A 144179-nucleotide genomic window follows, 5' to 3' on the forward strand; every position below is an offset into this window, starting at 1 on the left:
GATAAAACCCAAACAAGAATCACACATCCACAAACAAAAATTCTAAAAGGAACAACCAACTCTGTGCCCACCTCAGTGGCGTAACTACAATGCCTCAAAGGTACGCAATGAGGACAAAAAATTTAATTCGTTTATACAAAATTATGGTATGCTTTTATTAATTATTTACATATTTTCCGTTACTAAAGGAAGAGATAAAACGTAAAAAGCGTAATGCAATGCTGGCGAATGTTTTATTTACGAAGGGGCATGCACCTGATTTTTTTTACAGTTTACAATTACAGCCCGAAGAAAATTCTGAATCTTTGTTCACGGCGGGTAAATATAGGTGAAAAATTTGGAGCTATATCTGCAAAATACAAAAATTAACAATCCGAGGAAGTAACTCTTGAATTTGAATAATTTAAGTCTGAATCTAACACAAAATTTGATATGCTCAAAAGTAGCCAACTCAAATAGATTAAAAAGCAACTCTACTCCTTTCCCATTTGTGAAAAAGTCTCTTACATACAGTAAATGAAATACTTTGTTGACTAGCGGGACCTTCTCGAATCCAGAAGGATCTGGAGGTCCTCGATACGGTAACCTTAGACTGAAGTTGTATTGACTAATGTGTCTCCCGGGCGATTTAAAAATCTAAAAAGTTGTTAAAATGTTACGAAGGCAATCGCTATCATGTTCCTTGAAGAGGAACTATACAATGTAACTTGCTTTAATTCCAGAAGTTTTTTCTAAGGGTCCAATGAAATGTTTCTTATCCACGCCCACGCGTCGTGATTAGGAGTTGAGTGAAAGTCGACCAGGCTTTTGCGTAAGCTTCACACTGACCTCGTCGCTATCAGTGGCGGCTCTTCCTTAGGTTTGCAGGTTTGCGCAACCCCAAAAGAAAAATCCATTAAATTTAATTGTATTAAACGCGAAGTAGCGTTTTGTATTGCAGTGGCAGTCAAATTGAAACAGTAGATTACATTCACCAATATCACGTCGCAACGCGACTCGTGTCAGTATCGCGGCTCACCGATGATGCTCTGCGGTTGCATTTCGAATGCACACCAATTGATTACATGAAGGCGCACGATGGGTTGCCTATCTAAGCGCGGATTTCAGTTATGCCGCATAAGCTCATAGCAGGTTGCAAGTCAAGTGCAAACTTTCGTTTAGTTAGCACGCTAATTCAGTTGAAATCGTTAGTATTTTAGCGCGCAGTGGAGTGTAAGGTGTCGGTGTGCTATCGCATTTGTTCGTGTTGATTGTGAGAATGAATTCTTACTTATTGTATGTTTAATTCATTTCATAATTGTTTAATGAATTAAATAAAAACTTCTCTTGGCACTTTTTAATGTGTGCAATCGCAACATGCAACTCCCATATTTCTAATGTACGAGCCGCCACTGGTCGCTATCAGGAACCTTCTACTGGAACTAGAGCTCTAAAATTATTACAAAGAATGTAGAAATTCACCAGGTGGAATATACAAAATGGCCGTACTGGCAGAATGACTGTGAACCAAAATATATCCTCCAAGAAACTCGACCAAAAACGTAAAGAACCCGTCGAACTAAATCAGGATCCACAAAAAGTATAGGTTCAACCGCCAGCAATAATTATAATTGGTACTTGCAATTACAACCGCATGGTTTTCACCGTGCGTGTCGAACTAAGACGTGCTTTCAGTCGAATGCGAAAAAGGAAATTGAAAAAGCAAAGAATGCGCCTTGCGGCTTGCGTGGAAAAATCTACCGACAGATGACGCCAGTTACCATTTAGGTATACCAACGAATCTCAACCAAATAATGCAGTGACTGTAAAACAAACATAACCAACACGTGAATGATAAACAACAAAAAAGCGATGTTAAACCTTCACCGATCGATGTATACTACTTCAAGGATCAGTGCTATTAATTGCGAGCCGGGTTAGAAGTCGTGTTCCGAATGCGATCTGAGTGTCAAAAAATTCCCCTATACCTACTGAAAGTCGTATGTGATTCTTCGAGTCTTGTTAGGTAAAGCTTGTTCTTCCATTTTTCATACGAGGTACGGATCGGTTCTGTGCCTTAGACATTTTTTAAAATGAGCGATTCACTTTTAACTACCGCAAATTAGGTAGGTGTTTTTAATTTAAAAAAAAACAGAAGATTATCGGTATTTTATAATGCAAAGCGTAATCCCTTTAAATTCAACAATTAAAAAAGAAGCAATTTCGCACGATTAACATCATACCCTTCTTTCAGCGATGCCATAAATCTTATAATATTAACATTGCCTGCGCACGCTGCCACTTCCATTGATTTATATAGGCATTGTAGAATTTTTGTATTTGTATTCTACTTTTAAGTACAGTCCCTTCTTGTATTAATTCTACGCTTTATATAAATTTTAATTCCTTTTTAAATTTATTTTTAAGCCACAACTGTCTACGGACGTCGCATTTTTATTATTTATCGGGAATGGCTCGGCGTTTACTCAACTTTGAGCGAAATTGTCTTCGCCTCATGCGATTTTAATCCAACATTATGCATATTACGGGCCCAGATAATAAATCGTGAGTTTTGTTTGTTACGCAAAAATAAAGTTCCGAGTAAATCACGCCCGTAAATTATTTCGCAATGAAATATTTGAGATAGGCGTCCGGCGCAAGTACAACTTGAGGCAAATATTGTAATAATGCTTATAAGTAGTCGATTACAGGGTTTTTCGATCAGTACGTCAGATCAGCGCACCTTTGATATTCCATCTCGGTCAGTTACACATACGTATCGCTACGTCCGTCTTCGGATTTTCAGGGGGTGTGTCTGTACGGTAGCCTGCCGAAGGCGAAACACGCGGGTGCACTTTTATGTAAAATACCACCAGACATGTTCTCAATATAGGCAATTAACCACCTCCTATCGCTCAAAAATTGAATTAAAATATATTTGTTTTATTGGAGAAATTCGCACCGTGGAACTAGTTTTTGCAATTCATTTTAATTGTAACACACTGATTGGACAAAAAATGTTTGAATGGATCTCCACGTAAAAAAGAGAATTAACGGACCATTCACAATTTATTCGGGACGTAAAGAAACATAAATAGCGAAATGTACATATTAGATTTTGTTGCCGAGACGATGTATCAACCCACGAACGATGGTTAACAGTGATTAATAACTATTAATACTCCAAAAAGTTACGGCGAACATTCATTTGCCCAACGAAAGTAAGTGTGATAGCCTCGAAACGGCTATAAAATATAGAATAATTTGTAAAATTAAATTAACGCTCCGTCCCGAGTTTCATTTAGCCCATAGATACTTTATTGAAGTAAATTATTATCAATCACTCCAACGCATTCTTTTGTTAGAACCGCCTTTGAGTGGTGACACCTCTAATGGCTTCCTATATATGCTAATAACTTGTAATGAACCAACACCTGAACGCATGGTACCGAATTCAATATAGATATCAGAAAAATATGGTTGACTAAATTAGAATAGTTTACGATTCTCAAAAAAACATAAATATTGTGATATTGTCAAGCCAATAAATATTTGTCCGGTTATTACAATCGATTAATATCCATTTTCGACAAGCTGTTGTATAAATTTGAGGTAACTCCCTTCTTTATCTCTGACGCAAAGTTCATGGTTTCCCTAAGAAGTCAATCCCATGCTCTCATAAATCGCTGTTTAGTTGTTTCTCCGATATTTTATCTTAATTTGGGTCAACCGTTGCACAAAATACGTCGCGTGGAGTGCCTCAAGGTTCCGATTGAAGCCGGTCGTATTATTTATTATTTAATGTACCAATCCATTACAAACAAAATATTGCTCTTTTTCCTATTTCTCTGTAAAATTACAAATAAAGTATTTACTCTGCAAAACGGTAAGTTTCCTATTGGTCAACTGGGTCAAAATCAGCAAGGGTGTAGATTTGGCAGAGTAAAACTACGTCAGTCGCTCACTCGATCCGGAATGTTTCTGATTTGGACGCCACCACCTACTAGCGGATAATTTGTGATCCTGTGATTTGATGATGGTTTATAGAGTCCTAATGAAGCTAGACACCAAGCTCATATGGACATTAGGTTAATTGTCTTGTAGGACAAAGACAAAGAGATAAGCTCTTTAGTCGGCGTTTTTACCTCCAACGTGACTTATTCCATAAGAGGCTGTAATCTGTATGGATAGCGGAATCGGTCCTAAACGTGGTCACAGACCTCTACAGGTCAAAAAATAACCAGCACTTGAAAACCAAATGAAAAATTAGTGAGTGCAGATGTTTGACAGGGATTTGGCGTCCCTAATTTACCTTTTTCTGGTTTAGATTGTCTAAAAATCGCAGTAATTTTAAGACGAATATACACTGAAGATACGGCAATGAGATTATTCAATAGTGAAATATCAAATTCCATTATGTGCAAAGAACACGCTACAGATTTTTCGAAATACGAAAATACAAAAAAATCGAAATAGCTAAAATAAATGAAAAAACTGAAGACAAAAATTGTGAAAAATCGTCGATTTTTTATGCCATCTTATACATTTAACCACAGGGATTGCAAAAATAACGGAACCTTTGAAAAATGCACGGTTTTTCTGGCCAATATTCATTTTTCGAATTTTGCATACTTTTACAGAAAAATTAATAATTTCGTACGTAGGTACTCGAACGGTTGGCACGGCGATAAAAAAAGGAGGAATTGGTATGTCACTTTGAGAACCTAAAAACATTTAAAAGCGTCTACGCAAAATGACACCAAAGTGAGAATAGGGAAATTAATCTAAATGGGCACTTGCCGGTGAAATTCTTTGGACTTTTTGTACTAACCGATTACTTTAGAGCCAACCTCTTTAATATATGCTTACCATTCCGATTCATAGTCCTAAAATGCGAATCATTTTTACCAACCTATACAAAGAGATTTACTTAAAAAAGAGCCAATCGATATATTGGTGCTTTTTTTAAGCCGAATCAAATTTCTTTACTTTATTTGGAGGGGAGGGGGTGACCACACAATCGACTCGTTTGACGATTTGTCGGTTATAAATTTGATTAAAACTTGAATAATAATCAGTCTATGGTTGTTCGGTACCGCATATTTACAATTATGAAACGATTTATAACAATTCAAAAATAACTAATTTAACATAACAAGAAAACTATATGATTGCAAAAACACAGAACGAACTATTTAAAAGCGAGTAATCGTGTATACAGAATAAATGTTATAATACGCGCACTCGCGGAAATCTTCAGGTATGGTCAAGAGCAGAATTCTGAGGAGATGATAATTAAGTACTCCACGGCGGAGCTGGCGGTTGGCGACGGAACTTCTTGCAGTGATATGAATACTGAATCGTTTCGACTTTGTAACGTCGTCGAAATTTGACTCACTATGGGTAGTTCGGCGTCGCTCACATATACACAATTTATAACAGCGCGAACTATTTATTACTTCGCGTTTGAAATTGATACTGTCCTGAAACGCAAATTGATTTGCTTATATAGCAAACTTGAGTGTTCTCGCGTGCCTCTGCGTCACTCACCCTTAATTCTTTATCGCCGATGACTTTTTCATGGTGCCTCAATGCCAGCGGGTTTTCTGAAATATTCGCTAACATATGACATATGTAATGAAAAGTAGTGGTTGCTATTTAAAAAAAAATACGTACCCTTTGACCATGCAGTATTACGCCACTGACCACAAATTTAAAGTACGTAGATTGGTCAATAACTTTTAATAATTTTGGATACCATAAAAAGCTTCTTTAAAAAAATGCTGTTTTGAACTTTTGAAGTTATAGGTATTCAGTGTTCCAGACAAAATGCGTTCACCCTGTATATCGTTCGAATGATTTCCAGAGTATTTTAAATGTTTTTGAACAGAAATTTAAATTCACTACAATAAAAATATCATGGCTTGCTTGTTTTTAGCGGTAGCCAACCTGTATACAGACGGTTCATCATTTTCGTTACACTCTGTATAACTAGCAATCTCAAGCAATAATCAGAGATGCCCGGTATTTCTGAGACTAAGGTAACGCGAAAAAGCCATACTACGTGAAGCAAAAATAGCATTGCATCATGAGGAACATTAGTGGGTCAAATTTTGCTAATAGGTGTGCTACCTTTGTCATGAAACGGCAACTGACTGTAACTTTATAACAATCTCCAACCCAATCCCAATATTTATTTATTTATTTATTTATTTATAAGTCTTACGGGAGAGGCCCCAAAAAATTAAAGTTTTGTGTACAATTCACATATACAAAAGATAATTATGCTTAAATTACTGGAAAAAAGAAATTAAAAATAAATATAGTGAGCAGTAATAAACTAACTAAACTAACATTGGTAGTATGATTTGTCGACATCATTTAGTAGCAACTTAAGATTATGTTTAAGTTCAGATAAACCAACACCTATTACTTCAATTTGCGGATAGGAGTTTGCGAAACGCATCATTCTTATAATAGGGGAGTGTTGTAAATATAACGTTTTATACAGTTTTATGATAAACGATTGACTAAACCTAAGTGATCTTCCAGGAACATTAAATGTTATTAATTCCACCAAATATGACGAGTCAATACAACCATTTAGAAGTTTATAAAAAAAGACAAAATCGAGAAACTGACGACGAGCAAGCAAAGTATTAATGCTTAATACCTTAAGAACGGAGAGGTAAGAATGGTATGCAAATGAATTCAGACGTAACCTAAACCTGAAGAAACGAAGAAATTTGTGCTGCACCCTTTCGAGTTTTGAAATAGGAGTGGAATAATAGGGAGACCAAACTTGGGAACAATATTCGAGAGAGGAACGAACAAGAGTCAGGTACATTAATTTAAGGATAAAGGGATTGCGAAAGTTTTTTGATAAGCGCAGCATAAATCCAAGTTGTCTCAGTGCTTTATTACAAATAAAATCAATGTGTTTCTGATACGAAAGATCAGAAGAGAAAATAACCCCGAGATCAGTAACGCTAGATTTTCTTTCAAGCGCACAATTATTTATGGTATATGTAAATTGAATAGGATTTACAGTACGATGGAAAGTTATACTAAAGCTTTTAGTGAGGTTAAGTTCCATCTGATTTGTTTCACACCATAGGCTGAGTGCGTTGATATCCAATTGCAGATTGATACAGTCGTTGATTGATTTTATTGGGCTGAATATTTTTATATCATCCGCGAACAATAATATTTTGGACGAATTAAACACTGATTTGATATCATTTATAAATATTAAGAATAATAGTGGAGCTAAATGTGCACCTTGAGGAACACCAGATGAGACATATATTGGTTTAGATATGAAGTTTTTATACATAAACCAACGAGAGAAAGTTTAGATAACAAGATATTATGGTTTACTCTATCAAATGCCTTAGAAAAGTCAAAATATACGGAATCTAATTGCGTATTTTCATCAAAACAACTAAGAATGTAATGCTGATAAGTTAAAAGGTTGGTGTTTGTGGAACGACTAGGGAAAAAACCATGTTGTTCGTCAATGATAGTGCTTTTAAGTAATGGAAATAAAGTATTTGTTATAATACCTTCGAACAATTTTGGTATTACTGACATAATCGATATAGCCCTATAATTGGACATATCCGCTTTATTCTTGGTTTTGTAGATAGGAATAACATAACTGAATTTCCAAATGTCAGGGAAAACCCCTTCACTAAGAGATCTAGTAAACAATATTCGAGGGTTATATTATGCATTCCTCATTCGTTGTAATTAAAACCATTAACTTTAGATGAGATCTTCTCAATTATGCATCTGTAAGTTATGTCATGAATATTAATCCAACGCACTCGTAAAGAACATGAAACATTTGAAATGCAATGTGTTAATCGACATGATAATGAAAAACGACACAATTAGTCTACAATTAGTGTTTGAAAATATTTCTTTTCCGTTTATTAATTATGCAATCCCATTATGTCTACTATCATATCATACACATTGTATAACAAGATGCATTACAAAATGAAAGGGACGAGAAGTTGTATACCTACCTCTCCCTTTACTGCATTAGCATTCCGTATATGTATATCATGTGGAAAGAAATTAAGAAATTATTCCAAACTGAAATCTTATCTCGATCTACTTTCATTAGTGCTCTGGGAAACAAATATAAAATGAAATGTAAGAGAAAAAAAGGAGAACGAAAAATAAAGTTAGAGTAGCATGTAGATGCTTTAATTAGGTGTTGGATACAGATGGATCCTCATTATAATTCAAGAGAACATTATCTAAACCTGAAGTCGCTCTATCACAAAAGTACGAGAACCAATAACGGATCAATTCGGACACTCGGACATAAATTATATGAATCGTCTTAGATTATTCGAGTACAAATTCAAAAAATCTCGACCACACGTTTCTGGCGCCTTTTTATCTGAGCCGTCTCGGACGTTTGAATGTCGCCGTAAAGCGTGCAGCTTTTGCAAATTTTGGAGAATATCTTGATCTGAGCGGATTTAAATACAATTTTGGTACTTTTTAACGCATACCCTTGTATGCAGATGTGCGATTACCATTTTTTACCATAATGTTTATAATATGGTACAGATGGTGCGAGTAGCATTCGCCTTCTATGGAATACGTGAACTGCGAAACAATGGAGGGTGTTGTTTTCTCAACGTTTCCCCGTAAAGCAAATAATCGACAGGTAGTATTCACCTGAAAATTAACGATTTACAGGTGACAACCCTTCATTTCTTCTTTTCTCGACGGTGTTTGATCATATCGTCATGTGTGCGTGATGCACCCATTTTTTTACTAACAAGGTCCAGATACGATTGCATACAAAATCGCAAGGATGGTAGCATCAGTAGGTACGTTGACCCTGTAGATGGTAGTGATACGCTGAAGCGTGGGCCATAGGAGTCGCATTCTGTTAATATATCTCGGTTTATCCATTGGTTGTCCATTAAACTAACGGCACTGTCTCCAAGACGTTGATATTTTACGGAATTCAAAACTGCGTGTTCGATTTTACCTCTTCGCGTTCATATTCTGCGACATTTCGCAACTATTAATGAGAAAGTGTTAAATGTAGGTTGCCGAGATTAATTGAATGCTTTACGTAGAATTACATAAAACCGAACGAATACAACGATGGTCGATTGGGATGATTTCAGTAAATTGCCAATTATTTTCTCTGAAAACGATCGAGCTTTTGCACAATCGCAATGTAATATTAAATTAACTGCATTTTACCTAAACGGGAAGAAAAAATTACTTCTAAAAATCGCTAACTTCCTCAAAAAGTACAAGAAGAGTCAATTAGTGGAAACGGTAATGCTCTATCTAACCTACTTACTGTAACGTTTAATTGGACAAATCTGGAGTTATTGCGAAATAAATTTTCGCTATTGCACGATATCGCAAGACACGTTACTGTATGTACCTTTATGCTAAATCACATCATTTACTGTCGTCTATGCTATTCGATTACACACAAATTTGATTCGGAGGAAATAATTCAGTTTTAAGCGAAATGCAGCTTTTCTAGCTGTACACGGTACTGCAATTGCTAGGATCCAATATGGCGGCTTCTGTTATTTCAACAATTTATTGGTATCACAAGTACGTTCGGTGTACGTCTATTGGACGAATACAATTAGTATACCGTATTTGCACATGCAAATCGGTATAAATTTGGTAAGCAAGATTTTGTCATTATTACTTATAGGTATTGCATTTCAATTTAATATATAAAATCGTTCTGTTCTGTGGTATTGGCGGCGTTTATGTAACAGATATAAAAAATAAAATATAAATTAAAAAAATCATAAAGTACTTAAGAATTAATAATTAATTTTATTATACACTTTTCCGAAGTAATTATATTTAGCAGCAAAACCATTAAAGATCAACATGGAAAACAAAGTCGTATAAATGTAGCTACATCATCCATTATTATTAGGTGCTTAACAAGCATATAACTACTGTCTGCAAGTATATAATTATTTTATTGTATGCAATGCACTTGCACTCGTCTAATTTACTACCAAGTGGGCATTTCTTTTGTAAAAAGTGCGCGAAAAAATCCTTTGGCAGGTCGGATCGACTCACTATGATACTAACCCACAGCTTCATTGTAGTAATGCTGACGATTTTCTAAGTGAACATGATGCCGCATATGTAGATATGCAAAACGTCCGCGACTTGCTTATAAATATACGCACGCTGATCACGGATGTTCCATATTTACGTCGCTTAAATGCACACATGCAGTAGTTATGCAAGATTCTTGCTCAAGCTCAGCACATAGCTTTTATGCTGAATAAAAGTGGTCCTAATATAGAGCCTTGGGGAACTCAATGTCGTACGGCAAAAGCAGTAGCCATTATGCTTTCATATCCATTATGTGCGAATTTTCAGCATTTCTCTTGAGAAAGTTGTTTTGAAATATGAAGTGATCGTATATAGAACCACACGTCTTGAGTGCGTCGTTCTATGGGCCAAAACAACGTAAGTTTACCTAAAGAATAAATTATTTCGTACATAATTCGTACGTACTGGTACTGGTATGTATGCTAATTATACCTTTTTCGTGCTTTATGTCCTACGATTCTCAGTTTTCCCCGTTCTATGAAAAAGATTTACCAATCTCTAGTGTGCATTTGTGGACGTACGAATGTATGTTACGTGGACGTTCATCTTGTTGACGCATATACCACATAATACGTCCCACATAGTAGTCATACTATGGACGTACTTCAAACGTTCGCTCATGAACATTGAAACGTACTTTGAATCTCCAGATGAGGTACAGTAAATGTTCCTTGGACGTTTAGCTACGATCATGAAATTAATAAAAATGGCTTGAGAGCACCTGATTTGAGGCTATTCAACAACAAAAATTTGCGGGAGAAGCCTGAAATTTTGCACAATCTTATTTAATGTCTAGTTCGTTTCTGTTATGTTACTTATATTTCGTCATTCTTACGTTGATAAAACTGAAAAATCTGATCGTTTCAAAAATGACAGCTAAGAGCTTATGTTCACTTCTTAGTCCACTAAATTGAAATATGCAGGGTTTCACGTGTAATAATTAATGTAATAAAAGTAGTACAAATAGGTATAATATACAATACAATTTTAAGTTTAGTTCGACTTATACACAAAATTAGCGACACTTTCATGTCACATGTTGACCCACTTTAATAGAACCACTTTTGGAAGCGCATACAGTGTAAACTGGAACGCCTTACGAAAGAAGAACGTCGTAGAGAGAGAGTTACATTTTGCATCTGTCAAGAATCGCTTACCACCCAGAGGGGAAATCTGGGACACCTCTCGCATCTTCCATAGACCGATTCTTTCGTATCGACCGCCGATTAATTTCGAACGTCTTTTTCGCATCAATCAGCCGGCGACTAGCATCGACCGCCTTATCATCTGTCGCATCGTCCTAGGCCTATTTGTTATCGACCACCGATTAAGTTCGGGCGCCTTTTTCGTACTAGCCGTTGACTATCATCGACCAACTTACAGGATTGAAAAAATTTAATGAAGTACCTGTTGTAGTATAAAATCTTCAGAAGTATGTAAGTATAGGTACTTTGTTAGTATTTCAAGCTCGAAAATTGCGGGTCATCTGTAAATAATTGTACACATGCATTATGTAAAACATGTAGAGAACTACTTAATGCTATTATTGTAAAATTACAAACACATGTATGGTTATACATAATTTTTTAACGTTTATTGTTACGTACACTCTTACCAACTTAAAAAGTAATCATAATATATGGAGTAACATTACCTCACATTTCGACGAAAGTATGTGGACTTTGTATTAAGATTGTGGAAAATGTCGGGCTTCTTCCGCAATTTTTGTTGTTGAAAACGCTTAATTAAGGTAGCTGGGGTAGGGAGCTTAATAGTGTCGTGTAACCTATTTCCAAAATATGTATGTAAGGAGGGACGTCTACTTTTAGTACAAAGACATTGTTAAATGGGTATAAAACGGACGTCCATAGTATATAGTGCTATGGGAAAAAACAATGCATGAATTGGTCCAGCGAATGTACACTTAACGTCCTGATGGTGCCTCGAAATGCTGAATTTTGAACAATGATCACAACAAAGGATGGATTACGTCATTAAAGGTTTAAAATCTGCAGTCCCGTAGTTACGGCGCGCTTGCGGAATATGCATTTGAGTTCATTATACCCATACGAACAAAAATCCAGTGTACACTCTAGCGCAAAGAAAATTATTCTCTTAATCTAATAAAGACCATAGATACAATTGTATTGTATTTTCAAGATACGAACACAAAATGTGAAAATGCATTGTTGAAATCGTAGATGATATGTGATCCAATGTTGTAAACTCTTCCTCTCTTCAATCACATTTCATAACAACGCGTTATCGTGAACCACCTTCACATTTTTTTATAAGACGCGCAATTTTCGCCGTATTTAAATATGTACTTGTATTTCCACGTAAACAAAATGTTATCAATTCTTTTTTTATCCAACCCAGCGAACATAGTACAAAAATAACTAACCATTTTTAAAATGTATCAAAGAAACACCTGAAAATTTTAGACCCATTAAACATCTTATCAAATGAAATAATAAAAGCAATCAATCTTGTTGGTCCATCTGACCCAATTTAATGAAACGTTGAATGGTTGTGTAGAGATTGCCCAGCTGTTTATGTTGAACAAACTGGTCGTTCATTTAAAACCCGGTTTTCGGAACATATTAACTCAATCAACAACAATAATCTCAATTGAGCAATCCCTCAACAGAAATCTTCTTTTGCTCACCACATCCTCGCTCAGGTCATTCCTTTTGTAAATCCAACTTGAATGTAAATAAGAACTTGCTATTTTTAAACCTCCTGTAATTGTATTTAACTCAGTTATCTTTATCTGCTTCAGCCCTTGCCCCTAATTCCCGCGAGTTCCAACTTCTGCTTTCAGCGCCCGCCCTTTTGCCTTTTCTCTTCTTTTGTGTTCCAAATTTTCGAATTTCTTGCTTTCTACGATTTCCTATAGTTGGCTAACCTGTATTTATCCAGATTTTGGCGTGGTTTAATCATCTTCTTTTCCTCGCTTGAGCAAAACCATACTCTCTTTTATTTATTTATTTTTTACCTTTATTTTTGATTAGGCGGGGTTTCAGTCAGCTCTACCAACCCAACCCATTTTACATTTACAAATATCCATGCCCGAACCTGGATTCGAACTAGGGACCCTTAGCACCCCAGCCGAGCTCAACTGCGCCACACATGCCGGTTTACGCGCGACCAATAGCGAGACTTTGTCCTGGTGCAATTTAAAATGCTAAGATTCGCGATAAACCATTTCCAGTGGCGTATCATGCGATTTTTTCCGTAAAAAATATGTTCATATAATTTTTTTGGTCTGGTCTGAACGTCTGATTTTAGTAGTGATTAGAATTGCAATGGATACGCCTTTGGTGACTTAGTCACAGGTGGCCACATAAATGTTGATCAGGTGGTGTTAGTTTAGAGGGAGGAAAATTGAATTTTAAGGCTCTTCTTCCTTAAAATAATATTTTTTGTTGAGAAATTGTTAAATAAATTTCATAAAGATTGTTATCCTTCTGCTTTTTGGATTCTTCCGATTGTTTAAAATGTTCACATTTTTATCATTCTTCGGGGTCTCTCGTGTAATTATTTCGAATTTTTTATTCTGCATTTCTCTCTTTCTTTAAAATACTTTTAAATTTCTCCTTGAATTCTTTTAAATTTATCAACATCTTTCAATCTACCTTGATTTTTCTTTTTTCAAATTTTCAGCGTTTTTGTTTCTTCTAATTCCTCTGCTCCTTCAAATTCTTAACACTCTTGAATTTCTTAAGATCCTTCAGACCTTTCGAAAATTTTTAATGCTTCGTGTTCTTCACGTGTTTTTTTTTATCTTGACTACAAGATCTTTAGTATAATCACTGTTTCACTGTCGTCGGGATGACCAGGAAACGAAGGGAGTAACACCTTTTTCGCCTCGTAATGTGGCATCTTCATATTCTCCTGGCACAGCGTAGTTTAAAGCACAAGGTTATCGGGTGCTCTCCAGAATTCTGGAATCGTAGGAACGAAATCAGTGCTTCCAGTGGCTGGCTGTCGGGCATTCAAAGTGAACGGTTTTGCACTATCCTCGGTCTGTTGGCCGTAGCTACATCATGTAGTCATAATGTTACAAAAGAAAACACATGGAGTTTTAGTGTAGTGATCGAAATTTGCAGCGAAACTATTAATGTAGGCCGAAAGAGCACGTAACTGTTATTTAAATAATAATTAATAATCTTAACCCGTTGCTTCTGATACTTATAATTAATAGTTTTAGCGAATTGTTTCTTATTACGCAATAGAACTTAAACGTTTTTCGGTGTCGGTTTAATCATTCCATCTTCGGTGGTTGTCGTCCTGTGACAAAGAAATATTTTGTATAGTTAACGATTAGAATCTTTAGTTTTCGAACGCCTTCTATCGCGCACCAATTCACTACGCGTTCACAAAATTGAAAAATTACCAAATTTCTCCTCTCATAATATCACTTACTAACGACCGTTTTTTTTTTGTTATCCTTTCGTTTAATTTTTACGTTTCGGTTTTTTTTTCGGCCATTAGCAGCTTAAAGTTAATCACGAACCTCCCACCTCAAGCGTACGGTGTAATCAGTCATGTCCAGCCAAACACCTATAAGCTCACCTCTCCGAGACTTTGATATATTATTTGTGTGAAGAACACGAGATTAAAAACAGCCAAGATTTGTTCTTTGGAGTTGTCATGTTTGGGATATTCAACACCTCTAAGTTTTCATCAAATGTAACCTGCTGCATAGGTACCTACACTACGCGCGATCATCAAGATACTGCATTTATTAGTCAATGATCGATTACTGCACAACGTGTACGAAGAATATGCTTTAATTAATTGTGACATTCTTTATTTTGCATTTCGAAATGCGACAAGAAGTTAAATCAATCCATCAACTTAAGCGATTATAAATAATATACCTATTAAGATTAATTATTACGGTTACCACAAAACATTAATTAATCTTTTTTGTTGCAGGTTTCGGCTACCGATCCCGATTGCGGTGTAAATGCCTTGGTAAATTACACTCTCGGAGATGGTTTTGGCAAACAAAAGGAGTTCGAGGTGCGATCGGCCAGCGGCGAAATTTGTATAGCCTCAAATTTGGATTATGAGACTAGGAACGTTTACGAGTTTCCCGTTATAGCTACTGATAGAGGTGAGTTTTGTCTTGTCACTCTTGCGAAAATATTTGAAATTATTCCCGCGAGTTGACAGGGACGGTTGTCTTCTCGATCTCGAATTGAATTAAACTCTATAAGCTGAGTGATGTGTGAAAGAACGACTATTATTTCAACACCTGACAGTCAATGTTATTCCATTTGTAAGAGACTACGGCGACAGCATTAGCACTGTCATTAGAATTTAAATTCTTGGCATTCCTAAATGGCAGTGCCGTTTCCATTTGATGAGTCAAGGAACACTGCTTATATGCACCCCATTCCAATACATTGGAATATACTGATCACGAAAGCAGGAAGTATATGCACTTGCAATTTATACGTTTTCCAAAAATTGATATATCCCGTTGTTAATCAATTAGAGAGAAAGAAGTTGTTGCCGTTTTTATGACCATTTGACGTAAATGCTGTTACGTTGATACAAGAATAACGTTATAGTAACAACCTTGCCGTTATATTATTGCACTTCAGAGGAATTTCAGGAATACAAGGTAATATGCATAGCACATTAAACGTAAATGTTTTTGTTATATTGCACTAGCCTTTTGCGTTAGCACTTCACCGTCCATTAAGTTCCACAATGCGAATTGCTTATTAAGTAATTTTAACGGACGGACGGTGAAAAACTAGGCCGTTAATCGGCAAAGGTAATGCAAAATTCATAGTATTTTCTATTCAAGTCAATTAAGAAAATGTCACTTCTCAATTATCCTACTTTTTTGATATATCTAACGAATCGTGCCAAGTTTTTTTAAGATTGTCGGTAGATGGCACAGTTTTTCTTTGATTGGTGCATGCATTTCGATTTGCTATTTCTCAACGAAACCCTTGAATAATCGAAGACGAAATTAGAAATTGTTATGCTTATCAGAAACTCTTGAATTTAAACATTACAGCTCTACCTCAATCGAATGTCAAAATTCGCTACCATTTTCTAAAAACGGGTATTAAATGACCTCCAAACTGACAGACAAGAACAAATCACCGAAAAGTACACTCACTTTTAGCGTGGGTAGTCTCCTCTGGAAATAGTTGCCCGGAAGTATTGCATTGCAAGAGAAACAGGCTACTTGGAAGATTCGACCTCATCAACTTCTTTTTACAAATTGTAATTGTTCGTAGTAAACATTCTAGAATTGGACTGCATTATAACAAAAGGATGTCAAGATAGATCAGCAACAACAACCTTATTTAATATTGTAATCGAATAAGCTGATATAGTAGGATGTTCCTTCCTTTGCGGACACGATATATTAACTTGTAAAGTTTTAACATCACCAATAGATATATTTCTTCTAGGCGTCCCAATCGTTCTTTGTGAGTACCAGCCTCCAACAATCTGTTCTTGAGTTATAAGGAATTATTTGATAAGGAGTCGCGGAGGAGGCTATGGTTGGTAGAAATTAATTCCTTTCGTTGAGACCTTTCATTAGAGTACCATGAAGCATGAAACCAGTTCCACCCCCTCCCCTGCCCTCCCTCTCCAATCCCCTCTTTTGATACAGTCAGAAAGTAGGGTGGTAGTTGATACAGTTCCTTTGTTGAGACCTTTAATTGGAATACCATGAAAGATAAAATTAATTTCTACCCCCTCCCTCCTCCCCTCGTCCAGGTGGTAGGCACTGATCTAGGAAAGGAGTCGCGCAGGAAAGTTATAGTTGGTACAAAACAATTCTTTTCTGTGAGACCTTTCATTAGAATACCAAGAAGCATGAAACCAGTTCCACCCCCTCCCCTGCCCTCCCTCTCCAATCCCCTCTTTTGATACAGAGTCAGAAAGTAGGGCGGTAGTTGTTACAGTTCCTTTGTTGAGACCTTTAATTCGAATACCATGAAAGATAAAATTAATTTCTACCCCCTCCCTCCTCACCTCGTCCAGGTGATAGGCACTGATCTCGGAAAGGAGTCGCGCAGGAAAGTTATAGTTGGTACAAAACGATTCATTTCTGTGAGACCTTTCATTAGAATACCAAGAAGGGTAGAACGAGTGTTTATCGCCCCCCCCCTCCATTTTCACACCACTAAAGGTATGCGTATGCAAATTATGAGACCTTGTCAGATGTAAAAGCTATGCACGTTTTACATTCAAAAAGAGCATCTCACCTTCAAGGTATGTATAGACTACATATTGCAAAAAATTCCAGGACTCTAGGACCATTCCTCTAAATTTAGTTCAAAACCGCAGAAATGGGTCCGGACGAACGGACAGACGGACTAAATGCAAACAATAGCACATTTTTTTAATTCTTAAAAAATGCGCTAAAAATGTTTCGGTAGTCACCTAGTTATTTGTAAAAGGTTGTCTATGTTGTGATCTTTTACTAACAAGGTAGAAGATGAGGGAAGTTGGCCACACTTTGGTAGCAAGATCACTCAAACTCAATCCTGCTTATGCTGCTATCATCCTGCCTCATCCTGTTTCAAATTTCAGGTCAGCAACACCATCCGTTCGAGAGATACGAATTTTTGAAGTTTTGTTGACAACTTGCTTCTCAGCAACACTTTTGAAGCAGGATCCCCCAAACATGATCCTGATTGTGCTCCTATTTTTCCACATCATCCTGCTTCATCTCAGGTCAGCAGCAACGCCCTTTCGAGAGATATGATTTTTTAAAATTTTTCTTTGCGTATTTCATTCTCTGCAACATATTATAAGCAGGATCGTTTAAAGCTTATCTACCTGGTCATTTTTTATCACAATGCAATACCTCCCTTACTAACGTGCGGGTTGTAAAAATGGGTAGAAAATCGGAAAGGGCGTAACAAAAAACTTAACTATTCATTTCATCCTCCAAAGTGTTACTTAGTGTTTGAAAAGTCGTATCAAATTACACAGCTCTGTTCTTAAATACAGAGAGTATAGTTACCAAATTTCATGACATTTTCACCAATTTTGTGGTTCGACTAGAATTGCAGTGGCAATTTTCAAAAACCAATGTTGGATTATTACATTACATTATTTTGATGTTCCAAAATCTTTAGGCACCAAATTTCGTCCAGATAAGAACTTTGTACGCATCCATTTAGGGTTGATCCATTTTCGGATACAAATTTTGGAAATACTTAACAAAATCGGAAAGGGCATACCTAAAAATCTAACCAGAAGCGCAAATTCTATCCTTGTATCTGTTTTGGCTCCTGAGAAAAAATTACAAAGAAAAGTGACGCAAATTTTTGGACTTTTGGGAGCGTAGCGCGCAACCGAAACATTTTGGACCATTGGTTTATTCGGATTAAATGCTTATTTTTGACCGTCTTTAACACCACCCAAATTAACGACATAGCGTTTTCAGCCTATCTATCCGGTCTATCCATCCGTCCGAATGTGTGACTTTGAACTACTTTTAGGAGAATTGATCTAGAATCCTGACCAATTTATCTCAGTGCGGACAAGTAAAGACTGTAGTGTATCTCAACTGATTTTAAAGAGTCTTGCGGTTTTCGCGACCCTGCGGCATTTTTTTGTGAAACATTTAATACCACACACAGAATCAATCCAGCTACGTTTGTTTCTGAGATACAGGGTGGAAACGAAGTGTTTGACTTTTTGGAACGTTATCATATCTTACTACTCATGTACGATAGGAAGAAGATATAAACTTCCTATTTTCGATATTTTTACGTAGAAACCAGTGAGGAAGTAAAAAAATTGTTAGACCCTAGATTGGACCATAGTTTCTGAGATTTGACCCAATGTTGGTATTTTTTAAATGCAACGCCCTCTATAAATTGTTTTCATTCTTTTTCCTGATTACATGGATGTATCACAATCTATATATTTTTTAGTTTTAGCCATGAAAACCTTATTTTTTTACTGTTTTTAAATAGTAGGCCATATTCATAGCGATTCTGTTTTGTTTATAGTATCCATGGCAATTAAGCCAGCTGGTACCAATCAATAAAAATGGCTAACGGCAGAAACATGTCAAAAACATTTGAAAAATGTGATATAATATAATAATATTTATTTTATTTTTTATTTTATTTTGTCTTTATTTTTGAGTGGGCGGGGTTTCAGCCAAGGCTGCTCCACTAACCCAACCCACTGTACATTTACAAATATCCATGCCCGAACCCGGATTCGAACCAGAGACCCTTAGCACCACAGTTCAGCTTTAATTGAATTGCGCCACACATGGTGTTACATATAAGTAATGTAAACAAAAATTGGGTGGTAAGGTAGTTAGTTGAAATAACAAATAACAAAAAATTAAAATATTACACACACTCTGTATAATTATACAAACATGTTAAAAATTTAAACTTTGACCAAATCTCAGAAACGTCGGTTCAAAATGTCTTTTGACTACGCCACTGGATTCTACGTTTTTACCTTTTTAGTGCATGTTCCAACTCATGTTGGAAAGCACTATTATGACCACTTTCTCCGTTCATCCGCCCGAAGCCTCAGCTACTCCCACAGTTTTCAAGATGTCGAGTCACTTTTGGAATTTTTGTTTACATGGGCAATCGTACTTAACTTCAACTTCCAAAGGCGACAGCTACTCATTTTTGATGGCCCGTTAGTAAAGAAAAACAGCTCACATAGCTATGGCATTTTGGAAAGTTGCCTGAACCCGGATCCGAACCACGGACCCTTAGTACTGCAGCCGAGCTGCAACTCATCTGCGCCATACTGGCCCGCCGTTCGTATGAAAGTGGTACTATGAAATTTTAGTCGGTCGTGCCGCAATATAAATAAAATTTATAAAGTGAAAAAATTTAAATGATTTGGCGGGCTCCCGTTACACTAGTATTACGGCCGAAGGATTAGGACCAGCAATGAAACTGCATGGATTAAGATTTGATGAAAGTCACTGAAGAATAGCATTATCCCAACACGATGAGGTGAATATAAAGATTTCAGCTAAGCTGACCGTCACATGTTTTCAGATTTACTACCGAGGGTGGGGAATGATGTTTTGGGATCACATCTCTTACAGTGGACCACTTTCAAGGGGGTTTCTTTACTTTAGAAGAAGTGATAGGTACATAAAATAGAAACATTTCGCCCGAATCCCGTTTAGGAATTTTGAGGTTCTCACGTCACCGTGTGTCTTTTCAGAATAAAAGTTAAGTGTCATATGCAAAAACGCCGCTTGTTTATATTGCGCGTTGACCATTAAGATGGGAGTATCAAAAATATTGACCATATTAAAAATTTAATGTCAAAAGATAAAAAAAAACTACCTGGTTCATTGTCTCCACGCGACTACTTCGAACTCTGTCTAATTAGCAAATGTTTGGTCTAAACTCGCGGCCATAAAGCGAAATATGGGTTGAGCGTTGAGCGTCCAGAGATGACAAAAATTAATAATAAAATAGGTAAATTAATGTTTTCCTGTTAACTGTTTAAACTCAGCAGGATTCTAATAACTAAAGGATTATATTGAGCGTCATTATTTTAAAATAAATTTTCACGTTGCAACTGGTTTTACGTTATTTGATTGAATTAAAAACAACATTCTGGTTTTTAATAATTGCTAGTTTACAATATGTATTACTACAATTTTTAATGATGTAGTTTTGTTAACTTACCTTGTAATAATTGCCGGTTTTTGGTTAAAATAAGTGATTGAGTGTTCCTTTAGGGGACAAGCAATCGAAGGATGATTCGTTTTTTTTTGTTCGCACATGAGATTTTAGTATAAATCAGTGGTAAAACGTTTCCGATTTGCAACACATCTGGTAGAATTCAATGTATTTTATTCAAAGGAATTCTTGAATACACCAAACGGTCTAAGAATTTTGTAACACTGCGGAAGCAAACAGTGCATAGCGAGGTATCTATAACCTATTAAGTATTTATGAAGTGCAAACAAGACAAAACAAAGGGAATATCACGATGTCATTCTTTCGAATAAGCTACTCACGAAATCGTGAATTGCTGTATTTCAACGCCCCTTGCATCTGTGCCATTTCATATTTTTATTTTGTTTAATATTATATTTATGAAACGAACCTCAATCGACAATTCATAATTCTTCCTCAATAAGTTTCGAGGCGGAAACAATTTAATCGCGTTACAAATCTTTGCAAGGTCGTGTCTTTAAATTAATGATATCCCACTTCGATATAGCTAGAGGGATAGATTATCGATACCAGTTAAATACTTATTTAATCAAAGAGGCATCAACCTACGCGTGTGGTGGCGCTAAAATATTTCTTTCTTCTTCCAGGTGGATTGAGTACAACGGCAATGGTCAAAATTCAAGTTACCGACGTTAACGATAACCGTCCAACATTCTACCCTCGCGAGTACAACGTTTCGCTTCGCGAGGGTGGCGCATCGTCATCAGCAACAACTCCCGTCGTGGTGGTTGTCGCCTCGGACGCCGATTCGGGACGTTACGGCACGGTAACGTACAGAATTGTAACGGGAAACGACGCCGGACTGTTTCGAATTGATCGAAACAGCGGCGAAATCTTCGTCGGACGACCTAACTCGCTATCCACCAGAAGCCAACCCTTTCATCACCTGAACATATCCGCCACGGACGGTGGGGGCCTCAAATCCATCGCCGACGCCGAGATTTTCATTAGCATAATCGACTCGGCTCAACGTCCACCAATTTTTGAGCAGACAAGATACACGTACTCAGTAAAAGAAAACGCCAAGCGAGATACATTTGTCGGAGCCGTTAAGGCATCTGTCTTAGATTCTGGTAAGTGCACCGCTAATTAAAATTATATGACAGGAAATTGTCATAAAAGAACAATAGGTGTTTAGTGGCACAATTAAAGGCCGAATTTGATCAAAATTTGCAAACGATTGTTTTATTGATTCAATTGACTACATTTTACCACTTAATTATTCTAATGGTCTTCGTTGTTTGTTTTATTCCCAATTTGGGTACTACACTGAAAAATCTGTATTTGTAATTGTTAGTAGGTGTTAATTCAAACTAAAGAGAATGCTGCAAACTCGCGGTATTAACGTGAGAAAAAAAACGTCCGTTGCGTAGCTAATATAGTAATGAAGTTTAATGTTTCCAGTAATTATCATTTTAAAAGTCACTTCCCACAGAAAGCTTTTTTTAATTGACTTTTTCAATTCGATTCTTTTTATTTCCCGGCGATTTGCGCGAACTTCTTTCAACCATTGCAAACTTTTTTTTTATCATTTTAATCCTGCTAAACAATTACGGTAAAATGGTGACTGAAAGTAGCCAAACGTCCGTCGTCTTTGTGGTACTGAATCTTAATTTCGGTTCGGCTACTTTGAGATCTCGCGTCACCATAGTAACCGCGCAAAATCCGCTCCTGTTTTTGGTTTTTCGCTAAAAGTTCAACAACCATATTTCATAAGGATAAAAAATAACATTCAATTTCTGGCAAAGTATAGGTACTAGTCCAGTCAATTTGTGCTTTCTGATTACAAAAGGTCCGGTAGAAGATTTTATTTTTCCGACTTGTTTAAATGGTGAAGAGAGAGAAAAATCCAAGTTTGCCAATTCGACTGACGTCGGGAGAAATTTCTGTGGTCAAAAATCTGCAAAAATTTCTGCTTTTTTTCGATTTTTCCCATATAACTCGCATAACGGCAATACTTAGGTAAAATCATCCTTTATTACAAACTATAGTGTATAAAAGTACCTTTGATTTGATATTTTATTTGGCCCCCTAACATGTATAGTTTAGGAGATACACTAATTTAAAGTTTCGTGTTTATAGTAATTTTTGAAAATAAACCATCTTTTACGTTGCTGGACTTGAAAATAAATTCACACAGATTAGGCTTATTGAAAACTGTGACCACTTCCTTCATCGCAAAATTGGTGTGTAACACTTCACAATATTTTATCTTCCCGTGTCCAAAGACGGAGGAAGTGGTGTGACACCCACTAAATGCGTGATTAAAAAGAATAGTGCCCTCTTATGACACTTGGTTTTCAAGATATTCGGTTGGAGGAAGACTTGATTGATAAAAGGTAATTTCTTTCACCATAAAGGATAAAACAAGTCCCTCCTCAACCCCCCCCCCTCCCTCCTTTTTGATAAGAGGTTAGAAAGAAAGACGGGAACTGGTAGAAAACAATTCCTTTTTTCCGTTTTAATTAGAATACCATGGAAGATAATACCCCCACCCCGCCGGTCACCCAGTGATCGGAATCGCCCAGGAAGGTTATAGTTTGTAGAAACCAATTCATTTCGATGAGACCTTTCATTAGAATACCATGAAGGGTAGAACGTGTATTTACCCCCTCTCCCTCCACCATTTTCAAAATTTGGATATGACATCACTAGATGCATGTACATACAAAATCTGAGACAAAAAAATGTTATTATTTTTAAAAATTACTATAAACACGAAACTTTAAATTAGTGTATCTCCTAAGCTATACCTGTTAGGGGGCCAAACAAAATATCAAATTGAAGGTACTTTTATACACTAGTTTTTAATAATGGATGATTTTACTTAAGTATTGCCGTTGGCGAGTTATTTTAAACAAACCGAAAAAAGTCAAAAATTATTGCAGATTTTTGACCACAGAAATTTCTCCCGACATCAGTCGCATTGGCAAACTTGGATTTTTCTCTCTCTTTACTATTTAAACAAGTTTGAAAAATAAAATCTTCTACCGGACCTTTTGTAACCATTTAGCATTTTTACGTCTAATTTGACGGGACTATACGTATTTTGAGATTTTTGGTCGGGCTCACGGAGTAGCTCATCAAAATTTAACTAAACTTAATCTAAAATATTTTTAATTCTTATAAATGGTAAAAGTCTGATTATCCCCTCCCCATTTTTTTCTGACATCACCGTGCTGCGTTGTGATTGGTTACGCCATTTTGTGGCGGTAAGTTTGAATTTCCGGATGTCAGTCATTTTGTTGCCGTAAATTTGAATTTGTACTGTGATTGGCTGTGTCATTTTAATATAATGGCACTACACTGCCATCATTTATTTCTGATGAACTCATTTTGAGGCCGGTAAACGGTAAAAATAGTACTGATGTGACGTAGACGGTGAATTTTCTTCGGAATGCTTTTGTTTGTAAAGTTATATTCCCGAAAGCTCGCCCCGAGGGTAGCATGACAGTTGTTATTCCTTAGACTCCTTTTTTTAACTAAACAAGTTACATAATATCCGTCGTACATAAACTACCGTAAAGCGGTAGTTATAAAGGACTGTTTAACAATACCCCTGTAATATGTGTTGTTGTGCGAGGTTTTTGAAAATGAGTGGTGATCAAAGTGTGCATTTCAATTATGAGACTTTTATACGATTCGTCGATTGCTTAGAGGAACTAATGGATGATTACGACATAGTGAGGCCATTGTCATCGATATAAGTCAAATCATAATTCGGAGATTTCAAAACGATAGGTGTGTGGGGGTGTAAATCGAAAAACTCAAGAAGTGCAAGTGTTGAATTGTGTTTATATTTCATAAATTACCTGTTTTACCTGCGCGGTTATTTAAAGCTTAAAATATAGCATTTACGGAATGTCGACTTGGGTCTTCACGAATTTGTTGACAGTATGATTTAGTTTGTAGTTATCCTCACTACACATTAAAACTGATCCAGAAACGAATGGATGAGGATGATGATAGAAAATTGTATAGAGCGCCTAATACGTAAAAAAAATTACACGTTTCGAAATATTATTCGACTTGCTAATTTGCAAAACTATTTAGGTTGATGTATTTAAGGAGTAACGCATATTGGTCTAGTTTACTATCGTTTGCAGTACGTAAAAGACAAAAATATGAAACAACAAACTACTGTCACTAGTTTAATACTGTGCGTAGGTATATTTTTTACACGAACAAGAAAATAATAAGTTCTTAATTACAAATTACTTGACTTCATTCATTGTCGGTCGTGATACAGTGTTCCGTTGATAAATTTCTAGAGCCCCTTACAAAAATGACAAACAACTAACGTTCTTCTTACTCTTCTTTACTTTCTTCATTATCGTCGTTCCTCTGCACCACCTTCTAATCCAGCTTCACAAGGTTTATATGACAAGATAAAGAGTATTTACCATTCAAGAACAAATCACAACTTAATACCTCGATTATATTTTTTAACGAGATTATTACACTCGTCTTTAGTACAAAATCGACCTAGTCAAAGTTGTGAAATTTCCTACATTCCTAACGTTTTTTGGAATTGATAGTAATAGTAAACGTTTTTGAGATAAAGCTTAGCGCCGCGGGTTCTGGTGGTCTGGACTACCACCCAGAAGAGAGTACCCTAAGTAAAATAAGGACTCGATCATTCTTTTTGTAATACTCCTAGCACTGTCGTGGTAACCTTTGGGAAAAGGTAATCTAATCTTTGTATGCATACTCCCCATACCTCCCGGTTCAGCATTCAAAGTCTCGTACTAGTTTTTGGAAAGGGACAGGCGACTCTTTTTTTCCTGTGGTGTATGCTAATAGTAAAAGTTTTTGGGGAAAACTTTATCACCGGCGGGTAGGGGTGGGGGGATGGAGTGCACCCCCCCCCCCCCCCCGCAGAGAGTACCCTCAGTAAGAAAGGAACTCGATCATTCCTTTTCTATTGCCCCTAGCACTATCATGGTAACCTTTAGGAAAAGGTAATCTAATCTCATACTAGTTTTTGGAAAAGGACAGACGAATTTTTCTTTCTTGTGGGGTATGGTAATAGTATATGTTTTTGGGGAAAAGCTTAGCTCTGGGGGGTATTCCATGAGAGCACCCTCAGTAAAGAAAGACGGACTCGATAATTCTTTCCCTTTACCTCTAGCTCTGTTTTGGTAATATGCGAAAGGGTAATCAAATCTTCGTATACTAGAGGGTATTTCAGATCTTCCCGGTCTGTTCTCTTTCACAAGGGTGCTTAGCCTTCAAGACTCTCATAGCAATTTTTCGAATAGGACAGGCGAATCTTTTTTTCCTGTGGAGTACCTATGCTAATAGTAAACGTTTTTGAGATAAAGCTTAACACCGGAGGGTCTGGTGGTCTGGACTACCCGCCAGGAGGGGGGACAGGTACACGAATTTTTCTTTCTTGTGGGGTATGCTAATAGTATATATTTTTGGGGAAAAGCTTAGCTCTGGGGAGTATATTCCTTCAGAGCACCCCCAGTAATGAAAGACGGACTCGATCATTCATTCTCTATTACCCCTAGCATTGTCATGGTAACCTTTGGGAAAACGTAATCTAATATGGGTATGCTGGGGGATATTCCGTACCCTCCGGTTCTATTGTCTTCCAAAATGGCGCTCAGCCTTTAAGACTCTCATACTACTTTTTGGAAAAGGACAAATGACTTTTTCTTTACTGTGGAGTATGCTAATACAAAAAAAAGTTTAGCACTGGAGGTATTTCTCTATTATCCCTAGCACTGTCATGGTAACCTTTATGAAAAGGTAACCTTGTCTTCGTATGCTCAGCTGGGGAGTATTCAATGGGTATCCCCCCGGCCCCACAGTTCTATTTTCTTCCACAATGGCGCTCGGCCTTCAACACTCTCATACTAGTTTTTGGAGAAGGACATAAATTATTCTTTCCAGTAGAATACTCTAATAGTAAATGTTTGAGGAAACAGTGTAGTACCATGGAGTCTGGGGGTATGGAATGACCCTTGGCACCCTCAGTATAGTATATTTCATTAGGAGTCCGGTAAGCAGGCTTTTTCCGTGCGCGCGTGGCAAATTCCCGGGAAGTCATGCAAGCACGGAAAAAGCATTTCTGGACGTGTAATGAACGATATTTTTTATTATACTTCTTTTAAATCGATAACATAAAAAACAACAAACTCGCTAACATTTTTATTTTGTAACAGTTATAGAAAATGCGTTTTCATGGTTACTGTCAAATCATCTCAAAGGCGATTTGTTTAATTAGTTTATTTCAGATAAAGTTGACGAAACGTCAAAAAATGTCACAAATTCTCAAAGAAGTTTATCTAAATATTCAAGCATCTACGAATTAAAACGCAAAATACTTACATATGAAACATTACAACGTATATAGATTTTCTGAAAATTAGTTTACTTCCCTGTAAATTTGTATTTTAAAGCAATATTTTGGGTATTTATATTCAGCGCACGGAAAGGCTGGGGAATTAGTTATTCCCCCCGGCCCCACAGTTCTATTTTCTTCCACAATGGCGCTCGGCCTTCAACACTCTCATACTAGTTTTTGGAGAAGGACATAAATTATTCTTTCCAGTAGAATACTCTAATAGTAAATGTTTGAGGAAACAGTGTAGTACCATGGAGTCTGGGGGTATGGAATGACCCTTGGCACCCTCAGTATAGTATATTTCATTAGGAGTCCGGTAAGCAGGCTTTTTCCGTGCGCGCGTGGCAAATTCCCGGGAAGTCATGCAAGCACGGAAAAAGCATTTCTGGACGTGTAATGAACGATATTTTTTATTATACTTCTTTTAAATCGATAACATAAAAAACAACAAACTCGCTAACATTTTTATTTTGTAACAGTTATAGAAAATGCGTTTTCATGGTTACTGTCAAATCATCTCAAAGGCGATTTGTTTAATTAGTTTATTTCAGATAAAGTTGACGAAACGTCAAAAAATGTCACAAATTCTCAAAGAAGTTTATCTAAATATTCAAGCATCTACGAATTAAAACGCAAAATACTTACATATGAAACATTACAACGTATATAGATTTTCTGAAAATTAGTTTACTTCCCTGTAAATTTGTATTTTAAAGCAATATTTTGGGTATTTATATTCAGCGCACGGAAAGAATCAAAGGGACCGGGAATTAGTTATTTACCTAACAAGTTCGGTAAGTTAATTTTTCCGCATGAGCACTTTGTTTGCAGCACGACCGTAGGGAGTGCTGCATTTAGTGCGAATGCGGGAAAATTCTTTCCGAAAGAGTTAGGTACAATATTTTTTGTAACGAATTGCGTAAAAAAGGTCAAAATTAATAAAGTTTTGTAAATTAGTTTTTTTTTTAAATCATGAGTTGGTAACACAATAATATGTTTGGTTGGTAACATAGTTTTGTAACTACCCACTTTTCATCGCACTGGTCACATTTAAAACTTTCAGATCTTTGGTTAATACATATTTTGTCTTTGCAATGAGTGCTACTACTGGTCACGGAATTGCATCGTTTGCACTGCATATCCTTGGAAGTCTTCAGTGTTAACAAATATGCTTTGAAAAGAGTGCTTTTATTGATCGCGTAAGTGTAGGTACTGATCGTATTTAATATTCCTAGAAGACGTGTGAACAAATGTGATCTCAAATTTGATTTATCTTGAGTTGCGTAAATACACTCGTTACATTTATAATCCTTGGAAGCTTTGTGTGTGCTAATATGTGCTTTCTTAAGCTGCATATGCCAATAGTTGCGGATATCACTGGTCACATTTTAAGACGTTTTAACAATAATTTACTTTTTCTTGAGTTCCACTTCTGAAAAATAATTTGATTGCGTTATAAGTTCTTGTTTATATATTTACGTAAAACTTAGTGTACGTCTGTTTCCGATTAATCGCACTAAATACCCTCAACCAACGGTTTAATTGATTTTACAGCAGATGACAGTTAACCATGACATGACGTTCGTTGACTTCAATAAGTACTACCAACCTAAGAACGCGCATAACCCCTTCTCTCCAGCGGAAACTAAAAAACACCGCGATGCGGGAATAGTTATTTACCTAACAAGTTCGGTAAGTTAATTTTCCCGCATGAGCACTTTGTTTGCAGCACGACCGTAGGGAGTGCTGCATTTAGTGCGAATGCGGGAAAATTCTTTCCGAAAGAGTTAGGTACAATATTTTTTGTAACGAATTGCGTAAAAAAAGGTCAAAATTAATAAAGTTTTGTAAATTAGCTTTTTTTTTAATCATGAGTTGGTAACACAATCATATGTTTGGTTGGTAACATAATTTTGTAACTACCCACTTTTAATAATGCACTGGTCACATTTAAAACTTCCACATCTTTGGTTAATACATATTTTGCCTTTGTAATGAGTGCTACTACTGGTCACGGCATTGCATCGTTTGCACTGAATATCTTGAGTTGCGTAAATACACTCGTTACATTTAAAATCCTTGGAAGCCTTGTGTGTGTTAATATGTGCTTTCTTAAACTGCATATGCGAATAGTTGCAGAATATCACTGGTCACATTTTAAGACGTTTTAACAATAAATTTGACTTTTTCTTGAGTTCCAATTCTGAAAAATAATTTGATTGCGTAATGAGTTCTTGTTTATATATTTACGTAAAACTTAGTGTACGTCTGTTTCCGATTAATCGCACTAAATACCCTCAACCAACGGTTTAATTGATTTTACAGCAGATGACAGTTAACCATGACATGACGTTCGTTGACTTCAATAAGTACTACCAACCGAAGAACGCGCAAACCCCTTCTCTCCAGCGGAAACTAAAAAACACCGCGATGCGGGAAAGTCGTTTTCCCGTGCATCGAGGATGCTTGGAAACATTATCTTTCCATTCAATGAGTACAAAATAGTATATTACGTAACGAGTGTTGAAAGCGATACTTTTCACACGAGATGTGAAGTGGCTTTCAAACGAGTCATGTACACTATTTTTCCTACGACTCTCCATACAACCAAAAATCTACTTACATAATGAAACAAAAGTTATTTTATTTGAACCAACCGACTACTAAAACTATCTAAAAATACGAAATAGATTCGATTTCTCTTTAACGAACTATTGTTATAATTACTTTAGCAAAGAGGTACTTGTCGTTTGGAGCTTCTGCAAGAAATTTACTAATATTATTAGACGTACGCTACTTTTCATAACTCACCCGCAATTTAGTTAGTAGTAATTCGAGTGTAGTGGATTTTGCCTCTTCCCTGATGTTGGATGGAGTACACTCTACCTCCATGGAAGAATCACTTTTCGCCATTAAAATTAAGTAAGGAATTAAACGCGTAGCACAAGGGAATAAATTCAAAAATAAACGAATCGCAATTTTAGAGTTTGACGTACGCCTACTACGTTGATGTTAAAGAAGATTAGACTACTACGAAAGCAAAACGTAACATGCGATTTGCTTTCTAATATATGGTAGATCTTATGAGAAAGCAAATCACACGGGTGCGTTTTGTTTTCCGTTACATTTTGCCATAAGTGAGCGAAATTGTCAATTTTCAAGTAAACATAATTGTACGACATATGTCATTTTCATTGAAAGTCGTAGGAAAAGTCGTTTTCCCGTGCATCGAGGATGCTTGGAACATTATCTTTCCATTCAATGAGTACAAAAAAGTTTTTCCGTGCGCTAGCCTGGAAAAGGCAAGATACCATTATTTCTAATACAGGTGTAAATAAGGTGATTTCAAGGAAGTATAATAAAAAAAAATTTTCGAAATTTCTTTACCCCTAACACTGTTATCGAAACCTTTGGGGAAATCTTGGTATGCTAGGGGGTATGTCATGCCCCCAGACACCACGGTTCTATTTTCTTCCACAAGGGGGCTCAGCTTACAAAACTCTCATACTAGTGACAGGCGAACCTTCCTTTCCTGTGGAGTAGGCTCGAGAGTAGGCTAATAGTAAGCGTTTTTAGGGAAAACCTTAGCACCGGAGTGGTCTCGGGATTATGGAAGATGATCTGGAATACCTCGAGATCTTCGGAAATCTCCTTATATCAGAGATCTGGTGAGGTTCACAGATATGCCTTTATTTTCTCATCTCGGTATTCTAAAAACAAAAACCATATGATTCGTCAGTAAGGGACACTGGGTTTTGCATGGACCGTTATAGAAGGTAAAGTTTGCGTTTTTCACAAATCAGAAAATCGGCTGGATTCTTCTCAAAACGACATAAGCAGATGTCAATATTTTATCTAATTGTGATCATCATTTTCATCATCTTTCTAATCTGAATTCTTCGTGTAAAATGTGCCGAACTGTGCATGATATGGACGCTTCCTTTGCTACTTTTTAAGTATTTTTCACGTGGATTATCTTTATTTGCGTTACTATTTTTTCACTATTCCAGACTCCATAACGCAGTAATTTAATTTGCAGGAGCAGAGCAGCATCTACGAGCTGGACTGAGAAAATTTAATTTTGACAATTTTGTTGGGGAATTGTTAGTGAAATACTGAGTTACAAATTTTCAAAAGGGAATGTGAACTCGAAACATGAACAAGGGATTTATATCATTAAAATTCCTCCAGTATTACCTAATCATTACTCTATGATCCGAGGTTTTGAGTTCCTTTTTGCATTTGCACACAACCGCAAACTGCATAAAAATCAGATTAACTGTTGCTTTCCTTGTGGATACTCGCAATAAAAGATTTGTTAATTAGCTGTTCTAGAAACATCATCTTGTTTATATCTGTTTTATCGTTTCCAATTATTACTTTTCTCGTAGCCGTCACGGGTTAATGAATATAATGATGGGTAATATCAAAATTAGTATCCTCTTGGACAACGCAAAAGGAAGACGGTACGTTTCAACAAATGGCGCAATTGCCGTAATGTATGAAAATTGCACGCAATAATTGTAACGGTAGACGTCTAGATTGTCAATTGACAAACCGCTCGATACTGCAAAACATAATGGAGATTGCAATGTCGATCTCTCACCTACTAAACTAGTTCGCTCGTCTCGCGGCTTACAAGATTAGCAATCACGAATTTGAAGAAATTTTGCGGCGGCCATTAATAATGACATTTGTTCCGCAAATGAGTTGCACTATTCAAGGCCGCTTGGGCCGGAGTCCCTCAGTTGAAATCACGACCGCCATAAATTCAGAATACTAAGAATAACCAGACACTGTGGTATTTCAGTAAAATACATAATACTTGCAGCGCTCGACGTGACGAAACAGAGGGACGATCGTGAAAACGCAGTAAACTCAAAAAGCTCCCTTGTTTTCACGATTATGACTTATATGGCTCCATCCATATTGCACCAACTTGATCGTGGACCGCGTTTATTGTAAACACGAATGCGTGATTATGATTTTTCATATCGATTGCCATATAATATACGGCGTTCTATCTTGATGTAAAATTGCAATTCTCACACTAGGGCTATGTTTACAAATTCGTAGTTCTTTTGTGTTTATAATTGCATTGGGAATAACGAAAATATTACAACTGCGAAACGTATCGGCAACAAAAATTATTCATATCTTCGCCAATATTAACGATCTTGTTATGTTAAGGTACGAATATGTACAGCATTTTATTTTATGCTTCGAAAATATGAATGTCATGTACCACTACCTTTTGTAGGAGTTATCACAATCATAATTCTACTATTGACAATATTAATTATACAAACAAATTATACGCATTTCGATTCGGTTTAAAATATTCCTTTGTCGCAATGCGAAGGGTTCAAAGGCAATAATTCTGTCATGGTTTCGATTTTTATTTATTTTCTTTGTTGATGTCTTAATGATGGTATTTAATGATGTAACGCCGATTGGCGTTCAACATTAAATTTGTCGATAAAGTATTTTTACGTCAGTACCCAGTACCCGGTACTTCTTAGCGCCAAAAAATGTTTGAATTCCAAATTATAGTTCGTAAAACTCAAAGCTACTTTAAACAAAAAAAAGTGTCTAACAACGACCTTAACTATCCGACTAATGTCTATCTACAATGTTCTAAATACCTATCGTAAGGCGAGTTCCACATAAATGCCATATACACTCAAATGCTACAAATATATAGATTTTATGTTTCTCAAAATCTAAGTGGGTCACGGGGCGCTCTAGAATTAGTAAGTAGAATCAATTTCGTAACGGATGATATCTCGATTAATTACCCGAGCAAATGCGTTTATAGTAGGTATTAGGTGGAATGGAGTTGAAAATTGATCACGTCAGTCTATTTAAGACAAGTTAACCATCTGAAGGAATGCACTAATAAACTGATACATTGCGTTTGCGAGCGTACAACTGACATTGCGAGTTGTAAAATTCAAACGCTCACTCGTTCTATTAACGATCTACGTGTACGGAACGCCGTTTAAATTTTAAATGACAAGTTCTTTGAAGATAAATGTACCTACTTTAATATGAAAATATTAAATAATTGCGGTTGCTATAACTTTCAAATGTCCTCAACGGCAATAATATCTTCAATATTTTAGAATATGGAACTCCTTTTACTATTAAAAATTTATTTTATTTAATAAATGCAACAACCTAAGTCCTTTTTCAATAAAATGATTGAAAAATGTATTGTACAGGGTGGTATTTGAAATTTTTGAAAAATCTTTGAAAATAACCGAGATATCACCGAAAAACTGAAAACGTCAAATTTCGGTTTCATTTTCCCTAGCTTAAACGGTCAGAAATGCACGGTTCCCGTTGGTACTTTCTATGGGCGCCTTTTTTTCGGAGAATCCGAATCTCTTATCGTGTTACCCCCAAAGTTTTAGATTTTGATGACCTAGCTGCATCATAGTGTAATCAAGATTATGTACTGTGAAAATTTCCTATGGGCCTTGCAATAATAGTATGTTACATAACGAGCGTTGAAAGCGCTTTCTTTCCCACGAGTGTGATAATACCTAAAGGAAGCGAAGTAGAGTGTTGCAATAAATAATAATATCACACAAATGTGAAAGACCGTATTCAAGAGGGTTATGTACACAATTTTTCCTCCGTCTCCCACTAACAGAACAAATGATAATCATTTTATGCAATGCCTGTGCCTACTTAAGAAGCGAGATACTGTTAAAAGTATTAGACAGACGCTTACTATTTATGTTACAATTTCACAATATGCGAGTAGGTATTGGGGCACTTGGGCCTGGGAAAATTCTGGGAACCGTGGGAAAATTCTCCGTCTAATTTCGGCAGTTGGCCCGGATCATATTTTAGCAGTTTGCTCGGGGCGCTATGTTTCGGTAGTGCAAGTTGAAAAAAATGCCAAAAAGTTGGCTCGGGGTGCAAGTTCAAATTTTTGCAGTTGGTTCGGGGTGCCATATTTCGGCAGTTCGTCCGAGTTGCGAGATTTCGGCATTTGGTCTGAGGTGCGGGGTAATATTTCGGTAATTGAGGAATTCTAAAGGGTGGGCGGATACTGGTGAATGCTAAAACAAACCTTAAAGCTTACAGCAAGTTCCCTAAGTACAGTAAATAATCGGATTCTGTAGCGCTGTCTATGGGAAATCAATTGCAGGAGTCAATATCCAATATCCCCTCCTATAATTAATGAAACGAAAGGTATCAAAAAGCTTACCTTGCAATTAACGGAGCGGTAGCAATTACTTTGTAGGAAAGAGCAAAAGCTATAGATACGTTGCGGTAAACTTAATGTAAAAGCAAAAATGAAACAGTCTGAAGGCAAAATAAATTTAAGGAAAATATCCAAATTTACTACGGTACTTAAAAAACGTAGATTGCAAAGATGCAAAAGGCAAAAAGATTTAAATACGGTTAAACACCAAAGGCAAAAAGATGCAAAAGGCAAAAGATTTTACGTTTCGGTAAAACTTACGTTTTTACAAACCACCAAATGCAAAAGATTCTGAATTCGGTGCGGTAGAATTAATTTTAAACAAACAAACTAAATGAACGGTATGGATAAACAGTAAATTTACCGAAAATCTAGATAACTTAACGTCCTTACGATAAGCAAAAATGTCAAAAAGATCCCCTCTCATTGAATCATTTCTTGACGTACCATGCCAACTTTCAGAAACACAAAGCTCCTGGATTCGATCTAATAGTAGCCTAATCTTCCACGAAAAGCTAGCATCCTAAGACTTTGCTACTTCCCTGTCCAATGGAAGTTCGCCCAGATTATCATGATTAAACCCGGCAAACCACCTACACAATACAGACCAATCAGTCTCCTGCCTTTAATGTCGATATTTGAGAGAAAAGAATTCATGAAACAGTTGATTATAGCTTACTCCCATCCCATCAATTCGGATTTCGATACCACTCAACTATCCATCAATGCCACAGAATTGTTACCCATATTATGAGAAGCTTGGAGACAAAGCGCATATGCGAGATTGTACAAATCTTATCTAGCTGAGAGATTCTTTCAAGTTAAGATCAACAACACGGTATCCGAATATCACAAAATCACTTCCGGTGTGCCACAGGGCAGTGTACTGGGGCCCTTACTATATCTACTCTACACCTCTGACATGCCGAACATGGATCACACTGTAGTAGCCACTTTTGCTGACGATACAGCTATTCTAGCAACCAACGAAAAACTGGAAACAGCAGCGGCACACCTACAAAGTCACCTCGACGTCCTGCAAAAATGGTTCAACAAATGGCGTATCACAGTAAATACAGACAAGTCAGTACATGTCACGTTTACCAACAGAAGAGTCATATGTACACAGGTCAGAATTAATGATGCTACAATACCTCAAAAAACAGAAACTAAGTACTTGGGCCTACATCTAGATCAGAAGTTAAACTGGAATGCACACATTAAGGCCAAAAGAAAACAGATTGACATTAAGGCTAAACAAATGAACTGGCTAATTGGTAGACGATCCCAACAATCATATTAAAACCCATATGGACGTATGGGATCCAATTATGGGGATGTGCAAAGGCCTCTCACACCCAAATTCTACAGAGATGTCAATCGAAAATGCTCCGAACAATAACGAATGCTCACGTAACAAATGCAGAGATGTCAATCATGAAGCGAGCTGATGGTGTCCTGAAGCGACTGGCCACATGACTTACTATAATAACAATTCGTAGTAGAATATTACATATGGGGAAAGTGGCAATGGCCACGGCACCCTACATGACCTGTAAAAAAAAACCATAAAACATTTACTAATTACTTGTCTCATAAGTAGATTGTAAATTTGCAGATCAATAAAAAAAATTTATTAATTCGTTATGCCACGACGGGTTTTCCAGCTCGAAGGCGTGTCCTTGCAATAACGCTCGAAAATTAATTACATCCTTCCCAGACGTCTTAAAAATACGGGACTGGTGTCAAAATTTTTAAGAGCGCATCTAACGGATGTAATCTCGACTTAATCGGAGGTTCTTACTGTAACCCATTCAACTAATTACGGTTAATTATACTTATCCAAATAGTCGGAATGAAATCTCCAAATTAGACGGTCCAGCAATGTCCTCTTGTGCCTTGGAATGTGAGGTCGAACGGCGGAGTTTCCTATCACGTTGATATTTCCGTAAACTGCACGATCTTGTCGGTTTTAATGCTGGATTTCGCATACCATTACAAAAAAGGTAATTAACGGACCTAAAACTTAATCAGATTGATTCTCTTTCTTCTTCCCTGGCAAGACAGCTTTCGGTGGCTGTAAAAACAATTTAAATATTCCTACGGGAACGTATCCAAACGGCAAATTATATACTGCCTTTTATTTTCCTTAACGGGCGGCTCTACAAATTAACCCACTAATTTCTACCTTATTTCCACTTCTGCACAGAAATAAATATTTTCGGAGCGACAATCTTAGTAACGAAGCGCCCAACTTAAAACGCTTCGTGATACCGGGTGTTCATCTACAGAGTGATAACTATAACTGGTAATTTCAAGGCGGAAAACATTTGCTTCGTTACACAAAGTCCAAAGGTTTCGCGTCATTTAAAGCATAACAAATTCCCTCGCTGTTCCAAAGGTGCTTATCAAAGTGATGATCTTGAGGTTTGAGATCAAGGGGTATATCCTAAAAGCGGTTTACAGCCTGAAACCTGAAAATTATAAACTCTGAATTTCATTCTGTTTTTAGATACTACGTTAAATTCTGAGATCAACCTATTCCAGATAGTAAGTACTAATTTTTGAACCGTTTTTGAGAGTGTTAACTTTTGGTGCTTGACGATCTGGATTTAATTGTACTGTTTACTGCGTCTCTTACAGTCCTACACACATTACAAGTTGATAGAAACGGATGGCCATTCGCAGCAATTCATATTACCGGTCTAAAACGTAGGTCTTGGCTGGGTCTTACCATAGGTTTCCTTCTGTCAGAATTTGACAGATAGCAATACGTAGAATAAGAGACATCTACCGGTTAGCATTATAACAAAACTTCGATTAACTGTCGACTGACGTCGCCTGAAGATTTAAAAAATCATTCATACCCAAGTATACTTGGTTCATAGTATATAAAGCAATCTCTATTTGATATAGTTATCAAGATACAAAGCCTCAAATTCGGAATCGTAAAGGCTATATTGCCGTGTGAAATGGCAAACGGGCACTAAAGCATCCACAAAACACCTGTCCAGCTATCTCAATTAAACGCAAGTACTAATAAAGCCTTTAGAAGCAATAACGCCGAAATCGATTTTGACGTAAATGTTATTAATTTGAATAATTCAGCAGACTTAACCGCCTCCAAAATTGCAAACAATTAATTAACAAATTTTTAATTAATACCCGATACTCGATTACCACTCTGGGTCCGACATAGAAAAATTTAACATGAACACTCTTATCTAGGTCGTAATTTGGGTTCGATTAATAACAAAACCAATCATTTACAGATTAAACAAATTTATTTGACATTAAATAATTAGGCTGAAAGAAGAACTGACTCCCAGGGCCAGATAAAACACACCACGCAACAAGCGATCGATGGAACAATTAATTAAAGAAATCTGAATTACTTTACAGTGTAAAAATCTCCGGTCATAACTGCGATTTACAATAAATGACGCACAAACACAAAACACCAGGTGAAAATGCTTCAAAACTTCACTTCTCGACTTCAATCTCTTAATACTTGTACCACTCAACTTTTCTAAAATGTGATAACTGGCAAAACTGATTGTTTTGTAAAAACGTTTAACAACCGGTACGCTTATTTACAACCTTTTCCCTTTCCATTTATTTCCTTCCTCCTTCCTTAAATAAAGCGCGTCTTCGAAAAATCAAACAGCAACTTCAGCGATAACACGTCCTTATCTTGAAATTTCATTAGCGCACACAGCGATCAGAGAACTTCTTATCTACGACCGGAAAAAAGATGAGATAAAACTTTTACAAATACTTCGCAAATAATTTCCAGATTTTCCTTATCCACATTTACGATTTAAAAAAATTGTAATTCCCATACAGAGTGTCCCATCGTTATTGCAGGTAACGGAGCGAAATATGTAAAACTACCGCAAAACGTAATTTACACAACAATATCTTTTAAGGATTTAAAGGGATGTTTGGGAATGGATGGAGAGATTTATGACGCCGTTTTGGATGGCCTTGATGAAATATCGAGAATGTACAGGTCTCTTATAAGATCATAATGGAAAATTCAAAATAATTTTGAATCTATCTTACAAAACTTTGCGATTCTATGTTGTAATTGTTTGAGACTGGAAGCACTAACTGCTGTTGCCGTTGGCCTATTTGAGGCCTTTAGGGAATTTTGAGAAAGCCATTGGAAATGATTTTGAGCACATTCTGAGGGCATTTTAAAAATGTCTTGAATCTGGAGAAAATCACAAAAAGGACAAAAGATATTTGAGAGGATCTTAACGTAGTATCACTTTTTTGATTAAATGATCTTGAAAAGATAAAAAAAATGAGCTTATTATAAGATCCTGAACAAATCACAAGATCTTGCGACTTTTTCAGAGGGCCTTTAGCCAAAAACGGGAGCCCAGGGAAATTGGATGAGAGGTGAGGGTTCAGCGGTACATTCTTAAAGTTGTACATTGTATAAATAAGTATAATCTTCTAGCGGAAGGAATTTTCAGATCAAACTTTGGATGTACTGGAAAGAATCCTGATCTGAAACTGTTTAAACATTGTGACGGAATTTAAACGATTCTTATCTTTGTTACAGCTAAATGTCAAACTTCGCAGAGCCGAATTTTTTACATCTTGCAAAATTCTAAAATATACTGGGTGAGCATTTTGTCTGGAACACTGGATATATATCTTCAAAACAGCATTAAAAAAAAAGACCCAAAAAAAATTCTACCAATCTAAGTAGTTTATATTTGTGGTCAGTGACGTACTTCTGCATGTCCAAAAGGGGGCATATTCTTTAAATACATTTTTTGGATGGATATAGAAGCATAAAAAACTTATTCTTTACATAATCAAATTTAAGAGAAAAACATAAATTAAGAAAAATAGTTGTGTTAATCACTTTTTCTAGTTTGATCATGTTTTTTTACGTTGTCATGTTCAAAAAAAGGTTCAATCTTTACTAGTACCTCATGAAAAAAGTGACCCTGTTAGTTCTGTAGACGCACGCAACTGGAAATAGTTTTTCAGATTTACATATACATTTTTAATGATTTTTTGCTTTGACATAATTAAAAAAAGGTTTTTTGCATCGCAAACTAGTGAAATTATGAAATTAATTAACACAACTATCTTTCTTGATTTCTCTTAAATTTGATTACCTGTCAACGTAAACGGCGGGAGTAACTATGACTCTCTTATATGTAATATAAATTTTTTATGTTGCTATATCCAAAAAAAGAGTACTCTTTAAGAATATGGAACGAATACCAGTAGTTGCATTTCTGCTTAAAAATTAACTCTTTGTCAGCCACCCTCTCCCCAGAACAACCTAATGTCAAATGGAAATAATACAGTTATAAGGGACACCGTATTTGAAACGTCTTTCAATGCTGTATCCAAAAGTGAACATTTTTATCTTACCACGATAAGCATTAAGCAATATGAGAAAATTCCAAACTAGAAGATCCACCATTTGAAATGTTTAACATGGGGGGGGGGGGGGGATTGCATTGTGACGTAGAAAATGTTGCTACCTGAAAGTTAAACGTCACTACGAAAAACAATCTCAATACCTTATTAAAGGGGGCTTGTTCTAACTGGAATCCCATGAAGATGGCATATAAAATCTGCTGAAACTGTGCGATGTGCTTCTATAGTCTTGCACTTCTTTACCTACCGATCCCACGATGTGTTACTCTGGAATCCACTCGTTGGAATGACAACTGAGTGCGCGGCCGGTGAAGAGTGGCCCATCCGTCCCCGCTGGTATGTCATCCTTTTGGTAAATTTATCTAAGAAAGAATTTCTATGAAAACGACTATTTTAACAATTATCTCTCTATCAAGCTATTTCACATCATTCCACATTTTTAGTGAGTCGAAGTCGCGAATGTCAATGGATAATCCCGAAGATATAAATTGTCAGAGCATCCCGTTGGAAGCGAAATACATTTTAAATTCATACCATGTAAAATTATCATTTCTATCAATACCCACTCCTCGCCGATTTAAAATGAGTTGCATTCAGCTGTACCGCGCGCGCGTATGTTCCTTTTTTCCAACTCTTTACAAATTTATGCGAGCGTGAAACACACCGAACGCAAAACTCTCGGACCTCCTAAAAATATTCCCGATTTCGTTGCATACATTTCTGAACACATCAGCAAGCTGTATGGGTTTAAATTACAGCCAGAAATAAATTACATCGCCGATACAATCTGCGAGCGTTTTCGATTTAAAAAATATTACGTATACGCGTTTACGCCGTAAACCCTTCGCTGATCATAATCCATTAAATGTAAAAATCCGTTCGTGACGAAACAATAATTTATATTAGAATATCACCTTTCCTCGTGTTTGTTGCAGCGGATGCGCTAACAGAATTTATACGTTCTTTAAACGTTAATAGATGCGTTTTTCCATTTATAATAATTATTTATGGAGTTGTCAGATCTGTGATTCATTTCTTAGACATTCCAGTACACGATCAAATCCTTCGGTTTATTTTCTTTTTCATACTTTACTTAATACTTATCAGATTCTTTTATTGAAACACCTTATTATGGTGTCAAAATAGTGAAGCGAACGTCATGGCTTGAGCACTTCACGACGCTTTAATTTTAATTACCACTTACCTATTTATGGTCTCGTTTCAAATTTACCTAGTCGAGTATTCGCATTCTCTTCATTTCTATAAATTTGTGGTAAGCAATGTATCGCTGTCGAGGTTACGTCTTGAAAGTGACTTTGCCGCTTGTCTTGATCCCCCTTCCCGCAATCACTGAAGGTACCATCGACCCGTTTGGTAAGATTTTGGGGGTTTCAAACAGCAAACCAACTTTTCAGCAAAGTAATAAATCGAATGTCTCCGAAACGTTCAACTGTAGTTTCCAAACGGTGGAATTCGCTAGCTTGTTAATTTCATTTTTTATTTTATATCGAACCTTGAGCGTTTATTTCTTCTTTTAATTGTGAACACCACTTAACATGTTCGCTTAATGAAAAGAAATCGATACATCTTCGTACTTACGGGGAAAAATAAGGCCAAATGAAATGTGTTAAATATAACAATACGTCAGTATTAAATTACGTTATGGTCTAGTGCATTTTCTTTACCTCCACCCGAAGGTCTGAAATGGAGTATTAATTACATTTATAAAATCACGCGTCACTGTAAACAGCTCATATCTCGTAAAGCAGACACTTCAATCGAGAAAAACAAATCTTCCCGATATAAAAAATGAAGTACCGTTACTGCATCAGAAGTATGGTTTAATAGTACGTGATTAGAATATTGTGGCCGGAAACAAAACCTCTAATTTCCCCACATACAGTAATAATAAGCGATTACTGTGAATAAATTAATCTTGTCGATGCATCAAAAATAAAATTGGACCGTTTTGGTGGCACTGGAATTTCCAAAGCGGCGGCAGTCGGATGCAAGTTGATCCAACGAGGTGCATCCCGAATACAATGGCCGCTTTTCACTTAGCATACTACCGAAATGTCGTCGTCTTTTAACCGCGAGACGTACCACGCATGCAGCAGCCCTTCAACTCTCGAAAAATAATTGCCTCCTTCCCTTCCTTTGAATTCGTTTTGCTTAAATGGTAATGAGATTTCGGTGAGAAAATCTGTTGTTCTACTTTTTGACAGTATAAAAGGACACTGAGAAATATATATAAGCCGGATAATAGAAGCTAAATTTTAATCAATTCTATCTTTAAAAGGAATAAAATTGACTTTTACGGTCGGGTATTTCGAGAGAGAATTAATGGAGATTTAAACGGGCGGTAAAGACAGAGGCCTACAAATTTAGATTCATTTTTTTCTGGCTTCTCGGTTAAATTAGGTTAATACTCTAAAGCGTCGACTTCGGTAAAGGTTTTTCGACTAGTTTAGTTTCACAAAGCCCAATAGTTAAATGTAGAAAGTCTTCTGCTAAGTATTGTCCTGTCCGTCGGAGATGTCCGCCCATACCATCCATTGTCTGGGAAGAATTCATTTATTTTGCGCGACTAAGCATCGGGATGACTATTTTAATTGATAAGGCGTTTAATTTACATGCTGGTGAGCGCCGCCACGTACTCATCAGGAAGAAGTCACTAATATTAAGAAGGAATGTTACATAATCAAAAGAACAAGAAAGACAGTATTTTATAATTAATTTAAATCATAGTTGGTTCCATCACGTCACGCTGATGTATTCAAGGTGTGAGGTTCATAACCTAGCAAGTCATTTGTAGTCTTCAAATCTCTTTGTATTCAATTTGAAATGTTTAATAGCCATTTATGAAACCGTGACATACCACCCCCTATGGCCTATGCTTAACTGTAGATTCATAATTGCACGCGGAAAAAGAAAGATCATCATTTGCGAGATTTATTCGTCTCTATTAAAATTATTGCTATATTCTAAATCCTTATATGCGGCTTAATTTATTTTCCTTTCAGTACGCGATTCAAAAATGCGTTACTTATGGAACTAATTAAAGTTATTTTCTTCGCAATCGGAATTTACAAAGTCGAGCCTCTATGGGGAAGTGTTAGCAAAGACCGGTGGCAACTCGTAATTGATTGTAATACCAGCTGATTGAAACGTAGTGTAGTGATAATACAGGCACAATGACTGTGAAATTAATTGAAATTGCTGCTTCATTTTGGTGTTATTTAATTAAGCGCAGTATTACGAAAGTCGTTCCTTCTTTTTCTTGTACGTAACCCAGAAGCTCTCATCTTTTTTCGCTATAACACTTTGAATCCGTATAATAGTGTAAAAGCTTGAGCTTTTGTATGGCTTTCATTTTATTTCATCTCACCATTTTAGACCCTTTACTCTTCCATTTTACGATGGATATCCCACTAAAATTGGGCCTAAAAAAATGCCTGTAGTTGATCCAATCCTATATGCCTTGGAAAAATTCTATTATCAGCTTTGTTTGATTTTTGAACCATAGCCAGATGTCATGTATACTGTGTGTCCTATTTTAATTGAGACTACAGTAGTGTATCTCAGCTGTTTTTAAAGGTAGAGACTTGCGGTTTTGGAGGCCGTATGCCCTTTTTGTGTGAAACTTTTGTTTTTGAAACACAGGGTGAAAATGAAAAGTTTATCTTTTTAGGACGTTATCATATCTTACTACCCATGTAAGGCAGAAATAAAGGGGAAAACTACCTATTTTATATATTATTACGGAGAATCTAGTGGGGCGTAGTCAAAACAAATTTTGGGACCACCGTTTCTGAGATTTTACCCAAGGTTGGTAGTTTTTGAATCCCATATTTTGTGTATTTTTTAGCTGATGTATCACAACCTATATTTTTTATATAATTATATACAGTGTGCCCAAGATAAGAATGCACAGCATGGGGAAATCGGAAACCATACGGGATATACAGTCGGTCAAATGAGAGAAAAGTATTTTAGGGCTTAGTAAAATGATGTTTTAAACATTCGGATATTCCGATCAGTTCCGAAGGTATTCGGTAAAAACCGAAATTGACCATATTCGTTTTTATTTTTCTCTTTTGAAGCTCTATAATCTACAAGATGGTGCCTACAGATTTTCACTACGAGCGACGTATCGTCTTTAAGAAACGATCATTAACTTCATATAACAGGGTTTTTTTCGATCATCTTCGGAACTGATCGGAATTTCCGAATGTTTTTTTACGAAACCCTAAAATACGCAACTTTTCTCTAATTTGGCCGACTGTGTATCTCGTATGGTTTCCGATTTCCCCATGCTGTTCATTCTTATTTTGGACACACTGTATTATATCATATTTTTCAAAATGTTGGAATAGCATGTTTCTACCGTTAGCCATTACTCGTATTTTATTGGTATCGATACCATAAACGAAACAAAATCTCCACGAATCCCTGGTCTACTATTTAAAAACAGGTCGTTATTGATTTTCATGGCTAAAATTAAAAAATATATAGGGTGTTGCACTTAAAAATAGCTCTGAGTCAAATCTCAGAACCGATGGTCCAAAATTGTTTTGACTTCGCCACTGGATTCCACGTAAAAATTTTCAAAATAACCCTTACATGCATAGTAAGATTTGATAAAATCCCAAAAATGCTCGTTTTCAACTGTTCACCCCGATCTCAGGATTGATTCTCCTTGTGGTATTAAAAGTTTCACAAAGACCTTCAATTAATGCATCGAGAAATTCTAAAAAAATTGAAGAAAATTTTATATGATGAACTTGCCTAATTTTTAATATCGAAATTGAATTCTCTACTCTTGGATCACCAATTTTGAATTTCAATCTCGCACTCGAACTTCAGCGTGGAATTTGTTACATAAATATCTATTTCAACCTTCCAAGAAAGTTTTAAAAAATCGCGATTATAAGACCTTAAGAGATCTCAAAAATTTTTATTCGCCCTTAAGAAAGTTCAAGAGAATTTAAGAGTATTAAAGGGTACTTAAAAATAGTTTTTAGAAATTTAAACACCATTAACACTCTGTACGAGCTCTCAAGTATTCTAACAGCTTCTAAAGTGTTTTATTGCCTTTAAAAATACACACAAGACACTAATATGCGTTAAGAATTTTCGAAAGTACAAGCATCTTCAAGAACTTTCTAGAAACTTTTAGACACGTTCATTTGCCTTTTAAAGTATTCAATGGCCTTCAATTCATGAACCAAAATAACCAAAATCCTTTGTCTACATCAATAACTACATTAGAAAATCTGTTCAAGCAAATGTTTCTCATAGATCGATTTCTTTAGGAATATTAAAATTAAAATTTATTATGCAAAATCCGAAAAATAATCGGCCACTACTTTATACAAATCAAAACATTTAAAATAATTCAGGAAATAATTTGATCTTATGTCTCCTCGAAAAATGCCGCTCCATTTAGAAATATGGAAACAGATTGCTTTATTGGTACAGTTGAGACATGAGTGAAAAACAAAATGTCAGTAGGTCTTGCCAATCCGAGCAAACCGGCTTCAGTGTCTATGCAAAGGAATAAAATGCCAATATTCCATCGTGTTGCTACTAATTTTGCCCAATTTATGAACTAGTTTTTGTTGCTTTTAAATTCCCTGCCCTGCCGTATGCCGTTGTATATAAAATGTTATTTATCGCACAAGGCGCGACGTCACTCAACTTTAAAGAACTTGCTTTTAACGAGCCGTTACTGTTAAAAATTCCAAAAAGAATCTTTTCTGTGAATTACAATTTAGTTCATTTACTCGCGGTTTGATTTTAAGAGCGCTCCTACTCGAAAATGTTCCTTCGCGTAAATTGTATCATTCGTAAATGAACGGCCTTGTTACAAATTGGGCTAAAACTACCGTACCAACACAAAATTAAGGTGGCAGGTAACCCGCACTTTGTCACCCATCTGATTCAACTTGCATACTTTTTAACGATGCGGTTGAAATGTAGCAACAACTTGCTGTATTTCCACTTAAAAGAAAACTAGTTCGATAGGAACTCGCGCGAAAGAATTGTGCGTGGTGGCTAATGAATTTTTTCACCGAAAATCCTCGCAAATACACGAATTAAAATTTCTCGATAATGGCACGCGCCTGCTTTTATAACTTCGCTCAGAATTCAATTTCGGCGCACTTAAAATGGTGTGCGATGGTTGGCGAAAATCAACTCGGAATGAATCTTCAACGGTAGAAAAAATTTACGCACAAAAGAGTACGTCTCGACTCGAGAACTCGAGCAAGAATCTGTCGCTCCCCCACACCGCTTTTGAATCTCATCCGGTAGATGAGTATGAGATACCCTTGTAAACAGACCGCAAACCTGCATTTTGTCACGCGCTTGGCTATAAACAGAACTTGTGGCAACCGCGCTCACTATTCGCAATACGGTTTTTGCTATCGCTGGTTATCACCAGACATACTCTCGTTCACGTTCGCTATGAAGCGGTACATATGTAAATTTTTCCCTAGAAATTCGAAAAAAATACTTTTTTTTAATTCTAAAGCGACCACCCGTTACAGCTATTTTTAGTTTTCTTTAAACTTGAGAATGCCTAAGCACCTCAATGAGCTTTTTAAGAGCTTTAATTAGCCGTTAGGGTTCATTAAAGTTTAAGAGCCTGTATGAAAAAGGATTTGGTAGTAAGAGCCTTCAGGAGTCACCAACGGTTTTCTCTACAAGAGTTTTCTGTGGCATCCATTGCATTCTGGTGACAGGCCTGTTAAGAGCTTCAGTGAGTGCTGAAGGGACTTGAACAGCATTTTATAATTTTTAGCAGTATTTCATATCCGAATCTTGAAAACTTTAAAAACTCCTTACTGGTTTTAAGGGTTTTTAAGTGCATTTAAAGATCTCTAAGAGTATTTACGAGCCACTGGCAGTTTCTAAGAGCTTCCAAATGTCTCCAAGGGTTTTTCATACGCTTTTAAGAGTCTCCTAGTGTCTTCTCGAGATTATGAGTTTCTTTAATTGGCTTTTGGAATCCTTGAAAACTTTCAAACGACTTTTTATGGTATGGTATGAGGGTGTTTAAAAGAATCCGAGTGTCTTGAAGAGTTTTTAAGAGTTTAAAATGCTTAAATGTTCCCTTAAAGGTCCCTAAGACTCCCTAGTAGTGACACACAGTCTTCAGGTGCTTGATGTACACAGCCACAACCATCGCCAGTTCCCAATTTCTGTGTTCCTTCCGCCACATTCATGTAATCTTTCAGTTTCAGCTTAAAAAATATATCGCGCCAATTACTTTTGCTTAAATTCTAAATGTTTTGATAGTAACTGATGGTTTGCATAATGCATTGAATTCATTAATACCGCATTGGTTGTCATATTTTCTTTAATTTATGTCAGAACGTATTCAAAATCTTCAACTGGCTCATTCTGAACGTCATTAGAACCCTCGTAATTCATTTACTAAATTTGAGTTGGCGAGCGTCATTTATATCTGTATTCTAAAACTTTGTGATAACGTCAACAGTCTAACGCCGACTTTCGAAGCCTCATCTTATCGCGTACATGGGTATTCTTACTGGAATGGCATCTTGAGCGCGTTATGTACCTGAATATAAAAAAAGTGCATTATATTAGTTTCTTCTAATCTAATACCTCATGCAGACCCCACTTTTCTTTTTTATTTTCATTCATCCTGATTGCTGACGTCCATTGTTTGATTATTTCATGTAAGCTCGGACTTGTACGATACGATGGGCTTCTGCAGAAATAAATCGCGGTTTGCTACAGAATGTCTAATTAGGAATCTTTTAAGTTGCAATTAGATACTTTCAGTTAACCATTTTCTTCCTTAATTAATTAAAAACTGGCTGCAGGATTTTTTTATAGAAACGGCAGCTCGTTGCGCTCATATTTCTATGGATTGTAAACTGGCATTTCCTGATTTATCGCTTACATAATTTGAGATTTAAAAATTGTAGAAAAAAATCAATGTATAAGGTACTAAGGTCGATGTTATCGATCTTCCTGTTAATAAATTATTCTTGTGTTATGCTAATGACTCGGAGCATGCATTTGTAAGACGACTAAATTCCCACATCGACTTTCTCCCATACTTTTTTTTACTAGCATTTCCAATTAAAGAAAATTGAATTAGAAATGGATGTAATTAACACGACGAGAAAGCATCTCACTTGGACGTGGAGGGCGCGTAATTAATGTCGAGGGTATCCGATATCAAACCCAGGCCAATTTATAAACGCATTTTTATTCTTAAACAAAACACCTAAACAAACCTGACATCCATAATCGCGAATACAAAGCCGGTTTCTAACAAGCAATCCGTCTCTCTTTACACATAATACTATCTAGTAAGGATATAACACAAGAGGGTAGAGAAAAACAAATTGTATGTGTTGTATTTCCTCGCGGGAGGTACTGCGCCTTTTTAATAGATTTCGATAAGCTATTCATAGAATAAGCTTTTTCATTCCAATTCGTGGTGTTTTCAAAACCTTTTGTTTCTTTTTAGGTCACCACGCCATCCGTTACTCCATATATTCCGGCGATCCCGATGGATTTTTCCGCATAGACGCTTCGACCGGCTCAATCCGCACGGCGTCCACCTTGGATCATGAGATGAGAGCCAGCATTCTTCTAAACATTCAGGCGACGAGCGGCAATCCGCCCGCTTATGGACATACCCAAGTAAGAAATCATGTTCGGTTTGTTTGCGGTGAATAAAGATTAAATTCCGAGGAAGTTGGTTTTAACCTTCTCTCTTTTTTTTCTGTAGGTCAATATTGAAGTTGAAGATGTGAACGATAACTCCCCCGAATTCGAATCGAGCACGGTGCGAATTTCGGTACCTGAAAACGTTGAAATTGGAACACCCATCTACGCGGCCAATGCGAGGGATAAAGATTCGGGTATTAACGGAGTGGTCCGCTATAAGCTGTCGAATAACGCCCTGAAGGCCGGTCTATTCTCAGTCGATCCGAAATTGGGCCATCTCACAATCATCAGAAATCTGGATTACGAGACCGTTCAACGTCACAGCCTGATCATTACCGCTTCCGATACCGGAGTTCCGTCCCTTTCGGCGAACTTGACCGTTCTCGTCGAGGTCCAAGATGTTAACGATAATCCTCCTGTTTTTGAACGGGCGGAATATACGATTAAAGTGCCGGAATCTCTTCCTGTCAACTCACAGGTATTTTGACCTAATTAAATATGCCTTCTTCTTTGTAATGGGATTATCCTCTAAGTGGTTAAACCAGGTAGCGACAATGACATAATCTGTTCGGGGTCTACGTGAAACTTGGTTGTAGAACTGTCGCAAAATTAATAAAAACAATACTGCCTTTCCCACATATGAGACCTCCAACGTAGAAAATTTATAATTAATTATCCAGTTATAACAATTTTTAGTACGTGGTTTTTTAAAATGATTAATACCAATCCCACCTCTTGGAGAAATTAGAAGCCGATACAATCTGGAGATATTTTGAAAATCCTCTCGTAGGTCACTGATCTAACACCCTTTCATAGAACCAGAGTTTCTCCTTTTAATAACGGCCTGCTTTAATCTTTTGACAGTGATGTGTTGGGGTAGATGCTCTCGTGTGTTTTTAAGCCTTTTATACCAACAAACATATTATAGTTCGTCATTCAATCAAGCATGATGGCTATTCCTCCTGTACTATTTATTACGTGATTAATGAGCACACGTTCGTGATTGCAATTAACTCCTCGTACGTTGTTTTAATTAGATTTTCTTTAAAAATGTGTTTGCAAGTAAGCTTTCGCAATGCAGCCAGTAGAATTGTTAATGGGGAGCAGTGTTCTTGTTAATCCAAAGCAAATCCCCCATTGAGGACGTCCAAGAGAAAGTTATCAGAGAATATACAGGGTGCGACATGTCCGATTACCCGTATTTAAGATTTCTTACCTATGTGGGGTAATCTCGCCTCTTATATGAGGCTGCACTGTCGTACGGATGTTATGACTTGGGTAAACGATGTTCGTATACTAAATTTCGTCATTTGCACTGATTGAGCATATACAGGGTGTTTAAAAAAAGGTCCGATATATTATCCAGGTACCTACTCATGAAAAGAAGCTAAAAAGGAGCTGAATTGCCTCTGAAACACTTAGTTTACGGAGCTATGTTTCTTAAGATTTTTGAGGTCATATCATGAGTAGTATACGTGGATAAAATCGGGCCTTTTTTTTGACACACCCTGTATATGGTTTATTGTAGACACATAAAAGGCCCGCGCACTTATCACATTTGTGAAAATATCAATAAAAAAGAAAAATACGCGGTATACAGGATGAGTCTAAACAAGGGTTTTTCGAAAATTTTCCCCGACATATCGATCAATATTGTAAATTGCGCTTTTTATGATGTCATCGACTATTTATTTATTTTATTTCCTTTTGGCATTCCCCTTTGGTAAATATCTTCTAAATGATAAAAAATAAACATTTCAAATTTGGTATGCATGTGTAATACTATTTACGAATACTCATAAGAAAATTAGGCTCCCCATTAAAAAAATAACGATGACGTCATATCTTAAATTTGGGACACCGTCTATAAAATTCTATTACATGAAAAAGAGCGCGTTTAAAATAGTAACTGATGTGCATCTTTCAGAAAAAAACCTTTGATTTTTTAAATTTATTTTAGAGACCCTGTATATGACAACTTATTTCCAATCGATTATAAGCTACACTCATTTTTGGTAAAATTTCATCACTTTCGCAAACCAATTTTTTTCATTTTGGGTTATGCTTAAATTAGTGCGTATTGTAAGTACTTGATCAGGGAAAGTAAATTACTTGAAAAATGCAATACAGTGTGTTCGAGAAAATAGGGTGCTCTAATTATCGTTGATGTTTGGCAAGATTCGAAAAAAATGGTCATATATTTTGTATGCGACATCACGATCTAACCGGTGGCATATTAACATTTTCGGTATCACTTCCGTTTAAACAGGAAATCGATGCAACTTTTGTTTTTGAAATGCAATACCTATGTTCTGTTCGGATCTTTGAAAAGAGTAATATATTTGCTGCAGGACAACCTAAAATGTGCACATGGTTGATATACAAAAAATGGAAAAATTCGTGATTCAATATTTAAAAAAACTGATTAAATCTAGCATGCCGTGTGCTGTCAGGATGCGCGGTGTTTGTTATGTTATATGGGGAGATTGCATCGTGCAACATTGAACAAGTTGATCTAGGCCTTTTCTATGTAACACAACAACTACCGCCTATCATGACACCACACGGCATGTTAGATGTCATAAGTTTTCTAAACATTGAATCACGCATTTTTCCATTTTTTTGTATATCAGCATATGCATATATTACTATGTTATCATTGTGTTGTTGTGCAGCAAACTGATACACCTCTTTTCAAAGATCTTAAAAGGCATTGCCATTGCATTTGAAAAACATAAGTTGTCTCCAATTCCGGTTGAACCGGACGTGAAACCGGTAGTTTCAATATGCGATTAGAGAGATCGTAATGTCACATATAAAATTATATTTAACAAATTTTTCGTATCTCACGAAATAAAAGAAGTGACCCCTAGGGGAAAACAAGTACCATTTTTGATGTACACCAAAAATTCAAATTCAAATTAATTCACGTAAATTCAAATTAATTTACGTTAATTCAAATTGAATCACGTTAATTGACATTAATTCTCGTTAATTCTAATTAATTCACGTTCGTTCAAATTAACACAGAGGGGTGTACACCAAATATTCAAAGTTGTTTCCATCTAGAATTTTTCGAAGGCAAATTTTTACCAGGACTAGAGTTTGCGAGTAAAATATTTGAACGGCGGATTTTTTCTGGGGACAAATTTTTTACACAAGTATACCAGGGAACAATTTTCCAAGAGCAATTAAATCAATCTTAAATTTTCAAGACGAGAATTTTTCCATGGAGAATTTCCCCAGGGCGAATTTTTCGGAGACGAGATTTTAAGTGCCAAATATTCCAAGGCCTATTTTGTTGGAGGCTAAACTTTCCGTATGCGAATTTTCTGGAAATGAATTTTTCGACGACAAATATTCCCAAGACGAATTTTGAGGGGACAATTTTTGTGGGTCGAATATTTCAAGGGCGATTTTTTTACGTTTCTGGAGACATGTTTTCCGCGCAAGTTTTCGGGGCGAGTTTTTTAAGCGAGTATTCCAGGGCATAAACTTCCAACGCAAATTTTTCTTTGACGATTTTTTGGGAACCAAATATTCGAAAGATGATTTTTTCAACATTTTCTGTAGACGAATTTCCTTTTCTGGACGAATGTTTCACGGGCAATTTTGGGAGCTTACATTTTCCGTAGGTAAATTTTTCGGAAGAGAATTTTTCCATAGAGAATTTTCCCAGAACAATTTTCCTTCTAGTTTTTGGGAGTCACGCAAATATTACGGGAGGAAAATTCGTAGATGCGAATACTCCCTGTATGAATTTACGGGTTGAATCTTGCACGGAAGCATTTTAAAAGGCGATTTTTTCATAGCGAATTTGTCTCGTATATTTTTTTCGGAGGACAAGCCTTTAGGGGTCAAATATTCCAGGGGCGATTTTTAGAGCGCATCAAATTTTCTGGAGTTATTCACGCAAGTATTCTAGCGAAGGTAGATTTTTACGAGCCTTTTTTATGAGAGCGATTTTTCTTAGCGAATTTTCAGGAGATTTCTAAGGGCCATTTTTACAGGAATCGGCGATTTTCGAGAAACGAATTTTCCAGGGCAATTTTTGTCAGAACGAGTGTTTGTGGGTCACGCAAGTATTCCAGGGAAAAGCTTTCCAAGAACGATTTTTTCGTGTTTAAATTTTCTGGACAAGAATTTTTCCAGGGCGAGCCGTGTTTTTAATGTCAAATATTCCAAGGGCGATTTTTCGGGGCTAAATTTCCAGGACAACAATTTGTTATACAATTATTCCAGGAAAGAATTTTCCGGTGCGCATATCCCCAAGGCGATTTTTTCAAGCCTACATTTTCCGGAAGCGAATTTTTCCATAGGGAACTTTCCCAGAAGAAACTTTTCGGGAACAAGTCTTTGAAGATAAGACAATAGTGATTTTTACGAGGCTACATTTTCAGGATGAGAATTTTTCTATAGCGAATATCTCCAGTGAGAAACTTTTCCGGGAACAAGCATTTAGGGATGAAACATTCCAAGGGCGATTTTTTAAGCGCAACCAAATTTTCTGAAGCGAATTTTCTGGGGATTTATAAGAGCAATTTTTTCAGGAATCGATGAGTTTTTAGAAAGGAATATTTCTTAAGGAGAACAAGTACCATTTTTGGTGTACACCAAACATTCAAATTCAAATTAATTTACGTTAATACATGTTAATTCACGCTAATTCAAATTAATTCACGTTAATTCTAAGTAATTCAGACTAATTCAAATTAATTCATGTTAATTCAAATTAATTCAGAGGGGTGTACACAAAAAATTCAAAGTTGTTTCCCCCTAGGGTGACCCTCTTATCTCGAACACAGTGTATATGTATGTATTTATTGAAAGTCAAGTAGACTTGTGTTTATTGTTTTTTTTTTCTTTTTGGGCTGAGGAAGTGGTTTCCAGTGAAGGTCCTGAGATAAAGGCGAATAAATTGGGCCGAGTCTATAGGTACATAATAATAATAATAACGGCTTTATTTAGCCACCCATTAACTTGCAATAAGGAGCGTCTGTCTAATACGGACAGAGATATATTTTGCACCATAAGTACAACACCGCACATGCGCAATAGCATCCGAATGTAAACAAGTGAAAACCATAGGCGGCGCAAAAAGGGGTTCCTTCATCTTACATTACGAAGTGGCTGTAGCTTTAGGCTATACATATATACGTAATGTATTATCTATATATACAGTGAGCGGCTAAAATATGGAAAAAAATCCGGTGTTTGAAAAATTCTCACACACGTCTATCATAATTTTCCCTTACGCATTTTTTGCACTACAGAGGAAATATACAGGGTGCGTCATAAAGTATCTTCCGCTACCAAAGATAATTTTTTTAAATGGAACAGTATTTTTTTAAATCCATTTTCGAATTCTGTGTCAAATTCTACGAAAATTGATTTTTAAAAATACTTCTTTTACAAAATCAACTTTGGTATCGGAATCTACTTTCTGACGCACCCTGTATATTTTCTGTGCAGCAAATGAACAAGAAAAAAGTGTCATAGACGTGTGTGAGCATTTTTTTAAACCTGACCCATATGGTCCCCAGTGATTCACGACATTTGTGGTGCTGAATGCCTGGTCTAGGTATCATAAGGTATGCCACGCGATTGTTTTCGTTCCGTTCGCGAAAATGCGCTTTAGAAGGTCGAATTTTTCACCAATAAAATGATTTATTTGAATTTTAGCATTTGTTCATATTATATTATATTATTATACATTAATACTTATGGGCTATGTAGTATGAATACTTTAAAAATACTCATGCCAATGCATGGAATAGATGCTATAGGCAACCAACTCTACACATTCTCGCTCCCGATGGTGAGCAAAAGTCACGTGAACGATTCGAAATGTTTTTTATTGTAATGACGCCACCACGAACTTTGTCGATCGCCGAATTTGACGCTTGTTATAAAACGGAAAACGTCGAGAGGGGTCTCAAAAATTCAAGTAGAGTTTTAAAACGTAATGACAGGGCATATAGGTTTTCCTCTATGGACAGGGTTAGCGAAACCTTTCTTCAGGCAAACTTGAACACTACTGAACTAACCAAAATAACTATAGGAGGAGAAATAGTTTTCACCCCTACTTGTACTTTGTTTTAATTTAATCCTTTCCAATTACAGATTTTGCAAGTAACCGCCCTGGATTTGGATACAGGAAACAACGCCCGCTTAACATACCGTCTAATCGCGTCCAACGATTCCGTCGGCGAATCATCTTCAGAGATTTTCGGCATCTTTCCCAACAGCGGTTGGATATACCTGCATCGAAATTTGGATCGCGAACATCAAGACGCGCATTACTTCAGCGTGATCGCGACGGACAACGGAACGCCTAGCCAAACGGCAACGGCGCGGGTTGTAGTGAAAGTGTTAGACGCTAACGATAACGATCCAGTGTTCAGCAGGGAAGTGTACGAGTACAGCGTCGAGGAAAATGTCCGAAGAGGATCCTTTGTCGGTAACGTTACGGCGACGGACGCGGATGTCGGCGCGAATTCCGCCGTGCGATACTATTTGATTCCAAGCAACACCACCTTCCAGATTAATCCCGTTACAGGTAAGCCAATTCGCACCTGCACCTTTTCGTTCGGCACCTACCTACCTTTTCTTTTTAACACATATTTGTAGTGGTAATGTATATAGGTACGTTTTAAGTTAATAGCCGTTTCGTGTAGGTACTTTTGCTTAAATATTTATACAACGAAATGTTTTTAATACAGGACATTTAAGAGTAATATAATACAAATAAGCTTTCAACCCCAACCGCCACTTTCCCTTGTTAACTTTAGTTTCTTAATTACTTAATGCTTTAACTAAGATGGTTATTAAATATTTAATTACCTTGAAAGTTGATGGTGCCGTGCGCGTATTTTTATTATTGCCTAATACTTATTATTTATTACGATCAAACAGCGCCGAGATGTTTTATGACAAAACGTCTTACTGAAAATTTAGTATCAGTAAATGACATTCATATTATATATGACCGTAATTAATCTTTTGGCAAATCCGTATACATAAGATGACATTAAGATGCGTTTTATTATTACACTCTTTTTTCTTAATTCGTGACAATTTTTAGCTCGAGGTATTCGTATTCATCTCGTTCCCAATTCTTAATGACAAATGCGTCATTACGAAGTTGAAAAGAAATGCAGATTCAGAAATGTTAAAATCCCATCGTTTATCTTCTCGTACGTAATCTTTTAACGGAAGAATGAATACGAAAATTAATGTAACTGCATGCGTGTAATTCCGTTAAACAGCACAGAAAATGAAAAGTCTGGATAAGATCAGATAACTTGGCAACGGGAGGAATCAAGTAAAAAAACTCAATAATTTGAAATAAAACGCTTTAAAAATGAACAAGTATAAATTGTGCAGATAAAGGGCATTTTTTAAACCAAAATAGCGTAGTAAATGGTTGGGGATGCTAGTTTTGACATATGCCTCGTCCTCACTTTTCACTTACCCTCTTCCGACACTTCATTTTCAAGATATTTGCTTCGTCTTCGTTCAGACGATTCATTTTGCCTTTGAGAGTACTTTCCTCCGACAAACCGTTTTTGAGATATTCGCTCTTAAAAGTTTTGACATCATGAATGGATATATTTCTTCCAGAGGTCTCAATCACCCTTTACGAGTACCCTCCTCCGACTATCTGTTCTTGAAATATACAAACCAATTCATTTCGATGACACCTTTCATTGCAAAACCATGAAGAGCAGAACGTATGTTCACCCACTCCCCTCCCAACTTTACAAAAGTTATAGTTGGCACCAAGTTGAAACCAATTGCACCCTTTACTTTCAATAACAGCATAATAATTCATGGAGGGGCGAAATTTGATGGCACACCTTCAACGTACAGGCTACTTATTTACAAAAATTCCAGGACTCTAGACCGGAGTCCTAATCGACCGGCGACTAAATTTCACGCAACACGCAGCAGACACGATCGCCAAAGGACGGAGGGCAAGATCCAGGTTGTACCCTCTACTATCATCACCAGCGCTGGCGCCAACAACGAAGGTACACCTGGTCAAGAGCTACGTTCGCCCCGTGCTGACATACGCCTCTGCAGGCTGGAAGGCGTATGTTTCGAAGTCCAACTCCACCGCACTGGAAGCGGTACAATCCACCGCGCTGCGCGCGATTACCAGAGCCCCCTACTTTGTTTCGAACACCACCATCAGGCAGGACCTGCAAATGGACACCCTCGCCGAACACACTCGATCGCTTATTGATGTCAGAGACATCCACCTTTATCCTCAATCCCATGTATTACCATAGACTATCAATGATGAAGCAGTATATGAAATCAGGTCTAGACTTTCAAAGTATGAGGTACCCACCTAAGATATACATACCAATGAGCGTCATACTTTTGTGTATATTTTGGTAGATTTAAGATGCATATATTTTATACCTTGTGTGCCCAAATTTATATTTATAGAATATCCATACTGGACGTAAAATACATATGTCCAATGTCCATAATGAATGTACATAGTATATGCAATGTATATTCCCTGTATATTTTGGATTTAAAAGTTATATACATAAGATATCGAATTTTAATTTAACCATAGATGCTTCTAGTAAAAACAAGTACAAATTGTGCATAATCCTTGTGCAGGTAAAGCGCATTTTTTTAAACTATCCTACGAAATTTCTTCCATAAATAAGAAAGTGGGCACTGCACATCCTACACAAAACCAAATTTGCTACATTTGCTTTTATTCCAAGTGTCTATGTATCAAATTTTATTTAAACGCCTCCATAAATAAGAAAGTTGGCACTGCGCATGCGCAAAACCAAATTTTGAAACTGGCGTTAAATTTGGTTTTATTCCAACTGGCTATGTATCAAATTTTATTTAAATTCCTCCGTAAATAAGACAGTTGGCACTGCGCATGCGCAAAACCAAACTTTGAAAATGGTGGTACATTTGCTTTTATTCCAAGTGGCTATGTATCAAATTTTACTTAAATGTCCAATGGTTATATTTCTTCCAAACGTCCCAATCGCCCTTTGTAGGTACTTTCCTTTGACAATTCACTCTTAAAGATATAAGGAACTATAACCGATCACGACATGGGATCGAGGAGGAAGACTATGGTTAGTATACATTAATTCCTTTCGTTCAGACCTTTCATTAGAGTACCATGAAGGATAAAACTAGTTCCACTCCCCCCACCCTTTCCCCTCCTCCCCGTACTTTGATAAGAGGACAAAAAGAACAGCAGTAGTTTGTAGAAAACTATTCCTTTCGTTGAGACCTATAATTAGAATACATGCTAAATCTGAGACCAACTGGCTGTCGTATGTAAAAGTTATGCACATTTTACTTTCAAAAACAGCATCTCAGGAAATAATTCGTGGGGGGGGGGGCTCTTTTAGACAGCGAAATTTGATGGCCGTCTGGCACACCTTCAAGGTATAGGCTACCTACTGCAAAATATTCCAGGACTCTAGGACCATTCCCCTAGAAGTAGTTCAAAACGATAGAAGTGGGTCCGGACGGACGGACGGACAAAACGCAAACAATAGCATTTTTTTTAATTCTTAAAAAATGCGCTAAAAACATAGCTATGGCTTTTGGGGAGTAATGAATGGAAAATGCGCTGCAGTTACTCGGGAAAACCTTTTCACTTCTTTACAGATGATTCGGCAATCGATTTAGAAAATGATTTTTAATTTTAGGATTGTATGTGCCATACTAAGTATTTTTTATTACCCATCTTCTTCTCTCCATGTATAATTAAGTATGGATCCCAGCCAAAAAGGATATAGAATCTTTTATGTAGATTATTAGGACTCTAGGACCATTCCCCTAGAAGTAGTTCAAAACGATAGAAGTGGGTCCGGACGGACGGACGGACAAAACGCAAACAATAGCATTTTTTTTAATTCTTAAAAAATGCGCTAAAAACATAGCTATGGCTTTTGGGGAGTAATGAATGGAAAATGCGCTGCAGTTACTCGGGAAAACCTTTTCACTTCTTTACAGATGATTCGGCAATCGATTTAGAAAATGATTTTTAATTTTAGGATTGTATGTGCCATACTAAGTATTTTTTATTACCCATCTTCTTCTCTCCATGTATAATTAAGTATGGATCCCAGCCAAAAAGGATATAGAATCTTTTATGTAGATTATTATTATTAGAACATTTTTTGCTATGGGCCACCATTTACGACTTATTTACAAAAAAATCTAAAAAAAAGGGTTTTTAACATCCACCTCAACCGTTCCACCCGCAACCATCAGTACTTTTACTATGTTGTTTAAGACACCTTTGCCTACAACTATACCAACTATACCAAAATTCACTTTTACACGAATTATTAGTAGGCAAATAGCGAGGTTCGCCGGTAAGAAAACACATGTGTTTAATTTCGTTCGACGACGCAAGAAGTAGAGACGGAACCGAGAGAAGGAAGAAGGTTTTAAATAGCAGAGGAAGACGTGAATCGTGACTTTTTTGGTGGTGGACGTTGATCGTTGTTTGGTGGGCGCTTTTAGTTTATGACAGTCTGCAGTAATCGGGTTTATTTTTGAAAGACAGTCCGTGCTTTATGAGATTTTATGAATACGTCCTTATAAAAGTGAGTCGAGCTGAAGCGTTTGTCTACGCTTACGAAAAAGTTAGTCGTTGTGTATATCCTGCGTTTATAGCTTATGTGAAGCCTTTTTAAGGTGTTCAAGTTACCCGTTACAAGGAGTTTTTTCCATCATGCCAATGTTACATTTGCAAGTTTCCGAAGTAATCTCAGTTGGCCTCTGTTTAAAGAGAATCGCAGTTCTCAGACCAAATTCTCTGTTGGTACCCAAGGTTATGCCAGATTTTTAAATAATCATTTTAAATTCATTTTTTTGGGATTGTGGGACTGATCAAGGCTGTTGAGTTTTCTCAAATGAATGAAATTAAAGTCTTATCGAGATTTTTCGTAGTAGCGGATGCTGGACGTGCCATGGAAAAATTATAATCATTTAGTAGTATAAAAGGTTAGTACCTGTGTATTACGTTTATTCGGTTAAGGGAAATGATCGCACTGAATGCTGAGGATTTAGATTTTCCCATGCATTTAGGCAAGTGATATGCCGTACACCAACTGACACCTTTCGTCCAAACCTTTCATTTTCCCTTTGAAGGCACCCTCTTTCGATGTTCCCTTTTCAAGATATGTGGTTTTAAAGTCTTGATTCCATCCTTTCACCTTTTGAGAGTACCTTCTTTTGACATTCCATTTTCTAGATATTCGTAATTGAAATTTTGACCCCACCGCTCAGCTTACCTCCTATCATATCATATCACTGTAATACTACAAATAATAAGGAATTCGAATTGTGTAAACTTTACCGCTTTAAATTTTTCGCAGCGACATCTAATGCACAAATCCATAAGCGTAATTTTACAATTTTAAACAGTACATGTTTATACGGCTGTTTAATAGAGGGCGCTTTTAAGCTTACCCAAAGTTGTATTTCTGACTGAATTCCATTTCCTGTTTGCGAAGTGAAAGGTGCATAAATCTAGAGCAATTGTCAGAATGTGAAAAATTGGACAATATTCGGAGTGCTATTTAGAGTTGGAGCGTACTCATTTTCAGACGAAATTCAGTCAAATTGATCGTCTTGAAGTGAGTTTTTGGGGTGATTGCAATGAACCTGAAACTGTCTCGCTGAAAACACTGATAGGTAAGTTTATCTCATTTCGTTGCTTCAGAAGTGGGATGCTGGACATGCCTTATGTAATATAATAGAGTGACTTTTAAGGATTCGGTTAACATAATTTAGAAAAAAACGAACACTTAGCGCAAGGTTGAGATTAATCTCACAGATTACATACTCCCTTTCCGCAACGACATTTAATACCACAAGTTATGCGCTGAAAATGAATTGGCTAATCGGTAATTAAGAAAATCTCACGTTTTGTGAAAGCGAGGTCTTTTTTTTATTTTGTACGCAGTTGCACATGGATAAAACAAGTACTAATAAATTACCACTCTGTGCGTATAAACACATAAACCTAGTTCAGTCGTCGTTTTTCAAGTTTCCGTAATCGTTAAATTCTCACACGTCGACGACAAGTTTGTTAATTACTAAACGTTCCTCGTCGGACGCTGATTTCGAAAAAATCTAAAATCTCGCGAATTTCTTTTGCACAAAAATTATGCCATGCCTTGTTTAATGTAGGTGCTTCGGTATGCAGCTGACCTCAGAACCCTAGAGGTACTACCGGCAGTTTGACACGAGATCTTTGAACTGGCAAGCTTACCTCCTATCATATCATATCACTGTAATACTACAAATAATAAGGAATTCGAATTGTGTAAACTTTACCGCTTTAAATTTTTCGCAGCGACATCTAATGCACAAATCCATAAGCGTAATTTTACAATTTTAAACAGTACATGTTTATACGGCTGTTTAATAGAGGGCGCTTTTAAGCTTACCCAAAGTTGTATTTCTGACTGAATTCCATTTCCTGTTTGCGAAGTGAAAGGTGCATAAATCTAGAGCAATTGTCAGAATGTGAAAAATTGGACAATATTCGGAGTGCTATTTAGAGTTGGAGCGTACTCATTTTCAGACGAAATTCAGTCAAATTGATCGTCTTGAAGTGAGTTTTTGGGGTGATTGCAATGAACCTGAAACTGTCTCGCTGAAAACACTGATAGGTAAGTTTATCTCATTTCGTTGCTTCAGAAGTGGGATGCTGGACATGCCTTATGTAATATAATAGAGTGACTTTTAAGGATTCGGTTAACATAATTTAGAAAAAAACGAACACTTAGCGCAAGGTTGAGATTAATCTCACAGATTACATACTCCCTTTCCGCAACGACATTTAATACCACAAGTTATGCGCTGAAAATGAATTGGCTAATCGGTAATTAAGAAAATCTCACGTTTTGTGAAAGCGAGGTCTTTTTTTTATTTTGTACGCAGTTGCACATGGATAAAACAAGTACTAATAAATTACCACTCTGTGCGTATAAACACATAAACCTAGTTCAGTCGTCGTTTTTCAAGTTTCCGTAATCGTTAAATTCTCACACGTCGACGACAAGTTTGTTAATTACTAAACGTTCCTCGTCGGACGCTGATTTCGAAAAAATCTAAAATCTCGCGAATTTCTTTTGCACAAAAATTATGCCATGCCTTGTTTAATGTAGGTGCTTCGGTATGCAGCTGACCTCAGAACCCTAGAGGTACTACCGGCAGTTTGACACGACTTTGAACTGGCTTAGTTTATTGTTCCGCTTATCAAACGATTTGCAAAATTAATACGATAGTGTTTAATTATATGGAGCTATTTACCGTGATCCAAACTGGAACAAGTTACGCGTGCAATGACTGATTCATTGCAATAATACGATCATATTTTCATCTGCTACGAGCATATAATTATGAATTAACATAATCTCTTTTATAAACTTTACTTAAAAAACGATGCTATAATCAGAGCATAAATTATAATAGAGTCTTGAAAAATTATTATTACTCACTGGTTGGCATCCTCATTACAGCAAACGGCAATAAATAATCGTGTCTCTAGGTGGATAACTAGGAGAAAACTGGCTGTAAATCAATAGTACAAAATATCGTCAGTAAATGAATGGGCTGAAGAGTGAAGAATAAATATAATTAAGAGATTTTTCATGTGGCCAGCATCGAGTTATTTCCAATTTTTAAAATGGGACTCACGGGTACTGTAATTCAAAACGTTTCTTGCCTATTTTTGGTTATATAAGACAAATGTACTTTTTTTTATATCACGGCAGATGTTAAACTGGCATTCTAATAGGTTTGAATGAGTAGTCTAAGTCTCTCTTTACCAGTAAAACGCGGAGCACGGAATAAAATGAAGTTCAGAACAGATAACAACATTGGAAACGACGGAAGAATCAGAGATTGCTATTTTTGACGTCCTTAATTCAGAATTTTCGGAAGTTCTATAATGTTTTATATGATTTCTACTATAAAATCAAGCCTTATATTCTACACGACGATAAAGGGAAACAAACCATCTACTGAACGTTAATTCACTCGACTTTATCGTCTTGTATAATAAATAACTAACATTTTTTGTTTTTATTTTTAAAGGGGAGGATTTAAACAATGTTGTTCATTCACCTTGGTTCACTATTCTCTATAAATGTCCATGCTGAAACGTGGATTTGACTATTGATCATGACAGAGTATCTAACGGAATAATCTAAGTAGTTACCAAATTTCAACTCGATAATATCAAATACCAAACATTATAGGAGTTCAAGAGTCGCAATCCAGAATTTATGTGGTGAAACAATTTTTTTCCCAATAGACAGTAACTGAGGGGAAAGTTATCCCCATAACAACAAAACACAGTTAAATGCACCCGTTGGATTGAAATATATACCGGGTGGTTTATTTGTCGTGCACAGCGTTAGATTCTCTAAATTCTTTAGATTTGCAATGTCGCTTAAATGAGAAAAGAATCTCTCAGTGGACTTTTTTCTTCAAAACCACACAGTTTCGTATTTATATAAAAAATCGTAAAGGAAAAAGTTGCGCATTTTCAGTGACGTATAAATAATTTTTTTAAGCTCCAAATTGTTTCAGAACTGTCACACAGTGCGAATTTTTTTAATGGAAGCAATATTTTTTTTACTATTTTCAACGATATAATGTATTAATGGGTAGACGATATCAACATGATTGTGCATATCGTATGGGCTGCTTCTCCTGCAATTATTCGGTATTTTCCACAGACAAACGAAAACAACAACAATATTGTTGAGTACTACGCCATGAGCACTTTTTATTTGGCTTCGGCACCTAGAATAACGATGGCACACCATGTATGTGCATTTTTAACGTTAAAAGTTGGTTATAAATTGGGATATATCGCAATTTCGATCATTTTATTCGAATTTGAGGTCATTGTTGATTTTATTTACAATTATTTAATTAATGTGTAATTTTTGTCCAAATAATCGCTTGTATTTTGTCTATTTCAATGTGGGGAGATTACATGTTAAGAAGATTAGATAAACATCTGGAATTATAGCGTCGTATTTGTAAAAGTTTATCTCATGTTTTTCTCCCCGTCGTAGCTAAGAAGTTTTCTTATAGTCTAAGCGGTACAGAGAAAAATCTGAGGAATAATGCAGAAAGCATGCCGTTTGGCATGGTCGATTTTTATGTCCAATAGATTGATTTGGCCCGCAGCACCCCCTTCCTCCACCATGTGGAACCAATATGTCGGCTATTTAAGAAAAAATCTGTTTCTAAGTAAAAAACATATATTTGTATTTCAAGGATGCCATGCCAGTAAATTTGGATTCAACTTGTTGAATTCAGATCTGCACATAATTGTACATAAAATTTTTTAATTAACACTTTTTTTTGAGGAGACATCCGCTTGGCTCCGGCCTCACCTCACTCTGATTTGTAAAGGTGCCTAGCTCGGCTTCACCTCGCACTATTCAACAAAGACAATTTCTCAGTTTCAGTTTTGCTGGGGTAAGAAAATGATATTGAGCAGACTGAATTGACAATTTTTTTGAATTTGTTAGGGATATTTCCATTCAACTTGTTGAATCCAGGTCTGCACATAATTGCATATAAGATTTTTTTAATTTTGGTAACACTTTGTGGATTTGATGAGACATACGCTCGGCTCCGCTAGCTCTGATTTGTAACGGTCCATAGCTCGGCTTCGCCTCGCAAATCGCGCATAACGCAAAATTTTTTCATGTTCCCCTCCTTCGCCCTCTTCGAATTTTTAAACTAAAGATGGTTTTACTTTTTATTAGTACAATGTATTTTTTTTACAAAATCAAAATATTTTATGATTTAGATCGACATTAAAACAGAAAAAATTGACTGGAAGAAGTATTTTTATAATATTTAAATGAGCTTGAATTTTGATTTTTTTGTAGTAGATTTGAAATCAGCAACCTCAAATTATCCTTAAACGATCACCCGCATGTCATCCTTGAAATATAAATATATATTTTTTAGTCAATGACAGTTTTTTTTCCTAAATGGCCGCCATATTGGTTCCACGGTGTGGGGGAAGGGAGTGCTGCGGGTCAAATCGATCTATTGGACATACACATCGTTTATGGCGAGTGGCTTGCTTTCTGCATTGTTCGTCAGATTTTTTCGACTTTTAATATGTACCGCTTAGACTATTATCGCTACAAAGCTAATTAGTTTCAAGATAAGAATGTGTTATCGTCGGGGTAAACAGAGGTTAATTCTTTCAAAGATGCAGTATTTTGTTATGGAAGGAGGCACGGACGTTAAAAAAGGAATGGTTAGCTTACTGGACGTTTAGCGAGGTTTTTTGTTTGCTGCAAAACAGTCAGTTTTGCCGGTATCGCTTTTAGTAAGATAGTCAGTTCTGCCATTTATACAGTTAGTTTTGTAAAAGAAAGTCTAGTTAAGTTCAAGTTGTGTTACGTTACACGGAGAAGAGTGCAATTGCAATTATAGTATTGACCTTTTGATAGTAGACAAAACTCATTTTAACGGGTATTGGGAAACTTCTTCGTAAACGTAAAACACGTTAACTTTCACTCGACTTATAAAATTCTCCGTCTGGATTCTGAGTTGGAGGGTGGACAAAGTCTACACGTACTTAGTCCTCTCGTTCGAGCCCTTTGTACTACCTCCATGACTAGAGGCGTCCGACCCCTTAACGTCACTCAAGTCATCCCACGCGTGAAATGAACCTCAGGATGCTGGAAGGGAAAGCGGCCATAATCGTCACCATGTCCGACCAGGATACCCCCAACATGGATTGTCTCAGTTGGACTAGGGTGGGAGATTCACAAAGTGTTGCCGTCTCGTCGTCTATGCAACATCCTCTACAAGAGTGTTTCTACCAAACCCCGGTGCACGTGCTTGTTTAGTTCGGGGCACTGTAAATTAAAGAAGAAAGATTTTGGATTATTGACACATTAAGTTATTAATTAATTGTTATATCGATCGCTTGTTGCGTGGTATGTGTTATTCTGGTCCTGAGTTCCTGTTTTGTTTTAGATTATATGATTGTTTGGTTGGAACATTGTTTCCTGCATGTCCTTCATTATTATTATAAGTAAAATTCGGTTTGGTCAAATGTTTTCACAATTTTAAAAAGAAAAGTATAAACTCGAGGAAAACAGCGAACAACTTTATTTAACAACGTAATGTAAAATATTGTTTTCATTAAAATAAAAAAAACTGTGCAGTTTTTCAAAAACTGTGAAGGTTTTGAAAATTATTTCCGCCGCTGATTTCTGCGTGGAAATGGACACTTTTTCTTTTGCATAATTTTATCTCTCATAATAATGAAACTGTCGGCTTTTGAGGAAACGATAATGTATAGCAGCCAATGGACTATGGAAACAAACAAAACACATTTTTCGACTTTAAACCTTTTCGAGATTCTTTTATGCACGATAATAAGCCACGCTGAATAGGACAGCGCCATAAACAACTTTCAAGATGTCCCATGAGTTTTCTTCTTCTACTTTAAAGTGTGCGCACACTTCTCTTACCGTATTCCCATCATTTGTGTTGCTAAATCCCTGTTTAAGTTTATCCACCCCCACTTTTTCATAACTTGCATTTCATCCTGAAACTTTCAGTACCTATACACTTTAGTCTCACTATTATTGAATATGTAGGCGACATGTTTTTGGAAATTGGGAATTTTTTCTGATACTATAGCGTGAAGTTAGCAATGCATTTGTTTACTTAATGTAACGTTAGCAATAAACATTCACCAATAAATATACAACATATTAAGAGAAGAGTATGTAAAATCATTCTGAAACCTTTTAAAAACCCTTCTGAGAATACCCTCTGAAATCATACCGCAGCATATAAAAATATTTCAGCATTTATATAAATAATATGAAGATTGAGTAGAAGGTTGAATCACTACAAAGCACAACATTTGTGCCGCACGGCAAAGAGTAGCACATTATAAATAATTCATAAGGGCACAACATTTGTCTCATACGGCAAAAAATAGCACAAAATTGCCGTGCAAAAGTTTACCATTTTACAAAACGAGGCGCGAAGCATTGATTTGAATAATTCGAAAACAATAAGAGCACAAAATCTGTATGGTACGAGCAACTTGAAAAAACCAAAAGCTCGTAGGTTCGAATCTATTTATCCAATAGGACACGTACTAACTAACATGGTTTTGCACATCATTGGGGGTCATACGGGACTATTTACTACTTATTGATAATTATCGCTGTGTTTTAAAAGACTTCGGGTGGAGAAGAAACACGATAGGTGTATTGAGCATGCTTTGTTGACGTTTCTTATATTCGCGGATCCGTTTATATTTCAGTCCTTCGAGTTGAAAGTGATATTTATGTGAACTTGCACTTGCAATTATTGCAAAACTTGTTCTTCGATATCCTCTCTCCGATTCAAACGGTACGTGTGTATGTTGTAACCATGAACCTTTTTTTTTGTTTACCTATCACTCAACGTACGCTTTAAATGGCCCCAACGTTTTCAGTTTAAAATTATACTCATTTGATTTGACATTTATTTTTCAAATTCTAAATTATACCACATATTTATGGGTTTATTTTGAAAGTGGGATGGTGAGATTGTTTGGATGTTTTTGTTATACGAAACACGTTAAGGTATTGCTGTTAGTGTCAATACAAGTTTAATTAATTACGTCATTAAATAAAGATATAGGGTTGGGCTGTAGTTTCTCAATCAATTGTTCTGTAGGTACGCGTTTTCGTGCAAGTAGGAAAATTTGGCGCTCGCTAATTAGCGAGCCGTACATCGTCCGCCTTTTGATAATTGGTTCTTAGCATCAGCCACAGCTACCAGACACTTGCAGCTTGCAGCTAGCTCGAGGGCACATTTGCTTTCATGCTCTTTCCCAATTAGTGTTCTTCAGATTCGAGTTCGTCAAATAAAATGCAGTATGTGTCTAGGTTGAAAGCTCCAAGTATTCTTGAGGACTGCGGTCCCTCAGAAGGATAATTTAAACTGTTGCGAGTTGAATTACAATGCGACAATTAGTCATCATAGAAAACAGTTGTTCTAGTTGCAGAATATTAGCTGCAGTTGAAGCACCGCGTGAAGTATGTCCGTGGAATCCTTCGAACGCGACGATGAGGGGCCGAGGCTGAAGAAGCAGTCGGGCCACATTCCCGGCCACCGTATGAAACAAACCAAATCCGACCTCGTATAGCCCGCTATGCCATTCACGCACCACACAAATTATTATTAGAATAAAACAGAAATTATATGTAATTTTCGGGCATTTTTTTAATTATTTCAAATCGCTCAGTCGAATATTTCACTAATGTATAGGTGGTACCTATCGGGGCATCAATTATAATAATATCATTTTAATACAATGTTTCACAAAAAAACGCAGTCGACCAATTATTAGCCAAATGCCCGAAAGTCCGTAACGGAATTGGTACTTTTTAATAAAAGTTCACCGTTGCGCACACCAATAAAACCAGTAAAAATGAAAACAAAGATGATTGAAATGTATGAAGCCCAAAATGCTGGTCACGTTGTCATAATACTCGGCGGCAACAAAAGCTTTGGAATGCTTTTAGCATTCCGCTCTAAGGGCAAATAATAAACCGCGTTGACACTTTTCATAACCACTTTCGTCCAATCAACACATTTTTTACCCTAATTATGTTTTCGGAATATTAAACTATATTGCACTCGTCTGCGTTGCCAATTTAATGACTTCATGTTCTTAAATTTCTCCTTCGTTATGTTTAGTAAGCCAGCGCTAGTGCTGATCAGAACCAATTCCCCAATTTTCCAAACGTTAGGTAGTGATTCGTTAGTGCTTTTAGGGCGCAACAAATCAGCGTTAGTCTCAACCACAGTTTATTTGAAATTAGGGCTAATTTCACGCTTGCCTTAACCAAACTGTTTGTTCGCAATTTTTTGCCAGAAGCTTCATTAGTGGTTTCAGTGGTGAGATCTCAAACCCACGGACGGACGGACGAAATTCACGCAAACATGTCAAGGATCAGTAACAAAACACAAAAGAAGAAGACACAAATTTGTAGCTCCAACCCACAAGTTAATGAGTATATTTGCTATCGAGGTTTAATGACGATTACATAGCATAAATTTTGGTCAAAATGGTTCGGCAAAATTTAAAAAAAAACTACTAAGCACAGAAGGAAATTTTTACGTAAAAAATAATATACAAAGCATACGATTTTCAGTACGGGAATTTTTTGTCACTCCGCTCGTATTCGGAAAGCAGACCTTTGATTCGGCTCATATTCAATAGCACTGATCCTTGAACTCGTAGAAATTCGTTCTCGAGTTAGATGAGGAACAAACAGACAAACGGACTGTCGAAAGATTCCCCTAAAAACCGATTGTGCACTTCTATTGGTAGAATCTATGGAAAATATTTGACTTGATTTCAAGTAGTTTCAAGCTACGTGATTATTACATCTCATTTATAAATTGAAAAGGAGAAAAAAATTCATGTAGAATATGCAATTCAAACCAAAGGTCTAAAATGTTTTGTTTGGAAGCTATACGTCCCCAAACTTTAAACATTCGTGTTTCCTTTTTTAATCTTTCATTTTCAACCACCATAACCTGGTCGGGTGTTCGAACCTGGGCGAGGTAAGAATTTTTCATCTGTGGCAGAGATGGGAATTTCCATAGATCAGTTTCGAGCATTCTGTTGGATACTCCGAATTAGGTTTTCCTACAGTTTTCCTAATTTATAAGGTAGTAGTAATTTAAGACCTTCTGACCAAAAATAAATAAATCAAGTAGAGGCATAAACGCAAATTAAATGCAGGTCTAGGGCGGCTATTTGAGTAAAACGCGTCTCTAAACATCCCATTGAATTGTATAGTTTTTATTATGTATGTGCATCGGAATAATTTGAAACCTAACAATGTTTTTCAAATATTCAAAAAAATTATTGTCACGTTGATACCTAAAAATCTAGAAAAGCTGGTGACTGGTGAGAAAAACCAAAAGAAGAGTCTCATATTTTGGTCCCATAATGTAAGATTCTTCTTCAGAGAAAAGCGAATTTTCGAGTGTTTTACGTTTACGAAGAAGTTTCCCAATACCCGTTAACACGAGCTTTGTCTACTATCAAAGGGTGAATACTATAATTGCTCTTGCATTTTTCTCCGTGTAACGTAACACAACTTGAGCTTAACTAAACTAGACAGGAATTAACCTCTGTTTACCCCGACGATAACACACATGCTTGAAATTAATTAGCTTTGCAGCGATAAGAAAACTTCTTATCTACGACGGGGAGAAAAACATGAAATAAACTTTTACAAATACGACGCAATAATTCCAGATGTTTATCTAATCTTCTTAACACGTAATCTCCCCACAATGAAATAAACAAAGTACAAGCAAAATACACCATTCTTTTCTCATTTAAGCGACATTGTAACTCTAAAGAATTCCGAGAATCTAACGCTGTGCACGTCAAATAAACCACCAGGTATATATTTCAATCCAACGGGTGCATTTAACTGTGTTTTGTTGTTATGGGTATAACTTTCCCCTCAATTATTGAAATTTCTTCTATTGGGAAAAAAATTTTTCACCACATAAATTCTGGATCGTGTCTCTTGAACTCCTACAATGTTTGGAATTTGTTATTATCGAGTTGAAATTTGATAAATACTTAAAAATTGATTTTTTTGGTTTCCTATACAGCACAGTTTTTTATATACTTGCATGTGTAAATTGTACAAAAGCTATTGGCTAGTAATGCAAAAAGTTAACATTCATCTTGGATTAATCTTGCCAAGTTTTCGTTATACTTAGATCTTAGATCCTTTAAGACCGCCGGAACGCATCAAAAACAGACCTTCGCCATTCCAACAATCCTGCTTTTATTTAACAAAATTACACTTTCATATTAGCTGATATTGATCTAGAAGGTTCAGTGTTGAACCTAATATACTTTGTTTGTTAATATATTGCTCCATTTTCTCGTAATTGTTGGAATTGCGAGATACAAAATACAATGAAGCGCAGACACACACCCATGTCCATTAATTGTAAAATTGTAGCAGTCCGTACTGTTTCGTAGTTCAGCCACTATATGAAGGATGGCATTATTACCTATCGCGTTATATTTTCACAATTCGTATTTTGTAATTGCCGCGCCGAATGAAAAATAATTTCATGCAACGATTATACCTTATCACTCATATTGAATGATATATTGTTCTTCAGTAAACAATAAGCGTTTTGTAGTAGGTAGTAGGTAGGTAAACGTTTTAGAAGCAAATGCATGCGTTGGAAAATCTAAAGTTTTCGCAAGTAGGAATTACACGCAAGTGCATCATAATAATACATTTTTTTGAAAGCATGTTGTCTAAAAACTAGATGAGCTATTTTCATATTTTGACCAAGGGCTCTTGCTTCAAACAATATATGGAAATAACCAAATTCAATCTTTTACTTAACACTTGCATTATTAAATTATTAAAATTATTAAATTATCAGGTTTATTTTAAAGAACGAGTCTGATTCAGTACAGTATTTCTAGAATCTTTGATTTATTTCAAATTAACATAAACCTCATTAGCACAAAAAGCACTCGTTGATAAACTCTAATTATTTTGCCTTGTTACTATAGACACGGGGTCTATAAGAAATTATTGGCGGTATCTTTCACATAGAGGGAAATTACCTATCACTGTAATTGAGTGATAATTTCCCGCTTCATATGGGATTTATTACGCATGAGGCGCTCTTCTCTCTTCAGATTTTTAGCGCATTTTTTAAGAATTAAAAAAAATGTGCTATTGTTTGCGTTATGTCCGTTCGTTCGTTCGGGCCCACTTCTACCGTTTTGAACTACTTCTAGGGGAATGGTCCTAGAGTCATGAAATTTTTTGCAGTAGATAGCCTATACCTTGAAGGCCATCAAAATTCGTTGTCTAAGGGGGGGGGGGGGGCACGAATTATATCCTGAGATGTTGTTTTTGAAAGTAAAACGGCAATAGCTTATACATACGACAACCAATTGGTATTCTAATGAAAGGTCTCCTCGAAATAAATTGGTTTGTACAAACTATAACTTTCCCGTGCGACTCTTTTTTGAGATCAGTGAGCGACGGGGCCTGAGGGGGGGGGGGGTTAAAAATTAATTTTATCTCCACTTTATCGCCACTTGGAATAAAAGAAAATTTTTCACCAGTTTCAAAATTTGTTTTTGCGCAAGCGCAATATCAACTTTCTTATTTATGGAGGGATTTAAATGAAATTTGATACATAGCTACTTGGAATAAAAGCAAATGTAGCGCCATTTTCTAAATTTTGTTTTGTGTAGGATGTGCAGTGCCAACTTTCTTATTTATGGAAGAAATTTCGTAGGGGTGTTTAAAAAAAATGCGCTTTACCTGCACAAGGGTTGTGCACAATTTGTACTTGTTAAACTTTAAATTTCATGTTTTCTTTCAGCCTAGCAAACTTTCGTGGTTCGCAGGATCTCGATTAGGGAATCGTTTGCAATACAGATGCACCGCTTGCCCGCGGTTTTTATTGCACTCGAGGTATACTTGCAACATTGTTAATTGACTGAAATCCATTTAAAAAAATTTCAAATTCAAATATCAAATTCAATTAACAAAACATAATCATGTCATTTAAAATATTTAAGTCAACCATTAGTAGCCCCCAATAATAATAATTTAAAACATTCTAATTACGGCCGTTTTGTAGTATGTTTACAATCATGAAATATGGTTTTTGTTGCATTGAATTCGGACAAAAACTGTAGGCGCTACAGGTTGAAGCGTTTTTTAAGTTACATCCTGTATTGTATCCAGACGATCCATTTTGCCTTTGTGGATGCTCTCCTCTCAGATATCCCAATCGCCCTTTGTTGAGTACTCTCCTCCGACACTGTGCTCTTTGAATATAAGAAATTATCACCGATCACGTAAAAGGGCCGAGGAGAACCGGTTTAACCTCCCCCCCCCCTCCAACTCTGATAAAATGTGGGCGAAAAGGGCGGTAGTTGATAGGGAACAGTTCCTTTCATTGAGACCTTTCATCAGATTACCATGAAAGGTAAAAACATTTCCGCCCCCCGCCCCTCCGTCTTTTCACGTCACTCTCTTATCTCTAAAAGCAGTCGCGGAGGAAAGTGGTGGAAACCAATCCCTTTCGATGACACCTTTCATTAGACCATGAACGGTAAAAAGTGTGATTACCCCACCTCCCATTTTCAAAATTTTATTTGCGAGGCGCATACCAAATCTGACACAAAAAGACGCAAATGAATATGATGCACCTTTTACTTCCAAACAGCATCTCGAAAAACAATTCATGGGGGGAGGAGGCTTAAAACAACAAAATTTGGAGACTGCAAAGAATCCAGCGCAATTACCTAAAATGAGTTCAATACCGCGGAAGGGGATCCGGACAGAAAAACGTACAAAACGCAAACAATAGCGCACTTTTTTTAATAAAAAAAAGCACTAAAAATTTACAGAGCATTCCGTAAAAATACTAATTTGTTGAATGTTTTAATAAACCTATGCGCAACTACTCTTCTAATTTAATTATTCTAATTTTGTTATAGTCACTATGCAGATAATTTTGACCTGTAAAAGGTGTCGTCAAAGATTTTATTGTTTTAAATAGTCCATTTGGCTCCAAATAACATGTATTTGGAAAGTGCACACCATTTTTTTCCCGGCCCAACTTTTGGCAGCCAAAAAACCTCAAAATGTTTGTAATTTTTTCAGTTTTTCGCTTAAACCTCGAAAACGGTCCATATTTAATGAATAACACTTACTTATGTAGTGAATTAAAGAAAACAAAATTCGGCGGCGATCAAAAGATGAACAAAAAAAATCGGTCCAATAGAAAAAAATTTACAAGCGATCAAAGAACACCGATTTTTTCCAACCTTTCTAAAAAAACTGAGTCAACCTTTTTTTAATGCGTTGTGGCTCCTTGCTTGTTTGCTTGTTCATTTTTTCACTTTTGATCGCCGCAGGATTGTGTTTTCTTTAATATACTTACTAAAGAAGTGTTATCCATATAAGGTATAGACCGTTTTCGAGTTTTAAGCGAAAAACTGAAAAAAATCCGAACATTTTGAAGTTTTTTGGCTGTCAAAAGTTGTGCCAGGAGAAAATGGGTGTGTACTGTTCAAATACATGTTATTTGGACCCAAATGGACCATTTAAAACGATAAAATCGTTTACACCACCTTTTGCAGGAATCGGCCCTTCTGAGTGCTCGGGCCGTAGCCAGATTAGTTACTAAGAGCGGGCAGGAAAAATATTAATAATTTGCTGTGTTCTGCCGAAGGAATTCATTTTTAGCGCAATCCACGAAAGTGGAGCGCTTATGACTTCACATTTCCGCACGTCTGCGTGTCGTTCCGTACTATAGCTCAGTCGCTAAACCTCGTATTGACTATCAAAAATGAACTTTGGCATTCATCATGTGTTATAGCCCTAAATTGGTCAAAATTATTATTTATGTACCAATTTTGTTGAGAAAACGATCAAGCTATTTTGCTCGATGACCAAGAAATGATACATATCTATTTTTGGCGACCAAAATATTTTTATCTAAAGGATGTCAAAATTGTTATTTATGCATCGATTCTCTTGGGAAATTCAATTGCGCAATGCCCAAGAAGTGGTCCATGTGTATTTTTGTTCACAAAAAATGTCAAAATCGTTATTTATGTACCGATTTTCTTGGGAAGAAGTCGACTTCTAGTTTTCATCAATACAGATAAATAACCGTATGAAACTTGGTCACTAAGAAAGGAATTTTACTATTACAAACATTAGTTACGGGGGTGTCGAGCTAAATATAGCCCAGTGCGCTAAAAACATAGCCCGAGGATATCTTTGCCCGAGGTCTGACTGTTGTACAGATTATTGAGAATGAAGTAAACATGCGATGCCTTCTTTACCTTTAATTTTACTACTGAATAAAGACTGAACTTTATTCAATAGCTGGCATAATAATAATAATAAATTAATTATTTTAGCACCTGAGTAAGTAGCGTTTTTTCATGTTAGGAACAGTTTTGGTTTATAATGCGCTTCATAACATCAACATGACAATCGTTATCATTATATAAAAAATAATCGCGTACAAGAACCTGCAAAACAAGCGTGTCGCTAAAAAATCATTCCAAAATATAGATCCATAGGTAATGATATTTGTCCCTTTGATAGTTTATAAATTCGAGGATAAATTACCACGGCAGTCGGCACGAGTGTTCAAATATGCTCATTCGTGTAGACGGCGAGTGGAATTTCATTTTTACAACCGGTATAAAGAGGTATAATTTGCTATCAGTATTCGAGTGCAGCTATCAGCTTTCAAGATAAATTTATTCAATGTTATCTTTTATGAAGCGCCAAAAGCGGCATCTAGTTTTGTATAACCATGGTATAACCCAAATATTTTACATTTTACTTCGCAACTGCCATCTGTATATGTATAGTAAAATTTTAATGTTTAGGGTAATTTTCCACGCTTAGCAAGAGAACACGAGGGATCGGGACGCGGGTCTTAACACTTTCTCCATAACCTGACAACACTGGTGTAATGCCAGTGACGCTTTTAAGTGGTTGTTGTCCATTCCTTTACAAACATGCCTTACCTGTTGTTATTCCGTTTTGGCGCAGCAACCTCCATTGAAAAAGCCTATAACGTAGAGCATCATTCGTAGTTCACCGACCAAGGTTTGTCAAACTAAATACCCACTTGCTTGGTTTAAGTACATTTGAAATCAGGAGTGAGTGGCCCTGCGCCAATAATTTTTAACTCAATTTTAGACATATAACTCTCGCCAGGAAAGATTGCGGGTCACAGCACACCTTGTGTCGATCTACAATCTAAGTTTCTCTTAAGATGCGAGCGACTTCCGGAATAGGATCGTGCCAATGTTAAACGAAAAGTCTTTTTGTTCAACGTTGACACGATACTATCCCGGAAGTCGCTCACATCTTTAGAAAAACATAGATTGTAGACCGGGATCAAGTGTTCTGTGACCGGCAATCTTACCTGGCGAGAGGTTTACATACGCTAAACGCTGTAACATTTATCAAGTGTGCGAAATCGCTAAAAAACTTCTTGAATCACAAATCAACGACGCAGGGCCTTCTCAAACGAAGGGGGTCAGGTGCAGCGAATTGCGTATTCTTGAAAACAATCGCGGTGCCAATAATGACAGTACAACTATCCCATAAAATACTCATAACCATTGTACCTTTAATGAAGAAATACCCTGCATAGGAAGGAGTTAATCCACTCACTTGAAATGGCCATGGCTTAAGGAGCCAAAATCCATGCATTACGATCCATGATCGACTGTATTCACTTGGACTGTACAGGTCAAATTCAAAAGAATCGCCGATATAGGTGAAGATCGCTCCTGCGTGTCAAAAGTTATAGGTAAAAACCGTATTGCAATGAAAAAACACACAGAACACGCAATAAATTTTGCTACACCAATCCAGTGATTTATTTAAAATTAATAGAGTTCCCACAAATTCAACTGGCAGTCAACTTGTTACAAAATTATGTTATGTAGAAAAGAATAATACTTATACGGCAACGGTTGAAAATTAAATTGGCTCAAACTTCGAATATCAAAATCGTATTCACCACAATTCAATTAAATCCTCCACAATGCGAGATAAGTGCGTAGACTTGATCTCAAAATTACTTCTAGGATCACACCAGATCTGGTTAATCGCCATAAGATAATAACAATAATTCAAAATCTTGCATTTACACCGTCATTGAATTATTTGCTTTTACTTTAAAAAGATGCAACCAACAATTGCTAGCATGAGGACGGAAAGGAATGAAAAAGTAAACTAACATACGCATTCCAACTCGCCTTAAGAATGTACCAGTAAGAATTTCCCACGAATTAAATAAGAAACTAAATGACTTTTAAAGTATCTCGAACCTTTCTAGGAATTTTGAACTAATTTTGGTTTTTTGAAATACTCGCTAGGAAAATTCCCCTAGAAAATAACTAAAATGTGCACATCATGGTCGCGCCCACCCACCAACTTAGAATTTAAGATGGACTGCTGATTAAACAGTTGCATAGAGGTAGAAAAATCACCCTAGCATGGACGCGGCCATGTGCACGTTTTAGTTATTTTCTAGGGGAATGTTCCTAGTGCTCAAGTTTTGAGACTATTGCAGCCTTGGAAAATGACATGTGTCACAGTAATTTATTTAGAAAACGTGAAGTTTAATGCTTGTTTATTCGTTGATTTGAATTTCGCGCCAAGTGAGTGCACATCATGGCTGCCCCCATGTAGGTGTCATTTGTCAATTCAGCATTCGCAGTCCATCTTAATTTATAAGTTCGTGTTTCTACCTCTATCAACTGTTTGATCAGCCTGCAGTCCACCTTAATTTATAAGTTCGTGCTTTTTTGTGACTTAAATAATAAACACTTTTTTTAGCTTAGTAGGCGTTGACAAAATGTCAAAATAATCCATTGATCGTTCCTTTAAATGGCATAATAAAGAATCATATTGTGCCATACACCATTGTTCGTAATAAAAAATGCTACTCAATAGGTACATACAGTATGTACTTTTTTCCGCCTCATATAAAAATATGAAGTTGATGATAGTTTCTCAAAGACGAAACGTCGCAGTGAAAATCTGTGGACACCACCCTGTAGAACTTAAAAAGTGCCTATGAGGAAGTGTTATTGTTTTTTATCTTCTCAAACAGGGTCACATATAATAAAAACAAATATGGTTAATTTCGGTTTTTATCTTCGGGACCGATCGGAATTTCCGAATTTTTTAAACATAATTTTACTGAGCCCTAAACTAAAATAGGTCCCTTATGGTTATGGTTTCCGATTTCTCCATGCTGCTCATTCAGATTTTGGACACATTGTATAGCACTTTTAGACTGCAACTGAAACCGTAAATTAAAACTATTTACCAAATTCTGTGTTCGAAATATTTTTTTGTACTGTGTGCCCTATTTTAGCTGGTATTGCAGTGTATCTCAGCTGTTTTTAAAGATAGAGACTTGCGGTTTTCGCGACCCTTCTTTGTAAAACTTTTAATACCACAAACCGAATCAATCTAGCTACGTTTGTTACTGAAATACCGGGTGAAATCGAAAAGTTTGACTTTTGGGATGTTATCATATCTTACTACCCATGTGAGACATCAGAAAAAAGGTAAAAACTGCCGATTTTAGATATTTTTATGTAGAATCAAAAAAAACATTTTTTGAACACCGTTTCTGAGATTAGTCCTAAAGTTGGTATTGTTAAATGTCCTAAAGTTGGTATTGTTAAATGCAACACGCTGTATATCTTAACGTCAATTTTTTTGAATTATTTTTCCTGATTGCATTGATGCATCGCAACCTACACTTAAATTTTAGCCAGGTCTATTGAGGACTATACTGCATTCGCAACTCCAGATGCGGTATGGGGTCTTATGAATCTAATCTTACTAATTTCGATAACGCTATCCTTGTTGCTCATCGCAATGATGCCAAACTGACAAATGATTGAATTGAAGCATTAAAGCAAAACATTAATCTCCTTGTGCTGTAATTGTCACGTTTTGTTAATAAATTTGGCAAGCATGTACTGCGTGTCCATAAGCACCATAAATGCATCTGGAGCACTATAGCATATATGAAAGTACCTAAAGCTATTTGGTTCGCGCCAACTTTACTACATTAAAGTTCTGCTTTGGTTTCAGGCGAAATCGTCACCAAAGACGTCCTGGACCGTGAGGCAAAAGACGCTTATGACCTGGTGGCGGAAGCTAGAGACCAAGGTTCTCCGTCCCGAAGTTCCCGAGTCCCGCTCAAAATCAAAGTTTTGGACGTGAACGATAACGCTCCGGAAATTGTCGATCCTCAGGAGGATGTTGTCAGCGTGCGTGAGGAGCAACCTCCGAACACTGAAGTTGTTCGGGTACGCGCGGTGGATTTAGACGACGGTAACAATTCCTCGGTTACGTACTCGATTTTGAAGAGCCGCGATTCGGATGGTTACGGTGTCTTTAGCATCGATCCTATTACTGGAATAATCCGAACGAAAATGGTATTGGATCATGAAGAGAAGACAATTTATAGTCTCGCAATCGCAGCCACTGACAATGGATTTCCTCCAAAACAGACGACCAGAATCTTACGCGTTGAAATTTTAGATCTGAATGATAACCGACCCACTTTCACGAGCTCCAGCCTAATCTTCAAAGTGAGAGAAGACGTCCCAGTTGGACACATTGTGGGTACGGTTGCAAGTAGCGACGTATCCGATCGTGCAAATACCATTCCTGGAAGCAGCGGAGGCCACGTTATGTATACTTTAACATCACTCACTTCTGATCAAACTACTGATGCTTTTGATATTGACCGAAGCATTGGTTCATTAATTGTGGCTAGAGAATTAGATCGCGAACGTCAATCTGAATATCGATTAGAAGTTCGTGCTTTGGATACAAGTGCCATCAATAACCCACAGAGCAGCGCAGTGACAGTTCGATTGGATATAATCGACGTCAATGACAATCCTCCACAATGGCCTCAGGATCCCATCACAATATTAATCGCAGAAGATGCGGAAGTGGGAACGACAGTTTATAACTTCACCGCTACCGACAAGGATTTTAAAACTAACGGCGAATTACGCTACTCCTTGCTAAATCGGCGGTCAGATTCCAAGCTATTCAACATCGACTCCCTAACTGGAGCGCTAATCCTGGCCGCTCCTTTGGACTACGAACTTGTCACCGAATATACAATTGTTGTACGAGCGACGGATCAATGTGTTAACGTCTCCGAGAGGTTGAGCACTACAGTGACGGCTCGAATTATAGTGACTGACGCAAACGACAATTCCCCAAGCTTCGTCTTGCCAACGTCCTCTAATGTTGTGGTCAGCGATTCCGTTACCCTCGGCGAGGTCGTCACTCGGATCCTCGCGGTCGACAAGGATAATGGCGACAATGGACGAGTAACTTACATAATCGCCGGCGGCAACGAGGACAATAAATTCGCATTAGGCTACGACACAGGGGTGCTAACCTTGGCGAAACCATTCACGTTTACCGACTCAATCAAGACGTTCACGCTGAACGTAACCGCAAGTGACCACGGCACGCCCACGAGACAAGCAAACACCGTACTTAAACTGGCGATCCAAGGATCGATCCACAATCCGCCTCGGTTCCTCAACTCTGAGTACCACGCCAAAATCTCCGAGAAGGCCGCCTTGGGAAGCTACGTAACGAAAGTCGCGGCGAAATCTGGCCTTCTCGAGGGAACCGGAAATTTAACGTACTACATTCCTTCAGGAATCGCCGATGATGCGTTCGCAATCGATGCAATAACCGGCGTCGTAACCACCACAGCGATTTTGGACCATGAAGCGCGGGATCATTATAGTGTTCCGGTCTACGTAACGGACTCTTCCAAGGGTGACCACAAGGGTCCGGCCAAAACTCAATTTGATGTTACAATACTTTCGGTTTATGTCACTGATGAGAATGATCACGCGCCTTCCTTTCACTCGGGGTCGTGCTCGTCACTATCCATTCCGGAAAATAACGACCTTGCGGTTATCCATACAGTTGTCGCAATGGACTTGGATTCGGGGAATAATGGAGAAATCACTTACAGCATTACAGGTAAGAACGCATTGAGTTGAGGGCAAAAAGTATTCAATTTTTCTAGGTGGCAACCCAGGAAATAAATTCAGCATCGATATGCACACCGGGGAGCTAACGGCGCGATCCCTCGACAGGGAATCGCATTCCAGATATCACCTCGCAATCACCGCCCAAGATCATGGCAATCCCCCTCTTCAAGGGATATGCAACATTACGGTCCGCGTCGAAGATCAAAATGACAATGATCCGAAATTCGACAGCCTAAAATACGCGGCGACCATTCTGGAGGACGTTCCCGTTGAAACCTCGATACTGCAGGTGCACGCTTCGGATGCCGATATTGGTGTAAATGCCAAAATCATTTACTCGTTGGCTAACGAAAGTCAGTGGTTATTTCGGATTGATAATAAAACTGGGATTATCACTACGACTGGGTATGTATTTTCCAGTTCCAATTAAAATTTTACTACAAGTTCGTAAATTCAATATTACGTTAAAATTACTTTACTTGAGCTCGACCGCGCTTTCCAGTACGAGAATTTAAAAACATGATTCGCTTTATCGAATTTTTCCAAATTATTGCAAACATTTCTGGTGTGATTTCAAGGTAGACTTAAACACAGATATAAAAGATATAAAATTTACATCTGTGGTCATATGTTTTATTAGAACTCTGCCATTCATAATTATTCTTGTTACAGATTATTTGATCGAGAAAGGCAAAGTACCTACAACTTTGTTGTTGTGGCATCTGATAGCGGAAGATACGACGCAAGATCGCAAAAGGTTCCGGTGGTGATAACCATCGGAGATGTAAACGATAATAAACCAATATTCAACCGGTATCCGTTCAGAGAAAAAGTGGTCGCCTACATCCAACCGGGTCATACAATTTTAAAAGTGTCTGCGTCAGATGCCGATCAGGGTACAAATTCGGAAATAGTTTACAGTTTGGTCAATGACGGACTTTCGAATAAATTTCGAATGAATCCCACCACGGGAATACTGAGTGCCACTCAGAGTTTGGCAAGTGAGAATGGAAAAACGGTGTATTTAAGTGTAGTGGCGACGGACAAGGGAAATCCTCCTCAAAGTTCAACTGGTCTTGTTGAAATTAACGTGGGGGAACTTTCTGACAATTATCCTAGGCTGAGGTTTCAGAATGAGACTTACACTGTGAGCTTGTCGGAGAATGCTGATCAGTTTAGGGACGTGATCAAAGTGTTGGCGGTCCGAACGGATGGAAGACGTCAGAAGATTATGTACTCGTTCGGAACGGGGAATGAGGCCAATATTTTCGTTATTAATTCTGACAGTGGGATTATTCAAGTGCGCAATCCCAAGTATTTGGATTACGAGTTACGCAAAGAAATCACTTTGGTCGTGGTGGCGAGAACTGAAGGCAATCCGAATCTTCACGGGTTTTGTTCTGTCATAATTAAGCTAGTAGATCAGAATGATAATGCTCCTACCTTCAGTCAGCAAGAGTACACTGCAACGGTCTGGGAAGGAAACAGTAAAGGCACGTTTGTGTTGCAAGTGACTGCGTTTGACGCGGACGAAGATAAAAACTCGAGGGTCTTGTATCACATAGTTGACGGAAACCACGACAACGCTTTTATGATAGAACCTGCGTTTAGTGGAATTTTAAAGACGAACATTGTTCTGGATCGAGAAATTCGGGATATGTACCGATTGACAGTGATCGCTACAGATGACGGTGTGCCGCAAATGACTGGTACTGCAAGAGTGCGGATTAATATTGTCGACGTCAATGATAACCAGCCCACTTTTCCTCCTCATAGCATTATCACCGTTAGCGAAGGTATGCTTACTTAAAGACTTAATGAAGCTTAAAATTGTAATTTCTTCTTTTAGCGACGGAAGTGGGAACAACACTAACAACAGTTACGGCGAACGATGTCGACACAAATCCTCCACTTACCTATGGCTTCATACCAGAGAGTGACCGTGAGGTTTTAAAAATGTTTAGCATTGACAGATTCAGTGGAAAGGTTCACTTGATCAAACCTCTGGATTTTGAATATCGGCAGGAATACACATTGAAAATTGCGGCGTCAGATTCGGCTCACATGGCCCAGTCCACGTTGACCATCCGAATCACGGACATCAATGACAACTCCCCCATTTTCTCACAAAGTTTTTATCAAGCAACTTTACCAGGTAAAGTACCAATGTCTTACCCTAATTAGCTCCTAACTAACAAGACACTTCTCATTTTGCAGAAGGGAATATTAACAGTTTAATTGATCTACTAACCGTCAACGCAACTGATGCGGATTTTGGCGACAACGCAAGAATTCGCTACTCACTCTTCTCGCCCGTTAGCGGAATTATTATTGGAGAAAATGACGGCACGTTGAAGGTCAACTTGAGCAATGTATCAACGATTCGACAAGATCTACATTTAACAATAACAGCTACTGATCTGGGAAATCCGCCCCTTCATTCCTCGACGTCAGTCCGTATAAAAGTTAACGCGGACGCCACATTTGAACCACAGCCCCAACAGAGAAATTACAGGTAATCATCTCTCAACTACCCGGCAACCAATCTAATTTGCCTTCTGTTGTAGAATACAAATTCCCGAAGACACCCCCAAGGGAACTACAATTTTACGTCTACCCAGCTCAAACCAAAATCTCTACATTACTGAAGGGAACGATGAGGGCGTATTTGAAATCAGCAACCCATCCGGCAGCATAATTCTGGTGAATACCTTAGACCGCGAAGTACATGCCACTTACACGCTAACCTTACACACCGGAGTCATATCGAAGATGAATAACACCGGGATTGAAGTGTATCTCACCATCGATGACGTTAACGACAACGCGCCAGTGTTCAAACAGACAGACCTGGAGATTAACATCGGGGAAGGAACCGTGATCGGCACAAATATAATTCAATTTGTAGCCACCGACGCTGATTTACCAGGAAGTGACAATTCAAGAATAATATTTGACATCACCTCAGGAAACGACTACAACTTATTCGATCTCGAACTGAACACAGGAATTTTGAGGGTCAACAACACCCTTGACTATGACCGAGGAATTACCGATCACAATTTCGTGATCCGGGCATGTGACTGCGGCTCGATGCCTATTTGCACGTTAAACAATTTCCGCATATCTCTTACCGATGAAAATGACAATTCGCCACAATTCCCAGTCCTTGAGTATCTGGAGTTCATCGCGGAAAATGAGCCGATCGGTACCGCGATTTTCACGGCGCACGCGACGGACTTCGACAAAGGAGTCTTCGGGACGCTAAACTACTCGATCGTTGGTATATCTTCGAGCGCGAAATATTCCGGAACGGATGAGACCTCGAAATTGTTCCACGTGGATTCGAACACCGGTTTGGTGACCACAAACTCCGTGTTTGACTACGAGCAAAAGAGCCGGTACATATTCACGCTGAAAGCTGCCGATATCGGTGATAAATCGGCGACTGTCAAGGTGAGGATTGAAATAGAAAGTCGCGATGAATTCCATCCTCAATTCACGGAACGTACATATCGCTTCGTTTTGGCAACACCGCCTTCAGGAAGCCTACCCGCCGGGTACGTTGCCGGGCATGTCACCGCCACAGACCGAGACAAAGGCCCCGATGGCAGAGTCGTATATCAACTAACCACCCAACACCAATACTTTCGCATAAACAGGACCACGGGAGCGATATTGATAAAGAAGAAATTTAACAACGCCGAAGCTTTAGAGGCGGGCAAGGACATAAGTTTGGTGGTCACCGCCAGTTCGGGAAGGCAGGGGTCACTAACTAATATGACAGTCGTTGAGATCACGCTAGACCCCCTAGCAGATCCTGGCACAAACCTAGCCATAAACACGACCGTGGCCGCGGCCAACGGAGGGATAGCAGATTGGGCGCTGGGACTACTAATCGCCTTCTTACTGCTGCTGATAACCTTCGGTGCGGTCTTCGTTTTTTTACACATGCGCAACAAGCGCAATAAAAAAGTGAACAAGCCTAGTCTGAGCAGCGAGACGGTCGCGTCCTCCAACAATTACGTCGATCCAAGCGCCTTCGACACGATACCGATTCGAGGAGGGGTCGTCTCCGGAAACAATCAATTCGCTCCCCCTAAGTACGACGAAATTCCCCCGTACGTCGCGGGACACGCTGCCAGTTCAAACTCGGGCGCGGCGACCACTTCTGAACTGTCAGGCTCCGAGCAGTCCGGTTCGAGCGGACGAGGCTCGGCCGAGGACGGCGAGGATGGAGACGACGAGGAAATTCGAATGATAAACGAGGGACCTTTGCAGAGGGACTCCGGGATTCATCGACAGAATGAAGATGACGATAACTTATCGGACGTTTCGGTCCATAATACTAAAGAGTATTTAGCGCGTTTAGGAATTGTAAATAGCAATAGTGCGGGTGCTCCTCAAACGGCGACGCGAATGTGCGCAGATCCGCGGACTAGTAGCAATAAGGACACTTTGCACCACCACCAAAGTGTTCCATTAGATGGACTTCACATGTTTGAGGAGCACGGTGGCGCCGAAAATGATATTACTAATTTAATTTATGCTAAGCTAAACGATGTTGCTAGCAGCGATAGAGCTAGCTCGACGGGCGAGGGAGGTGCTGTAGCTACCACGAACTTGGGTGGCACAATGGATCATGTTATGGCTATTGGAGGCTATGGTGATGTACCGACAGTTACACATCAACCGTCGATGAACGGTTCTTTAAGTTCCATTGTTCATAGTGAAGAAGAATTAGCGGGTAGTTATAATTGGGATTATTTATTAGACTGGGGACCTCAGTATCAACCGCTTGCTCACGTATTTTCAGAGATCGCAAGACTGAAGGATGATACAGCATCCGTACAAAGTGCCACAAGTGGAAACTCTAGCATAAAGAGTAAAAGCTCAGTTGCACCTGTTAAAAATGTGCCCCCTCCGTTAATTACGAGCGTTGCGCCCAGATCGATCGCGATGCCCGTATTGAACGCACGAGGAGGTTCTAGTCATCATATCGCCAGCAGTCATAGTCAGGTTCACATGCTACCAAGATCACCGATCAATCACGATGCTTCTGGTGCGACCTTTTCGACATCAACCGCCATGTCGCCCAGCTTTTCGCCATCGTTATCACCCTTAGCGACGAAATCTCCCTCAATATCACCTCTAGTTACGCCGGGAGTGCCGACGTCACATCACGTTGTGTCGAGGCATCCGCCACAAAGTCGAAACAAAACAGTTGTCGATACGGAACTAAGAATATAGTGATCCTGAGGAACAAAGTGTCTGGCTGTGTAAATTTAATTAGTATTCCAAAAAGACTATTATTTAAATTGTTGTGAACAATCTTAAATTTGTAAATATCTGTACAACACTTTTGCTCATTAGTTTATAAGTAGTTAATTTTGTCTGCCATTTTTAGCCATTAAGACTGTAACCGTAACTGAACATAGAGAATGAATTTTTGTATAAATATTTATAGTACTATTTAATTACGTTGTGTATATGTATAAATCCTCCTCATAAAGTAAACATTTTTGTAAATTATTCCACTGTTAACCACATTATTTGTTGTAACGTACGAATTTAGCAAAGAATTCGAAAAATTGTAAATTACAAAGATAGTGCATTTTTGTACGAAAACAAAATAAAGAAAATACAAATGTGACTTTGATTTATTGATTAGAGAAATAGTGCGATTAATGGAAGTTATCAACATCACATTACTGCGTTGATTGAGTTCAAACTCCGCTAGTGCTTATAGGCAAAAGCAGTGTGATGTCTGCTGTTCATACACCTGAAAAGATGCCTAACAAATTTGCTCTAAAACCAAAAGTGTTAGTTTACTAACATCAAGTCCATACGCTCATCAAACTTCACACAATTCGATAATTTCCACATTTTTAACAGTATAATCAAAAATTATAAATTTTACTTGTCCCAAGACCATGTAATCAAAACATAAACATGAATTGGGCAAACATTTACACCAAAACGTGAATGATTGCAAACAAAAGGTTAACACGTGATACATTGAGGTTAAATCACGACAATTTCATAAAACAGACGGAAAATATAAAAACATAATGTTGCATACAAAAGACAAATTATAAAAAATGCAAAGATTAGGTACTACCACACAAATAAAAACAGCAAACGTAAACTCTTGAGATACCCCAACCTTAGCAACGTCCTGTGAATATGATTGTCGATACGAAGCACCCTATACATCATGTTAGTTACACAAACCGAAATCTGGTGGGATTACAGAAAAGGGAAAGAGAGCGAAGATGAGATGAATGGAATTTCTCGGAAGACCACGTGTTTACCATTTCAAACACCTGCAGTCCAGTTTTTTCCTAGAAATGCGTGAAATGCAGGGAATGGGCGATTTTCGGGTGGTTTTTAGGGGTGTTAACAGATCAAATGACAGAGTCGCTTGGGGTAGTCAATAAATACGATTTAACATGCGTGTTCATGGTCTTTTTCTTGTAACCAGCTCAAGTGTAACGTACGGCTTATCTTGAAATATTTTGTTATACCTTAATCATTGCTGTGCTTTTGCTTTTTATATCAGGTGAGTTATTTTCTTTATTCAATTAATCTATAAATGTGTGTAACTTGAATGCAGATTGTAACCCTTTACTATAGATTTAACCACTTGTACCTCTTAATGTGTAACCTTTGTTGGTATTGGCAATCATGTTTCATTGTCGGTAGGCCTGTATCTGTGCTGTACATACTTGCATGTGTACATATTTGTATATTGTGCTTTTTAGTCACTCTCGATTATGTCATTGCATTTCATTATATTTGCTTATTTGATGGGCTGTGAGTAATCAAGAGGGAAGTGTGCTTGTTTAGAGGGGATCGAGTTATTCAAGTTTATACGGGCCTTGGTGCACCTAACAGTAACATTTTCACTCGTTCCGAAACCCAACGACTTTAGCCCACGTCTACAGGCCCCCCACTGGGCCTGGGTAATCCTACCGCCCGGCGAGGTATATTTAATATCTCTTAGTTTTGCCTGATGTATGTGTTGTAATACCTGGGGAATGGCTTGATTCCATTTTGGTTACTCATAGCGTGTAAGTATGTAGTATTTACCCCGGTTTCGAGAAGGCTCAAAAGTGCTGTGCATTAGATGTTAACTGTAGGCTTTGTTCATTATAGGACTACTCCGAATTAGGTTTTCCTAATTCGTAAGGTAAATGCCGGAGTAGTATAGAGCCACTTAAGACCCTCTGCAGGGGCGCCGTATTGGTATTAGCTTCAATATAATCTTAATCAGCTATTGCTCTTGGTCTTCCTTACCCATAAAACACCCTCAGTGCCTGCTGAGGACCCAGTTATTACACAACGTAGGTGTCCTACACGACGATCACGATCTTAGTACACTCGGAGTGGCCCCCGAGTGACAGATTCTCGCGGGAAACGAGAATATTCAAATAGGCAGCCATGTTAGTTGGGCATTCCCGATGTTACCGAATATGGTCAAATAGTCCGGTGTAACTTGAAGTTGGCGTTAGCCCGCCAAGATAGTAGGAGGCTAAGATCATTACACTCTTAAGGTAGGTTCATAGCACTCACCTCGAGACGGCGCAAACAGCTTGCAAGCAACCAAGATTCTGAGAAAGGGTGAAATACACAGGACGTGATTCATTTTTGGTACAATACAATTCTTCTGTTAAGAGCAAGAAGTGAAGTGTTTTTATTGGCATAATTTTGCCCCCGAGATATGTAACTCGCCCCTCGTTTGGAGTTTCGAGCCTACAGTTGACTTTCGAGATCAGCCGCGGTATAGTGTCGTTTAGGTGACAATTTTTGCCACCACCGTGACCGGCGTCTCTTCGTGGTAAAAATGTTAGTTTACAAACAAGTTAATACGCAAACATACATCAAACAATTCGATAATTTGCACATGGGTAAAAGAACGAACAAAAATATAAATGTAAGTAAGTTGGGGCCAAGACCATGTAATTGAAACATAAACATTTAGCAAACATTACCCCTAAAATGAACGTGATTTCAAACAAAAGATTAACGGTACCAAGCTAACCAAGCACACGAATCTACATTGGGGGTTAAATCAAGGAAATTTAAAAATCAAACACTGAAACTCACCAAAAATATAAAATGTTGCATACAAAACATAAATGCATTATAAATAAATGCAAAGATTACTACCTGCATTAAATAACATAAAATAACAGCTGTAGGTGATTATAGAACACCCTGTACATTTAGAGTGAAGTTAGTTACGTTACGAATTAAGCTAGGTTAGGATTGGTGAGTCGGTTTGGTTTATCTTTTATGACTTTATGTTTTATGTAAACTTATGTAAAGGAGTGGAAATATATATAATCAACAATAAAGACGACTACAGCCATCAGAAGTGGGATAGTGGAAAACGTATTGTAAGTCCGGATTCTTAAAAATAAAAGGCCAAATTTAGGATGTTGGGTGATGAAAGTGGACACATGGCAAGAGGCGGTGGCGATCCAGATACATCTGTGAACGAGGAGCAAAAGCGACAGAATCGACGGTTAGGATTGGTGAGTCGGTTTGGTTTATCTTTTATGACTTTATGTTTTATGTAAACTTATGTAAAGGAGTGGTAATATATATAATCAACAATAAAGACGACTACACAGCAAACATTTACGGTGCGATGCTTTCGTAATCTCATTATAAACCAGACGGAAACCACGTTGGTGCTCTCCAGATGGCGCAGAGAGCGTTTCCCTTTCTAAAACGTTCGTGATTGCCAGCTCTCAAAAATGTGTTCATCGTCGCCGCTGTATATACAGGGTGGAACCTCTCAATGTATTTAAAACCAAAGGCAAAACCGAGCCGAGGAAAACTCCGAATCACTTGCTCACAGGGGATAAATATTGGGGGAAATCTGGAGAAAGGGAGGTAATTGGTCGAACCTCCTCCAATCCAGAATCTATTTAATTTACTTGATATGGCAACTCTTAGACTAAAGTAATATTTCGAGATGAATGCGGAGCTTTGCAACTTTGGCATTTACCTTTGCACGGGCGAGAAACAGTTAATTACGTTAAATAAGTAAGGCAGATTCGTACACCAATAAAGTTTGAAGTCGCCCATTTACCTAAATGAGTAAACATCAAATGAAATTAACAAGAGGCCAATGCTGAACAAACCTAATTGGTAGATAATTTAAAGTGAAAAAAGCAAATACACCTTAGTTACACGCAGCTGAAGGCAAAACAATTTACAATAAAGCGAAAAATTACAATCAGGGCCGGTTTTAGGCGTGGGCGAACGCCACAGGCGGCCGTCCGCAAGTGTGGCCCGCCGCGCGATGGCAAGTTACTGGTTTCCAACGTATACAGAAACGCTGCGAGTGGTTATCGACACCTGCCGACAAATTTATTACTTTGAATCAAGAAGCTGTAAAGTTAACTGAAAAACTTGGCACCGATGCAGAATTTCCCGAACAGATTGAGGTACACCAGAGACGAAGAAAAAAATAGTGTGATTATGTAGCGGAAGATGAAAATCAATTCTTGATATGGCAATAAAATCGGTAAAAGAACGCTTCGATCAGCTAACAGAATGTAATTATGTTTTTGGATTCCTCTTCAATCTGGATAGGTATGAGGGCGATGCTTTGCGAGAACAGTGCATGGCATTGGGATTATCACTGTCAGATGGTGATGACAAAGACATCAAGGGTTTAGATTTATATGACCAGATCAGGTCTATTAAGGTCCCAACTGCAGAACGAGACCCAAAAAAATTATTAGAATATATATTGTTACTCAAAATTTAGTTTCAGTGGGTCCTAATTTGTACATAGCCACTTCCGATTACTGTCGCCTTAGGTGAAAAGAGTTCTTCCTCAGTTAGCAATTATTTCCATAGAGCAGAAAATGGCACAAAAGCTTGATAAGGAAGAGCTCATTGAAGAATTTTAAAATTAAATGCGAAGAAAATAAATTTTTAAGATTATTGATATTGATGAAAAATATTACAGAACGAAATATTAAAAAAAATTGTATAGGATACCCTTTTTAGAGAGGGGGGGGGGGGGGTTTATGCCTGCCCACGGCGCAAAAAGGTGTCGAATCGGCCCTGATTACAATTAAAACTAACTACATTACATTTTGTTATTACTTTTACAGCACAAAATTGACTACAAGAAAATTGAAATTTGAAAATTAATGCTAAATATGAGTGTACCTACTTGCTGAAGCCGCTGAAGGCAAGTGCAAAAGTAACGCTACATTTTACAATGAACCTGTATCAAACTCAAACTACATCATAAGCACTATGCGGGTCACTCTGTAATTGGGCGAAAGCCTGTTGAGGTCCCAGAACAAGAGAGGAACAATAAATAAAGCAAATATAATTCAAGACAAATCTTTCATTCATGTAACAGCTGAGATGTTGTTTGCAGGAGGTTAACGTATGGTAAAAACGGTGTCTCTATTTACGCCAACGGTACTCGTAGCTTTAATTTTGAAATCGGACATCTCAACATAAAAATTATAGTGAATGTTATTATAACATTTGCTGGCATAACCACGTGCACATCCAAGTCAAGCCAAAACATGACTCATCTAACGGTAAGCACAAAACAGTGGCGACACCTGTTTTTCAACAAGTGTGGGCAACCAGTCCCCCAATGGCCCTACCTGTAATCAGGGACCCGGACCCAAATGAAATATCGGTTCGGGTTCTGATTATATTTGAGCGAAAATATTTATAACGGTTCCGGTCCGGTTTCGGTTCTTAAAAAAAATAACGGTTCGGTTCCGCACATTTTTTTCGGTCCATAACGGTTATTTTCGGTTCTACACTTTTAGAAATTACGGCATTAAAAAAATTCATTAAAACAACGTGATTTGTTAATTAATAGGTGTGAAAAAGAAGAAAAAAGTTATGAATACCAAAACGTGTCGTATCGAGTGTAGCTATTTACAACGACAAGGGGAATAAGGGAGAAAGTGGGAAATATGTTATTTCAACTTAATTTATTAATAAAATCATTAAGAACTATGTAAAAAAATGTGTATGGAGTATTGTTTGTTATTGTGAAATGCTTGTGAGCAACGTTAGTTGTTGTTCGCCCCATGATAAATAGAAAGTCACTTACATATACAAAATTTTTAATTAACGGGAAAATTTATTCTTATTTTTACCTGGAACCAATAAAACATAACCTTATAACTCATTGACCGCCAGCGCGCAGTTATAACGAGTTCGAGGGTAGTGGCTAAATTACCGCCACCGCCACCCGTATTGTCTTCAATTTCGCACACCTTGATATTCAACACCCTATTAAAAATTTATAATCCCCCGATGACAATCATACAGTAATGTTTTATCAATTTTCAGGACATGTTTGCCGGCGCGCCCTTCGACTTCAAATAACCTGTTAAGAACCGAAAAGAACCGAAAAAAATAATAACGGTTTCGGTTCTCAGTAAGTTTCCATTTCTGAAGGAATAACGGTTCCGGTTCGGTTTTCGGTCCCCCTGTAATCATTCTTTCAATGAGTGCGCAGAACGGTGTCTTGAATTTATTTTCGTTGTAAGATACGTTGCCTATCAGTAGAGGTAGCTCACCAAAAACGCCATAGTAGTGAACGACTCATGGTTATGCACAGCTATACAGTCCTATGACCAATAATGGTTCCATCTGTGTTTTATTTGATACAATAGAAATTTTACGAAATGGGAATCGGATGAACCAATGACAGTAAACATCACAAATAAAATTCTTTATATATAACATAATTATGTACATTTTTGTTTGTTGAGATACAAAAATGCATTCTTTTGATGGAGTATGCAAGTTTGATGTTAAGATAGATAATTCGGAATAATACTAACCGCAACACTCATAATGGGACGTATCTAATAAGTAATTATACTAAGTTATAAAGGCGCGATATAATGATTGAAAACATATAATAGCTTTTTTCCTGATTTTTATCATCACTCATACCTTTTTCAAGGCATAAACGAGATCACCATCTTCCACTCTAATATAACAACCAATTAACGTCTAGCATCATAAAAGTTACAGTGACTTTATAAGGACAGTGGCGACAACTTATAATAATCCGCCATATTGGAGCTAAAAAATTGATTGTAGGATCAATATACCTTGTCATGTGAAAGGTTCCACCCTGTATATACAGCTTACGACGATACATACATTTTTGAGAGTTGGCAACCATGCAATTTCTAGGTGGGAAAAAAAGTTGCCTGCGCCACCTAGAAAGCACGAACGGGAGTTACGTTTGGGATCTTGTCTCGAATGGCGGTCGTGAACGTTTCGCTCCATAAATGTTGTTGTTATTTTGTGTTATTTAATGCAGGTAGTAATTTTTGCATTTCTTTATATCGTATTTGTGTTTTGTTTGCCGCATTTTATATTTTTTGTGTGTTTCAATATTTGTTTTTGAAATTTACTTGGTTTAACCGCAATGCAATCATATGTGTGATACCGTTATGCTATTGTTTGTAATTGTTTACATTTTTGGTGTAATGTTTGCTTAATTTATGTTTATTGATGTTGATTACTTGGTCTTGTCCTTGAAGTTACATTCATGTAAGTTTTCATTTTATTTTAATATGTGGAAATTGCTGATTCGTTTAATGTATGTACTGACTTGTTGTATGTTACTAACAATTTTCTCCGTGAATGAAGCAGTCTCGGGAAGGTGGAAAAAGAAACTGTAGTCTATATTTATGTGTTAGGGCACCTAATTCCGTGCACTGTCTTCGACATCCAACTGTAGGTTCGAAACCCCGAAACCAGGGGCGGACTACCCATCTTGCAGGAGCGAGATTACGCTAATCAAAGCTCTTCAGTTTAGAATCTATGTGCGTTAAATGAGTGGCGATTCAATAATTTCCACATATCTTGTTTTTTAGTCAAATTTGCCTACAAGGCCATGTAATTTTCCATCTTGCTTTCAACAAAAGGACTTTATTGCACCAAAGATGAGTCACATCCTGTGTATTTCACCCCTTCTCAGAATCTTGGTACCTGCTTCTACCTGACCCATTGTCCCCAAAAACTTGCTTTAACCTTGAGTGTAACCAACATTGTGTATATGCATTTACTATCTTTGTTAACTACTGCTAAAACTTTTACAAAATATTTTGTTAATTAACTTTTGGACTGTTTTAATCAAACTGCAAGGTTTTTCTTACGTCGTACTCTTTTTATCCTTGGCAGTGACTTTTGCGAGAGTACGACACCTTTTGGCTTTGTTTGTTTTGTTTATATTAATGTACATCAACTAAATTTCCGGGTTTTCACAATCATAATAATTACGATCATTATTAAACAAACTTCTCACAATTTCAGTGTTTTATTTAAAATTCCTTCCCTACTGTGCTTCAGGTCAAAGCGTTGTCTACAACTAACGTAAGGAGGCCCTGCCTTAGATGTTTTATCACGTGCCACTTTTCAAATTTAAGCGGGTACTTGTTTAGTTTTAGAGGGAATAGTCATTCGGGTGGCCATTTTTTTAAAACGTTGCCGGGTTTATTTTATTTCCGTGTTCTTGTAGTGTGAAGTTAGCGTAGAACCTGGGGGTTAAGTACACTACACATGTCAAATTGTGACCATAGAATAATAAAATGTCAGTTTCATTTAAGTAAAAGATTCTCGTTCAAAACTAACGGCGCAGAAATGATCGTTTAAAGTTTTGCAGAACAACCTATGGGAAAACCACTGCCTCCCTTGTCGCGTGTTTCTCCTTCCGGGATAAAAAGTATTACTTTAGTCCCTTAAATGGAAGACAAAACACGTTGATCTAGTCCACGGAGTACAAGAGATCAATATTCCTTGTGCTTCAGCAATCATCAATGTTAAACATTAAACTAATTCAAGCGTATTTATGATCACAATTGCGTTATCCATAACCATAATTGAATTTGCTGCTAAATTTCGGATAAGCTGCTTTTCTATCTAAACTCATTAGGTATTTAGGGCTTCTGAAAAAATGGTTATATCAATTACCAGTAGTAAGGTTAGGCACAGTTTTACATCTAAATACACTTTAAGCGAATGACATACCTTATAATATCGTAAATCCAAGCTATATGCGTCGGATACGACGGAAAACGTAAAATAAAACAAATACAAGAAGCAAATTTGTAAACTAGTAATTAATAACAATTATACCACGGAGTGTACTGCGTCGTTTTGTATGCTTTCTATTGGCCAGTTTGGAATTTAGGTCCAACATGGCGACCGGAACTAACGACCAATCAAAAACGAAATACCCTGTTGTCGCCACTGTCTCTATAAAGTCACCATAATAAAAGTCAGTGAAACTGTCAGAAAATGTTAGAATGGAGCAAAGCATTTTTCAACTTGCAAAACAAAGATGTTCAACACATAACTTACGCTACAATTACTGTGAATGTTGTAGTGCTTCTATACTCCATCGTGTTATTCTCTTACGCACTACAAATTAGAGCAAGTATAGGAGTTTTCATCAATATGGTTACAGAAAAAGATGGTAACAATTTATCAAATTTTCTCGTAGTAGTCGGTCTTTTGTGTTTGCCGTCCAACCTTTTGTCTGTTTATTTACTGTATGTAGCCCTAACATCAGACATATCAAGAAATTCCCAAGTGAGCGCTCTGATGTACAGTTTGCCATTTATTATCCTGGGAACAATCTGTAGCATGTCGATAGTATGCATTATGATAATATCTCACGTCTATTCGAAACACGAAGCCCTTCACGATGGTATTATGGAAGCGATGAACAACTACAGTAGCAACTCGGAGTTCAAGATGAGCATTGACAAACTGCAATTACAGTTTGACTGTTGTGGAAGTAAACATTATAATGAGTGGTACACAATACCTTGGTACGACAGTAATTTAATTAAAAACAAGTAGGTCAGTTTACAATTATTTGGTTAGTAAAGTATTTTTTTAGAGAAAAAAATTATCAGCAAAGTACACCATTCAGTTGTTGTTCGAAACGGTCAACGTTTGTCTGCATTCATCATGGAATTGAATCAAATTCGTTACCATACCGTTACTCTCGTGATCTTAATTTTAGTATTTCTCCTTTCGGTTGTACCACAGCCATACAGCAGAAAAAGAAATCGATCGGTTGGGGAGTTATTGGACGTATACTTTTTGTAATATTGTTACAAGTAAGTGAATAACAGAATAGAGGTAGGTGGTCATCCACAGACAATGATAGGTATAGCATATCGCTCAGTAAAAAGTGTAAATGTGCTGCTACAAAGCTTTAATCTACATTGCTGAACGAGGTATAGGATTATTGGGAGAGCAAAAGTATTAAGTGTGTATTTCAAGTAATTGGTGGTCGCTTTAGAATTACAAACGTATTTTTTCAAATTTGTATTTTGTTCAGCATAGGAAAATTTACACATGTACCGCTTCACAGCGAACCTGAACAAAAATATGTTTGGCGATAACAGAAGATATTAAGAATCGTATTGCGGAAAGCGAGTATTAGACCTTGAATTATCTTACATACTTTTAATCATAATACAAAATTCATCGCAGTACTTATTTTATACTGAACAACTAGTGCGGATTTTGGATGACCACCCTGTACAGTTTGTAAAGTAATTTATGTACATATTTACAGTTCGCAGCAGCCACAGGTATTCGACGAATACGACAAACCCATTTTAAAGATGATGCCATTAGCACCAAAAGTAAAAGTTGGTTGCCCTCATTCCAGAAGGGAAAACGAAAGACGAACAAAGATGAGAAGCAATCTCTAGTAGAGGGAAACTCCACTGATACCGAATCCTATCAGACATAACTTGCGGATTACAAATACAAATATATTACTTGATTTACCAACACAACTGTTTATCTGTAGTAAGAATTCTCAACGATTCTGATGTAATTAATCTGGCAGTATGTGTAGGTATTGACGCTGTGTACAAAACACATAAGATATTGCATTCACTAATAAGAGCATGACATTTGTAGTATTCTGAACACCAATATGTTTCCTTACACACAGTTAGAATGTCTTTCTTACTTAATTGTTTATTTACTTTGTCGGGTTTTTTTGTTTTTTCTGCCTCCGGTTTATTCTCTTCAGCTTCGCAATTAATCAGACTTAACACGGCACGATAAAAAAACGTACGCAGTAAATCTAATCTGTGCGAAACATTACTCGTATGCTTACTGGAAGATGTGCTGGGGCTTCGTGACACTACATACTTTCCAAATTTCGTATTGATTAGGAGAATTCTGTAACAAACAAAATGCAAAATACGATCGAACGGGCAATTAACGTCACCCCAAGACGCCGGACTCTAACTGAATTGAGTTGGGTAAATTTCTCGGATGGCAGCGCAACGCAGTTTCGATGACCTCGAGCGCAGATTTGAAACACTGAGAGGCTGAGTATTCAATGTCTTTAATTAATGGGGTGGGACCACAGAGGCAGCAAACTTGCACGTGTGGAATTAGCATGCAGGCAACAAAACGATATGCCACCTAAAAACGATATGGTGAAATATTACATGGGCGTAGCATCAACTTACATTGGGGCATCTATAGGGTAGAAATACTGGGACATCTTTGGATGATGTCATGTTATCAACGGTAGCCAAGTAGGAAAGTAATTTGATTTCATCTGCATGTAGACTCCACCAACTTTCGGTGGCAACCGCAATTTTACCATGAATCAGAATGCAGCTGTATTCTGAGTCTACACACTCTGTATATGCTTCGAGTGCAACCTGAAGGAAGAAAATAATTGTTACGTAGTACTCTTTGGTGGTAGGTAAGAAAGCTTACTTGCAGTAGATGATTTTCACTGCATAGTATTGTCTCGGTCATAGAAATTATATCAGAGGAGTATTTATTAGTTGCTACTCCATAGTCTAAGGATTCCATAAGACGGTCAATTAACGAGTAAGACATCTTAAAATACAAGAAATGAGTAAAAGTATGGTTTGTAATATCCAGATACGTACTCGTAAATCTCTTTTTAAGCGTTCAGTATTCCTTTGCGTTTTAATCTTCTCAATGCCGACTGTGAGAACCATTGCGTTAAATGTGGAGTCTAATAATTTGTTTAACACCTGTATTGTGCAACCACTCGATATACCAATGAGAATTACGCTAAAACACAAATTTTATGTAAGCATTAAGTATTGGTAAGATTTTTCATATAGTTTCTGTCGATTTTTGAGGATCAGGCCAATACAAGCGCTTGGTAAGCGACGAAATATCACATCTGTAATAGCATTAATTCGTTACATTTGAATTTCTATTTCCGTATTTGTTTTTCCTTTTAGAAATTTTGTTAGATGCGTCATTTTCTTGTTTAAATGTTTGTAAATTATTCAATTTAGAGAAGATGTTAGAAGTGAGGCACATTTGGTCGTTTACGATAAGAAGTTTTATTATTGTTAGGCGAATACTAATTAACGCACGTGCTCTTGTGCAGACGAAATGTAGGTGTTTCGAAGAATTGTAAGTTTCATGTTGGAGAAGTGGGGACGTTTGGCGAAAATATTTTATAAAGATGTCTCATTTTCTACTCCTACTACCCTCAGGGTAGCTGATCCTTCAATCGTTTAGGTCTTTTAACCCCTTCAGGGTATTTATACATTTTTTATGGACTTGTTTTCAGTCATTGTATGCAAGTTTCTTCACCATAGGGTAATTCAAATTTGCACAATCTAACATTTTTGGGTCTGATGATTGTTTTTAGCCGAAACATGTCGCCTTTTACTTAAGATTTAGCCTCTAAATAAATTTCAGTTCTTATAGGGAAGGTTTAGTGCATTTATCCTCCGGTTTACATTTTTTTACGCTAAATTCTCACAAACAGCAAACAGTTGTAGCTGTAGTGCACAGCGAGACCTTTTGTTAAGGTTCTTTCGAGAAAATGTGCCATCTTATTCATCAAGCCAGTTTTGTTTGTCATGTAATTCTGTTTTTTTTTTTAATTTTAATTGTTGACCGCTTGCGTACGGGGTTTGTTTTGAGATAGCTGATCAGGTGATTTGTCGGTGGCGTAGTGACTGCACGCCATCGCACACAGCAATATTTATGCACGTTGGTTGTCTTTGGGTCGCTTGTTTCGCAGAGAGTTGACCTTGAGTAACGTTATGACGTTATGCTACATTCCCCTACACTACACACACGCGCTGTTGTCAGGTCGTGTGCGACTTTCACCATTCTCACACCGAAACATACAATCGCCTTATGGAAGCTTTGCGGTAAAATCTCACTAACGGTGCAATGTGTTGTTCGAAGAGGAGTACCTTAACCGTCCAGCACGATATTATGAACTTTTTGGATGAGTTTTTTTGTATTATTAACGAGCTCCTAGCGAGTTTACAATTTTGCGGTGTCTGTCCGTCCGTCCGTTAGCACGATAACTCACAAACGAATAGTGGATTCTTTATAAAATTTGTAGATCGGGTTCGTGAATTGGCAATGTAGACCAAAAAATAAAGTAGGCCCTCCGTTAGTTATAAACCTAATTGCATGAAATTCAATATGCGCATAGCTTTAGCCATATAAAACACAATTCCAAAAGTTGAACCTAATCGATCAGCATTCACAGTGCCCTTTGCGCATCTCGACCATTTACAGACCGAATTGCAAACTTTCTTATTTATGAAGGTATTTAAATGAAATTTGATACATAGCCACTTGGAATAAAAGCAAATACAATGCCCATTCCAAAATTTCGTTTTGCGCATGCGCAGTGCCAACTTTCTTATTTATGCAGGGATTTAAATGAAATTTGATACATAGGCACTTGGAATAAAAGTAAATTTAACACCAGTTTAAAAATTTGGTTTTGCGCATGCGCAGTGTGAACTTTCTTATTTATGGAGGCATTCAAATGAAATTTGATACATAGCCACTTGGAATAAAGGCAAATGTAGCGCCATTTTCCAAATTTGGTTTTGTGTAGGATGTGCAATGCCAATTTTCTTATTTATGGAAGCAATTAAATGAAATTTCATACATATACACTTTAAATAAAACAAATCTAACATCAGGTTCAAAATTTGGTTTGGCACATGCTATAGCCATACCCAGGAGCTCGTTTTCTATATTTGTTTAGTTTATTATATATACTTTTTTGTTAATAAAAATCAAAATTTTCTTATGTGAACTTTTTTATGATGTGAGTCGCAGCCATAAGGTGGAAACCTTAAAATGGCCCTTGATAATAAATAAGTTCGACATGCCTGGTGTACACCTCGGTGTACACTATCACCGTTCCATCAATAAGTTTTTGGTAACTTCACTAATTTGTTTGGAAGAGAAGTTTATAAAGCTTGTTCAAACAAATTACCCCGCACGCAAACGTTCGATAGTAAAAATTAAAAAATCTTAAAATTACTTCCAGTTTTTCTATTTAAATAATCCAAATGATCCACTCGTAAACAATTTAACGATAAACAGGGGCACTTAACCTAACACAAATGTTGACAGCTTCAGATCTTCACCTGTTCTTTACCACACAAACTTGATCACATAACTGGCATGTTGAATACGATAAGGAACACTATCAGTGGGTGCTCGAAAGACAAATCTTTTAATTTTTAACAAGAGAGTCTCAACAGAAGGCCCCACAGTGCACCAAGACTGCTAACATTACTTCAACTTGACTAACTTTTTCCGTAAAACGAACAATACGCTAAATTTCTCACCACTTTTGAACAACTTGAGTTAACTGTCTTCTGTACAAAATTATTATAATAACAACAAACTACGTCTTCAATTAATCAAGAGGGTAAACTACCCAAATGAGAATAGCGTAACGAATCGTACGCTTTGCAACCGTAGCGAATCGCCTCCATTTTTTGTTGTCTCAGAGTATTTAAGAATTACAGAATAAACTCCTTCCACCGGTATTTGCAAATAAAACGCCAATCATAATTAGATTAGATATCGCCGGCTGCGAAGAAACGCGTCCCCACTTATACCGAACATAATACGCACTTCATTAAACACCTGCATAACCTAACAGCGATAAAAAACGTCTGATAACAAAAACTCTTATCGCAAAGGACCAGAGGTTTCTTACTTACACGATTTCACGCTTTCTAATTAAACACACCAAATCCAAATAAGCAAAACGTAATTACGAACAATTCTAAAAGGAAAACAGCACTAAGCTGCAAATTCAAATAAAATACCCCTCCTCCCCAATTTGGTATAAGTAATTGAATCAATAGAAAATCCAACTAACTAAAGGTAAGTTCATAGCTCTCCGTTCATACGTTTCCGTTTGTCCGTTTGTCCGTTAGCCAATCAGAAGACAGCAAATTTTTAAATCGTACGTCGTCCGTTTACGACGGAAAAGTTGGTTGAAGTTGAACATTTACGTTTCCGTTGGTCCGTTTTTAACAAGAGTGAAGTTATGTTTGGTACGTTAACAGCGTTCGCCTACTCGTTCTTCACGGTAATATGCCAGATAGCAATGTGTTCTTACTTTCGTACCATTTTTACATACTGAAAGTCACTGACGGTACAGTACAAAATAAAGTTTAGGTTATGATTATACTTATTTGCAAATGTACAATGTGGACGGATTGCTATGAACCTTGACAAAATGTACTATCCGTTTGACGGATCAACGCAACGGATGAACGGACAGCTATGAACCCACCTTAAGGCCTTGTGTTGATTATACTAAACTAAATAAAGCAGTTCAACGTTCACATTTTCCACAGGAAAAGTAGAAACCATATTTGATATCTATATTAGCTCAATCAAAAGATTCCAATTATTTTACTAAAGTTGGATACTAATTCAGGATTTCATCAAATTAAACTTTGTCCCAAGTTCAAGTCCCAAATTTTGACAAGCTTTGTCACTTCATCCACTCCATGGTAGAGAGTCTCAGAGTCCCATTTGGAATGAAGTGACAGTTGGGCGGCGCTGTGGCCCTGTCAGCGCTTGACTGCAGGCGATCCTTAAATAAATTAGGTGGGTCTAATAGACTAAGCTAGATCGAGTGCCAGCGCACTGTGGAATTGGGAGCAACCAGTTAGCTCGTTAAGGCAGTACAGGGGTCTTAGTCAGGCCCGAGCGTGTCCTAGGAATTGTCCCCTCCGCAGTCAGGGCTAGGATTAAATACAGCGGGACCAGTCTAAGGCCTTTTTAAAAAAGCCTCTAGGTAAATCTGTCTATGACCTGCACAACATTGGGCTTGAAAAAGAACTCGTATGTGGTCTGTCACTGTAACACCTTACAACAATTTTCAGTGGTCAATTCCCTCGTCAATTCCTCATGAAAAACATTTTGTTGGTAGGTACATAAGTAAGTATAGGCTAATTATCCTTATACATGTTGTTAGACGTGGATTTGGGTACTGTAATCAGTGCTTATCTGACTACTTAAAATGAAGTATGATCACTGACAAAATTAATGATGATTTTGTGCATCCCCATTTCAAAAATGTAGAAGAAATACATTTATTTTATCCTAGATTTTACCGCATTTACCAAATTATGAAAGTAATGAACTATTTTACATGCACTACATTTTAGGTCAAAACAACTAATCATACAATATAGGTGGGGTTATAAAAGCAATTTGAAATTAATTAGTGAAAAATGAAATGTTAAAATTGTATGAACTTACAGTTTAGATAAATCGCAAGCCATAGTTTCAAGAAGGAGTGTGCAGTCACTATTAAGAGTCATCTTCTGGATAGCCAACACCTAAAGAATTCAGCATTACCAACAGGCACCACAAACATACCACATTTGTTTGATTAACGTATTCTGTTAGATTGAAACTGCATATACACACCACTCGCAGTATCATGTTAATATTGGAAAGTATATTGCTACCTGTCGTGAAATTCTTTCCAAGCAACGCAATGGTCGTCCATTAGTGAATTCAATAACTTCACTCGCTGAGATTTCGCATACATGTGAACACCGTTTAAGGAACCCATAATGGAAAAGGGTAACTACAAAAAAAAGTGTAGTTAACCTCAGGATTGATAAAGTTGGTTAAGACATACTGATTCCGTGCTTCCCTTTTTTCTAGTAAAAACTGGAAGACCAGCATTAGAAGTAATGCATAACAAATGTGCAGACATGATTCTTGTAGGGCACAAATTTAATACACAAGTATCAGGACAAGTTTTGGGTATGAAAAGTAAGGTTAAGTATAGAATATTATGGCATTTGAACTACATCATATCTTACGGTTGAACTAATTTGCGTTACTTTATCTACTTGAGGACATTTTACCTACAGTTGCCAATTAAATTATATTCAGGTATAATGCACTTACGCACCTCATTAATTATATTGAATGTTTATGTTAAATTGACCGTTTAATAGGTGCATTAATAGGCAGTGTTTGATACGGGAAGTTTACTCTACCAAAGGGTAATCAACGTTTTTTTAAATGATTTAAGATTATTGGAAGTGACTATTTCTTATTAATTAAAATTTAAAATATGTTTTGGTTTGTCGTATTTGTTGTATGACGTATTTTCCGCCTAGCTGTGACTACCGCGGTATACCTACGTTTAGAAAAATAATTTTTATTTCATTTCCGTTAATTTATAAGGGGGAATTATTGTTTCGCTTTCCTGCATCTAACTGTCTATAGATACCGCAAATTAAGTGGTGTTTTGTTTTGTCGTGCACTTAATTCTGATTTTAGCTCGTGTTGCTGTGACCGATTGCTAACAGCTCCACGAGCCCGGGAATTTTTTCGTTTCTCTGGCGGAGTTTTACCGGTGGCATAACTGATCTGTCCACTACCGCCGATCTTGATGCTGAAATCCCTCTGGTGGCGCTCGAGATCTTCCGATTGTCTATTGGCTATTCCATCGACATCGCATAGTAGTGCCGCCGCACGCCGCTTGTGTGAACAATGGCATTATCTTTCTTTGATAATTAAACTGTATTTTAATTGCACAAATTACTCGTTTAATTTTCAAGTCGCCAAACACACAAGTCCCCTATGTGCAATTCTTAAATACACAGGTCAATGCATTGATATGCCCGACAGTTATGCAACCCATCTTACACACAAATTTGACAGCAGTGTTTGTTTAGCAGATTCGGCTATTAACTGTGAAACCGTCTTTAAAGTACTGTTCTCAGTTACTGGAATTTTAATCATTTGCTGTGAATTGTCGAATTCAATAGGGGCATGTGTGAAATTTCAAATTCTCTCTGGCTAAATTAGGAACAGTGATCTAATTGGATTTTCTTCTTACGTAAGCTAACATATTTAATTTTATTTCTTTTTCTGGTATGATGTTCATTAACAATTCAACCATCAACACCGAATTTGCTTATCCGATATTTAGAGGAGCAAATAGATCCTATGATTATTGAAATACATCTATAACATTTCCATTTCTTCTTCTTTTGTATATTTTAAGAATAGAATTAATAATCTTAATTTAAGAAATAATTCAGATATGGACGTTTATTGAAAAACATTTGAAAAAATGGAAGTAGGTAGGTAAGATTGGTTGCATATCTTAAGGGGTATGTATGTTCATGTTCAGAGTTACAATTTACGCACTGTATAGGGTATATTATCATAGTGTAAAGTTATATTACACTATGATATTATATGCCCAACAATAGTGCGCTGGTTTGAGAGGGCATCCCTACATTTATTTGCCTGTCCAAAACCCTCCTACTCTTACTCTACATTTTATTTCTTCGCATTGCTCCTTAACTGTGTTCTTTAATTTGCTGTCTTTGTTTCTTTTTTTCATAATTCTCCATACCTTTCCGCTTACCACCCATCAGAGTCCGCTTTATTTCGAAATGCCTAATAGCTATAACTTACCCTACTTTGGGAAAGAGATTCTATAATTTTAATCTGTGCGACACGTTAAATGAAATGCGTATAATATAAGCGGATTTGTAACCGCAAAGTATTTAATTTAACGTTGATACCATGTATCTTCCTACGCTTTAAATAATTTATTAGCTAATTACCATAATTATTTCCCAATTTGAAAACGGAAATAATTTTAAAAGTTCCGCAAGCTCAAATGCAGTACGTATGTAGGTAATAAAAAAATTAGACATGGCTAATAAAATTACTTTAAATCTTTTTTTCCTTCTAGAAAGTCGTCACGAACTGCTTTAGTATTAGTAGATGACTCGCATGTGTTGATTAACTTTAATTACACGCTGTAGTACAAAATAATTAAAGTGTATTTTTGGAAGGTTTAAATCGGCAAAGAAACTTACGGGTTTCTAAAATTTGGACCTATTTAATACTAAAAGCCATCAGTCCCAGCTACACTAGGTCAAACTTCGTTACTTCGCTGTTGGTCTTCAGCGGCAACTGCTAGAAACAAAACTCGACAGTCTGAAAGGTTGCATGATGAGCTGCATTTACACACCATTTTTCAGCGAATAAGCCTTTTATTGCTATAACTTCAAACTTGCCTGACAACAGTGCACCTTCTTGTAAACCAAATTCGTTTTTATGCTATAAATTGAAAATTCTAATAACGTTTATAGTACATAGGTCAAGGCTACACAGAATTCCGTTCCAATAACAGAAAAAAAAACTGAACGTGACAATGAAATTCCATCATAAAGTGAAGTTAGGAAGCACCTCGGGAAGCACAAATGTGCAATTTTGTTAGGGATTCCTTAATTATGTTAAGTTCAAATTCATCATAGGAGTACTTCAACGTAATTGCTTTTCATTTAACACCCATTAATTGAATTGAACACAGACTAATTTGCACGAAACCTACGGATTCGAAAGAAATGCATAAATACATCCATTCGTACACAAAAAAACCTCTATTACACTGTAAATTACACGGGGATATTCTCAAATCGATGAGCTCTCACCAACGTTTCTTCTGATAAGAGGTAGAAAGGCACCGTAAGAAATGAAGCAAGACACCTTTTCGATAAGTGGTTTCGAAACTACTCTCTTTCCCATCTTTTGGAACGACATTTTGGAACTATTGAACAAACAAGATTTTGCAGGACCCTAAAGTAGTTCTTGAATTTGCTGTGCGTGCAAGATACGAAAAAGTAGCTGAACAAATTTCAAATTCTGGCAAATACGTAAGTAGAAGACAGGCACTTTTTCCCCCCGGTGGGACACCTTGTCCTCCGAGTTGGGGTCACGACCTTGAACTTTTATCCAAGGTCGTGCCCTTGGACTTTTGTCCAAGGTCTTGCTCTTGTGCCTCTTTCTAGAGCAAGGTCATGGCCTTGAGTTTTAAACCAATGTCGTGGTCTTGGGATTGTCCTGGTTACGTGATCAGATCGTGGCCTAGGAGTTTCCCTGATTTTGTCACAAGTCGTGGACTTGGACTTTCCCCAACGAAAAAGTCATGCGCCGTGGGTTTGGTGAAGGGATTTCCCGGTTGCGTTTATGAATCAAGATCGTGGTCTTGGTTCAATAACTAAGGCGTGACCTTGTTTTTATAGTGCACTCTTATTGCAATCAGTGAGATGACCAAAACTAAGCTACTCTTAAAAAACATGTATAGTTCTTGTTTTTTCTTCGGAGTAAAACAAATAACTCAACTAAAAGTTGTAGATATCGGCTTCGGACAAAGTCTCGGTAACTTTAAAAACTAATTTACAAAGTAACGGCAGCAAATATTTCAAGTAACACAGCGAATCTGAAGGATACGATGTAATCAAACTAACAGTACACAAAAGTAATCGTCCACATAATTGGTTCTCGATATCGGCAAAATAAAATCTTCGGTAACGACAAAAAGTACGTAAAATCAGGTATATCAATTTACAAGAGTAATGTTCTCCAAAGTTTTTGTCAATACCTACTTGCGGTTACAATTCAGGAACAATTATCGAAGTGTAGATAAATAAAATCCATGCAAATAGGCCACAGGTAATGTTGGTATGATGTGATTTATTTCACTGGAATTTGCCGGTAAGGTAGAAACTCATATATAGCTCACTTGAATTGATAAAATGGCCGTGGAACGTCCCCAATGAATTTTCCTTACCTTTTCTTTACTTAAAATCAGGTATATCAGTGCGAATTACAAAAGTGATGTTCTCGAAACGGTTTTGTCAATCTTGCGGTTACAATTCAGGAACAATGATCGAAGTGTAGGTAAGCAAAATCCATGTGAGTAGGTAGGTTACAGGTCATGTTGGTATTATGTGATTAATTTCACTGGAATCTGCCGGTAAGGTCGAAACTCATCTATAGCCCACTTGAATTGATAAATGGCCGTGGAACGTCCCCAATGAATTTTCCTTGCGCAATATTGGGAAAATTCAGAATTCTGCGGTCGGCAGTCGAAAGCAAAAAAAAAGAGAAAAACTTCACTAAACGTATACAGTCACAATAAATCCCAAAATCCAGACAACAATCAAGGTAGCGTGTACGTTCTTCTACTAGTAATGTCGTTTTGTGTGCGCCGAAAAGAAGTAATGATAACTCTGCACGACCTCGGGCGGCAAAACAAAGAACTACTGTAAAAAGAAATCTATATCAGCGAAAGGTAATGAGAAGTCTACTACAGAAATTAACTTACATCTTAAACTAGTGGATTACAAGGTAAACTTATATGGCGTAAGAATTTGAATAAGAGTACAAATAAAATAAAAGCGAAACTATAATCAGGAATATCAACCGGGAAAAAAATAGCGTTACTTTGCATAATCAAATGACCTTGGAAATAACTACAAGTAACTAAAAGGTGACCTTGTTTCATGGTATAAGGTCGAGCCCGAAAATTTCCCTGGCGAAAAAAACTGTGGTCACAGTACCAGTATGATTCTTATTTCAATTATTTTTGGTTAAATATAAAGAAAACAAGCCCAAGGCCATGACCCCAAACCGTATAGACAAGGTGGGAAGGGAGGGGGAGGTGCCTCAGTTCTACTTACGCACAATCACGCACCAGAAAGATAAGTGTGAAGTGTAATCCGCTCGATTACATGAAAATTACGTAAGAATTAAATCTCTAACCAAGAGAGCCTTGGCTCAATCTGTACCTTTGGCAGACATTACACAAAAACTCTTCGTGTGAGATCGAAGGGGCATATTTTTATGAGGCAGATCAGTATTCTACTAGCGAATTATACTGCAAAATGAAAGTCGCAAAGATAGTTTATCAAATATTTTTTTATTTATTTAGCGGAAAATTCAAATATACTCAATGACGCTGTTACTGGTACAAATTCTTGCCAATGGTGGCGCAAATCATGTATACGACGGTAATTTGCTAGGAGGCGGCCTATCTCATTCAGGGTTACTACATTTTCTTTGTCAGTAAGTACCTACTTCCGACGCCCCACTCGCTGGTACCTAATTCGTGTTTGAAGTTTTCACTCCAACAGTCAGATCTTATCCGGGATTATCACATTCCCGTTGTCGGTATCCACTTCTGACGTCCCGTTCACCCGCAATCCGAGTTTAAAGTTTTGACCCCACAATCAGTCATCAGATCTTGTCAGAGACTACCACATTTTCATCGGACGCTCTCACAGTCATATAAATGCGAAATTTTGGTGGATTTCTCACTTCTCATTACTTAATTTGTGGGGCATTTCGCGTATTTCGAGCTTCTATTGGGGACACGAGAAAGAGAGACCGCGATTCGAGCGTTAAGAACCTGTAAACCGCGTGACCAAATTCTCAGCGGAAGGTAACTTTTGGGCAGCCGAAGTCAACTACCCATCGAAGTCGCACGCCTTGCAAAAGGTGGTTAATTTCGCACCTTCGGAAAAAAAATTCTTCACGCAAGAGTTGTGTGCCTTTACAAGATCTTTCCGACACCCGTTTGAAATCAATCGGACCAAAACTAGAAGATAAGAAAAATCACCACGTTAGTAAATCACGCTTGGGGATGGCACCCCGATGTCGCCGACGCCACATCATGTCCCGGAAGGTACCAACATGTCTGTACATTCCTCGTCTTTCGTCTTTCTACAAGTGCTGCCAGCAGACAGCGGGCCAAAGTTACCTTCTTTCAAATAAATTTTCTAAAAAGACTATAAAAAAGACCAATCTAAGGAGTTGTTTTACTATCGCATTCTTGAAAATCAAAATTTCAGAGCTACCTTCTCGAACATTGAAGTTACACTAAGAATGCACTTGGATTTAATGGTCTCTGCACTGGAGAGCGCTCATTTTCAAAAAGCTTGCTTCGAGAACCAGATTTTAGCGAAATCATTATCGACTTCTCATCGAAAAAAGCTCGGAAAATTTCATTCGATTTTAGTTTTTAATAAATTGCTACTATTCTTTGTTGAAATAGGTTTATTTGTTGGTATTGAAAGACTTCGCAAAATAATACGTTGCCCAGAGCCTCCACACTTTCAACTCCGGCCCTGGTTATGCTTATTATTTACGAGTATATTCTACTTACATGTGTTTTTTTGTACCAGTGTACTTTGTATTACCATTGAATAAGGCATTTCACTATTGAATCATGGATAGTGTTAGCGATAAAATCATCCGGATAGCTTTGAAAAAGTTGGTGGGAAATTTAAATCGCGCGAATAGAAAACGAGAGCGCACCGTCTCCTTTGAATGCATCATTCTGGGTGGCGCCCCCTGGCGTCTTCGCGCGGCAATGTTAGCAAGAGTAGACCGATCATATGTTTCGGCGGTGTTATTGAACGAAAAGCACAGAAGCGATTACATGCGCGGTCATAAATAGTAACATGCCTCTGCTATACTAAACTTTCTTTCTTTCTCCCACACATTTATAAGTGAGAGGGGTTGATAACAATCCCTTCCAAGATTCACAGCTCCAAAAACATGGAGCGACTAAATGTCGGCTCGTTAGTATCAAATCGTGTGGTGAAGGTAACACATCCTTACGCGATTCGTACGTTTACGATTACGTTCTGTGTTTGTGTGTGAATGCATCTGCTGAGAATGAGAAGAAATGTCAAGATTCTTGTACTCTTTTCAATGGCATGGATGTTTGTCATTCTTTATTACCTGCAAACCACTCGAGATTCTAAGGTAGGTGATTTCTTGGCCAATTCGAAAACTTTTTTTACTCGAAACGTCAATAAAATGGGCAGTGGAACTGACCTTCCCCATCAAATCCATCGAAATCCTTGACATTTTAAGAGTAGGTTTCACCCAATAAATTCAATCTCCAGCGAACTTTTTTTCCTGTGCGTAAGAAATGCTCCACTAACCTTGAATCTTCTGAACAAATTTCACTTAAAAGTGAATCAAGTTAATTAAGCGAAAACACCGGCGATATTGGACTTCTTAATATTTAATTAACTATGTTAGGTAAGTGCTTACGACAGCTGCGAATAAATATTTACCTTTTCATATACCGGTACTGTTTGTACGTTTCTCATTCAAATGTTATGCAGTTAATATATGTTAAACGAGTCTAGGGTAATTAACAGCATAGTACATTATGCACATTTATGACATCAATATATTTTTTACGGAATTAATTTTCACCATTAACATGCTATTGTGTAATCGCCGATCTTTTACAAGTGGCATGGCAATAGCAACCCCTAACTACAGGTGAGGTGAGTCATAGGAGTATGCACATAAATAATGCAGATTGTGCTATCGTTCTTCGAACTCATGGAAGTACCTACATTTGGTATTAAGTGTTTCAAGCTCAAGACTTAACAAATCTTGAATTGCTTCTCAGTAAATGGACAATAATGTTGATTTTTTTAGGGTAATCATACACAAACCTTACCAGTGCCAATTGACTTTCTCGGAAATGATTAAAATGAGATTTACTTTTGTTTTCTTCTACAAACAAATTTCGTACTGTAAGCTCTAGCAAACTGATAACTGATCTGATAACTTTTTTAGAACAGGCCTATTTGCGATTGTGTACCGACAAAGGTGGATATTTATTTATTTGTTATGTAACATAATAAATTTAATACCTGTAAGGCTGTAAAGCCTTTCAGTTCAAATTATCTTCTAAAAAAATTCTTCTGGTTAGTTGATGCCTCCGAGGGCGCCTCCTTCCCGGACGGTTCCAGAGGGCTTAAGGTAATGTACCTATAGGTATATGAAAAAACCGAGGAAAAAACAGAGAACAAAACCATCTCGCTTTAACGAATACATAAATCGAATTAATATTTTTTCACAAATTAGATTAAGACCGAGGGGTAATATTGCGGGTACGGCACTTTCAAAAGGAAGTGTAAAACTATAGTAAAATTACCGTAAAATACAATAATACTTTTTTACAAACAATTACTACTTTTACCGACAAATGTCAGGGCACTTGCGTCCAGGGAGGAGCGGTGAGGGAAGGGGGGGGGGGAGAGGTCGATTTCTCAAAACGGATCGTTCTACCCGAAAGCGCATATTTGCGTGTACTAAGTTGCGAAGGGTAACTGCATCATCAATTTTTGACCAATACTACTATTGCGATCATCGTAAAGTTGCGAATGAGACACGTGGCACAGGGTTGTAGTCAGATTAGTTACGAAGAGCGGGCAAATAAATCACCCCGTTGGACCTAGCCCCCCCCCCCCCCCCCCACCATTATGAATCAATTTAAGAATGGTATCCAATTTATGAGCTATTTAGGAGCTTTTCATATCGCAAGCTTAAAATTTTAGAGCTCGCTTTAATCAGTAGGAATCGAACATTTCTTATGGGGTGGCCGAGTCTACTTGGACTCAGCCCCCCCACTGATCAGAATTACTTTTTTCAAATTAAATTTTGTACTGGAATTACGAGCTATTTAAGAGCTTTCATTTACAAGCATTTTCGATTTTTGAGCGCCACTCTTAAAAGAGCAAATATATATAATCGATGGGGCGACCAGCTCCACTTGGACGTAGCCCCTCCCGTGTTATGGTTTACTTATTTCAAATTAATTTTTATGCATGAATTACGAGTTATTTAAGAGCTTTCATTTACAAGTAATTGCAATTTTTGAGCGTCACTCTTAAAAAGAGCAAATAGATGTCATCCTGGAAGCGGCCAGGTCTATTCTGGCGTAGCCCCTAATCTGTTTTTCTTTATTTATTACAAATTAATCTTTGTCCATGAATGACGAGTATAATTATATAAGTAAGTTTAATTTTGGAGCTCCACCCTCAATAGGTCAAATAGTCAATCGTTGAGGGCGGCCAGGTCCACAGTAGCCTTACCTCTGAGCTACCGGTTAGTTGCATCATCACGTACTCTCTGTGAGTTTTGAGTGCATTTGTTTGTGTAAAAAGTGAAAACTTGGGGTGGTTTTGAATGTTTTCTCATCAGTGTTAACAGCTAATCGGACCGATCTATGTCTTCTTTTGAACTATTGCGGAATCCAGAAGCGTTTCTTTTGGATCGTAAAAACCTAAATTCCAAGAGTCAGAGGGCCGAAGTAGATGCGTGGCTGAATAGATGATCAGCAACTACTGGCTCCAACTTCGGAGCACCAGGCGCCACACCGTTGTATTAAGTCGCCTTAGACGTGTGCAAGGGGCTGGGACGCGTGTGGACATTTCTTTCCCCCATACTCGTGGCACTCTTATGGCCCAAGAAAAAATAGAAAACACAACAAACTACTCCGAGAGCACCGGCATTAAAGAGCCTAAAAAACTCTCCGGGGCGGCGCACCGAAAGCTAATAGGAGGAGGCTCTCGGTAAGATCAAAGCCTGGATCCTTGACAGAGTCGACGCTTTTCCCCAATTTACGGAATGTCGGCACGAGGGAGAGCGCTGTTGATCACATGCGCAAACCAGGTTTCGGTGGACAGCTTGAGGTCAGAGCTAGCGAGCTCCAGGGGGGGGGGGCGAGATTTGTGATTCTTCGAAACGAAGACCGTAAGGACACACGCCTGGATCCTCAAGTGGAACCTGAGAAGATCCCGAAAAGGATCGAAAGCCAAAATGCTGGAGATTAAATGATGCGGGCTACACCACAGTGTTGCCTTTAGCGATGACATAGTGATTGTAGTACGTAGGGGATTTGAGGAGACCGTATCAGTTAAGAGGCAAGGAGCTTTAAATCTAGTGGGAACATAGTGCGAAGAAGAGGGCTTGTCTGTTAATTCAACAGAAAAAAAACTTCATTAGCTTTTCTCACGTGCATAAGGGCCGACAAAGCTAAAGGACGTTGCAATGTAGGGCACCAAGCTACAGGTAGTGAGAGAAGGTAAATACTTGGGCATTGCGTTTGGCCAAGCGCCTAACTTCAAATCACAAATGGAAAAAATAGCGAATAACGTCACAAGGTCCCTGGATATACACTAATATAATACCAGTTATTACGTATCCGTCATTGGTGTGGTAGGATCAGACCTTTGCCCAGAAGAACATACAGATACTGATCAAGCTGCAGCGCAAAGCTTGCCTTAGAATTACGAGGACAATGATAACGTCCCTGACAGGAGCTATGGAGACTATATGAACTGACCGTCACTACACTTGGTAATTATAGCAGAGGCATTCAGACGGGCATACTGGCTGAGAGTCAATGGAGAGGACGAGGGAGAGGAGGAATTGTCAAGGGTAGGATAACTGAGAGGATAACCAAAACAGTTTGTGATAAAAAAACCTGTTTAAGATGATAATCCCCGCTCGATACGAATGGGAGGGTTATACCAGTATGGTAAAGCTGAATGGAATCGCGCATTACACAAATGGCTCAAAAACTACGGAGGGCACCGGCTGTGGAGTGTACGGAAGCAATTGACAGGGGTTCAGAATCTAGGACAAAAAGCAACCGTGCTCCTCGCCGTGCTCCAAGCCGAGGTATACGCAATCCTGACTGCAGTTGCTCAATTATATTAACAGAAAACCTTACTAAAATGAAAATCTTTAGAGTAACAGACAACAAAGCACCGAGTGCAGAATTAGACTCATATGTAGTCGATTCAGGACTTTTCCTTGGATGCACACAGAGGTACTAAACGCACTAGGAAGCTCTAACACAGTCACAAGTGGAACTGGCCGCCCCATCGATTATATCTATTTGCTCTTTTAGGAGTGGCGCTCAAAAATCGAAATTGGTTGTAAATGAAAGCTCTTAAATAGCTCGTAATTCCAGTACAAAATTTAATTTGAAAAAAGTAATTCTGATCAGTGGGGGGGCTGAGTCCAAGTAGACTCGGCCACCCCATAAGAAATGTTCGATTCCTAGTGATTAAAGCGAGCTCTAAAATTTTAAGCTTGCGATATGAAAAGCTCCTAAATAGCTCATAAATTGGATACCATTCTTAAATTGATTCACAATGGTGGGGGGGGGGGCTAGGTCCAGCGGGGTAAATAAATCTACAGAGTGGGCAGGCGAAATATAAATAATTCCCGCGCAGATACCACCCGCTGAATAAATTCGTTCTTAGCGCATACCACGAAAGTGGACTCTTATGTCTTGATATTACCCTCCGTGTGTCTGTCGTTCCGTGGTATAGCTCAGTTCCTAGACCTCGTATCGTATCGACGTGGAGTTTTCGCTATATGAAAGCTTGCGAGTTCCAGGTGCGCAACTATCAAAAATTAACTTAAGGCATTCATAATTTTCTTGCGGTCAGAATCGTTATTTATGCCCCAATTTTCTTGGGAAAAAGATCAACCTCAACTGCTCGATGACCAAGAAATTATACATGTGGTTTTTTGGTGACCTAAATATTTTTACCCAAAGGATGTCTAAATCGTTGTCTATGCATCAATTTTCTTGGAAAACTCTATTGCTCAATGCTCAAGAAGTGGTTCATGTGTATTTTTGGTGACATTTTTTTGGGCAAAAAATATCAAATTCGTTATACGGGGTGAGTTTTTTTTTCATTTTAAGCATTAGGATCTCGGAAACCGTAAGACATAGAGATTCGGTTAAATGAGGCAAGAGTTGTAGTTTTAAGAGCTTATTCAAGATATGCTTTTGTTTTTTTTTTAAATCCACAGTTTACTAGATATGAGCGAAAAACAGATTTAGTGATTTTTCATTTAACTGTTGTAGAATCGTTAGTTAGTATTAGAAATACAGAAATATGCAAAGAACAAACATTGTACATTTTTTTCCGCTTAATAAGATACATTTATTAATATTTATTCTTCTTTTATAATTTTCGAGTTATAACGCAAACTTACATTTTTTAAATGGTAATCATAGTTGGCTGTGACATTTTTAAAAAGTACATTTTTTCTGTTGACAATGACATTGTACTTACTTTGACAGATAAACATGATACAGAACTGTTTGTATTATTAAGGGCCGATTCTACAATGCAAGTATATACCGAGAATAAGCTATACCTAGAATAAATGACGACGGTTACTTTGGTTACCATTTCGTCATCCAATGGGATACATGTTGCTATGGCAGTTATTCTAAGAATATCTTATTCTGGGAATAGGTGTAGTTGTAAAACCGGCCCTTAGAGTAGTAAAAACAGATTTTGCCATGGGAAACATTTTTGTTCTCTTAATTACTGTCTAGTATAATATTTAACTTGCAGTTAGTTGTGGGGCGGGGCACCGTTGTGTTGAAACCAGCGTAAATTACGTCGTGTTTCCAAATCTAACCCATTCTACATATCTTGAAATTCATTTGGTAGAAAATGAAGATAACATTGGCCTGTCCAATTTTCGTTGTAAATGAAAGGTACCACCTATCTCACTAGATATTGTTTTCCATGGCCAACTCTGTTTACTTACCTCTCAATAATACGAAAATTAATGCAGGGCGTTTATTTATTAAAGTACATTTAGCAAGCCTTATATCGTTATAAAGAGAAAAATTTGTCCTTTTTAAAAATGTCAAAGCCAATTATGACTACCATTTAAAAAAATTAAAGTTTGTATCAGAACTCAAAAATTGTAAGATCTAAAAATAAATTAGTATGTTCATCATGTTAAGCATTAAAATGCCTAAAACTTTTATTCGTGTCATTTTGTTGTATTTCTAATAATAACGATTTTACAACAGTTAAATGACAAATCACTAAATCTGTTTTTCGCTCATATCTAGTGAACTGTGGATTTTTTTCAAAAAACAAAAGCATATCTTAAATAAGCTCTTAAAACGACAACTCTTATCGAGACTCTTATCCTCATTTAACCGAATCCGTATGTCTAATGGTTTCCGAGATCCCAATGCTTAAAATGAAAAAAAAACTCACCCTGTATATGTACGGATGTACCTACTTGGGAAGAAGACATCGTATCGGCTTCAGATTTTCGCTGTATGAAAGGTTATGAGTTCCAGATGTGCATACTATAAAAAATTAATTTTGGTTTCTATCACTTTATGACCTAAAAGCGATATATTATTCCTCGTATTATTCTAAATCCTTACTTATGCACCAATTTCCTTCGGAAAAAGACCAAACTTGATTGTTCGATGCCCAAGTCATTTGAAGACCTTTTTTATACATGTACATACTACGTGTTGCAGATGGTAAAAAGATACTTAAAATGATAATAACGAGGATAATAATATATTATGTATATTATTTATGCGCCCCCAACCTGGGAAACGCAACCACGGAAACACAATAAACCTAACTCATTTAATGATAGAAAATACACTATTAAAGCCCTCTTTCAACCCGAATCACTTTCTTAATTAATATGGCGGATCGCTACATAAAACTGTTGAAGTTTTCTATCTCTTCTTTTGTTAAATTTTTTAGGAAATATTTCATTATTTATAAGCATGCTATTGTGTCATATTAAGAAATGTTCAAGGGCGGGCAAAGCGAGTCCCAAGAGCCCGCTCTTGCCCCCCTCTGGCCCTGATGTGGCAACATGTCAAATTAACCTATTTTTATGATGTTTAGTTGCTTTCTTTGTCATTTTTCCCCTTACATAATTATCTTGCGACGGGGATCGGATTTGTGCTCGGGTTGGTGCCAATGAAAAATATTAAAAAAGAGGACTAAGTGCGCCCAACGAACTTTTTATGCTGGTGAAACAGGTACTTAATGTTGTGTAAACTACGTCACGTAGACGTTATTTTAGTGTCAGCAACTTTAATAAGCTTGGGCCATTCCGTATGTGGAATAATTTCAATTTGTACAAGTCTGGTGCAAATCTGGTATTTTTTTACGAATAAACACAGAGTTGGTATGTTTTACTTAAATTTGTTTTTCCGCATTTCTTTTTCCTTTTAGAAGGTTTTTTAGATGCGTAATTTGTTCGTTTTATTTTTATCGCTTTTGTAATAATTTAATTTAGATAAGGTGTTAGAAGTAAGGTTACATCTGGTCCTTTGCGATAAAGAGATCAGACAAAAGTTAATGAAAGGAAATGCGCATGTGGTGCTGTTAACGACGCCGGTGTTTCGAAGTATTGCGCGTTTCTTGTCGAGAAGTGCGGACGGAGAAAGTGGTGTTTTCTTAAATATTGGTGACAACGAAAAAACCTCGGAAAAAACGGGACCGTTAGATGCTAATCTCGCAACTTTTTTTTTACAGACGAACAAACTGTTTATGTGAAGGTTTGTTACGTTTTTTTTTCCTTACCGATCTAAATTTGTTGTATTGTTACCCTAATTTAAATTCTTACGCCATCTAGGTATTTCCTTTGTGAACCCATTTAAAGATGCAAGCTATTCCTGTAATAAATTTGTTATTACCCTAGTTCTTTATTGTTGCAATTAGAGGCCATCCGAGTGTTATAGATTCCTTATTACAATAGTTGTTTGCTTCGCCGCCCGAGGTCGTGCAGATGTTTTCCATACTATTTCTAATCTCATCTCTTCTTTTCTTCAGCATGGATCGGCTTGTCAATTTTAAAGTGTTTTGGCCTCATCCATGTACAATTCAATTTGACTTTTACCGTTCTCTCTTTATAATGTCGCTCTATTGTTAACTTCCGATCTCATCGTTTCAATGTGTGTAACTTTTTACCCCTGGAACCACGAAGTTTAAGGGCCGCTGGTTTCCAGTTTCCAAACCCTTAACTGGGTGTTTTACTAGCTTTAAGATTTTACCATTATTTTTGCAATAATTCGGGCCTTTGCCTTTGAAATTTACAATAGAAGCTGTTATTTTCGTAGGAATCCTTATTTGGTTAACCACGTTTCTTTTTAGGTTATGCTATCTATTTTAAGTTAATTATCTATCTTCTTTTATCTATATCGGAATCCGAAACCAATTTATTAATGAGGTACCTAAGTTTGAATTGATTTGATTTTAGTCTGATATTGGTATTGTAGTATTTTTGAATGTATCTTTTTGTGTAGGTAACGAGCATTGGCGTGGTCATATTAAAGAATGTTCTGGTTGAAATACCAACACTCATTTTCGAAACTAAGATTGCGATCTGTCGGTTAGCTGAAACTGATCTAACACATGGTATCTAATCTAAAATTATTATCTGTTGCCTTTGTTGTTTAGTTTATCTTTGTCGTGATGAATTGCTTTACAGTTGATTCCCTGAATATAGAAGTTGCGGGAGTATAATCAACCGTACCTTTTCTTGTTATTTATCTTTTGCCTTTGTCGTTAATGTTAACTTTCTGTCTGTCAAGGAGACTAGATGAAGTTATAGTTTGTAAATAACAGCTGTCCTAAGAATTCGCATGTTTTATACAATTAAATATCATATGTGTATATGTATCGTTCTTTGCAAAGACATACCTGGCGCCCAAAATTAGATAAGCTTTGTCGAACCTCTGCGGTTGTTTCACTGGAAGACCCCCTCCCTTTGGCTAGCCCTGGTCAATTCCCTTTTCCTCCTCGAGGTGCGTTGCAAGTTGCCTCAGATAATATGCTTTCGAATGTACTCCCAGACGAGCTACCGAGAGCTTATCACCAATTCCGGCTATAAAAGTCTTTCCATCGTCGTTCACGTGTTAAGAAAAATGCTGTGTCATAAATGTACATGTACATCTGAACGACCTCAGGTGGCGAAACAAAGAACTGTTGTAAAAGAAATCTATACCGCTCGGATGACCTTTAGTGGCGAAAATAAAGAACTAAAGTAATAAAAAATCTACTACAAAACCAGCTTACATTTTATTAAACGACCTTACAAAGGAAATACTTAGGTGGCGTACCGAAGAAAAATAATGTCAATGTCAAATTGTGACTATAATAATAAATGTCAGTGTTATTTAAATGCAATGCAGCACCTTTATTCAGATAATTTCGAAAAGATTGTCGATTCCGCTTAATTTAACCAAACTAATACATAAATTAATCACATTTATTAATGGAGACAATCATCCGACATAAGCCTATTGTTATTTCGAGTGCTATTGCGTGCAAATGTGATGAAGTCGGCTATTTATATATCCGCAGCAATTCTTGTTACTGATTTCGTAAAATTGCAAACTTATAAGAACAAAAAACCTCCATCAAATAAATTCGACACAAATCTTTGATGCAGACACACAACAATAGAGTTCTTTGTATAAATACTGCCTCCACACTTTTCCGTCTTCGCTACGGCACAACCACATTCTTTTTCACGTTTCACTCTGTACGGCGTACGCAAAGCCGTTATAAATCGCACATGGTTTTCCTTTTGTGGTTGTAACAGAGAACAGACCTTAATAACAAAAGTGGTGAAAACCCTCACTTTAATTTGAACTAACGTAGACAATAAACCACCAAGGAAAGGAAAAATTGTAAAAATTCATTCGGCGAAAATTTGTAACAATTAAGTAATTAATAAAAAAATGAAAGTTTAAAGGGATTGAATTTAATCTACGCTTAATGATATTTATAAATTAAAAGTTAATTACTTCATTTCCTGTTTAGTTACTAGTTCTATTAGGTACACTTACTAAACTCCATTTCAGATGTCCATGCAGTGAAGGAATGTGTAATAGCCAAAATATTTTTAGAGTCGTAACACAGTTTCCTCTTCGAAACCAGAATTTATTATCGCACGCATTAGGAAAACCACCCTCCATAACAGTAAGGGTTTGAAAGGGTCTCTTAAAGAATAGATAATGAGCTCATAACACTCGTTTTAAATGTACATGGGCATGAAAGTGGGTTTGCTAGCATTTGTAAAAGTCAAATATAAACAAGATATGGCATGTTATGCAATATGCGTCGATTTCTTCTTCATCCCACTATCCCACACCACTGTTGGTGACGTCACAGGGCCGTGGTTTTCGATTTCGTCTCAAGGCTATGGACTTTAGCTTTTGTCCAAGGTCGCGGCCTTGGATTTTGGCACAAGGCCATGGTATGGTGAGGGGAGTTACAGTTTTTGGTCGTGGTCTTGCTGACGATTACGTTACTAAGAAGTGACCTTGTTTTGTAGTGCGAGGTCGTGCTGTGGGTATTTTCCGGTTATGTAGCTAAGGCGTGACCTTGTTTTATTTCTCCGACGAATGAATACTTTGAAGATTAGGATACCAAACGGACTTTTCTGCACTCGGACTCTTATTTGGCATTAATTCCAATTTACCTTATCTCAAATTTTTCGTCTTTTTTTGAGCGGCATTATAGCCAATAAAGGCCAAATCCGATATAAAATTTGCAATTCCTTGATGTGGTTCATTTAAATGGATATATAGAGAAATTATATTTAAAAGAAAAAAAGAATCCTGCATAAAAGATACATTTGCTTTCCAAGTCAACTTCTCATTAGACATTTTGTACATCCAATACCAACATAAGTTTTGTGGGTATGAAAAACGATAGCGTTGTAAAGACATAAGTATACAGTTTAATTTGATTCTTATTTTAAGAGTTAAAAATGTAGGAGTTTACAAATTTTAGTTGAATGTAGTCTTAGTTTCACCTTTTTCACAATAAAATTGGTGTAGAAACAGAGATTTTGCACTTTTTGGTTTTTATCGTTAATAATCAAATACCAGCACAAGTCTAATCACTTTTCCACATGATACAATTTCTTCATATGGAAGACCGCATTTCAAATACGCTGATGGACTATAAATGGAAGGTTTTAGAATAGAGGTACATCGTTTAGCGAAAATTAAATAATTCTCATGAGAATAATTAGATGTCCTCGTGTCGAGAATAAAGTTCTCCAGTCTTACGAACTGCAAGCAATCGTGCATATGTAACCGAAAATAAATTAGGTAGAACGTTCAGCAAAGTGTATCCCATTTTATAAAAATATTACATGAACTTTAGAGATAAGACGGCGGTCATAAAAACTAATGGCGCTTGTTTGTAAATTGCGATAGCTTCTCGTAGTAGAACGCCAACATTTACTTATTTCAAGAGGTTCTTAAAATATGCCCTTAAAGTTCCCTTTATGCACTAATAAAGCTTTGCACGAATGATAAAACTTTAAGCGCTTAATTTTTATGGAAAGTCTTGTTAAATAAAGGGTGGGTGATATCATTTTGAAGGGTTACTGTCTAGAATAATCGAAAGGCAGTGTGTATGAAAGTGGAAGCGTTGCGCAATTACATTTTTTTTGTTCACGATTGTAACCAATTTCTGTCCAAGATGGCGGCGGTGTCCGGCTTTCTGACTGACAAGTGGATATCGAAATGGTGCACTGTATCCTGAAACTTGATTGGAGAATGGAAAATCATTCACTGTTGTAAGCAAAAGAGTGACTTGACACATAATCCAACAGGTCTTGAACATGACTGATGTGTGGCGCTAAATATGAACGGATGCTGATACAGTTAGATATCGGACGTAATTCGCTAGCTAAGCTCAAACATATTCCTGCTGGTCAGATAATTAAATTTATTTTAGTAAACAATGTAACGACTAATTATCAGTAAGCAAATCTAAATTATTAGATAAACCGTACATTACTAGGCACAAAACTATACGCAGTCTTTAAAACAATGCGCTGTTCATTTAGATGTGTATTAATAAGTTTTCGATTTATGGTAAAACTCGGTTGGTGCACTCAAATCATCGTTCCGTGCAGCTTATTCGCGATACGCGTTTGGCTCAATTTGGATTCTATGTGTAGCTATTCACAGAAAACACTGGTCAACGTATTTTACCGGTACGGCAATTATTACTTTTTTGTTTTTTGGTTGATCCCCGACTTAATTTGGCACTTTATTATTTATACGCACACTCACGCTTTTCAAAACTTAATTGGGCTTAAAATAATGGACCAGGCGCTTCCAAATCTACCCAGCTACAAAATAAGCCTGGATGTGATCTTCAAGCACGAAACGCTCCAACTCACTCTCTGTGAGCTAGACACCTAATGAATATCCCCACACTTTCGTAACCAAATATTCGCACACTTACACGACTTAAAAGCGCCAGATTGTTGCGAACATAAGATGAAATTAGCTAGAACTACGAGCGGATTTTGTTTATTTTGCATAATAGACGATGAGAGTAATTTCACAAACCAGCGGGGGAATATTACGCGTGAAGTCGTGGGACAAGTAGACACGATAGATTTCGCGTAACATAAAAAATGTTGTAACTGCGTCAAAATCAACGTAAACGGCGTATTACGTTTTTTTCGCTCGTAATTTAAATTCTTGCTCTTATTTATATTCTTATACCATCTAGGTGTTCCGCTTGCAATCCACTAGCTTTAGATGCAAATTATTCCTGTAGCCAACTTGTTATTATCTTAGTATAGATTTTTTAGTACCTATAGTTCTTTGTTTTTGCCGTTAGAGGCCGTTCGAATGTTAGAGAGTTCTTTTACATACTTCTTTGTCTTGTTGCTAGATTTCACGCTTTGTACCTTCCTGCACTTTTTTTTAATTTTTTTAAAGATTCTATTTAATTATCTTTTACGTTGTATCTACCTGGACATGACCTACGCAGCATTTGGATGACAGTGCACCACCTTATTAAGGATTGGCGCGTCAATTGGAGGAATTTCTACATTACCGGCAGATTTCATCGCCATTTCACAGATACCAAACATGTGATTCTACCTGTGACCTACTCACATGGAAGTTGATTATACCTGGAGAGTTCAAGGTAGTTCCTAACTAAATCCCTTTGGAGATCTTGTAAATCGCTCCCTTATACCTGATACTGCGTACTTTGCTTTTGTCGCTACCGAAGATTTAATTTACCGATATCGAGACTCCCTTTTGTTTATGTTGTTTCTGATTGCTACGAAGATTCATTTCTTGTAGTTTGATTACATTGTATCCTTCAGATTAGCTGTGTTATTTGGGATATTAGGTACCGTTTCTTTGTGAATAAGTTACAGAGGCTTTGTCCGAAGCCTATATTTTCAATTTTTTGGTTACGTGTCTGTTTGCTCCGAAGCATTTGCTCAGATTAGTTTGTTTACATTTTGACTTAATTATTATTATTTGTGCATCTTAAAGTATTTTTCTTGAATTAAACGTCACGTTTATGCTGTTATACTTGCTGTAAGGATAAACCGTGGTTGATCAAAATTGTGTTTTTGCTAGTGTAAAGTCTTTCGATTTGTTGATTCTTTCTGAGTATTAATTACAGTTTAGTATCCGATTGCGTCCGTGTCAGATGTTAGCATTGCTATTTTGCAATATTTTATGTGCAGCGCGATTCATTACCTTTTTTGTTTGTTTGTTGTGTTATTGTCTGTGACAGATTTTTCAGAACGCGTCCTTCTGACTTCAGACGTCCGCCAGGCCCAGAATTCAAAGGAAACTTTACTTTTCGCCGACTCCAGGTCTAATCTATATATTACAGTGACTTATTTGTAATATTTTTGAGATCATTCATTAAATCACTCTCGATTGTCATGTCAATTATTGTTTAGTGTTCTATCCCTATGAAGTATTTTATTCCCTTAGCGTTTCAAGACTAGAACCAGGACCTCTTAGTCTGCCTTGTTTCCCTTTTTGGTAAGTATTCTCTCCTCTATCTTGAAATTTAGTAATCACTAAGTGGCGCCTATTCGGTTTACTATTACTCTATTTCCTTAGTGATTTTTGCTGTGTACAGAGTGATTCAAATTCGTGGCTCACAATAACGGTGAGAGAAACAGTGTAGGTTAAATGGGGGCAAAGCTGCCCCTTTTTGTGACTAAAAAAACGTTTTTGAAATTTTTGAAAAATCTTTGAAAATAATTTAGATATCACCGAAAAATTGAAACTGTTAAATTTCCTTTTTTTTTGGAGAACCTGAATCTGTTAACAGAATTTCCATAGCACGCTAGATGTAGAAGCTACATGCTACTACTTTCTTATTTCTTATGGGCGCCATATTGGATTTTTACGGAATGAGTTAGAGGAAAAAAAAACGAAAATAATGACGTGTCACACTAGACATTTTAAAGAAAAATTTCAAAATCAAATGGTCTACATTCATTTTTCAACAAAACATCCACGAGTATCTGCTGAATCACCATGGCTATGACGACGATGCTTTCAAACGGAGAATTTGTTTTTTGTCCCATAAGCCATAAGAACTAATAAAGTATACTGTAGCTTCTACATCTAGCGTGTTATGGAAATTCTGATAAAATTTGGAATTTTGAACTACATAGCCTCGGAACAAAACCGGAAATTCGGAAAAACGTTGGTTTTGGCCTCTACCACGTCATTTTTTTACATATTGTTAATTAAATTGCATCTAAATGGGAATAGTATACAAGATGTTAATTAATTGAGTGCCGATAATACAGGGTGTGAATCCTCGGGTGATTTTAAGGAGAAAAGAAGGAGAAAAGTTTATTTAAGTCTGTACGGGATTTGAATTGACAATTTTATTTATTAAGTTTAGGACATAATGTCGATATAAACTTTGCTCCTTAAAATCACTCGAGGATTCACACCCTGTATTTCCGGCCCTCAATTAATTAACACCCTGTATAGGTATAGTGGACTAGTGAGCACATTTGATAAAAAGGTGAGCAATATAAACCTATAGGAAGGTTTTATTACTCCCGTGGAAGACGGTGATGACATTTTCGAAGTTTTTCATATTATAAAACTGCTAAATTCATACTGAAACAGTAATTTATTTGAACTACCAGTTAGATGATACGCAATCAAAGGTTACTTTGCAAGAAAAAATTGTAGTAACATGGAAAAATTTTGCTTTCCAACTCGAATGAGTTTTTTTATCACTAGAGTTCACTAATGGTCTGTATTTTCAGATTGGATTTGTTCAACAAAGTAACGGAGAAACAACTGTACAAAACATTCCAATTTTGAAATATGTTTTCAGAAAAATGGGAAAGGGTAAACATATTTAGAACAAGTTGGAAAATTACAAAAACCTAAAAATTAGGAAAACCTTACAAAACTCACAAACGGAAAAAATTCCATCAAGAGACTTCTTTAGGTGCAGCCTGAAAATGTTAGTGATTGTATCGAACCTTGCAATAAGCATAGAATTGTGTAAATATATGTTTATAAATTCTAGGCAGAAGATTTAATGTCCTTTCAATGAATACCACAACCTCTAGATTTACTACTTAAATTATGAATTCCTCAAGAAACTGCTTTCACTCTTAGTGAAGAACCTGATTGCATTGATATTTGCACGTTTTATTTTTTTCCCTCATAACAAATCTATAGTTTATCCTTTTACCATGCAAATATGAAGTGTCCCCCATTAGTCAGGATAAATGGATAAATTTATAACTAAATTTGACGATTCATGCATCCGAAATAATAATAATAATTCATCCATCGATTAGTAAAATCCGGCGTGGAACGTGAGATGTAAATGGAAGTAAAAGTAATACCGAAATTTTGTTCCTACGGGAAATTACGTTATTGAACGTCTTCTAAAGTCAAATATCAACAGTGTACCTAATTTAGATCTTTGAAATCATTGTTATTTCCAAAATTCAAGAGAAAATTAAATTTAAATTGAATTCTTTTATTAAATTCGCTTCTGCGAGCGTAATAAGTTTGAAGGAAGTGAGAGTCTTTGTTGCAAATTAACAATTAAAAATTACTTTCGTTTTGTGTGTGTGTACTTATGTAGGTAACAATTGAGGATGAGATTGAGATGAATGGAAATATTGTGACTGGGCCTCTTACTTTTTAACATTCTAACTAAATCATTTTATAATTCGGTTAACATTTTTAAGTCGTGAAAGTAAGTTAGGGAGAAGTTGTAAGTGTTTGTACAACTTCAACATTAGTTCCTAAAATTTTAATTAATCAAATTATGGTTGGTTAACAATTGAATGCGGTGGTCAATTACCGTGACTCATTGTGGTTCTTTAAGACATGTTTTGTATTAAATATACATGATATGATAAATTTCCGTATGCAGTATGCGGCAGTAGACAAAAAGCTGCGAGATATTCAAACCGTGAAAGATATTCCAACCGGATTTCGTAGTCTTATGTGCAAGCTCGCAAAATAAGGTGCAGAAATCTGTATTGGCTTATTGCAGCAGAACTTGGAATTTTCTTTTCCGCGAGCTATTGGTACAGCTGCTATTGATAAAAGTGCTCATGATCACAACTGCCTCCAATTGAAATTGAAGGTAAAGGGTACGAATAGGTATATTTGATCAGGTAATCAGATGCCTAATTGTTCAGGAATCAAACGTTAACTTAGGGAATTCTCTTAGGAGCGCGAAACGCCACCCGTTTCAGTAGTGATTTTGGTTAGATGTGTGATAAGTACTTCAGAATCAGTTGAAGTCGACGAATAAGACTGAAAAGCTATTTTCAAGCAATCTACTACTTTCCAAATCCCAGTAGGATTCACATGCACACACGTAATCAACGCGATCTACATTGAAATTGGATGAACTTTTGGAATGTTGCAATGAAAAATCTGAATTAGAATTTTGACGTAGTTCTCTTTGATCCATTTCCTAAAGCAACTTATAAAAGAGTTGAATCAGAAACAATGGGACGCGTTTGAGCAACGAAGTTGCCATCATCGCTGGTAAATTGGTAAGTAACGCACTCCTAAATCGGGGGCGAGGAACAATGCTGAGTTTGATTTTTGGAGGTTTTTTCAACATGAAAATTGTCGAATCTGCAATTAGTTTGAGAAAATTCCCCAAAAAATTCTGACTGCAATTCTTTGCCAGACAATAAAAATGATCAGAATTTCACGTAATTTCCTGTGTCTTTGAGCCTTTAGGAACAAAATTCTCGAATTGTTTTTCAATGCGACTTAAAACGAAATTTGTTTCAGATTTGTAGATAGGACACATGAGTGTAGGTGCGAAATTCGAAATTACAAAATATGTACGTGTGAAAAAATTTGAAGTGCCAGTCAGTTGCGCGATAAGCCAAAATTAATGGGATGGACGTGCCCGTTTTTGATTGGTTGGATTCGTGTCGTTACGCAGTCTGAAAACCACCGAGTCCGTGAGAAATTTTCGTCAGATTGGTAAAAAGAAATAAATCCTGTGCTGTTCGAAGGTTAACTTGTGAAAGCGGAAATCAGAGTCATATTACCGATAGCGGAAGTGTTAAATGAGCGTGAATTTGAGTTTGCTGATCCTAGGTTTAGGAACTTAGACGATCTAAAGGGTTATTTAATCGTTATCACCAAATTCGTTTTTCCACTGGATCCGTGACTTGTAAAATCTTGTTCACTTTGAGCAAATGTAACAAAATTACCAAACACGGTAAGGTGATGGGTTGGGGTGAATAATCGGGTCCTCGTACACTAGCCAAAACGAGGCAAAAGGAAATATAGTCAACCAGATAGGTGCCACTTAGTCTTCTATAAATTTCAATAGAGAAAAGAGAGTATTTCTTGATAAGCTAAAGAAAATAATTGACAGGGTAGAAACTTAAACAATAATTGTTGTCACAATCAAGGGTAATTTAATAAATGACTTCAAAATATTACAAATAGGAAATAATTAGATCTGAAATGTCAACGTTTAAATTTAACTCAATTTTTAGCAAAACGGGAACAACTCGTAGCGTGGAAAATTATTAACATCAAAACAGGCTTCCGCAGAAAACAACGGAGCTATAATTTAAAAAAAACAGTGTGTAATCAAACGTTATATCAAGGAGTCCTTGAAAACAAAAATATTACCTTTGAAACTCTGGTCGTAACGTTTGGAGCTCAGAAGGCTTTACCTGTAACAGATAACATTACAAACAAACAAATCACAAGGATAGTGAATAGTGCGGCAAATAAATATTGCGCAATGTCTAACGTCTAACACTCATCAGGTAATCTGAATACTAAAACCGTAATTAATACTCAATAAGAATCAATAATTCAATTTATGTTAACTAAACAAAAGCAGAATTTTGATCGACAACGAATCGTCCGTGCAAATCTGCGAATCTCAATTTCTGATATCAAGTTTGTTTTGTATAATGCATTTGGGACAGCTCCGACTTGATTTATTGAGTATCTCGTTTATTTTAGAAGAGATGAATGAAATTGTCTAGAGATAAGGCGGCCTTTTAGTAAAAAAAATTGTTTGTTTTCGTAGAAAACGTCTTGTCGTAAGCTGTTCATTAATTGATCGAGTTTGTTGCATTTGACCAGAAGTTTAAAGGACACGGCATTATTGTTTGTCCGCCTAACGTGGAGTCTTGCAGTTATTTTTTTTTCAAAAATGTAAAACTTGAAAATTAAACAAGTTGGTTTATATTGGTTCAAAAAGATTCAACAATTTAAAAAAAATTCAAGAATCGTATTCTTTTTTATCTATTTTTTTAATCATTTGAACCTTTTTTAAATTTTTTAAATTCTGTTTTTAATATTTTTGAATATTTGTTGGATTTTTTAATTACCTGATTTTTAATCATTTTTAGAGTTTTTGAAAAGGGAAGTTAACGAATAAACATTATTATTAAAAATACTTACGCTATCTTTGTAGATTAAAATAAGAGTTACATTTAACAAATGAGGTTAGGTTCTATAACTTTTTTGTTGCTTCGTACACTTAAACGGTAGATTATTCAACAATCATTATAAAGATAAAGTATCATAAACATTATGAAATAGACAGTTTTTTTAAAATTTTCCCCCGTATCTCTTAAGCTTGCGAATATTTTCAAATTTTGTTTTCACCATTTTAAGTTTGACCCAAAAAGAGCATATGATTACTTTTTTGATAGCACATAGCACTAAAAATTACGGATATACTCGTATGTGTCGAAAGTGGGACACCCAGTACTTATTGTGATGCCATTAATATACAAAAAGCACAAGACTTAAGTCGTGTAGTGAAATTTTTTTTACAAAGCGGTGGCCGGCCGTATGTTGGTTGCAGCACCTTTAATATCTTGGTAGCGGACACAGAGACAGTTTCCAGTATTAGACTTGTACTATCCATCTATTTTGCCATCAGACACTCTTGAGGATTGAAGTGTTTATGAAAACACTTAAAGTTTCTGAAGATGAAGGTACTTGAAAACCTACTCGTATAGTTTTGATATTTTTAGATTCTTTTAAGATCATACATTCTTATTCTGGTTAACCTTAGTTTGTCAGTGGTGTACGGATTTTACGTCAATTTTTGGGATCGTATTTCTAGTCACCAGTGGCTTACTGTATTCCAGTGATGTTGCACACTTACGATTTTTTAATGGAACACTCCATATTATATTGAATAATTTGAAAATACTCGTAGCGTATTTACTTTTTTGTGTAACACAGACCTTTTCCACTTTCATATAATCTCTTTAGACACTTTACCGAAAGAAAAATACCTTTCACCTTCGCCAAATGTTATATATTTTTTTATTTTTTATTATGGCTACTCCTATCCTACAGTTTTCAGGATATTTAGTTTGTTCTTTTTGCATTCGGTGGCTAATAGCTCTGTCACCTCGACCTTTTTGCAATTGTAACCACAGATGCTTCTAGTAAAGACAAGCATATCGCATATTGTAAAAATCAGACGTGCGCATGCGCAAACTGTGAAATGTCAACTTTCTTATTTATGGAGATATCTCTTTGAAATTTTAACCAGAGATACTTCTAGTAAAGACAAGCATTTTGCATGTTCTAAAAATGAAATGTCCGCATGCGCAAATTGCGCAATGTCAACTTTCTTATTTTAGGAGATATTTCGTCGAATGGTAGACGGTTCTAGTAGAGATGAGCATATTGCATACTGTAAATATGAGACATGCGCACTGCGCAATGTCAACTTTCTTATTTATAGAGAGTTTTTTTGGAAATTTTAACGAAAGATTCCCTGAAAGATTCTTGTAGTAAAGGCAAACATATCGCATATCTTAAACATAAGGTGTGTGCATGCGCGGACTGCGCAATGCTGAGTTTGTTATTTATAAGAATATATTAGCCATAACTTATTCTTTTTTCTCATTTTTTTTTATTTTAAATGGCACCCACCTAAACAAATTATATCTCGGGATAGTCGAAACTACATTTGTACCGATACAAAAAAAGTGTGCCAAATTCTTGACATAACAGCTTCCTCGTTAGAACCAAAAATCGCGCCCGACACTTGATCCTTAAAGTACCGGATGACCCAATAAGACCGTTCCTCGGCCATATTTCGGGAACCGTTTGTCGTATGACTTAGGGGTAAAAAAAATTATTGGGTAAATCGGTTATGAAGAATCGCTGGAAAATATTTTCAAGTTCTAAAAATGACCAACAGAGGGCTTAACTGCCATCTTAAATTTTAAAATTGCATTTTCTTTAAATTTCGCATAATAAACAAAAAAAATATTTTTCACATTTTTAAAGAGAACCAGTTTATCTATCATTTTCGTAAAAACAAAAACTCAGTTATTTCAAAAACAAAGATGGCGTGGGACGTTCAATTGTTTTTTGCAATAACCTGCTTTAACTTCTTAACCGTTTGACCGATTGTAACAAATTTGGTATCGTTGAAAAGAGCATTCCTTGGGCAACAAGAATCAACCATCAACAACATAGTTAATTTAGTTGAATCCTTCTCTGCCAGGGGGCTAATTTTGACACTACGATCCAAAATCCTAGAAAAATAAAAAAATCAAATGGAATGATATGACTTTTTCTTTATGAAGAAGTAGCTAAATAACACCCAGAGGCCAGTGAAAACCGTTTAATTAACTTTCGGTAACTTTGCGATTACCAGTTCCGTTATCTTAAATTTGAATATCAAATTACCGGCGGGATTCCAAAAAATCTCCATACTTGCATGGGCAAACAATAAATGGGACATTTCATTTCCGGATTGGGATTATTAACTGTACACGTACACCCTAACCCTTGAACTCGTGCAGTTCGATCTTTTAACGACAAACGAATTTTTCTATTTATGGGAAATTTTTTTATTTATGGGAAATTACATCCCAAACGATAATCGGTAGTTACCGTCGTAGCATTGTTTATTCAATGGTAGTAATTGGTGGAACCTGTGGCAATAGCGAGCGCGAGCGATGCACCACCCCACCATAACTCGCTTTCAACAATATGATATTCTAATTAATTGGCGATAGGCGGTCATTTTTCTCGGTATCTCGTAAATACATTTTGTTTGTGTTTATTACTAATAATTTATTTATTGTCTACAGTAAAGGAATGTTTCTCACGGCAGTATTCGTATTTGAATGGGTAACCACTCGTTAATAAGAAGCGTGGGTTACTATTTGAAAAAAAGCCAGGACCCAGGTATTTAGTAAATTTCAGTAATTTCTAAGCACTGCTCTGCAGAAATCTGTAATTTCGTCGGTGCTGTCCCCTATTGTTTGGTTTATTTAATAATATAAAAAAGTGAACACATATTTCATTCATATCATAGTTTAGCCTATTATGTTCACAATAGTGAAAATGTTTTAGAAGTATATCCAAATTGATCAGCAGAATAGACACCTGGATTGAATTTCAGTATCAATCAAATACATGTATCTATTGAAGCGTATTGGAAGTGTAATGAAAATCGTATACTATTTCAGTTTTTCATTAGAGGCAAAATCAATCAATGAGCGCGTCGTAAACTCGGCACGGTCGGAGGTGGAATTTCGCATCAACAACACCCATAATTAATATCGCCTTCGAATTAAATTTAGGACTCGAATCTATTTTCATTTACTTGACACAACTGCAAAATAGAGTTTTCATTTTCTCCCCCTCATTATTTGCACCACTAAATCAAGAATTTTGCGTCATTTCTTATATTTAATCAACGGCAGTTGTAATTAAGCGTATCCCACGCAACTTCAGCAAGCACGCGTCATAAATAATAAACCAATTAGGATAATTTCTAATTTACGGCATTATATGCATTTGAGAATACAAAATGTTGCTCGCGGATGATTTATTAATAGATTCCATTTTAAGTTCATTTATGGCACCCAGGGTCGTCGCAGTTTTAAATGAAAAACAAATTAGGAAAGGTTAAGTGTTGTCATCTGTCATCTGCGACGAGTAGTCACTGACGAGAACCTCGCAAATTAATGCTAATGTAATGCCGGAATTATGAAGAAGTCGAAACTTGCTGCAATTTGTCGTCGGCGTCTCTTAAAATATGATCATAAAATGTTAAATCACGTACAAGCGTGGTCATTATGTAAAGGGACTTCGTTCACCCTTTAGAAGGAGATCATTTCGAAGGCGACCTTTACACAAATTAGATATGGCTTTTGATTTGAAATGACTATAAATCGAAAAGTTTATTCATACTTCAAGCTGGAATTAGCATGATGGTGTCCTTTTTCTAAGGAGCGACACCTCTCACCCCACAAACTTAAATGGGGTTAAAAGAAAACAAATTTGTAATCTTGTTCGTTGTCACTTCTATTATGGCAGAAGCCTGTAGGTAATTAATTAATAAGGATCGCATAAGATATTGAGATTTTATTGGTGGACATGTTTCTACATAGGGCAGCGGGTCAAATTGCAACTAACAATAATTGTATACAAATCAACTGCTAGTTGTTCTAGATGTTTTTTTTCGTATAGTTTTTAAAAATCTTTTCGTTTTCCTGCTATACAATGTGTTCAAAATGAAATTGGCACTATTGCTAACTTTTTTTATTATTACAGTTATGAAGTTGGTTAAATTAGGAAATATGAAGCACAAAAAACATTTTTATTACTTTCGACAACCCTTCAGGTGTGTGACGTGTTCTTTCGCTGATAACAGGAGATGCAGATGCCCCGAAGAATTGCGCATTTCATGTTATAGAGAAGTGGGGACGTTGGGTGTGTTCCGTTGTGATTGGCGATTTCTTTGAAAAGCCTTAAAGAAGAACTTTTTCATGGTGGAAGTGGCGTTTCCTTAAGTACTGAAGATAACGAGAAGATGGAGGTTTTTATTTCGCGACAGTTTGAGAACATGGATTTTTTTCTTTACGCTAAATGTATTCGGGCAGTCAACCTGTGTATGTGAAAACCTATTTCGTCAGTTTTTGTGCAGAAGAATTTAAGCAATCTGAATAAAATATTTAAGTTATCGCATCGTCAAGTGAAGTAGTAAAAGTTCTAGAGAACCCTTATAAAGCGTTTTGTCCGTTAACGAAAAAAGTTGTCGTTAGTAAGAGATGAGTAAATTAAGCAGTTGTTGCATAGTGAAGGTTTGTCTTTATTAAAAGTTAAAAGTGTTCTACTGTCCGGAGAACCACCCAATCTTGTCATCAAATTCAACAAGCCAGATCTTGTCAATAACTCCAAGTAAAGTTTTCTGAAGCTGTCAGGGGTGTGTGTGTTAAGTGCGCCTAGTATCACAAAACCCTTTTACGACCAGATTGATTGGATGATTTAATAACTATGTCATTAAGATTTTTTAATTATTTGTTTGTCGAACACCTGCGTGCGTGGTAAATGATCTGAATGCTTTTCTTCCTTCCAGCATTGTTTTAATTTTTTGTTTATTTTACGGAATAAACTGTTTTGAAATGTCACTCAATTAATTGTGTGTTTATTCGAATCCAACGTGTGACCCAGATAAAGTTTTCGTGTCAGATTTTTCTATTGGTGCCTAAGATTTATTTCAGGTGTTAATTAGCATTTGTGTAATACATTTTTTGGACGTTTCGGAAGTTGATCGAGGCCACTGCGTCTTTGAAACTAAGAAATTTTAAGTCAATTTTGGGATTTTTCTTTATAGCAAATGTCAAAAGTGCACGAGGAGAGATTATAAAATTCATTTCATTCATGGTTTCTACGTAGACCGTGTTTACCAGTTTGCGCCAACATTTTATTTTCTCTAAAATTCTGATTGTGGGAGATGCACTCATCAGTACGTTTTTTAAAATATTGCTACAGGCTTCTTGTCCGGGTTACCAGTTATTTAGCAGGCGGCGCTAAATAATATTGCTGTCCTGTATTTGAAGAATTTATACAGTCACCCCCCCTGGTCACCCCAATATCTCTTTTATTTGGCGAGATTCGAAAAAATGCTCAAATATAATTGTATATGCGACATCACGATCTATCCGATCCGGTTAAACCGGAAATCAATGATACAACTTGTATATTATTAGTGTGACAAACAATTCCGATTCTTCGCTGTATCATGTTGCTTCCTCATCTCGGAAGGACCTTTAATTAACTTTTTTGCTGTTTAGTATGTAGATTTTACTTGTGTGACTTCAACTTTTCGTGTGAACTTATTGTAATGTAAATCTAATTACGTGATTTATTTATTTACAATTAACTACCAATAAATAAATTAATTTATAACAGTAATTATTATTTATCACTGACAATTTATAACATAACACGAGCGCATCGATGTTGGAACTGCTCGAAGCACAATTCGATTTACTCATATTGTAAACACCTATCTTTCTCGAACGCTTCCGAAGGCACCCGAATATTCTAGAATGTTCTTGAACAGACACGTCATATTTCCCGCTTTCGTTTCTTATCGCCGATTTATGCCGCCTCGGTGTCTATTGTGATTTCTAAAATATTCGCTACATTATGATAGCCGGTGCTAGATCAGAACCATGCTTTTGCTTTTGCTTGATCCTTTTTTATGTATGTGCAATTTATCATTTTAAAAGTTGTTTTGTCTAAATTTGCCCATTTGTATTTATTATGCCAGATTTTCATCAACTTATTTATTTCTTGCATTTGTGTATGTAATGCCAGGTGCTTTCATGCTGGTTCCTTATTCTCTGGTTTTCCGGTTTGGATTTACTCGGCGGAACCAAGCCTCATGGTTGATAAATTTCATTTTTCTTATCTCTTCAGACGTACAAAGATTTTCGTTTTATTCAATTCCTTTCCCGATTGTGTTTCGCGTCCCAACACATAAAAAGAACTGCCATAATATTACACAACGTAGGAGTACCATTTCGTACCACCCAGTCCTAACCGACTGCTATCGAGATTTGAATGTGGTGGGAAATAAATCTTAGAGGAAACATGTGTGCAATCATTACACACGGGAGGAAGACTGTATCAGTTTAACTTACAAGGAAGGGAGGGAGAAGGGAGAGAGCATTGATCGACGTTCGTAGCCCTCGTATACATCCATCAAACCACTCTAGTAGATCCTTCTTTTCAAAGTCGAACCAACCCGACTGGAAGAAAATGCACTTTAGTAAATGAGGAGGAGATAGCTGAATAAGTAAATGGGAAGCACACTCGGTTAATCTCAAATAAATTTTTGCAAATTTATTTGTAAAAAGTAGCTTTTAATCTCACTTTGGCTGGCTGGCTGGCTGGCTAGTCGGCTGGCTGGCAGAAAATGTGGGCGCGTAGAAGAACTTTTGTAGAAAGGCAACGGGTGTACGTGTATCTACAAGGCCGTGTAATTTGTAAACCTTGGGAACAGGGCTACGTGATGTGGGTTGGCGACATCTGGGCGTCGTCCTCGAGCGTAGTATACTAACGTGAAGGTTTTTCAGTTTTTTCCTATCTTCTACTACAGTTTTGGTCCGATTCTTTTCAAATTGGTGTCGTCGGAAAGATGTTGTAAACGCGCACAACTCCTGCGTGGCGGAATTTTGTTTTTTGGCCTAGGGGCGAAATTAACGACCTTTTGCATGGCGCGCGCGCGCGTCTTCGAGAGGTAGTCAACTTCGGGCACCTTTTACCTTCCGTTGCGAATTCTGTCACGCGTTTTAACGTTTCGTAAATCTCGAATGGCTGTCTCTCTTTCTCGTGTCGCCAATAGAAGCTCGAGCAATGAGAAGTGCCCCCCAAAAATTAAGTACTATCTTGTGGAAGGTTTTTAGCGAGATCCACCAAAATGTGGGTGTAATATAAGTATGCACCGAAAAAGGAAATGTGGTAGCCTCCGACAAGATCTAACTGATGGTGGAGAAAAATCTTCAAACGCGAATTGCGGGTGAACGGGACGTCGGAAGCGGGTACCGTCAAAGGGAATGTGGTAGCCCCCGACAAGATCTTTTATTCACGGTTGAGTCAAAAGTGGCTAATAGAATACTGATCTGCCACACAAAAATGCGCTGAAGTCCTTGGTTTGTCTTAAGAAAATCTGAACTTTGTAACTTTGTGACCAAACGGCTGATTCAGATTTGAATGTAACCAGGTCGTGAGAACTGCCAAGTTTGAAATTTTGAATCTCAGTGGTTTCTGCCAAATGCATTTCCAAAGATGGCGGCTGAATCCAATTAGCACTATTTTGCAGGTGTATGCTGTAAAAATTAAGAAAGTAGGGATGAAGAAGAGAGGCGTGTTTTTTTACCTAAAGGAATCAAAAAGTTAGGAATTAATAAATTCTGGATTAGTTTAACCCAATCTTGTAACAAAAAAGTTGATTGGAGGCTTAGTTGGGCAATAACATTTTTCTTATCAACTATAGGTAAAATTGGACTTTTTATTCGCATTCCTCGACCTAAGAAATATAATAAATGATATACCTACAACAAGTTCAGAATAAAATTTTGTCGGGCGCCATCTTGGACGCTGTCTTGAATTACTCGAAATGGTCAACTCTGGCAGAGTGGCATCGATCGTTCTGAAATTTACTTTTACATTTACTTAACTATGAAAAACAGTCAAAGCATTTTATTCATACCTCGAAACAAGCTTTTCAAGATGGCGCCCAGACTAGAAGTAAGAAGTCATCAAAATCACTGAAGGTGTAAAACTAACCTACGGAACGCAGCATTCGCCAAACCTTGTCAGCGTGATATTTGGTAATACTTTTTCCTCATTAGACGAAAATTCTATGTCGATTGACGATCGGACAGAGGAGTGACATTTCTCCTGGAAACCCTACTACACGTAATAATCTGCGAAACAGATATACCATTCTTTTCCACGTTTGTATCTTCGCTTCTACTTCGGTTGGTACGATTATTACCTCATACCTTTTGTATTACTGTCGCTTATTTGGCAAAAGCGACTGCGAATGGAGCTAAAGATGACAACCGAAATGATACCGAACTCGGCAGATTGAATTGAAGGTACAAGAAGGGCCATTGTGTAAAGAGCCTCAGGGGTTGCTTTGAAATGAACGTTTAGATGCATTGAAATAGAAACGTTTCATCCCTGCGGTTTGTTGCGTTGTGCCGATAAAAAGTCTACAGCGACGCGACTTTTGGGCTTCATTTTAATATTCATCAATTTATTAACGCGGCCACTCAATCATTTCGGAGGTACACGCGCATAATTATTCCAAATGTATCGTTTTAACGGAAAGAAAAAGCCGATATTATACTTTGATGTATTCCGCCTGAAATCTAAAAAAAATAGTCCATCGTGAGACCTTCCCACTCAAAGCATAAAAAGTAAATGAAGGGAAGTAGAAGTCGTGCACTTTGCCGCCATCTTGGATTTTATTCGCGGGGTCAATCAAGGTCAATTAAATTGATTCGCGGGTTCGCCCCCGTGGACGAGGGGTGTTTTCGAGGGTGGAGGGGGGGGAATTTGGAGTTTGATTTGATTAATTGATTAAAAACTGTGGGATTTTGGTCTTTATTGACATTTGATAAGAGCGATGACGTAATCGATTAATTTAATTCGCGGCTTGATTAATTTAATCGTCGTTTTGATTGATCTAATTAATTTAATTCGGGGTTTGATTGATCTAATTAATTTGATTCGCGGTTTGATTAATTTAATCCGCGGTCCAATTAATTTAATTCGCGGTTTGATTTCTCGGAATTTCCTCTAATTAATTTAATTTGGGGATTTGATTAATTTAATCCGCTGTCCGATTAATTTAATTCGCGGTTTGATTGATCTAATTAATTTATCGATTAATTTAAATTGATCGTATAATCAAGAATAATTACACATATGTAATAATTACACACAGGTAACTCTAATTGAAAACAAAATGGCGGAAAAACAAAATGGCCGCCAAGGGCTGGAAATTTGAAATTTTTTCTATCTTTCTCTCTTACTCACTGCGTCTATCTCTCTCTCTTACTCATTGCGTCCCTCTTTTACCTATTCTGAAATAGAAGTTAGAAAATGAACAAGTTTTAATTATGTTTATTAGGGTGCAACAATTAACAAAAAAAAAAACATTACAATCAAAAATTAAGCGCAAATTACAATTTAAAATATACAATACAAACCCGTTTCCACACCACCCAGGAGGTAGAGTTAAGGCGCGTTTTTTTTAACGTGGTGTTCCCCTGTAGGCCTAATCCACGGTACGTATTTACAAACTTAAAAAACTAAATATGGACATAAAGGTTAAATTAAAAAAGTTTATTAAATAATTGGACTAGGGCCTCCACGCGTGAGCCACAGAGTTCCGGCCACATATTCACCACCGCCGTGAACTGGTGCACTGAAATGTTTAAATTGTTGTGCATAAAGTCAATCACTTCGGGCGTAGGTGCGGACACGTCCAGCTCACACAGGACGTTTATAGTGTCCATTATACTTCCCATAGTGCTCTCGCATAGTCTAATGTAATTACACAGCTCCTCCGAGAGCGTATAAATGTTAGCACGGAGATCGCAGTAGATAAGACTTTTGTTCATTATGCGGTGTTCCAATGTGCGTGGTAGCTCCGTTAGAGCTATATTGTCACGGAGTACCACTAACTCACACATGTTGGATAATGTTGAACCTGTCGTAGGTGTAACTGCGGGGTTAAAATCACTTAACTGCGACAAAAACACCAAACACCCCGTGATGTCGATCTCGCGGATCTCGCGGTACATACTCTCCATGTTCTGCACAATCGCGTCACGAAGAACCTCCATGGCGAACGCACGAAAATAACCAACAAATTTTTATTTTTCGTGGCTTATAAGGGTTTAGCCAGACATAATTTCGGGAAATGCAAATGAGGGTCATGTACATTAACGGCCCTATATTGTACAGTTTGTTTACTTTTTCTTAAATCGTACAATTTTTGAATACAAAATTAATGAAAAATAAGCAAACCATTTTGGGACGCTAGGATTACCTGTTTTCTATGAATGCGGTACAGGTTCTGGGTTAATTGTTTCTGCAGACCTTTTGTTAAAGATGACGATGGCGACGTTTTATAACAATCAGTATTGTTTACTTACCGTAGGTTCCTTTCTTGTAACTTTCCTACCTTTAAATAAAAATGCGGAAATACATTTAGACTTTTATTAATCAATTAGATTCACCTTATAAAAAGTCATATTATACAATAAATCAATTATATCATCGTTACATTCTAAATCATTATTAAACATATCTACAAATTCCTTAAGTGATAAATTATTAAACTTAAAAACTAAATACATTAAACAATATTGTCCACAATAAGTTGATAAAGGATGCTGCAGCACTCGCGAATTAAAGGTGAATTTCCGGGCGTGTTTTTTCAAAAATTTTAAATGTAATCCGGTAGGTGGTCGTCCGAATGAATCGAAATATTCTCCATTTCCATCTTCATCTATGTAAATTCCGTTCCAGTGTTGCCCCGTGCGTGTTGAAACATCTGTATTGACAATTGCAGCAAATGGCCGACGTACACTTGCTCGTATAAGTTCATCTGATGCGAAAACAGCACGCGCAGCCTTCTTCTGAATCAGATTCAACGCTCGTTGAAGTTCTAGGGTATTCATTTGTTGAATCAATTTGTGCCCACTCGTGTAATATTAAGGCATTTTCTTGAGCGCACATAAGCGTGTTCTCCGCATGATTGAGGCACCTTACACCGCTATGACTTTTCTTTAACTTCTTTAGCGAAGGGCAACCCACGTCTTCTAAATTAATTACAAACTTGTCAAGGAAATTCAGTAGGTATTGTTTCTCCACTCCCTTTACGTATATTCTATTGAAGGGCTGAAGTAACGTGCGTAGTTCTTCTTCAAAGTTCTCGAACGTAATGTACCCGGAATTCCATTTCAAGCCATGATAACAGTCTTCTAAGAATTTGATTTCTTTTTTCATCGATGAGGTTACAGTATAATTGACGGGTGGTTTCATCAGTAGAGTTGTGCAACTAGGTCCCTCCGACGAAACGATAGATATTTCTTTCGGAATGAATTCCTTTAAGCTTCCGCGGAATCCTTGAAAATCAACGTAGGCATCCATCACATGAAACATTTTCTAATAAACTGAGGATCCGTAATAAAGTATTATAATTTTATCCCTTCTGTCATGCGCTGCGCAGTAGCTTTTTTTCCAACACAGGGGAAATGATGTAATCAAGTTGATGAATGCGTCTTTGGAAACGTACGGTATCCCTGGCGTACTGCATCCAAGGTCCTTTTCTAGCTTGATGATGAGCATGTGGCCATGCAATTATGTAACGCACTGTATTCCGGGACTCGTCAAAAGAAACTTTTTTAAATGTTAAAGTCTGCGATGACATTTCGATGTTTATCAATTTCAATAACGTTGTCAAATTCTGCGTACACGAGACAATTCACCATCTCAGTCAGCGCGTCTTGGAAACCAACTTCGATACGAAGAGAACCGTTCTTTACCAAGTTCCAATGAGTTGTGGCGTTTGCGGATAAATCCGGCGTTAAATCGAAAGTCATTAGGCAGTATCCGTGCGGATAGTCTAAACGTGATACGTTATTTCCTTCGTTCAAAAAATGTATTCCAGTTCCAGAAAATAAAGTGTGGTAGGCCCTTACGTATAATCCTTCTTGAGTGAAATCTGGTTGTAACGGTTTTGATGGAATTTGCTGCCCATCAATGTACAGAGACATATAATTAATCTTGTAATGATGAAAGTTGAAGGGATTGGAAGCGTATTCTCCGTTAAACGCTTTATTGGACACAAAACCAATTATGCAGCGTTTTGGTAGTTGTCCAAGGAAGACATTATCCAATGATTTGCGTTGCACACCTGCGGGAATCGTTAGCACCTTCACATCCGATCTAGTAATAGGGTATTTGGCTGCAGTGGTTTCTAATGCTTTTGTGTGCGCAAGAAGAACTACAGGATTAATCTTCATTCTTCTAACCAGTAAACTGGCATCCACAATTTTCACTTTGTATGTTGAACCAGTAGCAGCCATTAAACTAAAGGTGTCTCTTGTTCGAACAAATTTTACTTTCATTTCAACTCCATTCATGAGAAACTTTTCTTGATTAAATAAGTCCGCGTGCACATGACCAACCATTTCCACCATTTTACCGAGCTTTGTGGTATTTTGACGAATAGCGAAACCTTTGTTATCAGCTGTTAATGTATCCATTTGCTTCGGAGTATCATTGTGCCATAGTGAACACCCCAGATGAGTTGCTTTGGCTTCAGAGCCATAATTCAATAGAGTTTCAATGTATGCACGATACGCATAAGTATTGCTCGGTGGTGACACTAATTTCTGATTCAAACATACTTCCACTTGACTGAACAACGTATGCAGCCAATTGTTGACAGGCGCTACAACATCTTCCGCACCCAAAGTCGCGTCATCTTGTTTTACAATTTTCGCCGTAACGTAGAGCATTGTGTGGCTTAAATCGAGGTAATCATTTCCATTTCCGGGGACCACGAATTCAATAGGCGCTTCGTCTGATAGTGATGATAAAGGCTTGTAAAACACCCATTCCCCACCTTCGATACTGGTTTGTGTTGCAGGAAGTGCAAACAGATCCAACTCAGATTTGATGCATTCACATGACTGTGCGTGAAGGAATGCCATTCTTTGAGAAAATGTCACTGAATGTTGGTTTGACAACTTTGCGTTTAGGAGCTTTTTTCGGACGTGTAGTTTTCTTCTCCGTAGCAATTTTGAACTGACCGTAATCGATCATGTGTGGTCTTTTATAACCAGATCCGCGCATTAATGTATCAATTTTGTCATCGGCTTTTCGTTTAAGGTTTCTTCCTGCTTCCTGAACTCGTTCTTGAAACGCTGCTTTAATTGGTTTCTCCTCAATTATGTCACCTAGTACATTTGCACCAGTTCTTAAAGCTTCTTTTCCCACAGCTCGCATTCCCGATTTAAACAAAGGTAATATGGAACGAAACACTCCGCCCAGCCAGCTTCCTATTCCATGACCTCTTTGGTACGGCGAACCTCTATAAATCGTACCGATACCCGAGCCCGCTTGATTTACGTAGTATTGTTGATATGGGCAGTCCATTTCTTAAAATGAAGCTTTAAACTCAATGTTCCAAACTCGAATGGCATAGGAGCGCCTGTATCCGTCCTTATATGTATTTCGATATTTTCAAACTCTTTCGTCATCACGGGCATATAGTGTGACGGTGAAAACACTACATCTTTATGACTTCCATAAATGTAATTTTCGGCGGTAATGTTAACTATTCTCATTAGTGGTGATAACACATCTCCTACGATTTGCGGCTCCACAATATCACAATAAATGAACATCTGTGAGGGCACGCCTGACCAAATACTTGCAGGATGCGGGGGTATGGAATCGCGTACTACATTCTGTTCTGGACGATACCCAAGCTGTAAAGCTAACCTTTGGGAAAATCCCAGTACGGAGAGAGGCGTCCTAAATGCGATCGCCACACGTTTTGTGATCTTGTAATATTTGATTGTGATTAACTTTCCTAAATTTTCGTGATTGTTTATTTCTTTAAGAATATCTTCAATGTTTTCATAATTACCAGCATCAAGTTTGATCACGTACCAACCGCCGTTTTTATACATAGACGTTCCGAGATTATTACGGAAAAATGTCGCTGCACTTTCTAAAACTTTATTTAACGGAAAATCTGTTATTGGCGCATCTCTGTAGTAAATTAAATTGTCAGTTTCATTGACGCAAACGCACAAGGATATTGTATTTCGGCTATCCCGACGGACCAATTACCACTTAATCTTATACGCTTTGGCAACTGTGTAACAAAGTGTGAAGTTGTATTGTTGGGAAAATAATCGAGCGAACTATTGCTTAACAGGTAATGTAGAATTCTTCTTCCATTTTTATATGTTTTTGAGTTCTGCCGCAGAAATCCAAGAATTGAATTTGTCACTATAACCTCGCCACTTCACTAAATATTTTTTGTTTTTTCCTCTCCCTTTTTCTTCCAAAATCTCGTCAATTTTAAATACTGTATCTTCGTCTATCGTAACAGCCTGCAGTTCTTCCTCATAAAAAGTCCCTTCTATATCTTCACCGCTTAAATCCACTATTCTGTACACAGGCGGACGTCTCTTTATAACTTTAATAATTTTAAACACCTCTTGACTAAAGTTACTCTCATATCCCTTTTCAAAATGATATTTGGTTCTGGTGATTCTCACGTGTTGTCCCACTTTATATATAGGTCGAGTTTCTTTACCAAAACCCTTCGCGTAGAGGTTCTGCCAAACTTTCAAAATGTTTTCTTCGTTCACATCATCAGGCGCCATCTTGATCGAAGAATGATAGGATTTGTTATATGCAGACACCAAATCTTGTAGAACGTCCACGTATTTGAATGTGTTCTTATATGTAAAGTAGCGGTGCATTTTCGTCTTTAATGTGCGATTCAGCCGTTCGATTATGCAAGCTTTTACGTCGGGATTATGGGTTACATAATAATTTATATTGTATTTTTTTAAAAATTGTTGTACGCTTGCTGCCACAAACTCTTTTCCTTTATCAGTTTGTATATTTTCAGGTGTATTGTCACATTCTTCAAAAATGGACGAAAACGCCTCAATTATAGAATTTGCGGTTTTTTGCTTGAGAGGTCTTGCCCATGCTTTCTTACTGAATACGTCAATGACCGTTAATATGTAATTATAGCCTCTGTTGTTTTTCGCTAGGCTTCTCATATCACAAAGATCGGCTTGCCATAATTCAAACATGTTGTTAACTATGTATTTGTTGCGTTGAAATTTTCTTTTAACGGGCTTGTGCACAGTATATGCTTCTTGTTTTTGTAACCATGCTTTTACATCCTCAGTTGAATATCTATTTTTTAACGCTGAAGACAAGGAGGAAACTCCACCGAATCCGGCAGGATGTGAAGGATCATAATATATGCTTTCCATCTACTTAAAGTTTAAAGGTTTTCCATCCGGGAATATGCAATCGTTTAGAAATTTTTGGGTTTTCGGTGTTCCATCCACCTCGCTGTAGCCCACCAGAACTTTTGGAACGCTTCCTCGTATCCGGTTGCTTAAGTGCACTTCTCGTCCGTTTCGCAGCAACGTCTTGATCGGGATTCACGGTAATTTTTGGTCGTTTCGAAATAATGTCTTCGGTTTTTACAACACTTTGTTTTTTGCCAATAAATTCTTGAGGAACATTAATTTCTTTGACGAATTCTGCAAACTGTCGGCCACCTTCTGGATTTGTTGATTGACGCGGTCTTATTGTGTCGTGTATTAAGTCGATAATATTCGATGACGGGATTACTTCGCCTTTTATTGTGACAATTCCTCTATTGTCCCATAAAATATCACCCGAAGCGTTGAGTATTCGTAGAAAACTTTCGGCTTTTTTCTTAAAAGTTTGTGGAATTGAGGCTATTATTTCATCTTCTGATATTCCTGTAGGCTTCGATTCAATTGCTATGCTTACAGGTTTTCGCATTTGTTCCGAAAAATGTAAATATTTCTGTAAAACTTGAGAATACTGTTGCCACTTTTCATATGAAGACAACTTAGAATTTAATACTTGTGACATTTCGTCATCAATTTGCGATAAAACATCGTCTTTCCTAGTTTCATTTGCTTTAATTCGCTGCATAAATTCCTGCGGTACGAGTAACATTTTCTTTGCGTGTTCCATGATTATTGAAAAAGACTTCCGAGTAAGCCGCCAAGTAACGGCCCTAGCACAAATGGCAAGAATGCACCTCCGTTTTGAATTAGTATCTGTTTCTTCTTTTTTATCTTTTCACGGGGCGTTACCATACGCCGTAAGATGGTTTTATGACGAGCGAGACTTCGCTTCTGATCAGCGGTCAA

The 144179-nt window shown here is 37.1% G+C and overlaps 3 protein-coding genes and 1 long non-coding RNA gene across 6 annotated transcripts; 3 read left to right on the forward strand and 1 right to left on the reverse strand.

The window, feature by feature from the left end:
- Window positions 1–10421: 10421 nt before the first annotated feature.
- On the forward strand, window positions 10422–85856 carry LOC116168760 (protein dachsous). The gene is made up of 12 exons (XM_031484741.1): window positions 10422–10476; window positions 15064–15244; window positions 21446–21931; window positions 48354–48529; window positions 48618–49034; window positions 54680–55115; window positions 78322–80256; window positions 80303–80672; window positions 80940–82063; window positions 82117–82422; window positions 82485–82782; window positions 82835–85856. The coding sequence occupies exons 1-12, from the start codon at window positions 10462–10464 to the stop codon at window positions 85515–85517; spliced, it is 8427 nt and encodes a 2808-aa protein (XP_031340601.1). The 5' UTR covers window positions 10422–10461; the 3' UTR covers window positions 85518–85856.
- Window positions 85857–88479: 2623 nt separating this feature from the next.
- On the forward strand, window positions 88480–89666 carry LOC116168765. Its single transcript, XR_004144829.1, has 2 exons — window positions 88480–88807; window positions 88865–89666. It is a non-coding gene; the product is annotated as an uncharacterized LOC116168765 (long non-coding RNA).
- Window positions 89667–94557: 4891 nt separating this feature from the next.
- On the forward strand, window positions 94558–96102 carry LOC116168763 (photoreceptor outer segment membrane glycoprotein 2-like). Of its 2 annotated transcripts, XM_031484745.1 has the most exons (4): window positions 94558–94770; window positions 94855–95155; window positions 95200–95422; window positions 95887–96102. In XM_031484745.1, the coding sequence occupies exons 1-4, from the start codon at window positions 94593–94595 to the stop codon at window positions 96064–96066; spliced, it is 882 nt and encodes a 293-aa protein (XP_031340605.1). In that variant the 5' UTR covers window positions 94558–94592; the 3' UTR covers window positions 96067–96102. The 2 variants fall into 2 exon arrangements, with proteins under 2 accessions (XP_031340605.1, XP_031340604.1); XM_031484744.1 differs by having other exon boundaries at window positions 94558–95155.
- LOC116168761 (protein fuzzy homolog) lies at window positions 96084–102428 on the reverse strand. Of its 2 annotated transcripts, XM_031484743.1 has the most exons (8): window positions 102271–102280; window positions 102095–102216; window positions 101883–101962; window positions 97238–97385; window positions 97059–97184; window positions 96803–97000; window positions 96556–96755; window positions 96084–96506 (listed from the first exon to the last, which is right to left on the reverse strand). In XM_031484743.1, the coding sequence occupies exons 3-8, from the start codon at window positions 101942–101944 to the stop codon at window positions 96101–96103; spliced, it is 1140 nt and encodes a 379-aa protein (XP_031340603.1). In that variant the 5' UTR covers window positions 101945–101962; window positions 102095–102216; window positions 102271–102280; the 3' UTR covers window positions 96084–96100. The 2 variants fall into 2 exon arrangements, with proteins under 2 accessions (XP_031340603.1, XP_031340602.1); XM_031484742.1 differs by lacking the exon at window positions 101883–101962 and having other exon boundaries at window positions 102271–102428.
- Between the last annotated feature and the right edge of the window lie 41751 nt (window positions 102429–144179).

This window comes from Photinus pyralis, unplaced genomic scaffold, assembly GCF_008802855.1.
Source record: "Photinus pyralis isolate 1611_PpyrPB1 unplaced genomic scaffold, Ppyr1.3 Ppyr1.4_LG4, whole genome shotgun sequence".
NCBI lineage: Eukaryota > Metazoa > Arthropoda > Insecta > Coleoptera > Lampyridae > Photinus > Photinus pyralis.

What these genes read in the sequence shown, in the direction of transcription:
- LOC116168760 (XM_031484741.1), top strand. An exon ending in CGTTATAGCTACTGATAGAG is followed by an intron (nt 15,245 to 21,445) that starts GTGAGTTTTGTC and finishes TTCTTCTTCCAG; the next exon opens with GTGGATTGAGTACAACGGCA. An exon ending in GGGATTATCACTACGACTGG is followed by an intron (nt 80,673 to 80,939) that starts GTATGTATTTTC and finishes TTCTTGTTACAG; the next exon opens with ATTATTTGATCGAGAAAGGC.
- LOC116168763 (XM_031484744.1), top strand. Translation starts at nt 94,593, where the DNA reads ATGTTAGAATGGAGCAAAGCATTTTTCAACTTGCAAAACAAAGATGTT. An exon ending in AGTAATTTAATTAAAAACAA is followed by an intron (nt 95,156 to 95,199) that starts GTAGGTCAGTTT and finishes GTATTTTTTTAG; the next exon opens with AGAAAAAAATTATCAGCAAA. An exon ending in TTTTTGTAATATTGTTACAA is followed by an intron (nt 95,423 to 95,886) that starts GTAAGTGAATAA and finishes ACATATTTACAG; the next exon opens with TTCGCAGCAGCCACAGGTAT.
- LOC116168761 (XM_031484742.1), bottom strand. Translation starts at nt 102,348, where the DNA reads ATGTCTGCACATTTGTTATGCATTACTTCTAATGCTGGTCTTCCAGTT. An exon ending in TACCCTATAGATGCCCCAAT is followed by an intron (nt 96,756 to 96,802) that starts GTAAGTTGATGC and finishes TATCGTTTTTAG; the next exon opens with GTGGCATATCGTTTTGTTGC. An exon ending in TTAGAGTCCGGCGTCTTGGG is followed by an intron (nt 96,507 to 96,555) that starts GTGACGTTAATT and finishes TGTTTGTTACAG; the next exon opens with AATTCTCCTAATCAATACGA.